Source organism: Phascolarctos cinereus, unplaced genomic scaffold (assembly GCF_003287225.1).
Source record: "Phascolarctos cinereus isolate Bilbo 61053 unplaced genomic scaffold, phaCin_HiC Scaffold_726;HRSCAF=1367, whole genome shotgun sequence".
Lineage (NCBI taxonomy): Eukaryota > Metazoa > Chordata > Mammalia > Diprotodontia > Phascolarctidae > Phascolarctos > Phascolarctos cinereus.
Window position 1 is genome coordinate 256697813 of NW_027556098.1, and position 121896 is coordinate 256819708.

At 37.4% G+C, this 121896-nt stretch overlaps 1 protein-coding gene and 2 pseudogenes across 1 annotated transcript; 2 read left to right on the plus strand and 1 right to left on the minus strand.

The window, feature by feature from the left end:
• Window positions 1–51191: 51191 nt before the first annotated feature.
• Window positions 51192–120997, minus strand: NUP58 (nucleoporin 58). Its single transcript, XM_020997162.2, has 16 exons — window positions 120659–120997; window positions 109915–110063; window positions 107222–107257; window positions 105441–105593; window positions 104632–104766; window positions 102493–102603; window positions 101622–101646; window positions 98938–99003; window positions 97917–98091; window positions 79753–79832; window positions 75990–76108; window positions 75458–75540; window positions 62533–62734; window positions 56772–56870; window positions 54865–54960; window positions 51192–53337 (listed from the first exon to the last, which is right to left on the minus strand). Exons 1-16 carry the CDS (start codon window positions 120763–120765, stop codon window positions 53168–53170), a joined length of 1806 nt encoding a protein of 601 aa, XP_020852821.1. The 5' UTR covers window positions 120766–120997; the 3' UTR covers window positions 51192–53167.
• LOC144454244 (methyltransferase-like protein 22) lies at window positions 70189–70736 on the plus strand (annotated as a pseudogene).
• On the plus strand, window positions 70763–73465 carry LOC110215583 (large ribosomal subunit protein eL6 pseudogene; annotated as a pseudogene).
• Window positions 120998–121896: the final 899 nt, after the last annotated feature.

Consider the following 121896-nt stretch of genomic DNA (forward strand, 5'->3'; position numbering starts at 1 on the left):
TAGGGGTTGGTGCTTTTAAAACTCATTGGGTTGTTTTTTTTTTTTAAGACTAGTGGAAAGGACACTAGACAGATTGTAATCACACCTTTACTGAGACCTTGGGCAAGTAGTCACTTAACCTCTCTGTCCTCAGTTTCCTCATCTGTAAAATAAGGGGGCTCTACTAAATCATCCTTAAGATAATTTTTAAATGTCCCTTTTAGCTCCCTGATTCTATATTACTTAGAAAGCAAAGCTATCTCATTTGTAGGCAAAAGGTATATTCTCTTTCATGGGACCATTCAGATACTCTTTTTATCGGAGTCTCAGTGGATAACTCAGCTATAAAAGACTCATTCTACCCTACCTAGCAAGTCTAGTCTGCTTCCTAGAATTTGAAATTGAGACTAGTCACATAAATAATAGTAGTAGGTCATACTGGTATAGTTTTTTAATATAATATTTCATCTTTCCCCCAATCACATGTTAAAACAATTTTAAAATATTTTTTAAGTTTTGGGTTCCAAATTCTATCCCTCCCTCTCTCCTTCCTGCCCACCTCCCGGAGACGATAAGCAATCCAATATAGTTTATACATGTGCAATCATGTAAAACATTTCCATATTAGTCATTTTATGCAAGAAGACTCCAATAAAAAATGAAAGTGAAAAATAGCATGCTTCAGTGTTTTCAAGTTTGCAAAACATTTATATATGTGTATATATGTATCTATATGTACATATATAATTTGATATGCAAACAATCCTGTGAGGTAGATGCTATTTATCATGCTAGTCAAATCAAGTTAAGAAACACTTAAGCGCCCACTGTGTACCAGGCTGTGTGCTAAACACTGACTAGGGGATACAAAGAAAGGCCAAAAGAGTCTCTCCTCTCAAGGAACTTGAAATCTAATGATGGAAACAACATGCAAACAACTATGTCCAAATAAGATATGGACATTTATGTAAGTATGTAAATATATAGATATAATAAAGTGGAGATAATCTCAGAGGGAAGGCACCAGAATTAAGGACAATAAGGAAAGGCTATCTCTAAAAGGTGAGGTTTTAGCTGGGACTTGAAGGAAGCCAAGAAAACCAGGAGGCAGAAATGAGAAGGGAAAGCATGGTTATCCTTCCACACTGACTTTCCCTATCACAGTTTTGATATATCCAGGGTTGGCATAAGAAATTAAATGGGAATATTTTGGGAGTTTTGTGCAAGCCACAGATGACAGTCGAAGTCCAGCAAACATGGAAACAGTTTAGAAACTCAAATGCATAAAATATTACAGTATTGTATATCAACCCACAATTTTACAATAAGGTACTTTAAGCACTTCATAAAAGAAAAAATTCAGACTTCTCTGGTATGAAGGGAGGGCCAACAATGTTTATGAGGATTTTCCAGATCAAGGGGGTGCTGCACCCCTAACCCCTGTGATATATTCCAGGCACAGGGGACAGTCAGTGAAAATGCCCAAAGAAGGGAGATTGTATGAAGAACAACAGCATGGTCCAGCATCACAGCATCACAAAGTATGAGGACATGAGTAAGGTGTAAGAAGACTAGAAATGGAGGATGGGGCTAGGTTATGATGGGTTTTAAAAACCAAACATGATTTTATATTTGATCCTGGAGATAATAAGAAGCCACTGGAGCTTATTGAATGGGAGAGAGGGGGTGACACTGTTGGGCCTTCATTTTAGGAAGTTCACTTTGATAATGGAACAGAAGATGGACTAGAGTGGGGAGAGGCTTGAGGCAAGAAGACCCACCAGGAGCCTGTTGTGATAGTCCAGGCACTAGGTGACAAGGGCCTGCACAGGGGGTTGGTGATATCAGAAGAGAAAAGGGGGTCTATAAGAGAGACTTTTTTTAAAAAAATGATAGCTAGTATTTATTTAGCATTTTACAAATATTATCTCGTTTTACTTTCACAACTCTCAGGGGTAGGTGCTATTATTCTTCCTCTTTACATATGAGGAAACTGAAGCAATTGTTCAGTCATTTTTCAGTCTTGTCTAACTCCTTGTGACCTCATTTGGGAGTGGTTTGCCATTTCCTTCTCTAGCTCGGTTTGTAGATGAGGAAACTGAGGGAAACAGGGTTAAGTGACTTGCCCAGGGTCACACAGCTAGTAAGTGTCTGAGGTTAGATTTGGACTTATGAAGGTCTGTCTTCCTGACTCCAGATGGAGCACTCTATCTACTGTACCACCTACCTGCCCTTACTAAAGCAGACGCAAGTTAATTGATTTGCCCAGGGTTGTGTACTGCTTTTTTTTAAACGAAGTTTATTTTTAGTTTTCAACATTCACAAGAGAGATGTTTTTAAGGTAGAATCCATAGGACTTGAAGACAGATTGGGTAAGAAAGGTGAGAGTCGGGGATGACCACTAGATTGCAGGCCCATCTATTGGGAGGATGAAGGTACCCTCAATAGAGATACCCTTAATAAAGAAGTTAGGAAAGCGGAAAGGTGGTTGGGGGGAGGGGAGGAAGAAGAGGAGACAATTTTTTAAAATCTCTTTCAAAAATTTATCCTTCTTTATCTTAAAAAATATCTTTCTTTATCTTTTTTTTGCAAATGAGGAAACTGGGGTTCTAGGAGGATGATTCACTTGTCCAAGGTCAAGCAGCTAGTTAAGTATTTACTTGCTATGCTCTTTAGAATTACTCCTGACTTAGTAGAAATGACAGTATTGGATACTTTGAACAATAATGAACGAAATTCACTGTTTTTAAAACAGGTGTTTAAATGTATTAAAAGGCATGTCTCCTCATTTCCTACTGAATAAAATATGAATGCCAATTTGGGGCATTCAATGCCTCATCCAGTGTTCCCAACTTACCTTTTCAGTCTTAAATAGTTTCCCTTCATGTACTCTCTGTTCTCCTCAGACTGGACTCCATTCCTTTCTTCCATCCCTCACTTCCATCTCCACAATTTGGAACCCACCATACAAGGTCCAATTTACATGGACCTTAAGCCACCTCTTCCTTGAGGCCTTCCCTGACACCCCCAGGTGAAACTGATCATAATCTCAGATTTTTTCATAAGACTTTGTCTAGAATTCCATTTGCACTTACTGCATTCAAATTTATCATACTTACTTATGTGTCTTCTTATCCCTTCCCTGAGGACAGAGACTATGTTGTATCTCTTTATATCTCCCTCAGTACCTAGCAACATTGTTTTGCACATATTAATCACTTAATAAATGCATCTTGAATTTAATACACAATATGAAAGGTTGGTTTTTTTAACTTGAACTGAATAAAAATCAATCATAACTGAATGTTATGAGGATATATTAAAGAAATTGTAAATGCAAGGGATAGAGTGCTGGGCCTGGAGTCAGGAATACTTTTCCTGAATTCAAATCCAGCTTCAGACATTTACTGTGTGACCCTGGACAAGTCACGTAACCCTGTTTGCCTCAATTTCCTCATCTGCAAAATGAGCTGGAGAAGAAAATGGCAAGCTACTGCATTATCTTTGCCAAGAAAACCCCAAATGAGATCACCAAGAATCAGACATGACTGAAAAGCAACTAAGCAACTGAGAGAAGAAATGACTGGGGAGAGGACTAAGGGGAGAGGGCAGGGAGATGATTTAAGAAGCACTTAGCATTTAGACATGATAGCTATCTTCAAGTATTTTCTGGGCCATTATGTAGACAGCAATTAGTCTCCTGGAAGGAAGAACTAGGAGGTATGGAGAGAAGTTGACAAGAGGCAGATTTAGGATTGTTGTAATTCTTTCCAACAATTGGAGCCATCCAAAGGTCAATGGAATAGCTCAGAAGGTAGTGGATTCCCCTTACTGGATGTCTTCAAGTAAGGTCAGGATGACCACTTTTCAGCTGTGGTGGAGAAGAATTCTTGTAAAAGTTTGGGTTGGACTAGATGGCACCCCAGGTCAATCAATCAATTAATAAGCATTTATTAAACCTTTACTAAGTGCTGGGTATCTTGCTAGGAGCTAGGGATGAAAAAAAACAAGGAATACAACAATCCCTGCTCTCAAGAGCTTACATTCTAATGGGAGACCCAAAAAGGAAGGAAACAAGCATTTCTTAAGCACCTACTATGTGCCAGGCAGTATGCTAAGCAGATTGCAAGTATTGTCTCATTTGATCCTCACAACAATCCTGGGAGGTAGGTGGTGGTGTTATTATTATTATTATTTTCCAGTTGAGGAAACTGAGGCAGACAGAGGTTAAGGAACTGGCCCAGGGTCACACAGCTAGCAAGTGTCTGAGGCAGAATTTGAACTCAGATTTCTCCAACTCCAGGTATAGCACTTTATTCATTCTTTCCACTACAATACTCTGTCTTTCTCTATCTATGTAGGAGATTTCTACTAAGATGTTAAGTGACTACCTAAGGTCACATAGTGTCAAAAGCAGGATCTGAACCAAGGTCTTCCTGTCTCAAATGCCTCTGGCCCTCTATCCACAGTACCAAACGGTCTCTGGTGCCTGACTATAATTTATAAAATACTACTGAAATTAAAAAAAAAAATAATGCCTAACAGATCCTCAGTAGTAGGGGTAGAGAAACACATAAATAATGAAACAATTGCTTGTGAACTTGCTAAATGGATGTTTTTACAGATCAGATGGCAGTAATTTTATTTCATCCAGTTTTCAGAAAGTTTTTGGGGACTGTGGTATGTCTGCACATTTAAGATGGTACTTGTCATCTCCAAACCAGACATTAGTGTGTTAGAGAGCAGATTTCCTCACAGTTCATTCATTTTTTTTCTCCTTTAAAAATAAGCTGGTTATTGCAAATTTACATTTTGTTTACAAGGAAGACTTCTTTTAAGTTAAAATGTTTTCAGTGCCACATGAAACTTCAAACCCAAACAAATGTGTTAATTTACATTTCTTTTGATTTTGTCTTGCGGTGCCCAAACCTCATCTGAATAAAACTGGTTATAAAAATTCAAAAAAATCTTTCTAGTTTCTTTTGAGTTTTTTCAATTTTCTCCCTCATTTCTTGTTCCTGTAATGAAGTTAATCCTCTAACTTCCAGGAAAGTAATTTACTCCTACATCCTTCATTTTCAAATTCAGCTTCTTTGATCTAACCTTAACTTTATGGAATTTGTATGTATACTTTCAAACACACACACACACACACTCCTATAGTTTTACTGAAGCTTTTTGTTCAATTGTTTGGACAGGACATTCCTCCTACTTAAGCAGAGAAGCAACAACTGTTCTACAATTTGCAGTCTTAGAGAGTTCTCTGGGGACACAGAGGTTAAGTGACTTGCTTAGGGTCACAAAGTTATGTGTCACAGGTAGAATTTGAACTCAGGTCTTCCAGACTCAAAGCGTATGCACCACTCTGCCTCTCTTGCTGAAGCTTTACTATATTGATTTTGATCTCTATTGATTATATATTTCCTTACTGGAGATATACAGTTGAAAGCTGTCACTGCCTGCCACTAGAAGGATATTAGAAAATCTCAGAGAGAGAAAGGATTTGGCCTTTTGACTGAGTCCAAGTTTTGAAGAACAAATCCTTTTATTAAGGGGATCTGTTCTGTGGAGTTTGGATTCAGTCAAAGGGCCGTACTTGAGGACCTAGAGGGCCAGATGTGGCCTGGAGGCCAAAGGTTCCCCACCCCTGGTCTAGTGCAACCCACAACCTAACAAGAATTCTCTCTGCCATAACTGCTGAGAGGCTGGGCTACATCCGCTTGAGAACATCCAGCTGAAGAGAAACCACTACTCACCTTCCAAGGAAGCACATATTGCTTCAACATAATTCTGATTTGTTGGGAGATTTTTCCTTATAACAAGACAAAACCTCTACTATTTACCCATGGCTCCTAGTTCTGCCTCTCATCTCTCCTTTCAGCTTGAACACAGTTAACTATGTTCTCCTCAGTCTTCTCTTCTCCAGGCTAAATATTCCCATTTCTTTTTGTCATGGTTTCCAATTATCTTACCAGCCTGGTTGTCCACTTCATACTCCTTCATTATCCATGTCCTTTCTAAAATGTGGCATTCCTAACATTTTCACTGCCTGTCTCCCAAGCCTGGAAAGTTCTCTCTCATCATCTCCACTTCCTGGCTTCCTTCAAATCTCTGCTAAAGTTCCGCCTTCTAGGAGAAGGCTTTGCCAATCCCCTTTCATGCTATTGCCTTCCCTCCAGTTTATCCTCTATCTTATCTGTATGCAGTTATTTGCATGCTATCAGACAGTGAGTGAGCTCTTTGAGAGCAGGGCCTGGGTTTTACTTTACTTTGACTCCCCAGAGCATAACACATTAACTGACACATAGTCCATAATTAATAAGTGTTATTTGACTCAGTCAAGTCCCAAACTGTATAACGCTCCAGATATGGTCTGACCAGCTGGGTCAGCCCAATACGATTATAAAGCCCTCAAGGGCAGGGACTATCACTTATATTTCTGTTGTTCAGTTGTGTCCAACTATTCCCGACCTCATTTAAGGTTTTCTTGGTGAAGATACTGGAGTAGCTTGCCATTTCCTTCTCCAGCTTATTTTACAGATGAGGCAACTGAGGTAAACAGGGTTAAGTGCCTTGCCCAGAGTCACACAGCTAGGAAATGTTGGAGGCTGGATTTGAACTCAGGTCTTCCTGATGCCAGGCCCAATTCTATCCACTGTGCCACTTAGCTGCCTGAGGGAATACAGGTTCCCTCAGTTTCCTCAAAGTTGAGACAAAGCAGGGCTGCAGAAATAAAGTGGACTGGATAATGTCTAAGGTCCATTCCAATTCTAAATATATGATCCCCCCAAAATCTCAGTAAATACTTGTTACTTGATTTTGTGAAGTAACTTAGATTTTGATTATAAAATTTAAGACATCTGAGCTTTTCCCTATCAATCCATTGCTTGCCCCATTACTTTTCTATTTTTATCCCTAGCACTTAGCATGGTGCTTTGCATACAGTAAGTGCTTACTAAAGGCTTTATTCTTTTATCCCTACACAATTCATGTTTTCTTTTTTTTCACCACCCACATAGTATGAAAAAATTTAAACCAACAACTTAATTTCTCTAAAGATCCATCTTCTTGAGAATTCTGAACAGCCTCAACAAGGCCTGAAGCTTGAATTGAAATTAACATTTGCCAAATGAAAGCCATATGACCATGACATTTGTATCTGCTGTTGATATCACATCCTTCTTGTGATGTACACTGAACAGTGTCAGGATATCTCCATACTTAATATCAAATGGTCTGATGTGTATTGGACTTTGGGAGGGCAAAGGACCAAAGCATATGGTCCTGGATTGCCTTCTCCTGAAGGGTGGTGATAGATATTCCCAGAAATGACCTCCCTACCGTAGGGCTATTTACCTTGTAATTCTTGGAATTGTTGCCATCACTTCCTTCCTCTTCTAAAACTGAGAATCTCCCAGGAGGCCCTTTTAGAGCAACAACTTTTAGTATGGAAAAGTCTGAACATAAACAATTTGTGATCCCTCCCCAGGCTTTTGGAATTCCCTGGGAGGTGTTTACACAGATAGGAAAAAAACCCTTCAATCAATAATGGTAGTATTGGTGGTGATTTCCCTCTACCTATGGGAGGCTTGCATCCCCATCTCTAAACACAAGGCCAGAGTACATGGTGTTGTTTGGGACCCATATGGGAAGGCCACGGGAAGAATAACACATACATGTTACTTGTACGTCAAAGTTTCAAGAATCTATGATTTAGTCCTTGTGTGCTACTACACTGAAGCACTTAATTGATCTTTATAAGCTGGTTTGGTTGAAAAATTGATCGCCATCATGTGGCCAATCTGAACTTAACAGAAATATGTGTCGGCAGAGAGAACCCATTACTATGACCATCCTCGAAGCCATTCTAGGTTGTTAGGACCCACCAGATAGTGATAGCACATATATCTATGCCTTTCAAGACTACCCTACGTGGCAGCTAGGTAGTGAAGTGGGTAGAGCACCAGCCCTGAAGTCAGGAGGACCTGAGTTCAAATCTGTCCTCAGACCAAACACTTAACACTTACTAGCTGTGTGACCCCGGGCAAGTCACTTAACCCTAATTGACAAAAAAAAAAAAGACTACCCTAGTTACTCATGAGTGTCCCTTTTTAAATCCTGTAATTATGGCATGAACCATAATTATGGTGGAATACAAAGAAGGGGTCAAACCTTGTCTCTTCTTCCATTTGTGTGACTTTCCTGTACCTCATTTTCCTCATCTGTACAGAGAATCGAGTGGGGTATGTGAACTGGAATTCTGTGACTCTGGAAACTAACAGCAACGATAATATGACCCTTATTCTCTCTGATTGAATACAACACAAAAATCACGCTCTGTTGCATATCACATATACATAAATCACTTGATGAGGTTATAAATGTTTACACTCACAATTTCCTTTTCATTACCAGATATCATTCCAGTTGGTCAAAATATGTTTCCTTCTATGACTCACGCCCCCTCCCCAGGACATTGTCCCAGCCCTTCACCTCCTCACCCAGACCCACATTCAAGCCAAGTAAATAACAATATGGGTATTATAAACCTGACACCCTGATCATCAGGAAGCCCTGAAATGTAGCCAGGCCCCGCCAGTGTCAAAGCAGTGCTAGCTAGTGTTGGATATAAGGCTGGCCAGATTTTACACTCTGTTACTCCCCTCATTTTAAAATAAAAATCATACTAATCCCACCTATAAATGTCATGGGTAAGTACCTAGTAGGGCCTTTGCTTTAAATGTTCCTGCTTTACTCAAGTAGTTATACCTATGGACTGGAGTAGGGATATTTAAAGTGGTCAGGGAGTATAAAGAGAATGTAACTTGTTTCTGAAACTCCAAATTTGAGAATGTGGATCACAGAATCTTCAAGTTGAAAGAGACCCCACAGCCATCCAGTCCATGCATAAGCAAAAATTCATAGGATCATAGGTCTGTAGATGAAAAGACCTCAGAGACCGTGTAGCCAACAATCATCCCCCATTTTACAGATGAGGAAACTGAGGCCCAGGTAGACTAAGTAACTTGCCTGAGGTTACACAGTTAGTAAGCATCTGACCCCGCCCTCTGATTCCCCTAACCAGAGGCAGCCCATGACCCCCTGAAATAACCTTTTCAATTTTAATTATCCCTTGTTAGCGGGACGTCTTTTTCCCTTTATTTCAGGCTGAAATAGGCCTCCTTACATCTTCTACCCTTTGCTCCTAGATAGGCCCTCTGAAGCCAAGTATAACAAGTATAACCCGTCTCCCACCCGATGGATCTTCGAATACTTATCCTTGCTAAGCCTTCTCTTCTCCAAGTGTACCCAGGTCCTGAAACCGGTCCTCATTTAGCACGGTGGCTATTTGGAGACGCAGAGACTCATCAGTCTAATGGCTATCTTCTGACTACTCTCCAGAATGTCAGTGTGTACTAGGAAGCTTCTGAAAATTTGATGAGCAGAATGAACACAATACTCCCAAAGTGGTCTCAACATGGCAAAGCACAGCGTGACTATCGCCCTCCCAATTTAGACAACATGCTTGTCTCAATGGGTTGCTTCTTTTGCCTGCCATTTCTTTTTTTTTTCTGCCCTTTGGAAAATGAGTCTCCCTTTCTCACCCATGCTGTAGATGTCAAGTTGGAAAGAAGAAAACAAACATTTATTAAGTTGTTCCTACTATGTACCAGGTACTGTGGTTAGCATTTTACATGTATATTCTTATTTCACCCTCACAGCTAGCGTGAGAGGTGCTATTATTGTACCCATTTTACAGTTGAGGAAAATGAGGCAGATAGAGGTTAGGTAACTTGCCATAGGTCACACAGCTAGTAAGAGACTGAGGCTAAATTTGAATTCAGGTCTTCCTAACTCCAGGCCCAGAGCTTTATCCACTGTGCCACCTAACAGAGGCCCTGACCCCACTGCTGATCAAAAGAGAAGCTTTGACCTGCTCCATTTCTGACCTGGACTTGTCTGTCCCTCCTTAGACAGACTGGTAGCCCCCTTCTCCTGGAAACCTATCATATTGATGTCAGACTTAACATGATCAGCAGATTGACTTCACTCCCCTTTAGTTCAGAAATCCTGATCTCAAGTAATCTTAACACCATTTTGGCATTGCTTTCACAATGTTGGCTTGTATCAAGTTTCCAGCCCACTAAAAACCCCAAGTCTTTTTTAGATGAACTGTGGTCAAGTAGTGACTGATTCATTGGTGCAACCTGTTGGAGATACAGTTATGGAGATATAGTCGGAAAATAGAGCACATGTTCATAATATAGGGACAGAATGATGAAGCTAGTTGACAAACATTTGCTAAGTATCTACCATGCAGTAGTCAATAAGGATTCAAAGAAAAACAAAACACAATTACTGCTTTCAAGAAGCTCATAGCATAATAGGGAGTCAACACAGAAATAACTATGTGCAAACAAAATATATACTGCCTAAATCAGAAGGTATTCACTGAGGAAAGGCGCTAGGATAAGGGGGATGGGGAAAGGCTTCCTGTAGAAGGTAGGATTTTAGCAGGAACTTGAAGGAAGTCAGGGAAGGCAGGAGGTGAAGATGAGGAGGATGAGCAACTTAGGCATGGTGGACAGCTGATGCAACTTCACAAGGAAGGAAGTGTGAGTTTATTGTGTGAAGCACAGCAAAGAGAACAGAGTTACCAGATCACAGAGCACATTGAGGGAAGGAGACAGTGAGGTGTAAGAAAATGGAAAAGGGGATGGGGGAGCGATAACAAAGGGCTTTACACCCCAGACAGAGGGGTTTATATTTGATCCTAGAGACGACAGCAAACCACTAGAGCTTATTAAGTAAAAGGTGACATGGTCAGACCTTCGCTTTAGGAAGATCACTTTGACAGCTGAGTGGAAGATAGCCTGGAGTGGAGAGAGACTGGAGGCAGGCTGACCCACCAACAGGTTACTACAATAATCCAGGCATGAGGTAATGAGGGTCTATACCAGGTTGGTGGCAGTATCAGAGGAGAGAAAGGGGTGTAAACAAGAGATGTTACAAAGGTAAAAATCGACAGATCTTAGTAACAGATTGGATATGAGGGGTCATGGGGAAAAAGTGAGGATGATACCTAGACTGCAAACCTGGGAGGATGGTGGTAAAAGGGAAGTTAGAAAGAGGGATGGATGGGGCAGGAGGAAGAGGGAAGGCGGTATAAAGATAATGAGCTTGATTTTGGACATGTTGAGTTTAATCTGTCTACAAGACTTTCCAGTTTAAGATGTAGGAAATGCAGAGGTTGGAAATCAGAAGAGAGGGTAGAGCTGGCCAAGTAGATCTGAAAGTGATCTGTATAGAGATGATAACTGAAACCACAAGAGCTGATAAGATAACTGGGTGAAATAGTATAAAGGGAAAAGAGAAGATGGCCTAGGACAAAGCCCAGGAAACCCATGGTTAGCATGGGAGGATCCAGCAAAGGAGATAGAGGAGATAGATAGAGTCAGATAGATAGAAGAAAAGCCAGGAGGGAGTAGTGTCACAAAAGCATCAGAGATGAGATTATCAAAGAGATGAGCGTGATCAACAGTGTCAAAGACTACAGAGAGGTCAAGAACAGAGAGAACTGAGAAAAGGCCATTTGATTTATCAATTAAGAGATCACTGGTAATTTGGGAGACGGTAGTTTGGTTGAATGATGAGGTCGAAAGCCAGGCTATAGACTTCAGAAGAGTGATGGGAAAAGAAGAAGGAATCTAGAAGGAATTCCTTCTCAAGAAATAAAAGGTAGGAGAGATATGGAACTAGAGCAGGATCGATGGTTCAAGTAAGGATTTTTTGAGGATAGGAGAAACATGGGTATGTTTGTAGGCAGTGGGGAAGCAACCAAATATTAAAAATAAGTGAGAGAGTGGGAATGACAGAGGAGACAAGTGAATGGAAAGTCAGCTTCAGAATCAGGAAGTCTTGAGTTCAAGTTCTGCCCATGACATAATATAGGCTGTGTGACCTTGGGCAAGTCACCTAATATCTCAGTGCCCTAGGTAACTTTCTACAAATAAAAGTTTAAGAGCAGATATGTATCTGCATTGGTAGAGGGAGTTTTCTCATCTGAGAGCTTCTAATATTGACAAAATCACCTGTCCGGTCTCATTGGAAAGCACTTTGCTAGGGCTAAAAACCTCCTTGAGGTCAGGGAGGTTACATTCTGCTTTAGGAATCCATTATCCCTAAATACCTTAAAAGGAATATTTAGAGAGAGACAGACAGACAGACAGAGATAGAGACCCAGAGAGAGAACACTAATGCCTGGGGAATAAGAGAAAACTTCTTGGAAAGCAGGTACCTGAGTTGAGTCTTGAACAAAGACAAGAATTGTAAAAGATGAGAAGAATTGCATTCAAGGTCTGTTGTTTGTTGTTTAATCATCTCTGACATCTCACAATCCCATCTGGGGTTTTCTTGGCAAAGATACTGGAGTGGTTTGCTATTCCCTTCTCCAGTTCATTTTACAGATGAAGAAAATGAAGTGATCAGGGTTAAGTGACTTGCCCATGGTCACATGCTAGTAAACATCTGAGGCTGGATTTGAACTCAGGTCATCCTGATATTGATGTTTAGGGGTTTAGGGGTGCTGGGACCTCCAAAATCACCACCCATGGGTCCTGCCTGAATAAATTCAACTCAAGCCTTCTTTCAGCCAGAGACAAGGTTTATTAGAACATCCATCACATATTGGGCAGACTCTTAAGGAATCTAAGTCAGGAAGACCTAAGTTCAAAACTGGTGTCAGATACTTTCTAGCTATGTGACTGTGGGCAAGACACTTAACCTCTCCCAGTCTCAGTTTCCTCATCTGCAAAATGGGCACCTAGTTCCCCAGGTTGTTGAGAGGATAAAACAAGATAATATTTGTAAATCATTTTGCAAATTTAAAAGTGCTACATAAGTGCTAGCTATCATTATCATTATATTTACTATTTCTCTGAGTCATCTAGAAATCTCTCCATTGAAAGAAAAAGAGGGAATTCTATGCATCATGTAGCATTTATTAAAATGAAAACATTGAACTTGAAATTAAATTATACACCAAACCATTCCTCCAGAAACCTTAGTGCCACAGTAGTACCTGAAGACTTTTTAAGTCTTTCAAATAATTATGTTGATTTACAGAAGTTAAGATATATTACAACTTTCAAATTAATTTTCACCCTTCACAACATAACTATTTGTAGTGTTTTGGTATATGTTACCTTTATTACTTGATGAGAAAAAAAAGTTTTTCTTTTAACTTCAAAGTAGGCTTGAAGGGTTATGAAATCTAAAGAAGTGTAATTTAAATCAGAGTGACAACTTGTTTCATCAATGTGCTTTTTCCCCACCCATTTCTTCATAAAGTAAGGAAAAATGTCTAGCAGTGTGTTGTCAGATCTCTCTGTTATCAAAGGAAGTCAATTAATATCATTTTCCTATTCTCTTCTTCTAGGTTAATGATTATCCTGGCTCATAATTCCAGGCAGATAACTTGGGCATCTTTCCAAAACAAATTATAGAAATAACTCATTGGCATGTTGAATGCCAGCTTCAGTCACCCAATGACTTTCATGTATGTAGGAGTTTAGTTTTGTAAGGTGGTGATATTTTTTTTTTAATTTTGATTACAAACATCTCATTTCTGTAACATGAGACTGGGGGGGGGAACAAAAACAATAACAATAATAGAGGAATAGAAAAAGATCCATTGAAGAGAAAATTAAGGTGTTAGAATACTTAGTCTGCAGAGGGAAGTATCAGATACTTTAATAATCGACTTCAACTCCTTAAAGGGTTATTTTAAGGAGGACACTAGACAGTTGCTGTCCAGCTCCATAGAGGACAGATATGGAAGAAATGGGTTTAAATTGCAGCCAAAGAGACTTATGCTCAACATGAGGAAGAATTTCTGAATGTTGTGGATGATTAAGCACTAAAACAGGTTACTGAGAGAGGTCATGAAATCCCCATCCCCAGAGTCCTTTAAAAACAGTCCAGGTAATCCCAGTCTTGGATAGTTTAAGTGTATTAATTCCTGGAGGCAGAGGTCTGGACTAGTTGACCTCTTGAGATTCCTTTCTAGTACTCTTTCAATCTTCCTACCCATAGACAAACAATATAGAACATTTTAACATTCTTGAATGGATATTGTGAATAGATTCAATTTCAGTTCTGTATATGATGACCAAACTTCCTAAATGATGTGGGTTATTTGTTTGTTTTTAAACGGACAACATTATTGCTTTTTGGGGGTCAGGATTTGTGATTTCCCAATAAGGAAACTCCCTCTACCAAAAAAGGTGAGCATCTGTTCTGCAAATTAAGAGTCTTATAGAGTTGTCTGTGACACTGAAAGGTTAAGTTACTTGCTCACACATTCAGTATGCGTGAAGGATGGAACTTAAATCCAGGTCTTATTGATTGCAAAGTAAGCTTTCTAACCCCTGTGTGACACTGCCTCTCCTATTGTTGATCATTAATGTAAGAGATACACCAATACTCTAATGGATGCATGATCTCATCAATGTGGGTATTCTCTCCAACAATGCAGATCACAACTCATCCATTCCTACCCATTCTGTACAACTCTTATTCACAGCTTCCCATAATTCACCACAGGGAATTTACCCAATGGATGAAAGGCCTTTCTCCCTGACTGCTTGAGGAGACCAGCAGAACATGTTGGCTGTCTACCAGGTCTTTGTTTCAGGGAGAAGCCTGGAATTCTTCAAATAACTTTGTAATTTCCCAAAGGTATTCCAGCCCACTCTCTTTCTCCCCCTTTTCGCCATCAAATGATTCCAAACCATTCCAGCCAATACCCCCATTTTTTAAGTGTAAGATGTATGTGTACTCATATAAGATATGTATTCCACATGGTTTGTCTAAATAAATAGATGTAGCTCTTGAGGGGCTTAGATAGATCTGACCTGAGGTATCATCTACTTCTAAGGAAAGGAAGAGAGCCTGGGAAAGAGCCTGCACCATGATAGTGGGATAGGGGTTGTGGTGGGGAGAAGGGAAGGAGCAGCCACTTCCAAGAATGCCGATAACTGAACATGCTTTTCTCCAGCCTCCAAGGGGAACACTGGACTAGAATTGTATTTATTTGCTTCCATTATAAATTGCTGGTCTTGGGGTGTAAGTCTGGTCCACAAGAGCTGCTCACCTGATCATTAGCCCTTAGTTTACATTAGCCAGATTAACTCCCTCCCACAAAATTCTAGTTATACAAGAGACCATCTCGAAATAATGAATAACTAGTAAACTTATTTATCCAAGCAAAAGAGCAAAAGAAATTGGAGTCTAAAGATCAGAATATAGCAGAAAATCCACAAGAGCGAATGATTTCCTTGCTGGGAGTAAGATGAGATCTCAACTCAAAACAAAGAAGAAGCACTGATGTCACACAAGAAAAGTCTCTAGAGAGGCAACCCAGCTTTCCCAGACATCCATCTTTCTTTCTATATGTCTGCTCTACCACTTAAAGTCTTAGAGACATGTGGGGGGTCTTTCAGTTGGACAAGAGGGAGAGATAAAGATAAATAAGATGATCCTAGATTTCTTCAGCTTGTGTCTTTCGGTCCTTCTTACACCCCAGTTCCATTGGGAGCCCAGAGAAAAGGAATCACATTTCATCCCACCTGTTCCCTCCCCTTTCTGGGAAGCACAGGTCATATATTCCACTGGAGTCCTGGGTTCAGGTAATGTGGAATGGGGTTAGCATATTCCCTGAGTATTTACACTTATAGTTTACTTGAAAATAAAGTCTTCTCTCACTCCCCACTCCACCCCCCACTCCTTCCAAAATGGGGGGCAGAGAGCAGCAACTGACCTGTGCCACCTGGGAATCCTTCTCACACACCTGGCATTTTTCATAGAGGTGTTCTGACCTTGACTCTGCATCCAAAACCCACGGGCCCCTTCAGTTTCAGATTTAGGCAATTTACATTTATGGTCTTAGTCAAGCCAAACGGATAATTTAAGCACAATCTGAATAAATGGTAACATCAATATGCTGGGGCCAATGAGTGATTATATTTATGAGGTGTAACGAAGCCAATATTTCTCACTCCACTTGGAAAGGTCTGGCCACAGAGACTGACTGCAGTGGACACACTACTGAGTGTTGAAACCACAGGAAAAAGAGAGCTGAATGTGTTTTCAAAGAACTCCTAGCCTCTGCAATACTATTTCAGATGTGCTTAAATATTCAATATTCCCTCAGTAGAGGATGGATAATAGGTGCTGAGAAACAAACTACTTCCTTTTGAACTCCTTCAGGATTTTTCCGAGATCTACACTGAGCTGCTGAACCTAGATTCGTTTCTGAGAAAATATAATCCAGATGTTGCCTAATGGGAAGAGAAGGATTAAGCCAGATTCCAGGTTATACATGATGAGCAGGCAGCTCTAACTGCTGTTTTCATCATTGTTCGAGGGACTGATCTTGGTAATCTGGGGGAATGAACTGGAGAGCAAGGCTCTGGTTTAATTTAAAGTCAACGTGTTGGAGATTTGTCTTACCAAATTCAGAAAAGGCAGTCTTCCAATTGCTTAGTACCCAGAAAAAGAGTTGTGTGCTTTGATAAGGTATAATATTCTATCCTGGCACAGGGAAGCTGGAGTGAGAAAATTCCTTCCCAAAGAGAAAGGAAGTCTAGGAAGATGTTCCCTCAAGGCCCTCTGAATTAGTGTTGTTGTTTAGTTGTTTTTCAGTCAGGAAGATTCATCTTTGCGAGTTCAAAAATGGCCTCAGACACTTACTAGTTGTGTGACCCTGTGCAAGTCACTTAACACTGTTTGCCTTGATTTCTTCATCTGTAAAATGAGATGGAAAAGGAAATGGCAAACCATTCCAGTATCTTTGCCAAGAAAACCCCAAATGGGGTCACCGAGAGTTGGACACAACTGGATTAAGTGAGAGAAAGCTATATGCCAATGGAAAGGTTTTCCTTGCAAATTCCTCTAGCAACAGCACACTTTCTAGAATCACTACCAGCTCTCCTAAGGTTTTGAAAAGTGGTTTATATTTCTACCAAACCAAAAAAAAATTAATGTTTGTTCAATTTTCTTTAACTGTGGATCTCAAAGAACTTTATAAAGTTCAATTCATTGATCTCCTAGGAAGAAAATTAAAGGGATGATATTAGTACTTCAGACAGGCAATGAGCAATTTTTTATAGGACAAAGTTATGTCTAACAGAATTAAATAGTACAGTTGATTTCCATGAAATTGATTTAAAAATTGGATTGACCTCAAATTAAAGCCCATAGGCTTTGACCCTAGTTAGGATATTATTCTAAAACTATCATGAAAATTTTAAAGGACCTGGCTCAGGAAAGATATTCATAGCTTTGTAAAAAAATATTCATAGCTCTTTTGTTTGCATTAGCAAGAAACTAGGAATGACCAATAATTAGAAAGTGGCTAACTAAATAATTGTATAAAAATGAGAAATATAAAAAGCACAAGGAAACATGAAAAGGAAGCATGTAGAAATATAACTAGGGTGGCGTGATTAGGGCTTTTTCCCAAGGCTCCAAAATTGAGAAGATGTTGGCAGCACTTTTACTCCTAAAGCAGGTAGAAGCAACTGAATTTTTCACCCAGTTGTCATGAATGAATTAATTAGAAACTATCAAACGATATTCTTCCTCCAATCTCTTCCATGGCCTGGACCCACCCTGCTCTTCTTCACAGGAGCCTGCTGAAGTCTTCATGTCCTCAACAAGACACAGTATCCTGGGATCTCTTTTTCTATAGCCTTCTATCCCAAGGTTCAAAGTGTCTTCTACCTAAAGTCTCTCCCTTCTACAATCTGAATTTTTCCTTGAAAGTTGATTTCATAGAATGGTTAAGCTTGAAGGGACCTCATGTGTGATCTAATCCAATACTCTAATTTTACAGATGAGGAAACTGAGGCTGATGGAAGTTAAGTGACTTGCTTAAGATCACACAGATAGTGAAGAGTAGCAGCCGTATTCAAACCCAGGCCCTCTGACTCCAGAACCACTGTTTTTTCCACTGATGCTACATACCTGGAGTGTGTTTTATGGTGCTCTCCCTTGGCACCAAAATTACTACTGAAGGTTCAGACAAGAAATGACATTAACCAAGGGTGGCAAATCTTTGGAACCAGAATAGTATCCACACAGATGACGACGCTATACTGCAAAGTAAAATAAAGCCAAAGTTAATTCATCCGGAGATATAGAGCAAACACATTTCTTGGTTAGGGGTAAAGAGAGTGAAAGAACATGGAACTAGAAATTAAAATTTAATTTAAATTTTTTAAAAATGTAAAAGTAGAGAAATCCAGTGTGTATATATGGGGGGGAGAGAGGAACATACTTCTTCTCAAGGCAGCTCATTCCATTTTTGGATAGTCCCAAATGGAATGAAGTTTTTCCTTCCATCAGACCTTGATTTGTAACTTCCACCCATATCTTCTAGCTCTGCCCTCATGGATCTAAGGAGAACATGTCAAATCTATCTTATACACCAGGTCTTCAAATATTCAAAAATGTTGCTCCCATGTTCCTACAACAGATCTTCATATGGAATGAACTCAAGACCCTCCACCATCTTGGTTGCCCTCTTCTGGACATTCTCTCCCTCATAGATGTCCTGCCTAAAATGGGGTGTCTAGAGCTGAACACAAATATGCCAAACATGGTCTGATCAGGGCAGAAAACAGTGAGCCTACAACATGACAAAACAGGAAAATAATAAATGTTGGAGAAGATGTGGGAAAATTGGAACACTAATGCATTGTTGGTGGAGTTGTAAAATGATTCAACCATCTTGGAGAACAATTTGGAACTATGCCCAAAGGGCTATAAAAATGTGCATATCCTTTGACCCAGCAATAGCACAAAGAGATCATACAAATGGGAAAAGGACCCACATGTACAAAAATATTCATAGCAGCCCTTTTTGTGGTGGCAAAGAATTGGAAATTCAAAGGATGGTCATCAATTGGGGAATGGCTGAGTAAGTTGTGGTATATGAATGTAGTGGAATACTATTGAGCTATAAGAAATGATGAACAGGCTGACTTCAGAAAAACCTGAAAAGACTTGTATGGTCTGATGCTGAGTGAAATGAGCAGAACCAAGAGAATGTTGTACACAAGAACAGCCACGTTGTGTGATGACTAATATTGATAAACTGAACCCTTCTCAGCAATACAGGGATCTAAGACATCTCCAGAGGCCTCATGATGGAAAATGCTATCCACATCCAAAGAAAGAACTATGAAAGTTGAATTGCTATTTTTTTCTCGTCTGTTGAGTTTTGTTTCCTCTTTCTGATGGTTCCTCCTATTGGTTTTAATTTTTACTTACAACACCACTAATGTGAAAATATGTTTAATAGGAATGTAAATGTATAACCTATATCAGATTGTGCGCCATCTTGGGAAGGGTGGTGGGGAGGAAGGGGGAGAACAATTTTAAACTCAGAAGGATATGGCAGTGATTACTGATAAATCAAAATAAATTAATAAAATGTAAAAGAAAAACAGTGAGCCTAGTCCTGTATACTGTTTCTTTTAATACAGACTAAAATTGCACTAGGGCAGCTAGGTGGCACAGTGGATAAAGTGCCAGGCCTGGAATCACAAAGACTCTTCTTTCTAAGTTCGAATCTGGCCTCAAACACTTGCTAGTTGTGTTATCCCAGGCAAGTCACTTAACCCTATTTGCCTCGGTTTCCCCATCTGTTAAATGAACTGGAGAAGGAAATGACAAACCACTCCAGCATCTTTGCTAAGAAAACCCAAAATGAGGTCATGAAGAGTCAGACATGAGTCAAGTACAACAGATTACATTAACTCTTTTGACTTCCATATCACAATGTTGATTCATATTGAGGTTGTAGTTCACTAAAAACCCCAAATCTTTTTTATATAAAATCTAGCTATACCTATGTGGTACTCGTGAAGTTGAATTTTTAAACCCAAATATAAGAGTTTATATTTATCCCTGTTGAATTTCATTTCATTTCATTCTGCCTAATTGGAAACAAAGTAGATGCCCATAAATTGAGGAATGGGTTAACAAATGATGGTACATGAATCTAATAGAATATTTCCATACTGTAAAAAAAAAACAAAGAAGATGAATGCAGAAAAGTATGCAAAGATCTAAATGAACTGATACAGAGTGAAGTGATCATTCTTACTTCACTCTGGATTACCTTGGGAGGAAGTGAGTTCCCTGGCCTTACAAGAATATAATATTATGCAATGACTACAACTATGCAAAATGGAAAGACCAACTACACATACAAATCAAAGTGAAAGTTGCAAAATTATAAAGAACAAGCATGGCTCCAAAGAAGAGATATGAGAAAACACTCCCATTCCTTTGGGAAGGGGGGAAGGCCATAAGTATTGTACATAGTACATATCTTTAGACTTTTTCAATGTATTGATAAGTTCTATTGATTTTTCTCTTTTTTCTTTATAAAAACATTGTTTGCTATATAGGATGTCTCTCTGGAAGGTGGAGGTAAAGGGATAATAAGGGAAATATGGTAATGTAAAAGAAATCAATGAAGACTTATTTTAATAAAAAACAGATTATATCTGCTTTCCACAGACCAGTCTATAGAGAGCCTAACTCATTACCAATAGGCTGACCACCTGGTGATAAATTCTTAGCTAATGCAACCCAAGAACCAAAGAAAAACATAGAATAACTAATCTTATGTGGCCTCCTTCCACTTACAATGATAGTAGCAGAATGGATAAAATGGGGGCAAAAAGTCCTAAGACTTGCCCAAGTTATAGACCATCTATGAACATTGTCGGTATTTTATATGTGAGTGCCGTGTCCAGTGGTCAACAAGTAGACATACAACTGAAGCAATCAAATCATATCAATGCTGACATGTTCACTATCAACAAAACCAGAAGCTAAAAGGAAGTTTCAAATAATAAGAAAGATGGCTGATAGGGTTCCTTTGAAGAGGAGTCGAGAGAAATTATTTTTCATCATGCGTCCAAAGGTAACAAGATATACCACCTCATGGGATGTTTGACTAAGTGGTCATGATAAATATTTGCAAAAAGACCATTATGAAAATAATTGCATCTTATGAACTAATACCTTCAATTGCTGAGGATAAGAATGAAGAAAAGTTCTATGGAGAACTCAATAATGCCTTCAACTTAAATATATATATATAAATAATTTGATATTCAATGCAAAGATGGGCATTGGAGAGCATGGTAAAAAATGCTGGAAAATATTGTTTAAAAGTAAGGAATGAAAGAGGCCAATTATTTCTAAATTACACAGAAACCTTAAGCCTATATTTTATGAATTCTTTCTTGGAAAAAAAAAAGAATTGTGAGGTGCTAGACATAGTGAGCAAGAAATAACATCACAAAAATGAAATTGACTACATTTTAAAGAACAGAAAATGACTAACCATTGCTGTGGGGAGTATTACTGTATCACCTGGATTTGTGTTTTCAGAACATCACCTTCTTTGAGCAAAAAGATTAAAATTAATATAAATCTGGAAGAAAAGATATAAATGAAGAATAGCGTGTGGTGTGTTTTAATTGCATTCTGTTTTTTCATTTGTACCTTTCCTTCTAGCTTTATATTTAATTTTGATCTTTTTGCTCAAACAAGATGACGTTCTGAACCTTCAACCTGACCTACATAAGCAAGGGACTGGTGCTAAAAAAAAGGGAAATGGATGGGGAAAGGATGTCGATACCAAATCATACCACTTTAATATAGAAGTTTAACCATTTGCCATGATAAGGAGACCAAAATAACATTAAAAAACACATTTATCAGAAAGTACTTAACCTCCTTATCAAGTAGACCTAGAGCAACATCAGTTTACAATTATACAATCTTACAGAGAAAGATTTTAAATATTATTAACAATATTAACTCATAAAAAGAGCAAAAAGCATTTGAAGGAAAGATAAAAAATTTTTAAAGCTTAGCAAGGACCATAACTAAGCAAAGTAATGCTGAAGGTAATTACAAATGAAACTGAAAGGACAACAGAGATAAAAAATGGAAAGTATCTGTAAAAATTGTTCTAATCAGCGCTTTTCGCTATTAAGGATAGTGGAACTACCACAAAACATCATAGTCCCAAATGTGCATTTTGAGGAAGTACAATGATACTGGACTAGATAGATGGAGAGAAACTTTGTTAATACATTGAAGGATCAGTTCTCAAGGTATCTGAAAGAAGGAAAGATGTCGAAGGCATGGGGGAAAAAATCTTTAACCTTATTATTACAAAAAAACCTGTTGACTAAAAGAACAACAATAACTACTTATCTATATGCCTACCTTTCCATCTATACAAAATTTTTGTGAGGATAAGCTATACATATTTTGAGAGCATCCTTGATGACCATACTGGAAGGACATGGGCAGGCTTTCACAAGAGTTATTCTATAATAAACCACCTATTTATTATTACACAAGTGATTTAAAGCAGTAAAGAATAGAAAATCCTACTGTATTTCATATTCATTGGCTATAATAAAATCGTTCGACTTGGTAAAATTGAAAGCCCAATTAGAGGAGCTCTTCAAACAAGGTATCACCCCATATACATGTCAAAATTGTACAAGATTCTTTGGTGGACATACAGCAGATATAGCTTTATTTGAAAATTCTCTGGGTAAAAAACAGGGCTATGTATGCTTGCCAAAGGTACTAAACATTGTCATGGATGCTATCCAGCACAGATCCCAAGTTGAAGAGGGATTTTTTAATAGGTTGTGAGGTCCTCCATATACTCCTATTACCAGATGATATCATGATGATTTCATCAAGCCTCTGGAACTCTGCAGAGTGTCCCAAATGAGATCTACAGTCATTCAAAAGACTGTCCTAACTTTCCACATACAAAAACTAAATGAATGAAGAATGCCTGTTAGTATTGCAAGTCAACTGTTATCTAGGCCCTGAAGTTAGTAGAAGATTGAGCAACTTTGCCTTTGAGAAATTACCAAGTTCTCTTAATGATCTCAAGATTCTACCTGAAACAAAGGCCCATTTGTTATTGGGTTTTTTTTTAAAGGCAATTGGGGTTAAGTGACTTGCCCAGAGTCACACAGCTAGTAAGTGTCCCAAGCTGGATTTGAACTTAAGTCTTCTTGACTCCAGATCTGGTATTCTATCCACTGTGCCACCTAGCTGCTCCAAGAGTTAAATAAAAGCCCATCTTTTTATTTTTTAATCATATTTTATTTTTTTCCAATTACATGTAAAAACAATTTTTAACATTCATTTTTCATAAAATTTTGAGTTCCAAATTTTCTCCCTCTCCCTTCTCCTCCTCCCTCCCTAACGTGGTAAGCAATTTGATATGGGTATATATATTTATATGTGCAATCATGTAAAACATATTTTCATATTAGTCATGTTATGAAAGAAGAAACAGCTTGCAAAAGGAAAAAAACAAAAAAAAATAAAGAAAGTGAAAATAGTACGCTTTGATCTGTATTCAAACTCCATCAGTTCTTTCTCTGGGTGTGGATGGCATTTTCTGTCATGAGTCTTTTGGAATTGTCCTGGATCATTGTATTGCTGAGAACAGCTAAGTCGGTCACAGTAGATCACTGAATGATGTTGCTGTTACTGTGTACAATGTTCTCCTGGTCCTGCTCACTTCACTTTGCATCGGTTCATGTAAGTCTTTCCAGGTTTTTCTGAAGTCTGCCTGCTTTTCATTTCTTATAGCACAATAGTATTCCATTACATTCATATACCATAACTTGTTCAGCCATTCCCCAATTGATGGGGAATTTCCAATTCTTTGTCACCACAAAAAGAGCTGCTATAAATATTTTTGTATATGTGGGTCCTTTCTCCTTTTTTTATGATTGCTTTGGGATATAGACCTAGCAGTGGTACTGCTAAATCAAAGGGTATGCACAAGATCCATCTTTTTAATGCCAATATTTTCCTAATGTTGGCTGCAAGTCATTGAAAGCTACAATATATGAAGAATTGCAGTTGAGGATTATCCAAAAGCCAATGAAAAGGATTATGGTGAGTTTCAGCAGGCTACAGCACATTACAAATGAGGAATCATAAAGGAGGCATAGTATAAAGGGGACAGCTGGGTGGCCCCACAGTGCGTGGAACACTGGGCCTGGAGTCAGGAAGACTCATCTTCAAATCCGGCCTCAGACACTTACTAGCTGTGTGACTCTGGGCTTAACTTTTTTGCCTCAGTTTCCTCATCTGTAAAATGAACTGGAGAAGGAAATGGAAAACAGCTCCAGTATCTTTGCCAAGAAAACCTTAAATGGGGTCATGAAGAGTCAGACACAACTACACAACATAGTGTAAAGAATTTCATCGAGAAAATGTATAACAAAAAAAGGGGAGGAAGGAATAGTCACCTAGTAAGAAGAAGGAATAGTAAAGGATATTATGTGCTCCTTTAAGGTCTCTGCAACATCAAGATTATTCGAGAAGAGCAGCCAGCACATTTGGACTCTCTTTAGTGAAATCATGGGAGGACATGTATAAGAGACCATCAACCTGGATCACTGAGGCAGTTAGAAGAAGCACATTGGTCTGAAGTCATAAAGACCTGATTTCAAATCTGTCTTCAGATACTTGCCAGCTGTGTGACCCTGGGCAAGTCACTTAACTGCAAAATGGGGATGATAATAATAGGGCCTGCCTCCAAGGGTCATTGTGAGGATCAAATGAGATAATATTGGTAGAGTGTTTAGCGCAGTGTCACATAGTAAGTGATATAAATGATAGTTATTATTATTGGTTATTATTATTATTGGAGAGAATTAATTACTATTAATTAATTATTCTTACTATTATTGGGTGGAATATCCACATTGTTAAGATTACAGATCCATTGCAGGGGTGGGAAACCTGTGGCCTCAAGGCCACATGTGGCCTTCTAGGTCCTAGGTCTGTAGCCCTTTGAATCCAAGCTTCACAGAACAAATAAAGGGCCACATATGGCCTGGAGGTGAAGGTTCCCCACCCCTGCTTGCTTAGAGTATTAGAACTTCTAGGTATCTTGATTGCTTTTATTCTTCCTTCCTCATAGCTACTCTCTGTGGTATCTAGTTTGGTGGCCATACACAGACAGTGTCCTCTATCCCCCTTTACTTTCCGTTTCATGTCATTTTGATTGGATTTGCAAGACTCAAGTCATATATATATTCTCAGCAAACCACATTAGATATACCCTAGCCCTGGCCAGGAGCCTAGAAGCCTTATATTTTAAGTTATGGTCCAGAAATCTAAATTCCATTCTCAGACACTATCTTCTTAACCAATCAACCTTTTCCAGCTGCCATTCTCTTTTGAAATCTTTGCCTTCAATCAGCAGTAATGAAAATACCACCTGTGGGCTCCTAAAGTCTTTAGTTTTTTGCCCTAAACCTTAAAATCTTAAGGAATCTTTTTTGTTATTCTTTTTTATTTCTTTTTTAAAAACCGGGTTTCCCTACTTTGGTCAGGCTGGAAATGCAAAGGCTACTCACAGGCTGGATCCTTCTTTGATAAACATGGAAGCTTTGACCTACTGTTTCCAGCCTGGGCCTATCCATAACTCTTTAGGCAACCTGGGGGCTCTCTGCTCCCAGAGACTCACCGTATTAATGGGAAACTTAGTTCAGACAACTGATTGACGGCCCAATGCAGCTCAGAATTCCTGAGCTCAAAGGATCAGCCAAACTCAGCCTCCTCCTCCCCGGGAGGGCAGATGTGCTCTACCATACCAAGATCCGGATTCTTTAAGGGAACGCCATTATGCCCTTTCTTCTTTTGCTGATCATCTCTCACTTGATATCTATAGCTCCACAAACATCTTTCCTTAGAAGAAAACCAGATGCCTCCTCTTCAGGACACACAGCTTTATACTCTGGGAAAAGCTCGGTATTTGTTTCTTAGCTTCAGTGTTCAGAGGTCCTTCTCCTCTTTCTTCTCTGTGAGACCTTCTCTTCAAACTTCTGTTACCTTCCATTTCTTAGAATCCTTTTTCTTATGTTTTTTCCAACTGCCTTTCAGACACCTCCAGTGGATGTTCGGTGGATATCTTAAATATGTCCAAAACTGAGCTCATTATCTTTTCCCCTGAACACTCCCCTCTCTCAAACTTCCCTATTGCTGTCGAGTCCACCACAATTCTCTCAGTCCCCCAGGCTGCCACCCCAGGTGTCTTTCTCAATGCCTCACTACATCTTGCCCCACTTAGTCAATCTGTTGCTAAGGCCTATTGATTTTACCTCTGTGACATCGCTTGTATACTCTCTCTTCACTCCTCTGACACTACCACCACTCTGGTGCAGACCCTCACACCTGGATTATTGCACTAACCCCCCGGTGGGTCTGCTGGCCACAAATTTCTTCCCACTCCATTCAACCATCAAAGTCATTTTCCTGAACCACAGGCACAACCATGTCACCTTCCTATTCAATAAACTCCAGTAGCTCCCTATCACCTCCAGGATCAAATAAAAAATTCCTTCCTAACCTAGTCCGCCCTGCACTTACCTTTCCAGTCTTCTTACACCTCACACCCCTCCCCCATGTATTCTGATCCTGGACCTGGTCTCCCCAAACAAGGCATTCTATCTCTGTGCTCCAGGAATTTTTTCTGGCTGTTCCCCATGCCTAGAGTGCTCTTCCTCCTCATTTCTACCTATTGGTTTCTTTGACTTCTTTCAAGACCCAAATAAAATCCCACCTTCTACATGAAGGCTTTCCCAAACCCTTTTAATTCTAGTTCTTTCCCTGGATTAATTATTTTATATTTATCCCATACATAGCTTGTTTAGACATATTTGTTTGCTTGTTGTCTCCACTGTCAGATTGTGAGCTCCTCAAGAGCACAGACTTGTGCCTCTGTTTAACACTTGACACAGTGCCTGACACTTAATAAATGCTTATTGAATAACTATTTTTAACATTGTGACCCTTCTTCCCACTTTCAAAGGAGCACTGGTTCCGTCTGATGTCTAGAAGCATGGAAAGGCATTCCCTTTCTTTCTAAGATGGACATCAGTCTGAATTTGAACACATATGTCAGCTGCCTGGCTGCAAAAATACCAACATTGCATGCTTAGGACAATCAGCGCAAACCCTGACCTCCATAATTACTGGAAGTAAGATTCTCAGTCCTTGACTTTCTTGGTAGAAACTCTCCCAGAAAACTACTGCACCAAAGTGTTTGTAAAGGTCTTCAATTCTGAAGTTGTTCCTCTCCTTTTCACACCCTTTTCCACCTCTTTAGTAGGCTGACAATCACACCCAACTTTTCATCTCTCATTGACTTCTTACCTTGTCTTATCAACTTGACTTATTTGGTCTCGCTACATCTTTGTTGCTGTTGAGTAGTTTCAGTTGTGTCTGATTCTTCATGACCCCATTTTGGGGTTTTCTTGGCAAAGATACTAGAGTGGTTTGCCATTTCCTTCCCCAGCTTATTTTATAGATGAGGAAACTGGGGCAAACAGGGTGACTCGCCCAGGGTCACACAGCTAGGAAGTGTCTGAGGCCAGATTTGAACTCATGAAACTGAATCTTATGCCAAGCCCAGTGCTCTATCCACTGTGCCACCTAGATGCCCTCTTGCCACATCAACCTCCTTTTTTCATTGGGTTCTTCTCCTTCTCTGATACTTTTTTCTCAGCTTGATGTCTCTTCTTTGGAAGATCAAAGAATGAGAGGTTTCCTGAGGCAGCTTCCTCCCACTATCCCAAATAATATAAATTAAAAGCCCTCAGTTAGAAAAAAAATCCATCAGTGTCAACAAAAAGAAAAGTGAAATAATTTGCTACAAGGTCATTTTTACAGGAAAATGAAATACAAGAAAACTGAACTACTTCAATTCTGGGAAACAAGATTTTAGAATTAATCCCTTTACACATGTCTTTTTAAATTTAATCTGAATTGCTAACATTTTTTCTATTATTTTCTTAAGTCTAGACAATTATTAAAACTATTTTAAGCCCTGATTTGTGGTGTTTGCTGATTTTTCAAGGTGTAAATGCTATAAATAAATGAATAAAAGGAAGAAAGAAAAAAAGGAAGAAGAAAAAGGAAAAAAAAAAGTACGGTTGGCTGTCTTAATATGAGCTGCCTCCAGGATGCCCCTGAAGGGGAATTGGGAGGAGGTCCTTTGCTCCCAGAATAGCTGGTATTATTTCCCCCCCAGGAGGCTACTTCAGACTTCTCTCCTTATGTCTAGTACATGTTGCATTGGTGGGCACTTGTCGAAATGGTAGGTATTTTAGTTTAAACCAAATCGGCGTCTTAAGAAGAAATTGAAACTCGTGAACCAGGCCATCCCTGAGGCCCAAGAAGAAGGAAAGGAGGTGGCTTGTAGATGAGAAAGTGGAAGAGACCAAAAACAAGCACTCACTAAAAACAATTAATAAAACACAGGAGGAAACTGGCAGCCTGGAAATGAAAGGAGAGAAAGGAGAAGAGGAGATCTGGCTGCCGAGCAGCACCTCTCACAGCAATTTCCTAAGAGACCCTCCCCCTACTTCACAATCAGCCCCTGGGACCATGAAAGGGACTGAACAAAGCCAGCTGCATAAAAAGAAGGGAACAGAACCCAAAAGAATGAAACTGGTTAAGGAGAAAAATAGGTCCTACTTCCCTGGGTACTTGGTATCTCCCTGCAGTAAGCAGTGGTCTCAACTGACCACCCTTACCCTCTGAGAAGAACACACCTCATCCAACTATAGGAGTCTGAAAGAACGGAAACAAACAGCAAAGAATAGAAAAGAGATGTAATAATGTTAGACATTCTGAAGGGAAAGAACAGGTGGTAAGTATATTTTCAGCAATAATAATAATGCTCAATGACTGATTAATAAAGACAAAGAATGAGTGAGAAAAAGAAATGAAAAGGCATTCAAATGTAAGATCTACCACAACAGATAAGTTGCTGTTTGTTTAACAGTTTTTAGTAATGTCTGACTCTTCAGTCACTCCATTTGGGGTTTTCTTGGCAAAGATACTGAGTGGTTTGCTATTTCCTTCTCCAGCTCATTTTACAGATGAGGAAACTGAGGCAAATAGGGTTAAGTGACTTGCCCAAGGTCACACAGCTAGTGTCAGAGGCTAAATTTGAATTCAGGTCTTCCTGACTCCAGGCACAGTGCTTATCCACTGCACCACCTAGCTGTCCCCCAGTGGATGAATAGCTCAGAACAAAGGAAATAGAATCAAAATTAACTGGGGAATATGAGAATAATGAAACAAATTCTCCAAAGCCCCTGGAAACAAAAATGGAAAATTCCAGGAACATCCAGAATGTTTAAGAACAAAGAACTAATTAAATTAATTGTTTATTAAAATTTAATTTTTAGTTAAATTTAAGTTCAAAATCAAATTTAATTAACCTAATTTTCACTTAAAACAAAAACAATAAGGACAGAAAACAGAATTCTTAAGTAACAAATCAGCAAATGAGCAATCTCTAATCAACAGCAAGAGAAAGTAAATTAAAGGCAAAATATTCTTCATATTAATAGATTTGCTGAAAAAGAAAATGACAAGTAGAATGTGAAAATGCAGAAAAAGGAGGAAAAAACAATGGAGCAAAAAGCAAGATTGGAGGAACACATTGAAAGTTCTACAAAACAAGAATGCTGAACTTGAAGATGGGCCTAGAAGGAATAATCTAAGGATTACAGACCTTACAGAAAAGAATAAGGAAAAAAGAAAACTGAGCATCAGACTCTAAGAAATCCTTCAGAAAATTTGCCCAGAATATTGGAAACAGATGATATGTTTAGATTGATAAAACCCACAGAATACCAAGAAAAAGTCACCCTAAGTTTGAATTATCAAGGAACATTGTAACCTAATTTCAGAACTACAACATCAAAGAACACACCTTTTGAGACAATGAGGGGGAAAAATACTTTAAATTCCAAGGAGAAACCATTAAAATAGTACAGCATTATTCAGTGGTTATAAGAAATCAAAGGAAAAATCAGAATATATTCTGGCAAAGGACTTCAGTTGACACCCCAAAATAATATCTCCTGCAAAGCTGAGCCAAAATGTCAAAGAAAATAAATGGACATTTAATATTCAACATGCAAGATGACCAAAGAGGCAGAAAGTTAAATACTTTCAGAAAGAAATGATGAAAGAATAAATAAATTAAATGTTTATTTTCATATGGTTGGGGCTAAAAAGGGGTTATCAGGTCCAACAAATGCATTCATCATTGTGATGGATGGATCCAGCACAGAGACCAAGTTGAAGAGGGATTTCAGATGTCCTTGTTTGTGGATGACATTACACTGTGGATGACGTCAAACTGAGACCACTGCAGAGTTTCATGGACAATATCTCTAACTTGTCAAAAGAATTTGACTTAGCCATCCACACAGGAAAGACCAAATGGATGAAGAATATTTATTGTCCAGTTTACATTACGCATTTGGAGAGCTAACTTATAGAACTTGTGTGTGTATACATGTATATGTATATACATATATATATATATATATATATATATATATATATATATAAAATGTATATGGATATACCTATGTAAATATATAGAGAAACCATCCAAAGTTTTGTATGACTACACATGTATAACCTATATTGAACTGTTTGCCTTCTCAATAAGGAGTGGTGGGGAGGGTGCAAGGGAGAGAATTTGGAACTCAAAAGTTTTATAAACAAATGTTAAAAATTGTTTTTACATGTAACTGGAATAAAATTTTTTAAAAAAGAGAGACCATCCAGATGCATATATATGTATGTAGTGTGTATGTATGTGTGTATGTATGTATGTATGTATGTATGTATGTATTTATAAAATGTGGAACAGAGTATACAAATGGACCGACAAACTGAGCCCAGAATTTAACAGGAGAAAGAAAGAAAGCTGGATTGCTTCTGAATAGTACAACGCTTCTTGAACGATTGCAAGTATACCCTTGAGTGGCTCCTCTTTTTAATGCCAACATTCCACTAGTTTTGCTGTAAGATATGGAAAACCAGTCTGTGAAGAGTTGAGGTTGAGGAATACCCAAAGAATAATGGAAAGGTGTAGGGTGGGTGGGTGGGGAGCAGCTTGCCACATAGAACCAATGAGGATCTTCATTGAAGAAGAGTAAACGATATCATCAGATTTCTGTATGAGAGGTAGAGAAGATAGCTTGACCATTTATATGGTGAGGATTTGGGATGACAGATATACAGTTAGAATGCTCCACTGGTAAATGGTATGCTGCTGATGTCAGGAGATAATGAGAAAGGCCTCCAACATGTTGAGTGAAAATCCTGCATTGAATTTACAGAGGATAGGGAAGAAAGCCATACAGGATGGGCAGCACAGATCATTTGTAATCTGCCTCATTGGGGAGAACTCCAAAATCAGTGAGATCACAGATACTCTGTAGGCCAAGAGTACTAGGCAAGGACATAAAGGTGAAGTAGTGAGGTATTCTGATTGTTTGTTTCTCTTTAAAAGGACATCTCATGGATTGCTGCCTCTTCTTTCTTCTCTCTTCCTTCAGCTCTAGATTATCTCTTTTTTCTGTTTTATCTTTTTGATTTCTTCTCCTTCAATTTCTTCTCAAGTTCTCCCAAGTTCTTCCTCCCCAAATCCAACCTCTGGCCTTCTTCCCAATTCCAAAGCCTCCCCAATCACCTCCACTTTTTTTTCCTTTCTCCTTCTTCAGCTGACAAGCTCCTCTGGCTCCTGCTTCTCCTCCCCCACAACCTCTTCCCTTAGAAGTAATAAGTGGACAGTTTTTGTTAGTGGTTATTAAGTTTATAATACAATGTAATGGATTAACCATGCTGCTGTGGCATTCATTCAATGGTCAAAATAAAACACATCTCCTTTTGCTTCAAACTTTCAGTGCAGATACAATCCAAGAAACTAACATTTGTAACTCCAGGCTCCAAATATATCAGAATAGAGCTCATGATCCATCCAGCTATCTCAGGCACTAACCCAAGCAATAAATTACTTGACCTGAGTAAATGGATTGCCATTAAAATGTAAGCACTTTGAGGGCAGGGACTGTAATTTTTGTCTTTGTGTCACCAGAGCTTAACAGTGCCTGGCACACAGTAGGCACTTAATAAATGCTTGTGGATTGATTAATTACAGTTGATATTACTGAATCAAACCACACAAATTAAGCTCAAAGTGTAACTGGATGATTTTCTTGACTCTGTTTACTTCATTCCATATTATATCACACAAATCGTTCTATGCTTCTCTGTTTTTATGATATTCATCCTTTCTTATAGCCCAGTAAATATTCCATTATATTCATGTACCACAATTTGTTTGGCCATTCCCCGATTTATGGGTATCTGCTTTGTTTCCAGTTCTTTGTTACCAAATTTCTCAGATAATGGTTCATAGCCAATATATATAATCTACTAAAAATACAAGTGTGTGTATAAACACACATACATACATACACACACACACACACACACACACACACATATATGTGTGTATGTAACACCAAAAGCCCTTCCCCAATAGATAAGTGGCCAAAAGATATGAACATATGGTTCTTTTTTAAAAAAATCACTAATTCTTAACAACCATATGAAAGAATGCCACACATCATTAATAATAAGAGAAACGCAAATCAAAACAACCCCTAGGTTTTACCTCACACCTTGGAAATTGGCAAAGATGATAAAAGATGGGAATAGTTAATGTCAGAGGAATTGTGGGAAGATAGGCATACTAGTACACTGTTGGTAGACCTGTGAATCAGTATAGCCATTTTGGAAAGCAATCTGGAATTTTGCAAATATTAAGTATCCATATACACTAAAGTAATTTGTTAAGGAACACTTTATAATTGAATCTAAGTATTTGTGTGATTTGTTAGATTGTTCCCCAAGTATTTTATGCATTTGTAGTTATTTTGAATATTTCCCTTTCTATTGTTTCCTCTTAGATTTTGTTATCGTTATACATAAATGTTGTTGATTTTGAGGGTGTATTTTGTAGCCTGCAATTTAGGTTAAAGTGATTGTCTCAATTAGTTACCTTGCTGATGCCCTAGGATTTTTTAAAGTAAACCATCATGTCATTAACAAATAGGGATAGTTTTATCCCCCCTTTACCTATAAACACCTTTAATCTCCTTTTCTTGTCTTAATGTTTTTGCTGACAATTCTAGAATCATATCAAATGATAGTGGGGAGGGTGGACATAACATGCTTTACTACTGAATTTATTGGGAAAGCTTCTAATGTATTCCCAATGAATATGATTCTTGCTTATGTTTTTAAGTAGATATGTTTATGATTTTTTTACAAAAGCTTCCCTTATTCTTATATTTTTAGAGGGTTTAGTGCAAATGAGAGGTGTACTTTTTCATAAGCTTTTATGCATTTATTGAGATGATCATGCAGTTTTGGTTGTTTTTGTTTTTAATTTAATTTTGCTAATTGCTTTCCTAATGTTGAGCCACTCCTGCATCCCTGATATAAACCCAATTTGGCCATAATGAATGATTTCTTGGATGAATTGCTATAGCTTGATAAACAGGATTTTATTTAAAAATTTTGAATCAATATTCTTTTATGATGTTGGCCTATAGTTCTTTCTAGTTTAAATATTGGGGCTATATTCATCTCATAAAAAGTCTGGTGGAGTGCTTTTTCTTAATATTGGTGAATAATTTGTGTAGTATTAATACTAATTGTTTTATAAAAGTTTGTTAGGAGAATTCTCCTGTGAACCCATCAGGACCAGGACTTATTTCCCCACTTTGGAAATTCCTTTACAGCTACATTGGGCTATTTAATCTCTATCTGGTATTCTGATAATTTGCGTATTTTCTATTTTTAAAAGGGGAAACTAGATGAGTCAGTGGAGAGAGCACTGGGCCTGGAGTCAGGAAGACCTGAGTTCAAATCTGGCCTCAGAACTTACTAGCTTTGTGACCCTGGACAAGTCACTTAACCTGGTTTGTCTCAGTTTCCTCATCTGTAAAATGAGCTGAAAAAGGAAATAGTAAACTACTCCAGTATCTTTGCCAAGAAAACCCCAAATGGAGTCACAGAGAGTCAGAAATAACTGAAACTAATCAACAACAATATTTTTGAAGGGATTCCTCTCTTTTGTGTTTTTATTTTTTCAGCATATAACTGTGCATAATAGGTTCTAATGATTTTTAAATTTTTTCTTGTTTTGTTGTGATTTCATCTTCTTTGCTATTATTGGATTTTCTTTTCTTTTTAATTTTAATCAAGTTCAGGCTGTCTAAAGGTTTATAATTCTGTTTGTCTTTTCAAAGAACCAGCTTTTAGTTTTATTTATCATTTCTATAGTCTTCATGATTTCAAAAATATCTATTTTTCCTCTAATTTTAATATCTCTTCTTTTGTGCTTTTTTTCAATTCATTGACTTTCTAATTTTAAAAATGCATATTCAATTCATTAATCCTTCCCTTTTCTATCCTGTTAATGTGTGTATTTTAGGGATATAATTTTCCCCTTAAGGACTGCTTTAATTGTATCTCAGAAAATTTGGCATGTTCTTTCATTATCATTCTCTTTCACATAATTATTTATTGCTGTATAATTTGCTCTTTGACTCACTGATGATTTAGAATTTCATTGTTATGTCTCTATTTGGGTCTGTGTCTTATTTGTGCTGCCTGAACTGTTGCATTGTGGTCTATAAAGTATGTTATTTACTATCTCTGACTTTTGAATTTATTCACAATATCCCTTTGCCCTCAAATATTTTTGTAAAATTGTGTAAAAATTTTGTCAATTTTTTGTAAAAAAAAAAATCCATGTGGTGTTGAAAAACATATTCTTCAGCAGTCTCATTTAAAAGTAGCCATAAGTCTTTTAGTACTAGTTTTTCCAGCAACTCATTCAACTCTATATTTTCCCTTTTGATTATCTTTGTATTAGATTTGTCTAAAACTGAGAGAGGGACGTCAGTTAGAGTCTTAAAGAGGAACCTGCCTACCCACGAACAATGAACATTTCTCCAACTATTTAAATCTGATTTTATTTGTATGACTTTTTTATAATTTTGTTTACATCGTTCCTGGGTTTGTTTTGGCAGGTGTATTCCTAGGTATTTTATACTGCCTGGAGTTATTCTAAATGATAATTTTGTCGTATATTTGAAAGGAGTAGTGAGTTGCGCGTTGTAGATTTGCAGTTTCATATGCAACCATCTTTTTTTTTATTGTACTATGTTATGAAAATGCTTATTTTATTCCATAAATTAAAAAGAAACATTTTTTTAAAAAGAGGAGCCTTGATCATTGAGAGGTTCAGTAATTTGCTCAAAGTCACATTGTCAGTATGTCAGAAGTATTACTTTATCCAAGGTCTTCTTGAATTAGAGGTTAGATCTCTATCCAATAATCCACACTGATCCTTTTGTCATTTCTTCTTGCATAATAATGTTCAGTTACGTTTATATGCCATAGGTTTTTCAGCTATTTTCTGTAACAAATACATGAAAATTGTACAGGACTTCGTGACAGGAACTAATGCTGAGATGATTCTGTTCAATAATGACCTGACTATTGACCTCAAGCAAGATATTCAACATGTCTGCAAAAGGTATTTTCTAGTTTGTGGAAGGTGTCTTTGCTAAGTTCCAAACAAATGAAAGATTTCCTTTGTATGGAGAAATTGTCTAAATGCCTTGGTTTCGGCAATGTCATATTAATTACATCAAGTCCTAGAACGCTAAGATGCCTTCTTATTGAAATAATTCAAGAGTCTATCTGTCAATAAACATTAATTAAGTGCCTTCTATGTACCAGACACTGTGCTAAGTTCTAGGAATACACAGAAAGGCCAAAAACAGTCCCTGTCCTCAAGATATTCACAATCTAATGGAAGCGAAAACATGCAAACAACAATGATAACTAGTAATGCTACTACTACTGTTGTTTTTACTAAGAACAAGAAGACATAGCAGAGATTTGGGTAGCTCCTCCATGGGAGATTTATGGGAAAATATGAATAAGAATCACATAGAATGAGAAGGTGTGGAAGGGTAATTCTCTGTGTTGGCTGAAACAGTACCTATACCATTGAAATTAAGGGGGAATGAAAGGTCGATTAGGAGAATGTTGGATCAATAGGACTCTCCCCACAGACACCCAGATGCACAATCCATTTGCTGAGATTACAGGTCATGTGTGGATCTTTGTCAGAAAGAGGCACGTCACATGTATCAGTTCATTCCTCATGGCTCCTTGATGTGGGGGCACGTAACATGGGAGGACACTGTGAACTCCTCCTTGGTCCCTGCTGAGTGAGATTGGATCAGAGATGACTGACTACCTTTGGAACCATGGTTCTTCTTAGCCCATGATTGAGACTGAGCATTGGCCTTTTGAAAAGTGATTTTCCTGGGCATCAACTACAAAGAGACTAGTATGACAGAAAGAATGTTGGGGTGACAGTCAGGAGACTTGGGTCTCTTGATTCTATTGCCAGCCAATAAGCTGTGGGACCTCAGATAAATCACTGAACCTCTCTGGGACTTAGTTTCCTCACCCATAAAGTGACAAAATTATACTAGGTAAAGATGAGTTTCTTAGATCGAAAAGTAGTTTATTTTACTAATAAACTATTGAGAAGCAGCATGGTATAGTAGTTTAAGAGCTGGTTTTGAAGTCAAGAATATCTGGACTCAAGCCCTACCTTGGACTGTGTCAGTGACTCAGAGAGTTACTTAACCCTTTTTTCAATGTCCCAGGCTATAAAATGCAGAGCAGTTTCTCATGGATTTTGGTAGATCCCTTTTACCAGGAGTTCCTGACACTGGTAAAATCATGGGTCTGCATAAGAATACTTTTTTAAAAAGACAAGAAAATGTTGCTAAATTATAATTGTTACCAAAGTTGCTAAATCATAAACTGTTCGCTTCTCTTGGTCAGCGACCTGCACCACAATTTTCATTGCTCAGCTCCCCTGGCTTTTGGAGGTAATACTCCTCAATGGGTCAGTTGGAAGAGACCCAGAAGACAGTGACATACATTTTGAGCAGGAAGGAAGTTTAAAGATACAGAAGCATAGGTAAGGTCAGGTGTCTGGGGTGGAGAGATTGACTCTTCTTTCTGCGTCGTCTGCCCTTACCTACATCCACAACTTCCTTAGTGATGAAGAATGAGCTGGGAGTAAAGCCATAGACCTATATATCTCAGCCACAGTAAACTAGGAAGAAGTACAGATAGTAGAGGATTGCTGCCTTGTGCAGAATGAGAGCCTCTGAAAATCTCTCTTCCCTCTCCCATAATGTGAAGGGAGACCGTGAATTTAATAACATTTGGGTCCTGTACCGTATTTCCTAGGCTAGGGGAGGGGAACCTGCAGCCTTGAGGCCACATGTGGCCCTCTAGGTCCTCAAGTGTGGCCCTTTGAGCTACTCCAACCTTCACAGAACAAATCTCCTTCATAAAAGGATTTGTTCTGTAAAACTTGGACTCAGTAAAAAGGCAATACCCAAGGACCTAGAAGTCCTCATGTTGCCTCAAGGCCACAGGCTCCCCACCCCAGTCCTAGGCTTTGCCTACTCTCAGCAACCATGGTGAGGATAAAACAATCGAACAAATTGTGTCTTTCCTCAAACCTCTGGATTTGGAGCCTGCCTGATTACTGCTCTACAAGTTGTTGTTATGCATTGCATGGCATGTGTTATGTCGTGTGTTTTTTTTTTATCCCTTTTGTTGACTGCCAGAAGAATAAAGCATTTTATACAGTAATTAAGCATGTCTGTTTGCACAGGGGAAGAGGGGACTTATGACTCCTTTATAGCAAGGTCAGTATCACTTGAGCTCTGAGAAATTGATACAGGGAAAAGGCAGTTATTTCTTATTTCCAGTATGTGGGAACAATTTCTACATTGACCATAACCCTTAGCTCTGGGGTTACTAACATGGGGTCCATGAACTTGGATTTTATTTTTTATGGTTTAATGGTTGCATTAAATATAATTGATTTCCTTTGAACTCTTGGCTTACTTTATGCATTTAAAAACTTTATTCTGAGAAGGGGTCCACAGGCTCCACCAGACTTCCAAAGAGTCCATGCCACAAAAAAGATTAAGAACTCCTGCCTTGGGCTAACAAGATGGCACAGCTACCCAGAGAGAGGCAGAACTGGGGAATAAACGGGGCCGCTGTCTCGGAGAACCACTCAGAGCTTGGCATTTCCTAAGAACTACCTCTCTAGTGGGACAAAGTACAAAACATCCAGGGAAACTAGGGACTTCCCAGGGCAGAGTTCTTTTGGTGACTACAATCAGGTTATTAACAAGCACCACCACCTAGTGATCAAATAGTGAAGTCAGTTTCCTTGCACACCCAGTGCAATTGTGAAGCATCATTTACTATGAAATAAGCTAAAAGTGAGAATGCTTTTTAATGTTTAAAGCTGTGGAAGATTATTTGCTGCCAAAGACTTGCATGTTTCTTTCTAGCTTGTTGTGGCGGGTCTCCCAATCAATTCCACAAGGGCAGTTTATGGGCCTGGTCCTACTGTGATTGGCTCAGGAGACTTAATGGGCATCATTCCAACCTGGGTTAGTTCACCTCTCTTTTGGCAAGCTGGTTTACACCCTCTCCCATCTTCCATATTAATGCTAAATTTAGTGCGCATACCAGATTGGCTTAGTCCACCATACCTCAGAACTCCTGAGCTCAAGAGATTTGGTGGGGTCACCTAGGTGGTGCAGTGAATAGAGCACCAGCCCTGGGGTCAGGAGGACCCGAGTTCATCTGGCCTCATACACTTGACACTTACTAGCTACGTGACCCTGGGCAAGTCACTTAACTCCAATTGCCTAGCACGGGGGGGGGGGGGGATCTGTCAGATTCAACCTCTCCAGTAGCTGAGGTTATAGGTGTGTGTTGTCAAGCCGCAGATGTTATTACTATTATTAAGAATATTTTTGGGCAGCTAGGTGGCACAGTGGATAGAGCACCTGCCCTGGAGTCAGGAGGACCTGAGTTCAAATCTGGCCTCAGATATAACATTCACTAGCTATGTGACTCTGGACAAGTCACTTAACCCCAATTGCCTCACAATATACATACATACATACATACATACATACATGCATATATACATATATACACATGCACATACATATATACACACATACACACATATATACATATATACATATACACACATACATACATATATACATACACACACACACACACACACACACACACATATATATATATACACACACACACACACACACACACACACACACACACACACACACACTTCCTCCTTACTCTGATGCCTCATCAGGGTTTGGTAAACTTGGTTCTTGAAATGCTATCCCAATACAACATATGCTCTGGTAGGACCCACCCAGCTGGAAAAGCTTCAAGTCTGGGTGGGTAACAACCATGCCCTCCAAGGACCAGTCAATTTAAGCACAGTGAGGCCCACTGTGGAATTGGCCCTGGGTTGATGAATATTTTGGCTACAGCCATCCTTGAAGACTGTCTTCTAAGCTGTAGAAGGCTTATACTCTGCATTGACAGAGGCAGTACCCATACTGACAACATTATTTATCTCGAGCATCGATAAAGTTATAGTAATAAGAACCAATTATTAAATTTTCAGTGTGAGCGTTTATACCTCTGAAATCAGCAAATGCTACAAATCAGTGCTTGATTTATTTTGTTGATTGTTCAGACTAAAGAAAGTGATGGAAAAATATTAACAATGCAAATTAAACTTAAAAGTATGTTGTGTATTCTAAGAGTTGGCTGCTTAACATTCACCAGCATATGTCTCTATACGTGCACAAATAACCTTTAGAAACAGGTAAGTAATCATCTATATTGGTTGAGAATTAAAGAATAGTGCTTCCATTTTAAAAGAATACATATTATGTATAATATACACATATACATATGTTTATATACACAGATATGGCCAATTTTTTATTATCTGATCATGCAGACAAAGAAAAATGTCAACAGCAGGAAGGCTATATTGAACTGATGTTTCTGTTCAATACTATCTATTGCCTCTGTTGAAAGATAGGTTCTGTAGTTCCCTCATCTCAAAATGTTCACCTAAATAATTCCTCCTCTATTTTCACCTTAATATTTTCACTCTAAAACAAATTCATTAAAATTATTTGAATATTCAGGTTTCAGTCCCAATATCTTTAATTATACACATATGTATAATTATACTTGTTTATTAAAGTATATATACTATAGTATATATTATACATATATGTATATGATTTTGTACATATAATTAATATGTATAATTACACACACAGTACATACATAAACACGTGATTTAATATGTAGATGTATATACATAAATAACTACCTGTGAAAATGTTAATGTATGTATACTAGTATGTCCATAAGAGCACACAAAAGAAGGGAAGGAGAAATTATTTGTTTGAATACAATGTTGATTTTTAAAATAATGGAATATGTCATTTCTATCTAAGATTTCTGTTCCTTTTTTTCTCCCCATTTCAGGTATAGATATACTTTCTTCAAGGGAAGAAGGACCAGCATCCCCAACTCACAGCTCCCGTGTCTTCTGATGGGTTGGAAGTAGCGAGAATCACGTGGTCCTGGTAGGGAAACAGAAGAGGGGAAAGGAGGCAGCTATCCTGAGGTAGAAGCTGGTGGTTTACTTTCTCTCCTTCCACCCCAGTCATTATCAAATAGCCAAGTAGTGTATACTGCTCCTTTAATTTAACCCTCTGTCCACCTGGAAAGGTAAAGCCAGCTAATGCTTCATGTAAAAAGTGTTCCCTAAGGAAAATGCTTTGCCTCCAGCTGTGAAATTGATTAATGGTCTTAAAACCCCCAGGAGCCTCAGCAGGCAGCTGTAATTGCTATTTCAGGATAGGAAAGGGGGGGGGGGAGGTGTGTGTTGTGTTGAAGAGGAGTGGGGAGTGGTTGTTATTAAGAGAACATTTTTCTTCATATTCTCAAAACAGGTGGAAAGGATAGATCCTGGGGGAATATGTACATGAGTAAACATGGCATTATTTTATTTCATAATTTAGAGCAATTTTTTTTCCTAAAGCCTGTAGAAAGCTACCAAATTTATCAAAAAAGTTTGCCTTTTATTTACTCAAGTTATCATGAAACCAACAAAAAGACCATTAAATCAGTCAGCCTATTTTCCAGTGCAATTGTTTTCGTGATAAGATGAAAAGTCTCTAGAGAACATAGTAATCACATCTAGACATTTTGCTTGGAATACATTGACTCAGAACTTCTTTGCAAAGTAGACCTGGGTGCAAGTGACTGTTCAGAACTGAATTTTTCTTCCAACTTCATTACTTTCTATGACACTGGGCTGACGTATTTCAACTGATATTGGTGGGACATCTAAGAGAAAAAGGAAAAACATCAGTTTAAACAATATTCAATTCGACGCGCAGTAAAAATTAAGTAGTTCTTCAGGATATTAGTCTCTCCACAACTCCCAGGAAGCAAGTTGGAGACTGGCTGACTATTTAGACACTTGAGAAGCCACATATGAAACTTGATCTGAGATTGGAATCATAAGTTACATCTATGTGTATATTCGTACATATACACATGTGTGTGCATATCTTTGTCTGTCTGATTGTCTATCTCCAAGATCATATAGCTTAGGGCTGGTACAGAGCCTGACAGAGAAAGGAATGCCTCTTTACCAGTTAAACCATGTCTACTCTTTGTTCTTTGACAAATCATTTGAAAATCCTCAGAGTCCAGGGGGAGGGAAATCTGCGGCCTTGAAGCCACAAGTGGCCTTTCTAGGTCCTTGGGTGTGTCCAAGTTTTGTAGAACAAATTTTTTTATGAAGGGGATTTGTTCTGTGAAGTTTGGATTCAATCCACTTGAGGACCTAGAGGGCCACATGTGGCCTTGAGGCCAAAGGTTCCCCATCCTTGCCTCAGACATTCCTTTCCTATAGTATTGCTCTTAAAATTCAATTCCCTTTTTTCAGCTTCTGCAGAAGATGCAAACACACACTTGAGAGAAGACTCCTCTCAAACTTACCTTACTGTAAATTGATGATGGTAGTGATAGCTCATGCCAATAGAGATTTTAAGGTTTATAAAGTGCTTTCCCCACTATTTTTGCGACTATTTACATGTCTACAGGAGGGGAAGACCAATAGTATTTACAACTGAAAAAAAAAACCAATTTAAATGCAAAGAAAAAACCATCATTCTGAGAAGTTCACACACAACACTGGAAATTAAATGTTCCCTCATGACTTCCAGGGAGGAAGCCTTTAACCACCTCTACAGAATGAAGAATGGTTTCTCTTGCCATCTGCTGACAACCGAGGAGAATTGCAGGGTATTAGAATAAAATAATTTTGATTCATTAAAGGAGAGATGGTCCTTAGCTCTCCTTTAACGTATTCTAATTTGCATGTTTATGAATTAGTTCTCATATCTGAATTTTTTTTTATCTTTTCCAATTAAGTTTTCAATAACTCAAATGTCTATCTAAATATGAGAAAGCAGGCAATGACCATTCCTGGTCCCAGGGAATAGATGCTGAAATACCTTCCCCTAACTTCAGTCGAGAGGTGGGGGATCACAAGAATGAAGTGTTGTATACACCGTCAAATGAATTTATTTTGTTGGTTTTGGCTTAACTGTTTTTCTTTATGACAAGGGAAGGTTTCAAGGGAAGAGAGGAAGATACTGGCAAGGTCTGTGATACGAAAAGACAAAAGACAGCAATAAATCTCTAAAAACAGATAAATGAGGAGGCATGGTAGCCTGGGAGTCAAGAAACTTCAGTATAGCACCTAATAATCTTGAATAAATCACTAAGTCTCCCTGCATCTCTTTCTCCATCTGTTAATTGGGAATAGCATCTCCCTCTCCCTTTTATACAAAGATATTAGGAGATCAAGGGGATAGCAAGAACTCCTGTAGTAATTAGAGAAAGTGATTGGGAAGCAGAAAAATCTGAAGTTATAAAGACCATAATTGTAGATTCTTGCTCAGAGGAATCATAGAAAAAGAGCTAGAACAGAAAAGAGAGAGTAAAGTAAAAGGGTAGAATAAAATGGAAATAAGGGAAGGCTAACCCAGCTGAGCAAGACTTCAAGTATTATGGTGGTAGTGACAGGGACTGGACACTGAACCTGTCATTTGTATAAGGGACTCCTGGGTTGGAAGTTCCCTCAGCCACAGTGACAGCTCCCTCTGTCACTCAGAACACTGAGATGTGAACGCCAGGGTCACCCAGCCAATGTGTGTCTGAGGAGACAAGGATGGCTCTCTTTTCACTACATGCAGGCAGCCCCACATTACATTTTATTTTATTTTTTGGTCTCTTTTTTTTTTTTTGGTGAGGCAATTGGGGTTAGGTGACTTGCCCAGGGTCACACGGCTAGTGAGAATCATGCATCTGAGGCTGCATTTGAACTCAGGTCCTCCTGACTCCAAGGCTGGAGTTCTATCCAACCACCTAGCTGGCTACCGCTCCCCCCCCTTACATTTTAGAAATGACACTCAAGAAGAAAGGTATCTCTCTGAAATAATGAAATAACTGAAGAAATTAAGGAAAGGCAGGAAATCTTGGAAATTTACAGAGAAATAAGAAATAAATGGAGCCAGGTGAAGGAAGGAATAAAAGCAATACTTATGCTCACTTATCTTTAATGTTAGCAGTTCTAAAATTGGATATTTCTAAATGAATGGAATTCAGTTCTTTAACAGTCCATCAGTAACAGATATTTTAAAAAATAGATTTTTTAAAATAGTGTACGTAATTTCTACATAACACTCAAAAATCATTTTAATAAAACCTTTTTAGTATAATTGAGATAATAAATCCAAATCTATTTGAATTAAGATACTTTATACCATACATATAAGGTCATCTTTTAACCACTGTTATCTACTTAACACAGTTCCCAGTCAAATATTTCCCTGTCAAAATGCTTTTTTGTAAAAACCAACAGGTATCTCTATACAGTTTTGCATAATTTCCAAAGTGACTTACAATTACAAGCTACTTGTGATGGTACATCTACATAAGCATTTTAAGGACATGTTTATAATTAGGTCAGCTAGGCAACAAATTAGATTACATATCAATAATATTACAGTAGATGAATATTGATTTTCTGTGCAGACCTATGATTTCATCAGTGCAAGGAACATTTAGTGCAGAAATTCTCAATGCACATGGCTATACCAAGGCAACTCAGGGATAACTTACAATCTTTGAGAGTTACCTGGGGTGCTGAGAGGTTATGATTTGCCCAAGGTCACACAGTAAAGGTAGACAAGACTTACCCTTAAGTATCCCTGAATCCAAGGGTAGCCACTATAGTATGCTACCTCTATTATGCTGTACCCAGTAGCACCTCTATAGATTTAGAGAGGTGAAAGAAAATCACTGTACCTACTGGGAATCAATGCTTAATCAGCCTAGAACAGTGATGTCAAACTCAAATAGAAACACAGCCACTATTGACTTAATAAACCACAAATTGACATTATCTATGTTTTATTGGATTTTAAATTATTTTTGTTAAACATTTCCCAATTTATTTTAATTCACGAGTTTTGTAGGCAGCATTTAGTCCTTGGACCTTGAGTTTGAAACCTCTGGGAAGAGTTCATTCCACATGAAAAAGGTGACTAGCTTTAATTCTCCAGATGTGAATTTATGTCTCCAGAAAGGCAATCTCTACATGGAGACATTGGGTTCAACTGAATCCAAGTACACAGTCCTTATCTCTTTATACAAAGTTTCAAGAAGGCTAAGGTTAGTAAAATGGAATACGTCTCTAACCTTAAATTTGTCCCATTCAGCATTTTCTTTTGTCTATGACTTGGATAAAAACATGGAAACCTTTACTTATGGTATTTGCAAATGGTACAATATGGGTGCGGTGAGAGGTGGGGAGGACAAGTGAGATGTATCATTAATATGTTATGTAACAAAAATCAAGCACCAGGCTAGACCCTATACAAATTAAAAAACTAAAGTATCTGCACCTAAAGAGCTTACATTCTACTGGGAGGAAATAACATGTACATAGGTAAGTATTAAAATAAATACAATGCAATTGGGGGAGGGGGTCAGGGAGGTGAGGAGCACTGATAACTGGGGGAATCAGAAATGACCTCATAGGAGGTGGCCCTTGAGACAAGTCTTGTAGGACATCAGAGGGTCCAAGAGTCAAAAGTTATGGAGGGAGAACATTTTAGTCATAAAGGACAGGCATCTTCTACAAAAACATACATGACAAGTGGAATGGCATATCTGGGAACAAGTAGGTGGCTGGAATTTGGAGGGCATAAGAATTATTCGTAATCAGCCTGGGTTCAAAGATAGGTTGGAACCATATTTTGAAAGATTATAAATGACAGAGGAGTTTGTATTTTGTTAGGTGGGTAGTGAGACACTGACCTGCTTCTTGAACAGGAACATAACACAATCACAACTGAGTTCTAAGAGTTTCAATATGGAAGCTACGTGAAGGATGGAGAGACGCAAGGCCAGGAGCAGGGAGTCTAATTAGGAGGCTACCACAATAAGGAGTTGGAGGAGCAGCTGTGTGAGAGGAGAGGAGAGGAGAGTACAGAGACAAGCTGTGGAGGTTAAATCTATAAGATGGGGAAGGTAGTCAGTAACCATTTATTGAACACTTATTATGTGCCAGGCACTGTGCTAAGCACTGACTCAAAAAGAGGCAAAAAACAGCGCCTGCCCTCAAGGAGCTCACAATCAAATGGGGGAAACAAATATATACAAACTATATATAAGATAAAATAAGAAATAATTTATAGAGGGAAGGCATTAGAATTAAGAAAGGTTGGGAAAAGCTTTCTGTAGAAGATGGGATTTTAGTTGGGACTTAAAAGCCAGGAGGCAGAGATGATAAAGAATGTTCCAGGCATGGCAGACAGCCAGAGGAAATGCCTGAGCCAAGGGATAGAGTATCTTGTTCATTGAACAGACAGGAGGCCAGTGTCACTGGATTGACGAGTACAGGAGGAAAATAAGGTGTAAGACTGATTGGAAAACAAAAAAAGCAGACCCTTTGTAATGGGTCAGCTAGGTGGCACAGTGGATAGAGCTCCAGCCTTGGAGTCAGGAAGACCTGGGTTCAAATTTGGCCTCAGACACCTGACACTAGCCCTGTGACTCTGAGCTAGTCACTTAACTCTGATTGCCTTACCAAAAAACAAAAAGGCTGAACAGAAGTGGGTGGAGGCACAGTTTGTGAAGGACTCTAAACACCATATTGATTGGATGAGAGGAAAGAGGTCTTTTTGGAGTAAAGAGTTGAAGATGACTCCTAGATTTCAAACCTGGGTGACTGGAAAAATAGTTGACACCCTTAACAAATAATTAAAGAGGGAGGGAGGGCTTGTGAGGAAAGATGGGGAGTTCTGTTCCAGACATAATGAATCTGAGATGCCTACTGGACATCCAAGTGCTAGCAGTCAGTCAGACTTAGGGAACTGGCATTCGGGAGAGAGATTAGGATTTGGTAGATTTGAGAGTCATCTGCATAAAGATGAAAGATGATGAGTTGAACCAATAAAAACCAAGAGAGGTTATAGAGGTAGAATCGGCAAAACAAGACAACTGATGAGCTAAATTTGATTAGTAAAAAATGATTAGTAAAGGAATGGAAGATCCAGAAGGGTCCACAGGCAAAATTAATCTGAAGAAAAAAATAGCACCAATTCAGAAATATTCATGACCTGATTCAAAGTGAAGTAAACACAACCAGAAAAAAAATATACAAAATAACAATGTAAATAGTACAAATCAATAGTAAGAATGCAATGAAAACATAATAATGAATAAGCTTGACCCCAAAGAAAAGATACAAGACAGCATCTCCCCTCTCCTTTTTTTGCAAGGGTGGGGAACTACAGGTGCGGAATACTGCAGAATGTCGAGCTTTATTTGAGGCAGCCTGTGTAGCAGACAGAGCAAGCCTTGGAGCCTGAATACCTGGGCTCAAGTATTACCTCTGAGGCACTTTGGCAAATCAGCTATAACTTCTCAGTGCTCTAGGCAGCGCTCTAAGACTAGTAATTGCCAAGTGCCAACTCATTTTCAATATATTGGTTCCTTATGCTGAACTGTTTTCCCCTTTTTTATTCACTTTTGTAACGGCTTGCTTACTAGGATGAGGAGGAAATATTTGGAAATATTTGATATAAAAACAAAATATATCAAAATTTATTTTTTAAAAGTAGTGTGCTGTTCAGTCTATTTTTCCCCCAGTTGTGCCCAACTCTTCATGACTCCATTTGGGGTTTTCTTGGCAAAGATACTGGAGTGGCTTGCCATTTCCTTCTCCAGCTCATTTTACAGATGAGGAAACTGAGACAAACAGAATTAAGTGACTTGCCCAGTCACATAACAAGTATCTGAGGCCACATTTGAACCCAGAAAGATGAGTCTTCCTCACTCCAGGCCTGGCACTCTCCCTACTGTGCCACCTAACTGCTCCTAAAAGCAGTGTATGATTCTATAATTCTTGTTTATAATTCTAATAATTTCTAAAAATGAAATCTCAGAGATGGAGCATAATGCACTTTTGGTTTGCAAGCATAAGAAGTTTTTTACTTAGAGTATAAAGTTACTCAGGAAAAGAAATTAATTAGCCTATAGAAAAAAACTTAGGAAGGACATGATAACTGTCTCCAAAGCACTTGAAAAATCTATCACATAAAAGGATTAGACTTGTTCTGCTTGGCCCCATAGGACAGAACTACGAATAATAAATGAAAGGTACAATTTATGAAAAAAAAATTCTAACAATTAGTGCTGCCCATTTTAATGAAAGTGAATTGGTGCTGAGGTGGAATGGTAGGTAGAGGATGTCTTTCTCCTCACTAGAAATCTTCAGGCAAAGGCTGGATGACAAAGGCATTGTTGTAATGGAAATTCTTCTTAGGCACGAGTTAGACTACATAGTCTTCGAGCAACTCCCCAAGCTCTGAGACTGTGTATTTTTTTCTATCTTAGATATTCTATCTTTGTGTACAAGAAACATAAATTTCTGGTGCCATTTGCCATCTCAACTCCTAGTGTTGCCTCCATCTCTGTTATAAAATTCTGATTCTGGGGGTCTGGGTCAATAGTATAAATGAATGAGAACATAAAAACAGATCAAGAAATGATTATGGAAAAAATTACCTTGAAAATTGTCTGATACCCAGTCTAAGTAAAAACATATACATTACATGTAAGTAAAGGTGTTTAAACAAACTACTTATGAGAACTTGCAGAAGTTATCAGATTCTTCTACTATAATTCTAATACCATATCCAAATGAATAAATCCACTCTAAAAATGCTTAACTTTTGTTAAGTATCTGTAGATACTAACAAATACTAAATAACTTGTAAGTTATTTTTATCTGGATACATTTTCCACATTGGCAGCATTCAATGTAAAAGGCCAAAGAGGTCACTAGGGTAAAAAAGCTTGTACTGATTAAAAATATTGGACTATTCATTTTTAAAAAGTGGTTATGATACTTTAAGCTGTTAAAACCACAAATGCAACTTCCTTTACTGTCATCAGAAATCATTCAGGCTTATATAATGAAATATTCTAGTACTCAAAATGGAAGCAATACAGATTGGAGTCAGAGGAACCGCGCACAAATTCCAGTTTTACTACTGTGAGTGCCCGCCTGAGTGATAGCCTTGGATTCCTCATCTAAAACAAAGGGGTCATAAAAGATCATAGGGTCAGATGAAGAACCTTACACAGAAGTCAAGTCCAATCTCCCCTTTGTTTTATGGGTGAGGAAATTGATGTCCAGAAATGCTAAATTACTTACCCAAAGTCACAGTTAAGTGGGAGAGTAGGAATCTGAACCATTACCATTTTCTCTCTAAATTCAATACATGGACTGTAAGTCCCTGCAAATTTAAGATTTATAATTCTTAGAACTTCAAAAAATTTGATACAATAAATATTTATTAAATACTATGGTCATTGTGAATACATAGATATGCTACCACAGAAAAACAAGATAATTTTCAGATAATTCCTGTACATTTGAAATAGGGTTAGGGCAGTAGGTAAAATTCTTCAAAATCCTATGAACCTTTGGGTTCACTCTATCACATCTGATAATGGCTTATTTTCTCCCAATGTTCAGAAACAAAATCATCTTAGCATGTATGCTTGAATATGCACACAAACTGGACTATCTGCTTCTTCCATTCTCATCTTGTCTCCTATTTCCCAATTCTTTCATCTTACAGAAAGGGAACCTGATGCCCAATGACCTGACCAACATCACACTGGTATCCTCAGAGTCAGCACCACTACTTGACTTTGATACTAACAACACTCAAATGCATGATACTCCCTCGTGCTTGAAATATACTACTCTCAACGTCTGCTGAAATCTTTCAAGCCTCCACTCAGGTGCTACTGATTCCAGTATGTCCCGATCCCCCTAGCTGATAAAAGTGTAAATATCTTATTTTTTTATTTTTTAGGCAATTGGGGTTAAGTGACTTGCCCAGGGTCACACAGCTAGTAAGTGTCATGTGTTTGGTCTGAGGCTGGATTTGAACTCAGGTCCTCCTGACTTCAGCCGGTGCTCTATCCACTGTGCCACCTAGCTGCCCCGTAAATAGTCCCAGCTCTTCCATTTACTACCTATGTGACCTTGGCACAATCACTTAACTTGCAATCTGGTTTGTTCATCTGTAAAATGAGGAAGTTAGTAAAATAGATAATTTCTAAAGCCCCTTTGGGCCCTAAAGTACAGGGTGTATCATACTCCTTTGCACTAATCTGCACACATCTATCTGCCTTGGGGAGGCTAGACAGTCATTTTTCACGATGTGTCCCTGCACCTCAGTGCCCTGCACATAGCGCTTATGTTTCTGCTGAATTCAATATCAATTTTCTTGGCTAGTGGCTGATTGTACTCCCTTTCCCACTAGTCCTCTTACGTCTGGATTCCAGCTAACACGTAACAAGGTAACCAGGTATTTCTATGACAGATGCTACGTACCTTCCACACATGGTTGTTCAAGAGTCTGGTACCATCCCTGAATCTACATATTCTACATCCTTAACCACAGCACCCTCAAAGTCAAATGTTTTAAAATTCCCTGCAAAATTAATATATTACTGGCCTTTAGGTAAAGGATAATCTACAAGGCAAAAAGGAAAAATGTTTAATTTAAGCAAAATTGGAACCACAAATTAGAGTGTACATATAGTTCATGACAAAATACTTGTCACACAATTGGTCTAAGTAGGTTTTTTTTGGGGGGGTATCTTGTTAAGAAAAAAAAAGAACTGCTGGTGGGCCAATCTATCCATTCCCCCCTCCCCCTCAATGTCGTCTTAATTCCACTGGGGAATGGTCACATTTGGAACCAAAACACTTCTGTTGATACGATTAGAATATGTAAAATATTTGTTATTTAGTATAGCAGGGAAATCTAGCAGCCTATGGTGGTATTACACGTTCTGTCTATTCACCACGCCAAAGGGGCCCCAATTGGTCAAGCACGTAAGCCAGAAACACAACCTGTTACCCTCCTTGATCCAGACTTCACCAATATAGCATGTAATAGAAGATGAGGGCTGGGTACTAAATTCCTTGCTTTAGAGCAACAATAGAAAGTGAATCAATTACCAGTCACACATCTCAAAACAAGAAATATCAAAATCAATATGGTGGCAGGTTTATCTGAACCTTGCCTTGAACCAAGAAAAGCTACATATATGCCACCAAAGAAGGAAGTTTTGGAGCCTCTGACCAAGGTATACTTGAGATTCTCAACCCTCAGGGGCATTTTTGTTCAAGTAATTCTGCATTTGGGTGATTTGGAGAATGCCATTCTTAGATGTGCATACTAAAAAATACAAATGAACAAATCTATCTTGATCTAAAAATGAATATCCACAGAGCAAAATGTGGCCCACTAGGGTAGTAATTACTGCAATGGGACTTGTCTTGTCCCAACAAAAGGGCAACACTTATGTTCAGAAAAAAAAAAAAGACATGGTGCTCATTTTAGTATGAGGATGGATGTGGAGGATACCAAAAAGAAGCCCACCTAGATGTGGCTAGGGGATTCAAAACAATACAAACCAATTAATAAAACACATCAAGACAACTCATCCAACTAAGTGGCTAAAATTCTAAGAACCACCAGCAAATTTTCATATTAATGAGGAAGTGATAGCTATAAGAGTTTGAAGCAGTGATGCAATTAATTTTATTGTTTACACAATAGTAGGTTGCAGACAAAGTGCAGACAATGTGGACAATGGCAGAACATTTAATATTTTCACAAATGGTACAAGAATTCCAGTGGTTCAACATTTTAAAATTTAACATTTTTAAAAAAGAAATGAAGCAGTAACAAAGAAATGCAAATACCCAGATTGGGTTTTTCTTTCTTTGCAGCCCAATGCAATACACCTTTTAAAGAAAAGTTTGGTTTGAATGCAATGTTATGACCAATGTTCAAAAAACAAATCACACGCTTTTTCTCTTTCCCCCTTAATCTCAGATTCAGTAACAAAAGTGAAAGCCATTTTAGTACTAAAAAACAAATATATCCCTTTTTCAATGTATCAAGGAACAGATATCCCAATTCAATGAAGACCAATCATTGAATGTAGAACCATTCCAAACATACAAAATGGTACTTGACAACACTATTACAATCAAAAGCAACTGACATCATACTAGAAAAAATATAGATATGCAACACTTGTTTTAGAAAAAAAGTTGCCTTGGTGAAAATGATTCTGTAAATATTTGATGCACATTATATACAAAACCCTTCTATATAAAAAAGTACATTACTGTCAGTGAAGTTCCATGCTCACCCTCCATCTGATGCCTGTACTTGCAAGATAAATAACTCAATGTCTGGTGGTGGAAGCTATTATTTTTGTAATAAATCTCAGATAAGGCAGCTCACTCCTTAAAAGGCTTTCCCCTCCAACTTCCACCATTTTACTTTAGAAACACTAACTACAGAGATGCAATTTGACATTATTAGCATGTTATAACATGGAGTTCCCTATGTTAGAAAGACTAGGGGTAGTTTAGAGATAGATGCTGGAAAGAATGAATATTTTACTCTCAAAATATACTATTCCTCTATTCCATATTAAGCAGTTACTTAAGACACTGAGGGCTGATAGAAAGCTATTTCTTTTGGTACCGATGTCAGTAGCCCTACGTGAAAAAACTCCATCTTGGAATGGTATTAGAGTAATAGTCAGTGCATCCATCACCTGCATAGAATTGGGAACTTTGGCTTCACAGTTCTTTGCCCCTAAACCAATGGTCTAGAATTTTAAATATTTCCTGAAGGTCAGTCTTAGAAAAAAAAGAAAAAGAAAACTTTTAAAACCTCATTAAAACTCAGGATGCTGATCAAAATAGGAACAGATAAGGCTTTAAAAGCCATTTGCATATGCCACAGGATCAGATGCTGTGAGTCCTCTCTTTGGAGTGGCTATGGAAGGTGAAGGCTGAAACGGAGAGGGAAGAGACAACTCGGCAATGAAGCAGACTGGCAAAGATTTGTAAGCAATGGACTGCAACATAACATCCTAACAAGCAGGGAGGTTCTGAAGACAAAAACATGGAAAAGGAAATACTCAAAAGGGGATAGAGATAACATTGAGGCAAGGTTTGTACGTGTGTAAATATATGTTTTAATATGTACACACATGTGTGCATTATGCTGTATATATTTACATACATATTCACAGAAATGCCCTGCAGTAGATTCCAAAAGGCCTTTACAAAGAACAGAAATTATGAACTTTTTCATATCTATACTAGAATATACTTTATATATGTACAAGGAACAAATATGCATCAATTTCTATGAATAGGTCTTATTAACAAAAACACTGCTAACAGGCTAAATAAATGGTTTTACAAGTTTTCTCAGTGATATCATCAAAACATTTCTAAAGCTAAGAACTAAAATAATAAAAATACACAAGTGGGTTAATATTAACAAGAAAATAGCTGTTCATCATGACTGGTGTGGATACAGTTTAAATTTCAGAGTAGGGAAAAATATCAAAATCTTATAAATCTCTTGGGATGCAATTTAATTGCTGCATCAGTTTCTAGAAAAATAGATTTATAGAATGAACAGAGCGGCTGCAGCTTTTACTGCCCCACCCACCCAATTGTTTATCTTTTTCCTCTTTTGTTTCCAGCTGGCGGTTTCTTCAGCTGAAGGAGTTGTCCTCCTGTTCCAAATCCTGCAGAGGCAGGATTGGACACCCCGAATGTCAGGCCAGCTGATGCTGTGATGCCAGGATTGCTGAAGTTAAACCCAGTTGTACTTGAGCTGCCAAAGCCTTGTGTGTAGGGGAGAAAATATTTATATCAGAAATTAAATCACAACAACAACTTCATATATTTCTTGGAAAAAAGCAATTGGTATCTGAAAAAACTGACAGAAATTTAAATAGCTCAGTAATCCCAGGCTACCAAATTTCTAACACATGGCATTAGGCAAGAAAAATCTTTCTAGTACCAGAGATTAAGCATGCAGACTAGGCCAAGGGCCTTGCTTCATAGGGCCTACCACAACCGTTTCGACTCTGTGTGAAAGAAGTGAGACTTATCTTAACCCTTCAATCCTCATACACCTCCCCTTCTACAACCAAGCAGCCCACCACCACACACAATGTCTAGTTTTAAGGGGCAAACTGAAAAGATGAATAATTTTGCAAGCCTGGTTTGATATAATTACCTTTGGGTAATTAAGATGACATGACATTCTAGATGAGTTAATCATACCACCACTATCATCTTCAGAACAGCAATCCTCACAGCCCTCAAAAGGGAAAAGCATTACGACTAGCTTAGTAGGCTAGCTGGACATGTACATTTGAGACATTACCCAATCACACACTAAACTTCTTTAAAGTAAACATGTTATCAGTACAAGTTATTTTAGGGGCATGCTATTTCTTATCAAACATTGAACATTTAAGGATCACATAACATCAATTATTCGTTACAAATCAAATTGTTTCAAAGTTACATGTAACTTGAGGCCTTGTATTAATGGCTGTCAAAATTTATATTCCAAAAGTAAATAACTAAATGTTAATAGAGAGAAATACTGTTCTTTCAGGCAGAGATTTATGGACTTCTTATGGTTTTATGTGAAATAAAGCCAAATGGAACATTTAGCTGCCAAATGTCTTATCTTTGGAATAGAAATCTTTCCCCACAATGTTCCATGGATGAATATTACTAAATATTTGGCTGCAATTTCATGATGAATTTGTTAAGCTGAGCTAAACTGTTTCAAATGAAATAGGTCACTAGTGTCCAAAAGAACTGCTGTTTAGATAAGGAGGCCAGTAGGTGGTACAGTGGATGAAGGACCAGACCTAATGTCAGGCAGATTGGAGTTACAATTCCTAATCTTTTGACCCTGGACAAATCACTAAACCTCTTTTAGCTTCAGTTTCCTCATCCATAAAATGCGAATAATAACAGGATCTATATCCCAACATTGTTATGGGGATAAAAGGAGATATTATGTGTAAAATGCTTTGCAAACCATAAAGATCTAGATACATAAATTCTAGCTATTATTATTACAACTACTATTATTAAGGATGAGCATAATTAGGGAATTAAATTAAGAAGTCTGAAAAATCTGACATATTTAGAAGAGGCAGGACAAAGATTAAGATCTATATAGATATATTTTTGTATACCATAATACAGGGTGAAACTGAAAGAGCGATCTTTTTTGGATGTGTGGAATAAAAGCAATATTTTAATCTTTAAATAAAATTCTTTACATCTTTAAATAAAATATTTTTACACTTTTACATTTTTCTAAAATTCAGACACAAACAAACCTGCACTAAGACTTCCTGAGGGTTTATTTGTGGTTCCAAATCCAAATGTGGAGGCCCCTGTGGTGCTGCTTCCAAAACCAGAGCTAGTTCCAAATCCTAGTGGAAGGGTGGTAGAGAAACATACAATGGCACATAAAAGATAGGTCAAAAGCTACTAACAAATAAAACCTAAAATTGTCAGAAGTTTTACAAATATGATCTTGTACAAGTATGTAAATAGAAATTAAATAAACATAGGCTTATTTCAAAACTCATTTGGCAATTTGTATTTGTGGAATTGTTGAAATGAGTACAAATGAAATGCTAATCTAGTAGTCATTTGCTCAAATCAGTGCTGCACAGACACATAAACTTTAATTAGAGGATATCATAAGGAAACAATCAAGTTAATTCTAAATTAAACAAATTTGCACCTGTTTAGAATCTAGATTAATAATCCATTCACATTTTAGATAAGAGAACAGGTAACTGATCAAGAACAGGAACAAGAACACATTATTCATTAGCTTCTCTATCAAATGGGCTAGAGATTTTTAATGAACCCCATGGGTTAACTCCAGATTATTAGGCACAAAAGTATCTCCTTTTAAATGATTTCATTTAATGGAAGAAGATTCTTTACATCATAAGCATGGCACATATCATTATTAGAGAATTCAGTATTTACAGATATTTTTATATATTAAAAGCCCATTTTATTTTGCTTTCAATATGCAAAAATTTCAATAGGAAGTCTGTACTATAATTCCCATTTCTTCATGAAATCCAATTACTTTCATTTGTTCTGTTTAAATAGACCTAATGCAAAATAGAAAAGGGGTGTTTCTATGTATACAAACTATTTTCACAAATGAAAAAACAAATTTTACTTTTTTCCAACCATACAAATTGCAAAAGGAAATTATAGATGATTCCTTTAAGACCACATATAAGAAAACCAGCTGTTCAACAAACCTAACCAGTTATTTAACAAATAATTTGAAATTTTTACAGTATTTAAAAAACTTTTATTGGTTCACAAAACTTTCTGAAGGAGAGAAGTTTATCCAAATACTGACTCTGACTCTCAGTGTTAAACATTAAAGTTATTTGTACAACTAAAGGCCATGATACAAAATTAGAATAATTCTGTATTTTCATTAGTTACAACTTAGAATATCATTCCCTGAGTAAAAACTGTTTTTTGAACCATAACATGAGGGAACTATGCTATACAAAAACATAGTTTATTCACAGCATGATCAACTCTCAACTCACCATGCCAAAGGCATTGAAATACATTATGGTTGGTTTTTTTTTTGTTTTTACACTGGATTTTCTTACAGCAACATTAAAATTATATTGCAATATTTAAGCATGCAGGTACACAACCAGGCATACAACAAAGAACTGTGCTTCATGGGCAGAAGTCAAGTTACAATGCAAAAATGGCCAAAGATAATCTGCAATGCTGGTAACCAAGAATTATTCTATGTGTAGTATAAATAAGTTAATACTTAATTTATACAAGCTGTTCAATTTTTATTTCCTGTACTAAAATGTGTTTCATTGCTTAAAGTGTTCCCTTTTCTACAAATGAGAATTTTTATTGAGCTTAATACTAAGAGAAATTAGCTAGGCTCCAAAGCGTAAGTATTAACACTATAAGACTAATTAAACTAATGTAATTTTAAGTGTTACTTTATATTGACCTTCCTCACCTTTCTGTATTAAATTTTCATAGCCTCAATAATCATCTATTTGCTCTCTATGAAGCTGTCACTATAAGGCATTAATAAGTTTGAAGAATCTTTCTTGCCAGAGCTAAATAACTTCTGAAACATCAGAAGATCCTCTTATAAAATTTTTGCTATTACCAGTTCAGATATATAAAGGTTAAAGGAAATATTAGAAAAGTTAAAGTGTACCTCCAAGATTTGAAGAACCTAAGCCACTTGATTGCAAGCCAGTGCCAATACCTGAGCCGAATGGTGTTCCAAAACTAACTCCCAGAGATGGCTGTGGCCCTGGTATAAAAAAAAAAAAGAAAATGGGGAAAAAAAAGCTTGCCTTACTCTTTCAAGATTTAAGTTTCTAAGAGTGAACATTAATTGCTTTTAGACAGATTTCATCAAAAATTTAAAAACCTGAGTCTCATATCTAAACTTGTTTTCCACCTGATAAACCTAAGATGAAAATTTTAAAATCAAAACTAGAAAATTAAGACAATATTACCACATGGAAAGGAATCTAACAAGTTATACACCAAAATAACAAAAATATTTAATGTATTATCAACTCAAATCTTATTGGTTTAGTTCTTAAATTATCTTAACCTTCTTACTCACCTTTTGGCAAAACTAGAGAGTGAATCAAGTGTAGGATTTCATGGTTTTTACTCTCTACTTAAACTTTCATTCCTATTAGTGTCAGGTCTTACTTTAGCAAAAAGACTGATGCTAACACTATAAAACCATCATGTTACTTACTAAGAATGAAAACTTGGTATGGTTTTGCATTTGAAAGATCAAATTTTATATGCACAATAAATGGATAAAAAACAAGACAATGTTTTATTTTATTAAATTTATTGTTCATTTTAAAGCAAATCAATTACACAGTAACATGACAATTCAAATTTTTTCACAGAAAGTGATAACCGAGTTCTGTTGTTAAGTTCTGCTACATTACACCATTCCATAAAGTTAAATTATTCAAATCACCTGATTAATAAATACGATAGATTAATAAACATTTACAAAGGCACAGCTGTGTACCTTGACCAATTCAATAAATACATTCAAGATTTCAATTCAAAAACTTTCCCCCATAATTTTGGAAATATCTTAGATCAAAATTCATTAGAAACTCCTTTCCCATCTGTTAGGTTATAGTTTTAGGCTGAGTGTGGTGAGGACAGAAACAAACTAGCCGCCTCTCCTTTAAACAGTGTTAGTGACCCAGAATACAAAAGTCTAAAAATCTCTCATTTTGATAAATGATTTATGAAAATGATGTGACAGGTTTTCTGCACAGTACAATCTTCATTGTCTTGTCATTTTCAAACACAGTGATCAGTGCATCTGAAAGTGTGGGGGTAGGGAGGGGGTCATCAAAGCAAAACACACATTAAAAAATTTAAATTTTAAAAGAAACCAAAGTCTTCAAGTTGTCCAATGCAGAATAAGGTCTGTGTATTCAAAGAGTAGTGTAAAATTATAAAGTACTTATGGGTAACCATAGCTGAGAAACTTTGTTCTGTCTAAATAATGAGATAAACTGGATTTTCCAAATAGATTGTAAACACAAAACAAAAAGTAACACAACTGATAGCAGCCAGGGCCCTTACACTATTACTTTTTTTAAAAATAAGTTAAAAAATTAATTTTTACATCATTTTTGAGATTCAAATATCTGCTTAGTAGCTCTTTAAAAAACTGTTATCACAGTACAAATAAACTAAAGACAATTTCATAATTTGAACAAAATATGCAGAAAACATATGTCCAGTTTCTTCAAGTTTAAGGGAAGGCCTCAATTTATACATTAATAGGAGGCACTGCTGGTGGAAGACCAAGAAGAATAATAAAAACACCACATCCCTCAGCCCTCCAAATCAAGATATTTATCAAATGTAACATGCTGTTTTTGTTGTTTTGTGTGTATATCTTAAGACCAACAGAACACTGTTATTCTAAATACCAACAGTCAAGCTATAGGAAAGAAAAAAATCAGAATCCATCCCTAAAGCTGACAAGATTTTCCACTGTACAACAGATATGATACTTCAGTTCATTTTGTACCTCAACATAAAATTCTGAAGGCAACATCATTTATAATCTAGTAGGCAAATGTACATCATTTTCAAATAGTGAAAACTTTGTCCTGTGCCAAAGTACTAGCAAATAATGCATTCTTTGGCTACTATCATAAATTGGTTTCATTTTCAGAATGTGAGAGAACTCCTTCAGACAAGAGTTATTCTAACAAGTCTAAAAGTATACTTCAAAATCTTAATAGTTACGCCCTGAAGGACTGTTTAATAAATAAACTCTCCACTAAGAAACCATTAAGGAGTAGGAACTCATCATGATTGCCCAAAGTGAACCTTTACTTACAGTAACATTTTATCAAAGTTACCACGTAACATTCACACACAATACAATCAAGCTTAGCATTATAATTCCTATTTTCTATCAATAAAGTCTACCTTCTACAGCTGGTTTACAGGAAAAGGCAAGTGCTTAAAACCTCTTTAAGATGTTCAAGGATCAGTTAAAACACCTAAAGATGCTATTTTACCAAATGCTATTTGAAAAAAAGATCAAATACAACACCCCCCCCCAGTTGTAAATTTTCATACTTACTGATTTAATGGGGAATGTTCCTTTGGTTAATAAATAATAATAAAATCACAAACCCCTAAAATTTTGGATTGGAAGACTTAGGATTTCCTGGTTAACACTAAACCTAAGATTTCCAAGTCTACATCCAAAACTAGAAAAGATGAATCCCTAACAAAATGGTCTCAGCTCTCCTCAAGAACAGCAGCCAAGTATGAGAAAAAGTCTCATATTATGTAAACATCAAATATTTTAAAAATAAGCAAATGATAACAACACAACACTCAATAAGTTAGAGTTTTCTTCATTTCTATTCAGTTAACAACAATTATAATGCAAACATTACATTTAAATCACTATACATCAATTTATGAAAAGGCTAAAGGAACTCTTGTGGAGCAAACAGAGTCCTTTCCCATTGTCCTTTAACTTATCCAAGAACTCTTCATGTTCCTCTCTTATGTATATGCTAACTTACAAGCAGCTCTCGGGCATCTCCAGTACTCCTCAACCTCCAGAAAAACAGCAGCCACAGAATACACTTGCCTAAAAACTACAAATATATCTACGCAAAGAAAATCAAAACCAAGACTAAGAAAGGACCTCAATAAATCTTTATTTGATTCCTCCATCTCTGCAAAAGACATACGGACCACCTGCAAGAGACAGTTGTCTAAAAAGTCAGCTGTGCCCATATATTTACATTATCAATGGGCAAGAAGTGGGTCTATTCTTAAAAACAAAAAAAGCACCCGACAACTTAGAAACTGGCTCAAATCTTGCACAGGTCAGTAGTGGCATCTGAAAATAGTAAAAAATACCCTAGCTGCTCATAGATGATTTTTAAAACTTTTCACTGGCATGTATTAGGGAAAAAATTTCCCCTTTATTTAAAATACTTTAAAACAGATCCACAGAGTCACGGACAAAAGAGTAAGTTACCTGTGTAGTTAGTATGTACAACAAATCAATAATGAACTCAATTTCCAGCTGAGCAGTCAAGGCTCATCAGAATACTGCTTTGTACATGCACTCTGAAGGATGAGTAAACCTCATTCCTTTAAATGTTAATACTGACGATTACTATACCAATATCACTCAAGCTTCAACTGGGCACAGCCCCAACAGAATGGCTGTGTCATGGGAACAGAGTACCTCTACAGGAGGGAAAGAATAAAGGGGACACAGCAAGGTTCTAACACAATCAAAACTGCTCAGCTGCTCAGGTCTGACATCCATACAACTCTAAGTTAAAACTCAATTCAATAAAAGAGAGTCCTATTACCATCTCTCTTTAATACTGACAAAGCTGGGGGTATGCCTGTCTCAAATTGGAAAGCCACAGACTTCATAAAAGTCCTTCATAAAGAAAACTTATAGGATGAGAGCTTCTGCAGTGATGAAAAGAAGGTACAGTTGATTTCCCTCAAAACCTAAGAAAAGCATCTTAAAATTAAAGCATATGGGCAAACAGGAAAACTGTTTCTCAAGGTAATTAATAGGCACTCTAATTTAAGCCTCTAATATATATATATATATATTATATATATATATATATATATATATATATATATATATATATATATATATGAAAGGTATCAAAACTCTAGAGGAAAACCCCAAGAACTTTCAAGGTGAGATTATGTCTCATTAGGAAGTTTTAACTCTCCCTCTGACAGAGCAGCTTATTGCAATTTATCTTGTTTGTCTACACCACAGTAATTAATTTTTGGCATGACACTTTAATAATTCAGACTTTCCCCAAGTTTTTCTACCTGGGATGGAAATTGACAAAAACTTCTATAAGTAGGAGAGAAATTAGTACTATTCTAATTCTGCAATTTAGTTAATTTGGTGCTCAGAGCTAATGATTCCCTAGTTATGAGTTTACCTTCTGTAGGGACCAATTAGCATTCTTCTGTTTCATGACCAGAGATCACACATCAATAACAGTCATCTATTGTGTATATGTACATATATCACTGGTCACAAAAGGACCAGGAATTAGAAAGCGTCTATGGGTCAGTGCAAATCCATCATCACTGATGGAAAAAATTCAAGGTGCTCTAATGATGGTGGGTCAGCAGTATCATTTTCATTTATGAAGTTAAGTGAGAATAATAATTCTACCAAGCAGCAAACACCAAAGAACATACAAGATTGCAAGCTCATTGAAGGCAGGGATCACATTATTCATCTTTATACCCCTCACAGTGCCTTACACAGGGCAGGTGTTAAATATTTAATCCATGTTATACTTAGCATGGAGGCTAAATACAAATTGAAAGGCCACAGAACAGCCAAGATTTTATTTAAATTTTTTTTAACTTACTGTTAGACTTAGCCTCTTGGTATATATGCCAGAACAAACTAAGGTGCTGTGGAATAACTCAGTTTTTTACATTTTGTAAAAATCTATTTTTATGAAAAAGGAGAAATACCATCTTCAACTAAATAAAGTACACGTCTTCTGTATACCAAAATCTAACGCAGCCAATCACAGATAAAATAGGTCTGTGAAAGTGGGCAAGTAAGACTAGAAATAAAGGTTGGAGTAAAGGTATCTTGACCCTAAAATGCAGATCTGCCTAGAAATAGGTTTTAAAATAATCTGATTATATTCTTCTCAACCACTATTTTATAATCAGCTTAATTTTCCTCTATTCAAAGTATCTCTTTATGTTCAACCTAACCTAAGCAATTTCAAGACACACGCATCTTTCCTTTCTCTCATTATCGTTTCTGTTCATTTTCAAGGCACTAGACCAAAAGCTGGTCTAACATATTTCTTCTTCAGAAATTGGTTTGGTGAGTCAGTACATATGCCTTCCAGTCAACACAAACACACACACAATACCCGCATGACCTTTAACATACCTTCAGTAAAAGCAAACTTCATTTGGATGTACATGAGGGTTGCCAAATACAATATTGTATGATGAAAATGAATCAACTGCTTTACATAAGAAAATGTAATGTGTAGCTGGACTGCTTATTTCTGACTTTGAAGTTATGTACTACATAATTACAATTTTAGAATTTAATAGTATATTCTTTAGGGATATTTAATAGCAAAAGATTAAGTCCCATAAGGTACTGAGTGATTCAGCAAATACCATTAAGAATACTGACAACATTAAATACCTAACTGATTTATTATTATTGCTAAGTCTACCCTGCATTTTCTAACATATATATTTTTATAATTTTGTCACAATGATCAGATTTCTCTAGATAACAGCTATTCATAAGAAACTAAGTACTAACACAAAGACCTTATATAAAAATGTACACAAACTGACTGTAGTTGCAACACTAATAAGCTATAACTTGAATGCATTCAGACCTGTAGCAGGCTGTTGCTGCTGTGTGAGTGTTGCAGCCATCGCAACGGCTGCTGCATTTGGTATGTTGCTGAAAGGGGTGGGGCCAGTGGTAACTCTTGGAGCACTCTGCCACTTCTTGGCTTCTGCTCGTCTTGCCTCAAAAACATCCATGGCATCTCCCAGGAACATTTTTCTATAGCCAAGATACTGTTCTTTGAGCATCTAAAAGGATAAATAACAAGAAAAATTTTCCCCAAAAGCTCCATATGGTATGATAGTAATATAAATTGTGAAACACATTACCAACAAAGTATTCTAAAGTTCATAGCCACTACCCACTAACCATTTTCCTTCTAAACTGATGGTAATGTCAGTACAGAAGCCAAATTTTTGCAAAGGAAAGTAGCATTTAAGGGTGTGCTCTCTCCTGAATTTCTTTTTAAAAAATTCTCTTTATTCATTTTATACATTATCTATGTTTGCCACAGTGAGAGTGGGCACAGTACAGTCCACATTTATATAAAAAAAATCTAAGAGAACTTAGCTAAGCTTAGGATAAGTAGATCATAACTTTAAATCCTACTTCACACATTCTTCTCTTCCTGGCAACTTCCCAACCAACTGGCCAACTTTTCTGGTACAGAATGGGCAAACCCTGATTTCCTGCTTGGAGCAGAATGAAAAGTTTTCATCAAAAAGATGAAAAATAATTGTGAATATACGCCTACAGAACAGAAGTACTTAGAAGCAAAATGTTGAATTCCCATCAAATTATGCTTGTATCTGCCCATCTACTGCAAGAAATAATTGTGTAAATGATGACTTCTGCTTTAAGGACTTCAACAAATAAAATGTATCATCAAGTAGAATTTTATCACCTTTAAAAAAACAGAAGTAAAAATGTGAGAATAATTCATGTATTTTCTACACAATCTTTCTTACTGAAAGAATAAAAGAGCATTAGGTTTTTACTAGTTTCAGCTTTCTGCTGCCTCTGAAACTAGCTGAAGTGAAACCTTTCTAAGGTGGCAATGGAAGGAGTGCAGGGGCCCAGAAGTAAGGCATGGAATGATCTAGACACTGACCTAATGCATAAAGTCTGATATTCACAACTTTTATAAACTTCCATTTTTGGTGCATTAGAAATCACTATAAAGTAATCCACTCTGGAACTTCATTTTTTATGTAAAGGAGTCAATAAAACTGGAAACGTCTCTGATTAACAGAATTTACTACTAAGTGCTTCAAGCCTTTATAAATTAAAGGATATGGGGACCACTGTGAGAGATGATCTACACTCATGGAAAGTATACACACTGGTGCAATCATTAGCCCTCTGAAAATTGCTTAAAAGTGCTAACTTTGTTACTATCACTGGGTCCTAAGTGGATATGGTAACTTAGCTTGTTTCAATAAATTAGATACCCTGTGTACAACATTAAACAAGGAACAATGAGAAAAGGGTGCCTGACATGCAGTAAGAGCTTAATAAATGTTGACTGAAAGTCAAATCTTGTTCCAAATATTATAAATTATCTATTCAAATTAGGTCTTTTGAAATGCAGATGTTCTGTATGATACTCATAGGGGAATTAAGGTAATAAAACTCAAGGATACTAAATTTCTGTTTGAACTAATTATCAAACATCATAACAGAATCTCCCTCTGCCATATTCTTAAAAATCTAAAGAACTTTCACATGAAAATTTCAGTTGACTGTCATTTTACGGTAACTTCTGAAAAACCGTCAAATTTTCTCGTGTAATTTTTCCCACTACAAATATTTACACAGATAACAAATCAACCAAAAGCACCAGGCCAAAATCCCATTTCTCTCTCTATTTCTATGCTAAGAGAGGCCTTTTATCTTCCAATTCGCTGTGAAACCTCAGAGAGGAACATGAAATAGTGTTCTTGTACTATTCAGACTTTTGGTTCCACCCCAAACAGTAAGTGGAAAAGCATCAGTGAGCGGCCAACTGATATGTTGATGTTTGCTCCAAATCATTGGTGCTGACATCTCTTATGAAACACAGCATGATGCAATGTGAAAAATGCTAGAGTCAGGAGTCCTGGGTTCAAATACTAGCTCCTACTAACTCTGTGTGACCACAGGCAAGTTAAATAGGAGTAGTATTACATTTAATCCTAGAGAAAATAAGGGAACCACTGAAGGTAAAGTGATATGGACAGGGCAAAATGTTTGGTGTAGTAACAAAACGATCACTAGATTTGGATTCAGACCTGAGTTCAAACCATAGTCTGTAACTTGCTACCTGTATGGCTTTAAACAAGTCACAGAATCTCAGTTGGAAGGGCCTCAGAGAATCCTCTCTACAACAGACAGCAAGCAGCCATCAGCTTTCATTTGATGTTTTTTCATCTACTTGAAGAGGTAAGGTGTAACCTTACCTCTCAAAGCAGCCCATCACATTTTAAGATAACTCTAACAGTGTTTAAGTTTTTCCTAATATTAAGCCTAGATTTGAATTGGCATACTCTACTCATTGCTCCTACTTGTTACTATGGCAAAATATAAGTCTAATACTTCAACCACATGATAGCCCTCAAAATAACTCAAGATCCAGCTATTACTAGCCTATTTGCAGGACTTCAACCATGACACTTCTCTTGGTTTCATAGCTTTGCTCTGGTTGACCCCATGCCTGAATTCTCTGCCTTCTCACCTCTTCTTCTTACCTATCTCTAGTTTCTTCCATGACTCAGGCCAAATCCATTCTCTGCAGGCCTTTCCTGATCTATACGCTACTAATGCTTTTCAGATCACCTCATCTACTGTGTATAATTTTGTATGTACCTTGTTGTTTACAGGTTGTCTACCCAATTAGAATGTAAGCTCCTTGAAAGAGGAATGGGTCTTTGTCCTTTTTATCCCTGGCACTCAGCACATAGCAATGTCTAATAAATGCCTGATGACTGATTGAAGACAGTTATCATGGCCCCCTAAGTATTCTTTTTTTCCATGTTGTACATCCTCAATTCCTCCCACTAATCCTGATTGAGGCCCCTGGCTTTCCCCCATCCCTGGAATGTTCTCCCTCTTCCACCCCAACTACCAACCCCTCTGGCTTCTTTATAAAGTTCCAACTAAAATCCTATCTTTTACAGAAAGCCTTTCCTAATCCCTCTTAATTCTAGTGCCTTTCTTTGATTAATTACTTCTATTTATCCTGTACATAACTTATTTTGTTTGCGTGTTTTCTCCCTCATTGGATTATAAGCTCCTTGAGCTCAGGGACTGTCTTTTGCCTCTTTTTGTATTTCCAGCACTTAGCACAGTGCCTGGCACACAGCAGGTAGTTAATAAATGTTGACTGAATGTTAGAAAGGTTGAAATTCAGAATAATAACTCATATTTAAGTAGTACTTTAAGGTTTACAAAACACTTTTCTCACTACAAAATTGTGAATTGTGTAGTCTCAGAGATGTCAAATTACTCGTCCAGGATCATACAGATAATGTCTGAGATGAAATATGAATCCAGGTCTTCTGGATTTAAGTCCAACACTCTTTTGCTACCCTGCTGAGGCTTTAAGATAAATGCTGAAGACAATGAAAGAGGGTTTTAAAAAAAATGAATGCTAAAGACAAGAGAAAGCTCAGAAAGGAAGAGGGATTCAACCCCCATTTTGCTTCTGTTTTCTCTACCAAGGGGAATGATCTGCAGATTAGGAAAAACAAAACAAAAAATAGGAAACAAAACCCAAGAGAAGTAAGACGATGACACCTAGTTTTCCACAATAAATTCAAGTTGACTTTCTCTTTTAATTATGTATTAACATAAGTTTGCTGGGTCACATGAGCAACAAGATGGCAAACTAGACATTTTCTCTGATCCACATGACTTCTCAGACTTCTATGAAACAGAAATTATGCAATATGGTCAAGAGTCCCAGAATGAAAAAGGTTAAAGAAAAAAACAAAAACAAAACCCAAAACCAAGGAATTGATTCTCACTGACCTGAGCTTACTCAGCATTCCTCCTCCCCTACCTACATCTCACATGACTGGCAGAGAGGCTACACTAGTAGACCCAACGACACCACAAAGGCTTTCATCAAAACCTACTCCTACACCCTGGCCCTTCCTCCTCCTTTCCAGTGCTATAGAGAGCCTAGCTCCAGACAGCAGAAGTTTCTTCAGGTCTCAACAGCCAGCTTGGCCATAGCCCCTCAGGAGCAAAAGCCAGCCAGAGGCTGCAACCCAGAGGCACCAGTGCTGAAAAGTTCTGAATCGCTGGTATGGAAATAGGAGGTAAAGAGTGTGTGCGTGCGCGTGTATCCATGTGTGCAGCATTTCAGCAAGCCTTAGGGAAGAGCCCAGAATTCAGATGGGGCCATTTCTGACTACTCAAAAGTCAACTGGGGCCAAGACCTACACTGGTGAACCATGAATTGCCCAGAGGGTATGTCTAAAGTATCAAAGATTTCAGGAAGAAGATATCTCAAAAATCTTGAACATAAATAGATAAATCAACAGGAAAAACTGGTAACAACAGAAGGAAATATAACCTCCAGATATAGTAAACAAGTTCAGGCATCTATAAGAAATAAAGGAAGATGATATAACACTTGATGAGACAGAAGACTCTGCGGAATCTGAGGAGAACATGGAAGTACAATATACTGTTCCTGAGTTGTTTAAGAGAGAAATAAGAATTATGAAAGCAGAATTTGTAACCTACACAGTAAAACTGAGAATAGAAAAACCTGAATCTGCAACGGCAAGCCTCACTAAAGAAAACAACAGATCAGGAGTGCAAATACACAGAGTGAAGAATAACCTAGGATAGAAGCAAAAGTCAATGACATTAGAAGAAAATATGCTCACTATACAAGCAAAACATACAGATCTCAAAGGCAGGATTTGTAGAGACAACCTAAGGATCATAGGTCTCCCAGAAGAACAAAAAACTGTAACACCATAGTAAAAGAAATAATAGGGAACAGTCAACTTCTGAACATAGAAAATGAAATTCCAATTGAAAGAATTCACAGATCACTTGCACTATAAATTCAAGTCATCTTGCCCAAATGAAGTATAATCTAGGGTACTGAAAGAACTTCCTAGTGTGATTACTGAGCTACTAGGACTGGCTGTTGAAAATCTTAGTGAACAGAAGTCCAGGAGATAGAAATTGACAAATTAAAAAAAGGTAGCAAGTGGTCCATCTGTAGTCCAAGGAGCCTGATGTCTGTTACTAGGAAAATGTTAGAACAGATTCTTAAAGGGCCAGTTTGTGAACACTTGGAAAAGGGGGAGGCAATTACAGAGACATCATGAGTTCATTAAGAATAAACTACATTGGGGCAGCTAGATGACACAGTGTCTCAGAGAGCTCATGCCTTGGAGTCAAGGAGATCTGAGTTCAAATCCGGCCTCAGACATTTGACACTTACTAGCTATGTGACCCTAGGCAAGTCACTTAACCCTGATTGCTTCACCAAAAAACAAACAAACAAACAGAATAAACTACATGAATTTTACTCTCTTTTTAGAGTGAGATTACTAAATTAACTGACTAGGGAAATGCCCTAGACATAGTACATCTGAATTTAAACAAGAAATCTAATCAATTCTCTCAAGGTGGAGATGGCAGTCAAGCAACAAGCATTCATTTATTAACCATCCTCTACTTGTATCAAGCTTGACAAAGCAGGAGTGTAATGACATAGCAATTATCCTGAGGGAGGTGATCCTCATTATACTATACACTGTCCTTAATAAGATGATTTTTGGACTATTCTGTCAAATTCATGGTACCACATTTTTTAAAAGCCCTAGCTTTTTAAAGATGAGGAAACAAAGGCAAATGGACTTTAAGAAACCTGCCCAAGGTTGCAGACAGATCTGAGGCCAGATTTTAACATTTTAACTCAGGTCTTCCTAACTTCAGGTCCAGTATTCTATCCACTATGTATTAAAATATTTATCCTTGTATAAGTTGTTTACCCAGCACAACATAAATTCCTTGAGGACAGACACTCTCATTTCTGGCTTTATCTCTTCAACACATAACAGTGATAGACATTTACTAAATACTTGTTCAATTGAACTGAAAAGGACAGTGACAAGCCAGAGTATCTGCTTAGTCCCCCCAAAGTCAAGACTACGTCCACTAGATGAAGGTTAACTCTTTTAGCTTGATATAATAAAGAAACTTACTAATAAAACTTTCTTCTTCTTTATTTTTATTTTTAGGCAATTGGGGTTAAGTGACTTGCCCAGGGTCACACAGCTAGGAAGTATCAAGTGTTTGGTCTGAGACTGAAGTCAGGTCCTCCTGACTTCAGGGCCGATGCTCTATCCACTGCGCTACCTAGCTGCCCCCACTAATAAAACTTTCTAAAAAGGAATTAAGGGAAATGAACTCCCAATGACCAAGTATTTAACCAGAGACTGCTGATCTACAGGATGACTTATCACTGACATTGTAGAGGGGATTCCTGCTTTGGTTAAGGGCTGGCCTAGAAGGTTTCTAATTTTATACTGTTAAAAGCCCATCTACTTAGAAGTACTTGGGAGACTTCTACTTAGTTGATGCATCTACAACACCATTTTGTCTTTGCCTCCAAACATCTTCCTCCAAAAAACTTTAAAATAACACCTCAAATTAAATTCTGTAGTTCCAAAGCCAATAAAGGGTCAGAGTGAGACATTTTTCCAGCCTAAGACAAGGTAGAGGTCAGCAGGAGAGAAATGTGACACCAAGATTAGGGCTAGCTCAGATTGCAAGTGCTGCCCATGAAGCACCAATGATAGGCCTTGTAGGCAGCCACAACAGTGGCAGCAGCAGCAGCTTTGGGAGCTCTCAGCCCAGAAATGTTATGAGGATGTCAAGATGGAAAAATGAGTCAAATAACAACACACACACACACACACACACACACACACACCCATAAAAGGCTACTACAGTGGAAGGTAAAATCAAAATAAACTCAGAAGACAACAACATGAAAACAGCTAAGAGCAAAGCCTCCAAGAAAAAGGCTAATTGGGCACAAGCCCAACAAGAATTCCTAGAAGTGTTAAAGAGATAACAGAGGTAGAGGAAAAGTTGTGAAAAGAAATGAGTAATGCAAGAAAATTACTAAAACAGAATTAACAGCTCAGTAAAAAAGGCACAAAAATTCACTGAAGAAAAGAACTCCTTAAAAAGCAGACTAGATGGGCAGCTAGGTGGTGCAGTGGATAGAGCTCCAGCCTTGGAGTGAGGAGGACCTGGGTTCAAATCCACCTTCAGACACTTGACTTGATAATTGACACTAGCTGCGTGACCCTGAGCAAGTCACTTAACCCCAACTGCCTCAATCCCCACCCCCCAAAAAAAAGCAGACTAGAAAGGGGGAATGCAAGATTGGAATAGGGCAAAAACCATGGGTGGGCTGGTGAATGACTGGATTTAGGGAATAGTCTGAATGTTTGTTTACCCATGTGTCCACAATCCTGCTTTTGACCCCCATGCCCTGCCCCTCCCTCATACTCTTCAGCCCACCTCTCTTCACCACAATACCTAGCGTCCTCATTCATTCACTCATTTAACAAATGCCTGCTGAGGCCTGTTTTATGCCACATTCTAGCGCTAGTACTGAAGGCTGTTACAAAGATGCTCTAGCAACAGTGAACAACGGTGGGCCCAGAAGAGGGGGGAAGATATGGATAAAAGTACTTTTAAAAGTGACAATATACTATCTGATCTACATCTAAACACCACCCAAAAAAAGATACTTCATAGTGTCTTTGAATGCTATTGGCCAACCTGTTTTCGTCACAATTCAATTTTCTTTTGAATAAAGATTCTTGGAAAGATATTCAAGTTACAGGCAAAAAAACCAAAAAGACATGCAAATAGAAAATACTGTACATAATGACAGAAGTATTCAGGAATCCTGTGGCAAGAACAGCAATGGTATAGATTTTCTTAACAAGAATGAAACTCAAACTCGCCCCTTGTATGAGAATAGAAGCTCTATTGGATAATTATGGTGACTTGGAAGTGGTAAGAAGACCACAGGTTTTCTCTTAGACAAAATAAGAAAAACCATCAAGAAAAGATACATCCTAAAACTCGAACCCAGGGACCAGAAAATTTCACTGAAGACAATAAGCAAGAAACCACCACAATAAGGTTAAAATAGAGCACGATATGGCACCCCTCAAGAAGATGTTGGCACATGACTGCAACATGAAGTGGTACAGTTAAAGTTAAAGAACTGTATTGGCTGAAAGATGACTTGGGTACTGATCCTCAAGTTTCTTTCAGCTGGTCTAAAGAAGAAATTCTGATATACCTGCTCAGACTACTATCCTAATGGCAGCTGATGTTTTTTATGATGACCTCAGGTGCTTCATTTAAAACACTACAGAATTACTCAATTTCAAAAATGCTTATATGATCTACTTATCAATAGAGAAAAGATTAAGCTTCACACTTCAACATTTGGACATTACACATGAAGCTTACAATAATTTTCGATTTTCCCTAAATATCTAGAGCAGGGGTGGGGAAGCTGCAGCCTCAAGGCCACATGTGGTCCTCTAGGTCCTCATGTGAGGCCCTTTGACTGAATCCAAATTTCACAGAAGAAATCCCTTTAATAAATGGAATTGTTCTTTTAGGGTTTTTTTAAAGGTTCTTTTAGATTTGTTTTTTTAAGTTCCCAAAATGGGAGATACTGCCCTCTGTGGGGCACTGGAATGATCTAGGGAGCCAGAATAGCCTTGGGTACAATTGGGGGGTGTTAAATAAAAATAAGGATTACCCTCACAACCCCAGGGGGCGCACTGAGTAATTTTTTTTTAAAGGGAGTAGTAGGCCATATAAGTTTAAGAACCTCTGAATTCTAGAGAAATTCAGAAGATGGCAAAGTGAAGTTTATTATAGAGCTGACTAAAGCCACTTTTCCTCCAGTTTCTTGTTTATGAATGTATAGAGCAGTTAAAACTCTGGAAGACTATTGCTGTACCAATAAATTAGTGTCTCATGTGAACAAGGCAGAAAATATTCTCCTAAGTTGGTTTACCACAGTTCTTTCTAAATTATTTTCAATAAAATCAAACCTACCAAAACATTTTGCTTTCATTTTCATAATTAAAAATGGTTAATGTACCTGAATTAAAAAAAAAAAAGAGGCAGAACAGGCCAAAGCAAAAGGAGGTACAAAAGCTCACTGAAGAAAATAATTCCTTAAAAATTAGAATTGGGCAAGTGGAAGCCAGACATCAAGAAACAATAAAACAAAGTTCAAAAGAATGAAAATACAGAAGAAAATGTGAATTATCTCATCAGAAAAACAACCGACTTCAAAAACAAAGACATTGTAAGAATTATCGGACTACCTAAAAGCCATGAGCAAAAATATTTCAAGATATTATAAAGGAAAATTGCCTTGATATCTCAGATCCAGAGGATAAAACAGAATTGGAAAGAATCCACTGATCACCTCCTAAAAGAGATCCCAAAACAAAAAATTCCCATAAATATTACAGCCAAATTTGAGAGCTCCGAGGTCAAGAGGAAAATACTGCAAACTGCCAGAAAGAAAAAAAGTCAATTATTGTGGAACCGTAATCAGAATCATCCAAGATTAGCAGCTGCCACATTAAAACAGTGGAAAGGCTTGTAACATAATATTTCAGAAGGCAAAGAGCTAGGAGCTTTCCAATCAAGAATAACCTATCCAGTAAAACTGAATATAATCCTTCAGGAGAAAAAAATGGAAGTTTAATGACATAGATAACTTTCAAGTATTTCTGATGAGAATACCAGCGCTAAATAGAAAATCTAATACTTCAAATACAAGGACTCAAGAGAAGCATAAAAAGGTACATATGAGAGGGCAGCTAGGTGGCACAGTGGATAGAGTGCCAGCCCTGGATTCAGGAGGACCTGAGTTCAAATCCGGCCTCAGACATATAACATTAGCTGTGTGACCCTGGGCAAGTCACTTAATGCCCACTGCCCAACCAAAAAAAAAAAAAAGGTAAACATGAAAGAGAAATCAATAAGGTTAAACTGTTTAGATTCCTATATGGGAGGATAATATAGAACTTTTATCATTAAATTAAGAGTATATGGTCTCTTTCCCTTCTCTCAAGATGGCAGACAAAAAACCCCAAAGGAACCAAAGGAAAAGAAGGTCTGAAAGCAAAAGGAGAAAAACAAGAAGGAAGATGTGGCTGAAAAGGTGGTGAAAAAGCTCTGAAAGCACTACAATCGGAACCCAGTCCTGGCCCGAGGGATCGGACGATACTGTAGGTCTGCAATGTATTCCAGGAGAGCCATGTATAAGTGGAAATACACTGCACCAAAAACCCGGATTGAAAGGAAAAGGAAAGAGAAGGTGCCTACTACTATTCAAAGCCAGATGGTGGTGATAACAATGGAAGAACTCGTGCAGTAAAGATTCACAAGATGCTGAGGTATGACCCTACTGAGGATGTGCCCTGAAAGCTGCTAAGTCATGGCAAAAAGCCCTTTGGCCAGCATGTGAGGAGACTTCAATCTAGCATCACCCTGGGCACAGTTCTGATCGTGCTCACTGGCCGCCAAAGGAGCAAGCGAGTGTTTTCCTGAAGCAACTGGCTAGTGGCTTGCTACTGGTGACTGGACCTCTGATCATCAACTGTGTTCCTCTGAGAAGGACCTAACAGAAATTTGTCATTGCCACTTCTACCAGGGTTAAACTTTCTGGTGTAAAAATTCCAAACCATCTTACTGATGCTTACTTCAAGAAGAAGAGGCTCTGTAAACCTAGACACCAAGAAGGAGAGATTTTTGACACAGAAAAAGAGAAATGCAAGGTTATGTCACAGTGCAAGGCTGATCAGAAAACAGTGGACTCTCAGATCTGCCCCAAATCAGGAAAATTCCTCAGCTCCGTGGCAACCTGTGCTCTGTATTCTCTCTCAAACAGAGTTTATCCTCACTAACTGGTGTTTTAAATGCCTTGCAGAACTCTGATTAAAATATTTGGAATTAACTTTAAAAAAAAAGAGTATACCTAAGAGGATACAGGTGTGAGTTGATTTTGTTAGGATGATCTAAAAAAAGAAGTGAGAAAGAGGAATGTTCTGGGAGAAGGAGGAAGAGAGAGGAAGAAAGGGAATAATTTTCTCACATAAAAGAGGCATTTAAGGAATTTTTACAGTGGAGGGGAAAATGGGACGAGTATAGTGGTAGACAATGCTTGAACCTCACTTTCATCAGAACTGGATTGAAGAAGATATACACATACTCATTTGAATACAGAAATCTGTTTTACCCAGAAGGAAAATAAGAGGGGAAAGGGATAAGAGAAATAGCATTGGGGTAGGGGGGATGATAAAAGGGAGGGCAGATTAAAGGAAGCAGTGGTCAGAAGCAAAACTGACTTCTGAAGAGCAACAGGATAAAAAGAGAGAGAGAGAGAGAGAGAGAGAGAGAGAGAGAAAATACATAGTAATCAGAACTGTGAATAGGATGAGCTCACCACCCATAAAATGCAAGCAGATAGCAAAATGAATTAGAAGCTAGAATTCAATAATATATTGTTTACAGGAGACACACTTGAACCCCAAATACACAGAATTAAAAATAAGAGGCTGGAACAAAAACTCTTATGCTTCAGCTGAAGTAAAAAAGGAATGGGTAGCAATCTTGATCTCAGACAAACAAAAGCAAAAACAGACCCAATTAAGATAAGGGAAATTATATTTTGCTAAATGGTACTACAGACAATGAAGTAACATCAAAAATTTTTACAGCAAGTTTCTCTGAAAATTGCCTTATTCCTCAAATACACAGGGAACTGAGTCAAATTTATAAAAATAAGCCATTCCCTAACTGAAAAATGATCAAGGGATAAACAAGCAGTTTTCAGAAGAATAAATCAAAGCTATCTATAGTCACATGAAAAAATGCTCTAAATCACTACTGACAGAGAAATGCAAATGAAAACAACTGTGAGATACCACCTCACACCTAATGACAAACGTTGGTGGGGAGGAGGGAAGACAGGCACACCAACTACTCAGGAGAACAATTTGGAACTATGCCCAAAGGGCTACAAAACTGTGCATACCCTTTGATCCAGTAATATCACTACTAGGTCTACACCGCAAAGAGATCAAAGAAAAATGAAAAGGACTTATACATACAAAAATATTTATAGCAGCTTTTTTTGTGTTGGCAAAGAATTAGAAATTGAGGGGATGCTCATCAATTGGAGAATTGCATATGACTGTGATGGGAGTAATATTATGCTATAAGAAAAACCTAGGAAGATCTATAAGAGCTGATGTAAAGTGAAGTGAGCAGAACCAGATCATTGAGCACAGTAACAGCAATATTTTAAAGACAATCAACTGTGAAAGACTTAACTGTTCTGATCAATACAAAAATTCAAGACAATTCCAGAGGATTCATGATGAAAAAATGCTACCCACCTCCAGAGAGACAACTGATAAACTCTGAGTGCAAAGTAAAGTATAATTTTCTCACTTTATTTTTATTTTTTTCTTGTGATATGGATAATATGTAAATATATTTGGCATGATTTCACATGTATAACTGATATACTGCTTGCCTTCTTGTGGCCAGAGTGAGGAGCAGGATGGAGAAAAAGAACTTGGAACTCAAAAAAATTTTTTTAAAAGAATGTCAAAAATAATTAAAAATTCAGAACATTTTAATAAAGTACTTGATTACTTTTCTTCATTCAATGAAGTTTATCTTTCTTAAACTTAACTGTTTCACTTGAAAATTGGTCATCAAAATAAATTCTTTTTAATTAAACAAAAATGAGAAAGTACTTTGTGATTTAAACTAGTCTGACAAAGTCAAACAGTTCTCAATATCACAAGTATGGATGTTAAAACTAAGGTTTATGTATGGGGTCCCACATTTATTATATATATACTTATATAATGTAGATTAAAACATACCTTCACATTTTCATGGATAGACTGAAGCTGTGCAGCTAAAGCTACAAATGTTTGATAAATTTTCTGCATAGCCATTGACAAATCTATAAGACAAAATTTACATTAGCAAAAAATTTACTAATTGTAAAAACATGAGAGGAAATAAGATCAATTTATCTTTGCTGTTCAAAATAGAATTCTAGTACTATGTGGCAAGGAGAAAACCACATTAACATTTCCATAAACCAAAAATAGAGAGGATGCCATACAGACATATGTACAAAGAAGTGCCTGAACAGGCTAATTTGTAAAACTAGTAGAATAACACATTTATTACTGAGCTTCATTTTATTTCCACCAAATTCTCCCATCCATTGTACTTAACAAAGTAGAGAAATTACATCAAATCCAAACAAAAACTTTGAAAGCAAAATTCCAATTAGCGTTTCCAAAATAGTTACTTTGGTATTTAGTGTTTTATTTACAGAGTATAGTTCCACTTCCAATTTCAAAAAAAATACCATACTGAAAAATTATTATAGGAGTATGTTACCTTGTGGAGTGATATGTGAATTGTTTGCTTGAGTGGCAAGGTGATTTTCCAGTTCTTCAATCTGCTGTCTGTACTGTTGTAGCTGTACCTCAAATTGTCCAACCAAGATTCTGAAGTAGCTATATGAATGCATTTAAATATTATCAGATCACTGATATTACCTTGGGGGGGGGCAAGGGCATGGGAGACATTTATTTTCCTATATGTTAACAGAAAACATAATGCTATGGCATCATAGGGTAATGGAAAAAGAACCAGCCATAGAAAGCTGTGAACTCAAGTCCCACCTCTGATGTTCAGTAACCCAACCTAAAAGTTGCCAAAAGTTGCCAATCTGTATTAGCGGAGAGAGTTTGCTTTATCAATGAAGGTTCACACAAAAAAATGCTACCTTAAGTAGTGCTACGGAATGAGGATGATTCTATATGATAACCCTTAAAGCATAATAACGAAAAGTAAACGAGAAGCTTTAAGGTAACAGGGAAGAACACACTAAACTGACAGTTAAATGTGGGTTATGTGGGTTTAAGTCCTAGCTCTGCCTCTACATATCTGTGTGACTCAAGCCAGTCACTAAACTCTCTGACCTTCAATTTTCTCATCTGTAAAAGGAAGAGACTGCACTAGATGATTTCTAAGAAGTCTATCTCAATAACAAATGCAGTAGCATCAAATATGAGTAATCATACCATTATCCAAGAACTGGTTTATTTTTAAAACAATAATCCAACACACTAAACATCAAACACTAAGAAAGGAAAGATGGCCCTATATTCTTATATTCAGAAGGCAATCAGTGGATAGTCAACTAGCCTTGGAGTCAAAAAGACTTGTCCTACCTCATACACATACTATTTGTGTGACTGATAATAACAGTAATAATTATGATAGCTACCATTTATACAGTTAAAAAAACTCAGTTGATCTTCAACAACTCTGGAAAATAGGTGTTATTATTATCTACATTTTCCATGAGAAAACAGGCTGAGAGGTTAAATAACTTGTTCAGGGTCACAGCTAGTATCTAAGGCACAATTTGAACTCAGACCTTTTGGTCTTCAAGTCTTGAACCCTCATCTTCTATGCCACCTCACTGTCACATCACTTACCCTCTCAGTCAGTGCCTCACACAACTCTGTAAAAGTTTAAGTTACAGATCTGTTGATTTACATTAGTGGAGAGAATTGTCATATCAGTAGCACTCCACTCATCTGTTTCCCTCCCCCCCCAATTCTTATAGTTATAAACAAAGCTTAATTTTTGTCACGTTCTAAGAATTGGAAATTCAAACATTTAAGGAATCCACTGTACTTTAGATAGAGGTCTTTGCCCCTATCATTCTCTTTAGTCTTGAAACCTTCCTATTCCTCCAGACTATAAGCTCACATCTATTTCATTCTTTCCCTATCCAGCCTATATCCCATGACTAGCTATACATTTCAATGACTGTCTCAAAAAATCTTTCTAACCAGTTTTGTTACTCCTGTTTCTAGTGTGCCACATATCACTAGAAAAAAATCACGAAGCCTGGCCAATTGATTCCACTATCAATTCTAATTATCTAGCCTAAATCTTTACTCACTTTTAATAGATACCCCTTTCCTTGCTTAGGTGACTATTTAAAATTTTTGTGTTCAAGTTTCAAACTGCATGTCCACCCTTTTCATTCTCTCAGATATTTGTTTCAACTTTCCTGATAGACTGAGGTCATCTGACATGAGCTCCATTATCTTGGCTCCTCTCTCCCTCAACATTTCCTCTGTATCTTTGCCTATCTAACCCTCTTCCTCACTCTTACAATGGAAGAGGTTCGCCTTGTTATTTCCAAGGCTAACTGCTCCATTTACGCCCTTCGTGGTACCCTGTGACGACCAGGACAAAATAAAAACTTTCTGACACTAAGTCTGACACTTCAAGTCCTTCATAAACTGGTTGCAGCCCACCTTTCCAGGATCATTGCACAGGATTTACACACACTACACTCCAACACAATTAGTCTTCTTGCTGTTCCTCACATTGCCTACAATGTTTCATCTTTGTTTCTGTGTTTGCACAAGCTGCCTCTCCTAACTATGAAGGGCTCTTAAGCCTCTTCACAGAATTTCCAGGTTTCTTCGAAGCTGAACTCTTGCCACCTTCTACAAAGAGCTCATAGAGCTGTTAGAGCTTTGGCCCAAGACACATTTTATACTTGATTTTATATACACATGTTGTTTCTCTCCCATCCTCCTTGAGCTTAGTCTCATTTTTATCTTTATTTCCCCAGTGCCTTGCATAGTACCTGGCAAGTATTAGATGTTTAATAAATATTTGTTATAGTATGAACTTTATCAGTAGGAAACTACTGAAGGATTCTGTGTAAAAAAATGACACTTTACAAAAATTTTAGCATTGGAAGAGACCTAAGAGGTCATTTAGTTAAATGTCTCCATATGGAAAAATGTGAGAGAAATATGACAGATGAGTTGGAGGGGTTAAAAAGCAGAAAGAGCATTTAGGCTGCTACAAATCTAAGATGGTAGTCAGGATGGCCTATATTATTAATTCATTCATATACTCAAGAAATATCATCAAATGCCTACCATATGTGGAGCACTACATTAAGAATTAGGAGAGAGTTCCTGGCCTCATGGGAAAGGAAAACAACAAGCATTTATTAAGCACCTACTATGTGCCAGGTATAAAGTATACTAAGTGCTTTCAAATATTTCACAAACATAAATATCTAATTTGATCCTCAATATAACCCTGGGAGGTAGGTGCTATTATTATCCCCATTTTCCAGTTAAGGAAACCAAGGCAGACATAGGTTAAGTGAACTTGCAAGAGTCACACAGCTGCTAAGTATCTAAGGACACATTTGAACTTGGGTCTTTCTGACTCCAGGCCTAGCACTCAATCCACTGAACTACCTCACTGTTTTAGGGCCTAGGTCTGAGGTGGTAGAATAGACAGAGGCTCAGAGTACTAAGTTGAGAGTAGGAATAGAAGAACAAAAGATGTGAGATGCTGCTGAAGGAGAACGAAAAGAATTTGGCACCTGAATCATATTTTAAATGCATTAGGACAACTGGCACTAAAAGGGCTATTCAACAAAACAAACTCTAAGTATCTCAATCTCTACACAAAGAGAAGCAGGCACAACAATTTTCTGAGTGTCTCAAACAAGAGTGACAACGATCTGGTGCCAGTTACTGAACACAAAGTTCCCCACAAGCCTTGGTCATATGACTTCTGCAAATGAGAGATGACAAACTTTGCAGGGTGAAGGTGAGCAGCTGCTAAAAGAGAAAGCATACCACAGGGCTCTTGAAGTGTCATGTGAATAGTGAAAGGAACATCAAAACCACCAAGAGCAGGCATAACCTCTATCCACTCTACACATGAGAAATCTCATCAAGGAAATATAGCACAATATGACTGACATTCATGATTATGATCCTCAGTCATCAAGAAAAAGGGGGAAATTATGTTTCCTGTTCTGTTTAATGAGTATATTAAGTATAATAACATATTAGACAAAGATTTTTAATGAACATGTTACAAATAAGTAATACTGAAAAATTTGCAATGATTTTTATAGTGCTGCCACCTACAGGAAGAGGCTTCAATTATCTGGAAAATACATTCAGGTGAAAAGAATTATCTTACATTAAAAGGCAAATGAATGTAACATATAGTAGGTACCCAAAAATGTCTCTCAAATTAAGCAAATAACACTGGCTCAGAGTGAGATGCGTTAGTATTAAACTCATTCACTTACTCTGCAGGAGCCGTATTTTCATGCTGAAGTCCAGGTGGGGTTTTCTGTGTTCTTAGGGCAATTTCTGCATTCTTTAACTCCTAAAGATGCAGGGAAATAGGGGAAAATAAGTTAGAGTTATATATACTTGTAGAAAACACAGACTATCTTCAATTATTCCATAGAATCTCTGACTGGAAGGAACCGCAAATAACCCAAGCAATCCGAACAAGAAACCTCTCTAAATTATACCATAAAAGTGGTCATTTAGTGTTTGCTTGAAGGTGTCCCAAAGTGTCCCACAATTTTGGATAGTTGCAAATCTTAGAAAATATTTTATGTCAAACCTACATTGCCGTTTTTTGCAGTTCCCACGCACTATTTCTAGTTACCGTCCTCTTTGCAGCTCCCAAATATTATTTCTAGTTCTGTCCTTCGTTGTTTAAAAAAAAAAAGTCTGAACTTTCTTCAATGTGACATTCCTTCAAATACTCAAAAAGAACTATCAAGTTTTTTCTTCCCTAAGGCAATCCCCAGTTCCACCAACCAATCCTCCTCATGTGGTTTGAAACTGAGGCCTTTAGGCATCCTGGTCATCCTATCCTGAGCAATCTCCAGCTTATTAACATTCTTCCTGTACTTCCAGGAGCCAAGATGTGACAGTAAGCAGTAAGTCACTCTCACTCTCCCTTACCAACCTCTTAGAAATCCAGAAAATATCACACTAGTAATCAATCCTGGAACAGAAGAGTTAGTAGAAAAACAGACTGGAGTATTCTATTAGCCCAGCAGTCTTGGGGGATCAGTGGAAAAGGTCCCTCTCACTCTGGCAGAAGGGGAGTACAGTTCAGGACTGGAGGTATTCCAGCAAGGCAGTGGCAAGCCCCACATCAGCAAGTCAGTGGGAAATCCTGAGCCCCAGTGTGTTGGAGCAGGCAAGCTCAAACAGGAACCTCAAATAGATCAATCTATCTGAACAAGAATCTTCTTTAAATTATACCATTAAAGTGGTCATCTAGTGTTTGCTTGAAGGCCTCCCAAAGTGTGCTTTGGCACAACCAGGGGAACCAGCAGACTCCAGATCAGAGAACCACCATGTGCACTGGCAGACACGTAACCTCCAGCAGCTGAACCTCCCCATGCTTCAATATAACCTGAGTGGGCAGGCACCCCCCAACAGCCATATTCTGTGTGCTTCACCACAGGTCTGGGTACACAGGCATCCTTCAGCAACTAAATCTGTCTGTAATTCAGCGCAGCTCTGGGGGGGATAGGCATCCTCCAGCAGCCAGACCTCCACGTGCTTCAGCATAGCCCCAGATGAGCAGGTGTCCTCTAACGGCCAGAGCTCCCTACCCCCATCCCATGAGTTTCAGTGTAGCCCTGGGGAAACACAGAAAAACCTCACGTGGCCTCAGCACAGACCAAACACCACCACTAGGACCCTAGCTCAGCACCAGGTAAGCTGCCAGACCCCTACAGCCTCCAGCTGCCAGCAACAGAGGGCCCCAGCACACAAAACTAGTGAACAGCGGCCTTCTGCTTCCAGGAGCCAAGATGGTGGAGTAAAAAGGTAGTTGCTCTCACCCTCCCCTATCAACCTCTGAAAACCCAGAAAATTTCACCCCAGAAAAAAAAACAAACCCATAACAGCTGAACTACAAGAAAGACAGGGAACAGCAGTACAGCAACCCAGCAAATGGGTCTCCCATTGCCTCAGCAAAAGTAAGGGAAGCAGCACTACAAAGGACCCCAGGCAGATAAGCACCCTGCAGCATTCATCTGAAAGGAGCTGAAGAAAGCAACCTAAAGTCTTCCAGCCTTCCTGATTCCAACCCAACACTAGGTAAGGTGTCAGAAGACTACAGCCTCCAACTGTCAACCAGGAGAAGATCCTGAAGCCCAGGTGGTAGAGCAGGCAAACACCAACACCTTGACCTCCCAGTGACTCAGTGAGGGCAGGGGGGAACCAGTGGAAACCAGCTCAGAAAACCACCAGGTGCCTCAGCACTCTACCTCAAAGGAATCTCCCAGTGCATTAGCAGAAACAAGGGAGGCAGCATTGCAAGGGGCCCCAGGCAGATAAACACCCTGCAGCACCCATCTAAAAGGAGCTGAAGAAAGCTAAAGGAAAGGAAAAGCAGGCAACCTAGAATTGCCTGAAAGTTCCAGCCTTGCTGATTCCAGCCCAACACCAGGTAAGCTGCCAAAACCCTATAGCCTCCAATTGCCAACATAAGAGGCCCCAGCACACAAAGCCAGTGACTAAGACCTAGGCTCCCAACACAAGAAGCTTGGGTCAGTGCCCTCTGTTCCCAGCAGGAGAGCTCAATCTCTTTAAAGGCCAGGGAATAAAGAAACCATGAGTAAAAAGAAACGTACCATAGATTCATATTATGAGAAGAGTGAAGATCAAGACAGAAATTCTGAAGAGGACAACATTGTCAACAAACCCACATCTGCAACATCAAAAGGGAATATGAACTGGTCTGAAGCCCAAAAAGCCTTCTTAGAAGAGCTCAAGAAGGATTTTAAAAGTCAAATGAGAGAGGTAGAAGAGTCCTTAAAAAATACAATTGGCCAATTGGAAAAAAAGTACACTGAAGAAAACAAATCCCTTAAAAATACAATTGGCCAATTGAAGAAGGAAGTACAAAAACTAACAGAAGAAAACAATCTGTTAAAAACCAGAATTGGACAAATGGAAACTAATGACTCTATGAGAGAGCAAGAATCAGTCAAACAGAAACAAAAAAATGTAAAAATAGATAAAACATAAAACACCTCATCGGTAAAACAACCGACCTGGAAAATCGATCCAGGAGAGACAGCTTAAAAATCATTGGACTACCTGAAAATCATGATGAAAAAAAGAGCCTGGACAGTATCTTTCAGGAAATCATAAAGGAAAACTGCCCTGAAGTCCTAGAACCAGAAGGTAAAATAACCATAGAAAGAATACACCACTCACCACCTGAAAGAGATCCCAAAGTGACACCGCCAAGGAATATAATAGCAAAATTCCAAAATTACCAGATGAAAGAGAAGGTGCTGCAAGCAGCCAGAAAGAAACAATTTAAATACCATGGAACCACAGTCAGGATTACACAGGACCTTGCAGCTTCTACATTAAAAGACCGCAGGGCGTGGAACATGACATTCCGTAAAGCAAAGGAGCTTGGATTGCAGCCAAGGATCAACTACTCTGCAAAAATGAGCATGACTGGATATTCAACAAAATAGGGGACTTCCAAACCTTCCTGATAAAAAGACCAGAGCTGAACAAAAAATTTGATTTTCAAATACAAGATTCAAGAAAGACATAAAAAGGTAAATGGTACAGAAAGATACAAAATGTTGTTAATAAGGGCAAACTGTTTACATCCCTACAAGGGAAGATGACACTTGCAATTATTGAGAACTGTATTGTTATTACACCATGTTAAAGGAGTATACATAAAGGTGGAGGATATTAATTGACTTTGATGTAATGATAAAAAAAAATCTAATCAAGTGGGTTAAATGGATCCAAGTAAGTGGATTAGTCTGATCTTAGAAAATGTACTGAGAAAGGAGGAGGCAGACAAGGGTACAAAAACATCCTATCACAGCAGAGGGAGGGGGGGGCCGGGTGAGCACTGTTTGAACCTTACTCTCATCAGATTTGGCTCAAGAAGGGAACAGCATAATCAGTTAAGTATAGAAATCTACCTTACCCTCTAGGCAGTAGGAGGGAAAAGGGGAAAGAAAAGGGAGGGGAGATGGAAGGGAGGGAAGAAGCAGTAAGGGCAAAGGGGAAGAAAAGTGAAAGGGATAATAGAAGAGAGGAGAGATTGAAGGAGGTGGTGGTCAAAAGCAACTAGTGAAGGGGGAAAAGGAGAAAAGAGAAAGAAAAGCATAAACAGGAGGAAAAAAGGATGGAGAAAAAGACAGACAGTAATCATAACTGTGAAAGCTGAATCCCTATCTTTTTTTTTCTCTTCTGTTGAGTTTTGTTTCCTCCTATTGGTTTTAATTTTTACTTACAACTTCACTAATGTGAAAATATGTTTAATAGGAATGTAAATGTACAGCCTATATCAGATTGTGGCTGTCTTGGGCAGGGTGATGGGAAGGAGGGGGGAGAAAAATTTTAAACTCAAAAGCATATGGAAGTGACTGTTGATAAATCAAAATAAATTGATAAAATAAATTAAAAAAAAAAACAAGCCAGTGAACAGGCCCCTGTGCTCCAGCAGGAGAGCTCAACTTTAAAAGCCAGGAATTAGGCAAACACCATGAGCAGAAAGCAGAAACAGACACTGACCACAGATTCTTTCCATGGAGATAGGAAAGATCAAAACACAAATTCAGAAGAGGACAACATTGTCAATATACCTACATTCAAAACCTCAAAGGGCAATATGAACTGGTCTCAAACCCAAAGAGCCTTCTTGAAAGAGCTCAAGAAGGATTTTAAAAGTCAAATAAGAGAGGTAAAAGAAAAACTGGGAAAAGAAATGAGACGTATACAAGAGAGAGTCAATAGCTTGGAAAAGGAAGGACAAAAATTGACTGTGGAAAACAACTCCTTAAAAAGTAGAATTGGCCAAATGGAAAAGGAGGTGCAAAAGGTAATTATAAAAAACAATTCATTAAAAATTAGAATTGGGTGAGTAGAAGCTAATCACTATAAGACATCACAAATCAGTCAAACAAAATCAAAAGAATGAAAAAATAAAAGAGAATGTAAAATACCATATTGGAAAAAAAAACTGATCTGGAAAATAGGTAATTTAAGAATTATTTGTCTACCTGAAAGTCATAATCAAAAACAGTCTGGATAGCATCTTTCAAGAAATTATCATGGACAATGGCCAACCAGATGGTAAAATAGTCATTGAAAGAATCCACTAATCTCTTCCTGAAAGAGATGCCAAAATGAAAACTCCCAGGAACACTACAGCCAAATTCCAGAATCATCAGGTCAAGGAGAAAATACTACAATCAGCCAGAAAGAAACAATATAATACGGTGGAACCACAGTCCGGATTATGTAGGACCTCACAGCTTCTACATTAAAAGATCAGAGGGCTTGGAATATGATATTTCATGAGGCAAAGGAGCTGGGATCACAACCAAGGATCAACTACCCAGGAAAATTGAGCATAATCTTTCATGAGTAGAGAAAGACATTCAATGAAATAGGGGACTTCCAAATTTTCCTGATGAAAAATCCAGAGCTGAACAAAAAATTTAATCTTCAAATACAAGACTCAAGAGAAGCATAAAAAGGTAAACAAGAAAAGAAAAAAAATATTATTCAATAAAGTTAAACTGTTTACATCCTTACATGGGAAGATGATACTTGTAACTCTTGAGAACCGTATCTTTATTATGACATTTAGAAAGGGTGTATACATAGACAGAGGGTGTGGATATAAGTTGACTTTGATGTAATGATAAAAAAAAAATTAAGAGATTTATTATACTAGAAGAGGAAAGGAAGAGGCAGAAAAGGGTAAATTACATCATATAAAATGGTGCAAAGACCTACTGCAGTAGAGGGAAAGAAGGGAGGGAGGACCTATTTGAATCTTATCATACACACTCAATTGAGTATAGAAATCGATCTTACCTTATAAGCAAGCAGGAGGGGAAAGCGGAAAAAAAGGGGAAAAAGGCTGATAGAAGGGAAGGCAGATTGAGGCAGGTGGTAGTCAGAAGCAAAACACAGGTGAGGAGGAAAAGGGAGAAAGGAGAGAGAAAAAGATAAAAAGGGAGAAAAATAAGATGGAAAGAATGACACAGTTGGTAATCATAACCCTGAACGTGAAAGGGATGAACTCTCCCATAAAACGGAAGCAGACAGCAGTGGATTAAAAACCATAATCCTACAATATGTAGTTCACAAGAAACACGTTTGAAGCAGAGAGATACACAGTAAAGGTAAAAGGCTGGAGCAGAACATGCTTCAGCAGAAGTAAAAAAAGCAGGGGTAGCAATTCTGATCTCAGATAAAGCAAAAGCAAAAATAGATCTGACTAAAAGGGATAAGGAAGGAAAACTAAATTGTGCTAAAAGGTATCATAGACAATGAAGTAATATTAATACTAAACATATATGCACCAAGTGGTACAGAATCCAAATTCTTAGAGAAGTTAAGTGAGTTACAGGAAGAAAGAGACAGCAAAACTATACTAGTGGGAGACCTCAACCTCCCCCTCTCTGAACCAGATAAATCTAACCACAAAATAAACAAGAACTTAAAGAGATGAATGAAATCTTAGAAAAGTTAGACATGGGAGACCTCTAGAGAAAACCAAATGGGATAGAAAGGAATATATTTTTTTCTCAGAGGTACATGGCACCTACACAAAAAATGACCATCTACTAAGGGCACAGAAACCTTACAATACAATGCAGAAAGGCAGAAATATTAAACGCATCCTTTTCAGACCATGATGCAATAAAAATTACATGTACTAAAAGACCATGAAAAGACAGACTAAAAATTAACTGGAAACTAAATAATCCTAATCCTAAAAAATGAGTAGGGCAAACATCAAATCATAGAAAGAAATCAATAACTTCATCCAAGAGAAGACAATGAGACAATATACCAAAACGTATGGGATGCAGCCAAAGCAGTTTTTATAGGAAATTTTGTATCTCTCAATGTTTACATGAATAAAACAGAGAAAGAGGAGATCAGTGAATTGGGCATGCAACTAAAAAAGTTAGAAAAAGAACAAATTAAAAATCCTCAATTAAATACCAAATTAGAAATTCTGAAAACTTAAGAAAGATTAATAAAACTGAAATTAAGAAAACTACTGAACAAATGAATAAAACTAAGAGCTGGCTTTATGAAACAATAAAATAATAAAATGATAAAATAAAACAGATAAACCTTTGGTTAATTTGATTAAAAAAAAAAAGAAGAAAATTCAAATTACCAGTATCAAAAATGAAATCACCAAAAATGAATTCATCACCAATGAAGAGGAAATCAAAACAATAATTAGGAACTATTTTGCCCAACTGTATGTCAATAAATTTGACAGTCTTAGTGAAATGGATGAATATTTACAAAAATATAAATTGCCTAGATTAACAGAAGAGGAAATAACATTCTTAAATAACTCCATTTCAGGAAAAAAAATTGAACAAGCCATCATTGAATTCCCTAAGAAAAAATCTCCAGGGCCAGATGGATTTACAAACGAATTATATCAACCATCTAAAGAACAACTAATTCCAATACTATATGAGCTATTTGGGAAAATAGAGTCCTACCAAATTCTTTTTGCGATACAAATGTAGTGTTGATACCTAAACTGGGAAGAGCCAAAACAGAGTAAGACAATTGTAGACCTATTTCCCTAATGAATATAAATGCAAAAATTTTAAATCCAATATTAGCAAATAGATTACAGAAACTTGTCATGAGAATAATACACTATGACCAGGCAGGATTTATACCAGGAATGCAGGGCTGGTTCAACATTAGGAAAACTATCAGCATAACTGACTGTAACAGTAACAAAACTAACCAAAATCATATGATTATCTCAATAGTTGCAGAAAAAGCTTTTAATAAAATACAATACCCGTTCCTATTAAAAACAGTAGAGAGCATAGGAATAAATGGAGTCTTCCTTAAAATGATAAGCAGCACCGATCTAAACCCATCAGTAAGCATTATGTGTAATGGGGATAAGCTAGAAGCATTTCCAATAAGATCAGGGGTGAAACAAGGATGGATGGCCATTATCACCATTGTTATTCAATACTGTATTAGAAACCTTAGCTTTAGCAGTAAGAAAAAGCAATTGAAAGAATTAGAATAAGCAAGGAAGAAACAAAACTATCACTCTCTGTAGATGATATGATGGAATACTTAGAGAATCCATGAGAATCAACAAAGAAACTACTTGAAATAATAAACAACTTAAGCAAAGTTGCCAGATATAAAATAAACCCACATAAATCATTGGCATTTCTACATATTACTAACAAAGCCCAACAACAAGAGACAGAGAAATTCCATTTAAAGTCAATGTAGACAATATAAAATATTTTGGGAGTCTACCTGCCAAGAGAAACCCAGGAACTTTATGAACACAATTACAAAACACTTTTCACACAAATAAAGTCAGATCTAAATAACTAGAAAAATATCAATTGCTCATGGGTAGGCTGAGTTAATACAATAAAAATGACAATTCCACCTAAGTTAATTTAACTTACTCAGTGCCATACCGATCAAACTACCAAAAAATTACTTTATAGAGCTAGAAGAAAAAAAAAATTCATCTAGAAGAACAAAAGGTCCAGAATATCAAGGGAATTAATAAAAAGAAATGCAAGGGAAGGTGGCCTAGCAGTACCAGATCTCAAATTGTATTATAAAGCAGCAACCATCAAAACTACTTGGTACTGGCTAAGAAACAGTGGATCAGCCAAATACATTAGATACACAAAACACAGTAGTCAACAATATAGTAATCTACTGTTAGATAAACCCAAAGACTCTAGTTTCTGGGATAAGAACTCAATATTTAAGAAAAACTGCTGGACTTCAGAAAAACTTGGAAAGACTTGTATGGTCTGATGCCGAGTGAAGTGAGCAGAACCAGGAGAACACTGTACACAATAACGGCCACGTTCTGCAATGACTAATATTGATAAACTTAACCCTTTTCAGCAACACAAGGATCTAAGACATCTCCAAAGGCCTCGTGATGGAAAATGAAGACAGAAAAAGAATATGGATTTTGAATGCAGATCGAAGCATATTACTTGCTATATTTTTCCTTCTGTCGTTGTTTTGTTTCCTCTTTCTGGTGGTTCCTCCTATCGGTTCTAATTCTTACAACATCACTAATGTGAAAATATGTTTAATAAGAATGTACACATATAGCCTATATCAGATTGCACACCATCTAGGGGACGGAGGAGTGGAAGGAGGGGGAGAAAAATTTAAAACTCAAAAGCTTATGGAAGTGATTGTTGATAATTCAAAATAAATTAATTTAAAAAAAAAGAAAAGAAACTGCTGGGAAAACTGGAAAACAGCATGGCAGAAACTAGGCATAGACCAACATCTTGCACCGTATGCCAAGATAAAGTCAAAATAGGTACATGCTTTAGATATGAAGGCTGATACTATAAGCAAATTAGAAGAGCAAGGAATATTTACCTTTCAGATTTACAGAAAACAGAAGGATTTATGATCAAACAAGAGATAGAGAACATTATGAAATGTGAAACAGATAATTTTGATTACCTTAAACTGAAAAATTTTTGCATGAACAAAGCCAATGCAACCAAGATTAGAAGGGAAGCAGAAAGCTGGGAAACTATTTTTACAACCAGTGTCTCTGATAAAGGCCTCATTTCTAAAATATACAGAGAACTGAGTCAAATTACAAGCCAACTGATAAATGGTCAAAGGACACAAACAGGCAGTCTTCAGATGAAGAAATTAAAGCTCAGTCATATAAAAATGCTCTAAATTACTATTCATATTAAAAAATGCTGGGGCGGCCAGGTGGTGCAGTGGATAGAGCTCCAGCCTTGGAGTCAGGCGGACTTGAGTTCAAATCCAGCCTCAGACACTTGACACTTACTAGCTGTGTGACCCCCAGGGAATTCACTTAACCCTGATTGCCTAATCAAAAAACACAAAACAAAATCAACAAAACCAACCAAAAAAATGCTCTAAATCACTATTGATTAGAAAAATGCAAACCAAAATGACTCTGAGGTACCACATCACACCTATCAGATTGGCTAACATTACAAAACGGGAAAATGATAAATGTTGGAGAAGATGTAGGAAAATTGGACACTAATGCATTCTTGGTGGAGTTGTGAACTGATCCAACCATTCTTGGAGAGCAATTTGGAACTATGCCCAAAGGGATATAAAAATGTGCATACCCTTTGACCCAGCAATAGCACCTCCGGGGCTGTATCTCAAAGAGATCAAACAAATGGGAAAAGGACCCACATGTATAAAAATATTTATAACAGCTCTTTCTGTGGTGGCCAAGAATTGGAAATTGAGAGGATGTCCATAAACTGGGGAATGACAAGGTGTGGTATATGAATGTAATGGAATACTATTGTGCTATAAGAAATGATGAGCAGACAGACTTCAGAAAAACCTGGAAAAACTTATATATGATGGTGAACCAGTAAGTTGTACACAGTAACAACCACAATGTGCGATAACTAACTTTGATAGACTTAACCCTTCTCAGCAAAGCAAGGATCTAAGACAATTCCAAAAGACCCTATTGGAAAATGCTATCCACATCCCCCCCCCAAAGGACTATGGAGTCTGAATGCAGATTGAAATATAACATTTGCTCTTTTTTTGTTTTTTGTTTCTTTTTTCTCATAGTTTCTCCTATTAGTTCTATTTCATCTTCACAACACAACTAACGCGAAAATATGTTTAATAGGAAAGTGTATGTATAGCCTGTATTAGACTGCATGCTGTCTTGGAGGGGGGGAGGCAGAGAGGGAGGTGAAGAAAATTTAGAACCCAAAATCTTACAGAAGTGAATGTTGGAAACTAAAAATAAATAAATGATTTAAAAAACAGAACAAAACAAAACATTCCTCCTAAGATGTGGAGCTAGAACTGAACACAATATGGAAGATACAGTATGACCATGGCAAAGTTCACAAAATTTGTCATTTCCCCAGTCCTGAACGCTAGTTTCTTTATGCTTCCTAAAATATTAGCTATCTTCACATGGTGTCTAATATAAAGTGAAGTAAGCAGAGCCAAGAAAACAAGACTTATAAGGACTACCCACAATGTAATTGGAAAGAACCACCACAAAACAACTGAAAATGAATGCTGCAAAATCATAAGCATGGTCCCAGACAAGGGAAATGAGAAGACACCTCCTATTCCTTTGCAGAGGTAGAAGGTCCAAAGGTGTGAAACTCTGAACATATTTTCAACTTTTTTTCTATGTATTAGTTTTATTCATTTTCCCCCCTTCTTTTTCTTTTTTTATGTGACATAGCTCTTTGGTAAGAAGCAAGCAGAAGGATACAAGAAGAAATTTACGCAATGTGAAAACAAAATTTATCAATAATAATTTATCTTTATTTTAGAAAACCCTAGGTCTTTTTCATATAGACTGCTACCTACCTAAGCCTTCCCCATATTTTACTTGTAAAGTCTGAACCCATATGTAAGACTATATGTATCCCTAATTCAACTTCATCTTACTCAACTGAACCCAAGCTTCTATCAGTCAATAAACAAGCATTTATTAAGCTCCTGCTATACTGCAGTTAATATTTGCCCTCAAAAGCTTACATTCTCCAAGGGGAATCAAATACATATATTGTAGGTACTTACAAAACAGATACATAGCTGTTTGGATGGAGAAGGCAGTTCTAGGAACAGGGATGATCAGGAAAACCTTCATGTAAAAGGCAGCATTGGCCTGCGTCTTTAAAAACTTTTTTTATTGTGAACTTAAACAGACATCAACAAACTGTTTCCACATGCAAAGAACCAAAAGAGAATTGTATATTAAACTATGAATCATTATGAGTATAAAATAAATTTAATGTGGTAATTCTAGTAAGTTCTGGTTCTTTTGTTTTCTAAACTTACTTCTGTTGAGATGAATCTTAAAGGAAAGTAGGGAGGGGGAGATGAGGAGAATGAGCACTCCAGATATGAGAGAGAGCCATGCAAAGACACAGAGAGAGGAGATGGAATGTCATTTATGAGGAATGTTAAGAAGGCCAGTTTAACTAGACTGTGAAACATGTGAAGGGGAGTAATGTGTAATAAAGCTAGAAAAGTTAAGTTAGAGTCATGGTTTGTTTAAATAGCTTTCAATGTCAATCAGAGGAGTACATATTTTATCTTAGAGGTGATAGGTAAGCCACTAGAATTTACTAAATAAAAGAGTAACATATTCAGACCTGCACTTCAGTAAAGTCACTTTGTCAGCTGTGAAGACAATAAAAGGGAATGGGGCAAGACTTAGCATTTATATAGTAAAGTTTGCAAAAGCACTTTCTTTACATGCTATCTTTTTTGATCTTCTCAACAGTCCTATGAGGCAGATGCTATTATCATCCTCATTTTACGGAGGAGAAACTCAGGCCCAGGGTGACAGACCTAATAAGTGTCCCAAGGCAGAATTCAAACAGATTTTCCTGACGCCAAGGCCAAGACTCTCTCCATTGAGTCAGCAAGTTGCAATTAGGATAGACCTGGTGAGAAGTGATGAGATATTGAACTGGGAGAGTGGTCACAAGAATAGAGAGAAGGAGATGGATGAAAGATTGTGGAGAAAAAACAAGATTAGCAAGTGCCTGAATATGAGGGACAGTGAAGAGTCAGGGAAAACAACACAATTGCAAAAATGAAGCATAATAGTACTACTCTTAATAGAAATAAGTTCAGAAGAGAAGTGGGTTCGTTGGGAAAGATTCTGTTTTGGACATTTTGAGTTTTAGATGTCTCTGGGACACAGAATTTGAAATGTCTAATAATTAGTTGGTAATACAGTACTGAAGCTGTGGAGAGAGACTAGCTTGTCAAGATCTTTTTGAATTTTGTCATACAGTGTGACAGCTATTGTGTCAGCATTAACAAAAATTTTAAACATAAGACCAAGCACAAATCCTGGTACAATCCACCAAAGACAAATGACAAGAAATAATTTATAATTACTTTTTGAATCTGGCTATTCAATGAATTCTGAATTTATCTAATTAAACTACTGTTTAGCCCCCATTTATCCATCTTTCCCATCAGACTAGCATGAAGTGATTTTTTGTCAAAGGCTTTACTAATAACTAAGTAAACTATATCTAAAGCATTCCCCTGGTTTACCATTCTAGTAGTCAAATTCATGTCACAAATTTGGATACTCCTTCCAACGCTGCAAATCGTAACCTATTTACATTTACCCATCCAGGGCATACCTTTCTCCATATCCTTCATTAAGTTTAGCCTGGGGAGTTCACCCAACTTAGTGGAGGCCTTCTTTACTTCCTCCTGACATCTTGTGTGTAACAGGACTATCTACCTGTCATTCCTCTCTGTCACACATGACAGGGCACTTTTTCCCATCATACATTTATCTGATAACATTGTTTTTACTCCTGTTCTTCAAAGTTCCCCACTGATTATATTATCACACACCTTTCCAATGTCCTCTATATAATATTTACCATTAATTTTTTTCAGAAACTGTTGTGTTGCATGCCTCAGTGCCATACACAGCACTGATGTTAAAAAGCACCTCTGTTTCTAGGAGAAGTTTGGGATCATTAAAGTTCCTTGCAACTCCTTCAAGACAATGCAAACTTTTCTTCTCTTCTTTGGACCCAACTTGATGTCCATTTGTACTGTGCCCCAGATACACAAAATGATGGACAACCTTTATGGGCTGTCTATCCAACAGTATGTCATAATCGAGGAAGGACATTCTTCATGTACTTGGTTTTCCTATGTGGCTGAGCAGGCCTTTTGAATTATTAAGGATCTCATCCAGGAGGCTCTACAATGCTCTGAGGCTTAACGCAACCACCAGTCATCCACAAATTGGAGCATGTAGGGGACAAAAACCATCCACAGAAAATCCCTCTTCTAGTTAAGCTCTGTGAAGGATTTCTCTTTTACAGTGGAGAATATATCTCCCTATTTTATACCTCATCACATTTATGATCAGGAGAGGAGATCACTGTACAAGGCTGTACAATCTCTGATTGACATCTTTCAAGAAATACTGAATGACTGTGATGTACAAATGAATCCTAAAAAGGTTAAGGGACCTGCCTAGGGTTAATAATATACAATTAAGTGTCCAAGGCAGGTTCTAAACTTGGGTCTTAATGACTCCCAAGTCCAGCACTCTATTCACTATGCCACATTGATTACTCATGAAATTACACGAGTTTCTTAAGCAAAAGAACCTATTTAAATTTGGGGAAAGATTTACAGATTGTTACAAATATATTACAGCATAAAACTTTCAATCCTTTATCAGAAGTGAGCCGTGAAGGTGACATCTTGCTCTACTAAATCAAATATGCAGAAGATTCTCCCAAGAATCTTTATCTAGCTAGAAAAGAAGATATACAGGCAAGTGGTTTTCAATGTTATCTCAGTTGCCTTATTTCAGTATTAATAGAAGTTGAGATTCTTTGTCAAACCTTTGGTATCTTCCCCTCTCTCCACTATCCCTCAATACTCTCACAACTATTAAACTTGCAGCAGGGAAATCCTCTAGGTATATCTAGTCTCCCATCTCTGTTCTGTCTACTGGCATTTTTACCTCCTCTATAACAAGCATGGATGGGAATGAGATGTAAGATGCCAAGTGCAGCTGATCTGCTGTCCTTAAAACTGGAAAGAGTTTATTATTAAAATATTTACAGATCTTTTCCACTTTTCTATTTTTTCTTTTGTTTGCTACTGTCCTTGCTTATCTGTATATCTCATCAAGCTTTTTTCCAAAGTGTTTTACCTTCCATTGCTTCTCTCTGTTTTATGACATGATGCTGCTCATAGGTTTCTTTCATCCTTTTTTATAAGATTTCACAAAATAATTTATATTCTAAACTGACTTTTTACTTTGGCTAGCTGTCCCAATGACTACCTGGTGTAATAACCCTATCAAAAAAGTAAATTAGGTTAGTCAACCAAGACCTGCTCTTAATGAAGCTCTTCTAACTCTTTTTAACTATCCATTGCAACTAATGTAAGCACCTTGAGAGAAGATACTATTTGCTTTTGTATTAGTAAACTAAGCTCTTGATACAGAGCAGGAACTTTATAAATGCTTACTGATTAATCATTTCCTTATCTAAATGTTCATTAGTCTTATCTTTAATAAAATATTCTGGAACTTGGCCAGGAGTTCAAGTCATGTTCATTTTCCTATAATTTGCAGATTCTAGTCTCCTTCCTATTTTTAAGACCAGGAAAATACATTCCATTCTCCAATTCCCTCTCAGTGATCAGTGAACAAGAGCTCAGTCAAAACTTCTGCCAGTTCTTTAGATAAGCTAGGAGGTGCTTAATCTGCTCCAAGCTACAAACTTATAAAAGGCAAATCCTTTCTTACTCTCTATTTATTTTAAGTATCAACTCCCTATTAGCCATTTTTATTATGTCCTTTCTAGCAAAAATATCATTCTACATGTCAGGAAAACGATAGGAATATGATTTCACTGACACAGAAAATTCCTAGATGAGTAAACTCTCTCCATAATGTAGAGTCAGCAACTTCTCTGCAACTTCTAGTCTTAAAAGAGTTGCCTAAAGCACTAAGAGATGAAACAACTTGTCTGGTCCAGCAGAGCCGATATGCGTCAGAAGTAGGACTTGAACCCAGGTCTTCCTGGCTTCACCCACCACTACACCACACTCCCTCTAGCAGGGAAAACAGAAGCAAAATAGTATCTGACCAGTTCTACATCACTTTATTATCATTTACCCTATTACTGAGGCTGCTATATCACCAGGCCTTATTATCTGCCCCAAAAGTACACCTTCCCACATTTGGTAACTCTCCTTATCAGAATATAAGCTCCTTGAAGGCAGGGTGTATAGATCAGCAATTCTCCTTGCATGTATATCAATGTCTTTAGAAAATTTATCTTTTTGTTCTTTATCAGAATTGTTTCTTTGTATCTAAATAATTTAATTCTTGAGAAATTCTCATTTTTCTTAGGGTGACTTTCCTCAGAAATTAAATTCTGAAATACATTCTCCTCGAATCTACAAAGTATGTAAGACTATTATCAGCTTTTCTCTCCTCTAAAAATTCTAAGATGATGTGGTTATTTCCTCCAAAACTTCCTAACATTTCCACTCCAGCTGCCAGCTCTTCCTTGGAAAGAATGAATCCAGAATGAAATTTCCCTTTCTTAGCTCTATCTTTTGAAGGATGAAGTTATCATTAATTCAAGTCAAGAAATAATTAGTTCCACTGCTTTTGGCACAGAAAGCAAGCTATGGATGTTCAGATAACTGAAGTCTTCCACCACTTCAATATTATGACTCTGTGCTAAGCCTTGATTGTTTTCCCAAATTCCTCATTTACTTTCTCTGCCCAGGTGATCTAATTACTCCAATGACAACCACCCATGTCTTTGGCTTCACCAATCTTCACTCAAATGCTTGCTGCCACTATGCTTTCCCATCTATAGCTTCTAGATTTCTGCATAATATACAATTCTATTTACATTACTTCTTTCCCCCACACACATTTTTACTATATTGTTTTATAATACAATGCTATCCTCAGAAGTTCATATTATATGAATGCCTTATCAGAAAAAAACAAAACAAAACCCCACTATTTAGTAAGGCCTTTTCAGTACCCCAGAATTCCTTACAATGGGTCCAATATGAGCCAGTCTTATAATAAATTCTACCCTCCCTATGTCACTTGAAGTGAAGGGTTAGAAAATTTTGCTGAAATTATTTTAGACTGCCACCATAATTCTAACAATGTCCTCATTTTTCTCAGATCCCATTCCAAAAAACCAGGGCTATCCCATGGACTTGCAGAATTATAAGAGGATTTAAATTGTATTAGAAGCCTGATTCTACTACTGATAAATTACTTATCTCTAACTCTTTCCAATTTGCCTCTTAAGATATCTCTTCCTTATGACTATTCCTCCATAAAGTCCTTTTCCTAGTGACTTCAGATAACTTTTCTCAAATATATAGGCTTCTCTGCTTCAGCATAAGTAGCATTTCTTGTAAATTAAGGTAGTCAATATCTAGTGGCAAACATAGAAAGTATGGCTGGGAGAAGAATAACAGGAGGGCAAGTGCTGATGCTTTTGTGGTACTAAGTGGCTTACTAGCAGCTGTCATAGAAGCTGAAGTGGGCATTATAGAACCTAGTAGTGGACATCATATTCTATAATTCCCCCTGAAAGCACATTAAGACTTCAGAAGTCAAATGTTATGTTCCTAATATAGGATTTTAATTTTAATAAGTTTACCACAAATACTGCTTGATAATTATCTGATTAAAGACATATGAACATTTAAAGGGGCAGATCAAATATGAACAGTATCATATTTATATGAGCTAATTTTATAGGATTTTATAGGATAACAGATTTAGAGCTGGGAGGACTGTAGTAGTCATCAAGTCCAGCTCCCTCATTCATTAGAAGAGGAAATAGGCCCAGAGAGATTAAGTGATTTGTCTAGGGTCCGAGGTAAGATTTGAACCCATGTCTTAATGACTCCAAATCCAGCACTCTATCCACTAAATCATATAGCTTCCTTATAAGATTACATGAGTTTCTTAAGCAAAAGAACCACTTAAAACTTTGGGTAGAATTTATAGATTGCCATGAATAGATAACATTCTACAAATATACCTTGTAATATCATGATGTAATAGCTCAAACTAATTACCTATCATAGGAGGCAGCCAGATGGCAATTCATAGAGCACTGGGCCTGGAATCAGGAAGATCTGAGTTCAAAACCAGCTTCAGACACTTACTAGCTGTGTGACCCTGGGCAAGTCCCTTAACCCTGTTTGCTTTAGTTATCCACTGGAGAAAGAAACAGCAAACCACTCCAGAATCTATGCCAAGAAAACCCCATGGACAAAATGGTCCATGGTGTCATGAAGAGTCAGACACTACTGAACAACAACAATCAACTATCGCTTTCTCTCCCACTCACGTGGGATCTGCAAACATCAGGAATAAATCCTATCTCTATTTCATAAATGTAAACTGAGGAAACATGGTATAGTTTTTTTTAAAAAAGCCAACATTGGTTTTGGAGCAGACAACTTGGTTTCAAGTGCCAAGTATGTCTCCTTTTGCTGATGGGATCTTAAATAAATTATATCACCTCTTTGGGCCTCAGTTTCCTCATCTGTAAAATGAAGGTGTTGGATAAGATGACCTCTAGGGTCTTACCCAATCCTAAGAACAGAAAATACATCAGTTAAAATATATCTCCTGTCAGCTGTGAATTAAATGATTCCAGAACACCTGAGCTACTAAGAGAATACAGCTACGGCTACTTATTTTTCCCCCATGCATCATTATTATGATTCAACATTTTATGTAGTTCTTATTCTGACCAATGAAGACAGATTGCATTCTAGTTCACAATGTTTCAATTAAGCAGCATTTTTTTAAACAACTACACAATACCTGAGCAGTTTCTATTTTCAACTTGTCAATATTGAGAGTATTTCTCTGTAATCCACTGGCAGCCAACGAGAGAAGCTGTTTCAGGGCTTTAATATCCTCTTGGACTTTAAGCATTGCTTTAGAAGACATTCGACTAATTTCTTCTTGAACTTGTTTTTGTTCCTTCACAAATTTCCTGCAAAAATTTCAAGAAAATGCAATTTAAAAAACCACTTTCTAAACCAACTACAAGTAAAAATAAGAGGCTGACCAATATGTCAAAATCCGAGTACCAGAAATATACTAAAAAGGCCCACCTAAAGTGTGTATGTTCTATTGTAGAAATACACTCAATGCAGTCTACCCACCTGGGCCCCTTTCCCCAGGAGGTAGAGGGGAAAGACAGAGACAGATAGATAGGATGACTAGTTAAATACAGCCTCTGGCACCAGGGGGGAAAAAAAAGCCAAAAACTTACCAACTTCTACGTCTAACCTACTCTGACTTACCCATTACTAGAGTATTCCAAGGCTGCTAGAGTCTACTTACTCAAAATTGGAGCATTTGTGAAAATCTGACACTTCCCATTTTGTGCTCCAGAGTACAAAATACCTACTCTCACCAACCTAGCCACTAGGCAAAGGTAGTGGCTTAGGATCAACGTTAATGCTATTTCATTTCTTAGATCAGGAACCAAAATGGAGTTGATATGGAGTTATTTGATAATAAGTGAGGCAGTCAGTGAGCTTGAATTCTCAATACCCTTCATCTATGAGGCTGGTCTTCACATTATCGATAAACCCTATGTTTAGAGCAATCGGGTATAAAGCTCTCTGTGCTACAAAATCCCAGGCAGAACAGGCATATTTTGCTTCCTATTTTTCATTGCTTAAAATTCTTTTAAGTACTTTTAAGTACTTAAGAACATTTTGTTCAACTGAAAATTTTCAGAAAAAAGATATTCAACTTATAATAATATTCTAAATTGAGATGTGAATGCTTATCTTTGAAGTCCAACATTTAAATTTTACTAGATACTTACTGGAGATTTTCAACATCTTGGCAAATTACAGGAGGTAGATTTTCATCCTTTAGTGCTTTACTATCCCTAAGAAAAACGCCATACATTTATTTTAACCAAACAGATACAGGAAACTTAAAATTTCTTCAAAGACAGGCAAAACAATGGCAAGTATTATGCAAGAGAACAGTTTATACACTGACATGATCACAGTACTTTCCATTTATACAGTACCTTTCCTAGAACAATTTTTTTTCAAAAGTATGGGAAGTTTTTAATCTGCACAAGTACTTTAGGAACTGGTAGTATAAATGCCATCCCTTTATATTTCTAGTTAAAAAGTTTTAATATGGTTTTAAGTTGACAACATTTGAATGACATGGACCCTAACAAAAGTATGACAGTTAGCCAGTTCCCAGCAAGTAGTGTAACGTGGGAAAAGGGAGTCCGTGGCTAATTCCCCACTTAAACCATTCCACCAGCCATAAAATTAGCACAAACCTACTCAATTTTCCTGGAAGAATTTTAAATAACTTTACAATTACTAAGTCCTAAGATATTTGTAAAATCAGCACTTCATCAATAAGTTTTGGTATATAGCTCTTTCAACTCCACTTAGCAAAAAACAAAAAACAAACCAACCACAGAAACGGTTATAGGAGAAAATACTTTTTTAAAGCTTCAAAATAAAACCATGAGCTCTTTTTATATGAATCAGATAAGCAGAGGCATACTCAAAGTTTATGAGTAAAAACACAAAGCGGACATAAACATTAGAGGTTGGGGGTTTAGGGGAGGAAGAGAAGAGGTGAGCTACTAAAAATGCTAGCAAGGCTTGAATGAGGCAGAGCCAGGCTAAGGAGAACTATTTGAATGCCAGGATGAAGTGTTTGATTTAACCCAATAGGCCAATTTCTCAAACTAATTTTGGCAAGAAACACATAATAATAATTTTAATATTTATTTCAATGGTCAAATTTGACCTTATTGTAATACATGGTATGAAGCAAGGTGTGAATCCAAACCTATTTTACAACACCCTATCCAATTTTTCCAACATTTTATTCTTCTCCCCAGAGTTTTGTTACCCGAGTTCTGAGATTATCAAATACCAAACATAGTACAATGGTTCTATGTCTGGATTCTCTATACTACTGTAGACATCTATTTTCCTGTCTTTGTCTAGTACCACATATTTGTTATTACCATTCTAAAGACTATTTCGAAATTTAGCAAGGTAACCATTGATTTTTTTCCCCTTCATAATTCCTCTGGATACACCTACCCATTTATGCTTCTATATGAATTTTGTTTTCTTTCTCTAATTCTGTAAAGTAGTTAAAGCAAAATTTAATTTGAAAAGAACTGACACTGATATTATATTCACTTGATATAACCATTGCAGGGAAAAAATTTCTCCATTTGTTCAGTTTTCCTAACGTGTCAAAATTATTTTAAAGTTTTCACTGTGTAAGCCACAGGATTGTACATTTATAGTTAAAAGCGACTTAGAGGCCATTTGGTCTGTCTCATTTTTCACGTGCTATTAAGTGACAGAGTCAGATTTTGAACGCAGGTCCTCGCCTCAGCCACTGTAATATGTAGGCTTCATGCAGTCTTATAAATTAGAGCCCAAATATTTAATATGCTGTGCAGCTACTGTAAATGCTCTTATTCTATCCAGCTTTTATTGTTTTATTTGTGATAATACTGAAATGTAGATGATTTTTGTCAATTTATCTTACATCCTGCTATATTACAAACACAATGTATTCTTTAAATTCTTAAAATATATGTGTTTTGGGGCAAAAGCAGAGAAGTGGAACACGAGACGTTCATGAAAGCCAACAAAAAAATAGGACAATTCCCTAAGAAAGGAGATAAATACTTCTCAAAAGAATTGAAAAAAATTGCAAACTATTAACAATCACAAGAAAGAATGCTCCCAATTACTAAAATGAAAAATGAAAATAAAAACAATTCTGAGGTCTCAATTCATATCAAAAAATTGGCAAAAAGAAAAAACATGAGAATAGTCAATGTCGGAAGGTTTGTGAAAACCCAGGCACATTAATGCATTGATAGCAGAGCTTTGAATTAGTACAATTGTTCTAGAAAGCAATTTGCAATTATGTTGCAAAAAAAAAAAAGGTGATTCAAGCGTCCACACCCCTTGACCCAGAGATTCCACTGTTAGCATATGCCCCAAGGATGTCAATAACCAAAAGAAGGGATCCCCAGTTCACCAAAACATAGATAACAATACTTTTTGTGGTAGCAAAGGACCGGAAACAAAGCAGAAACAAGGAAATCTGGGTGATGTAAAAACAAAAGATAGCAAAAAGATAGTCAACAAAAGGAAAAAGACAGAGTGATAAGGCTAGAAAGACAGTTTGGACACAGAGTATGAAGGACCTTGAATGAAAGACTAAGTTTGGAGTTTATTCATTAGGCAATGAAGAACAAATGAAAATTCTTGAAGAGAGCAATAACAGATAATTATAGGATTTATTATAGCATTAGGCTTGTTTGTGGCACTGATTATTATTCAGTTTTAGAAAGAAGAAAACGAACAAGAAAGTGAAATAACTTTTCAATGCGAACAGAATACATTCATCTTATTCTAAACCTTATGATCTAAGTGCTAAACTGTTATTAAGAAACAAAATTTTAGTTTTTCTTTCTGAAAAATAGAAACTACTTACTCTGGTCTTGTTCCTGTTTTATCACCTAAAAAATTAAAGAAGTATTACGTAAGAATAGGAAAAGTATTAGAACTTTCTAAAAATGCTAGTGATCTGAATATATATATACACACATATATGTGTGTGTGTGTATACATAGGTATGTGTAAATATATGTATGTGTGTGTGTGTATACACACACACACACAATTTAAGGTGGAGAAACTAAAGTCTTGACCCCATTTGAAATTTGCAAATGTCCAATATTATTAGATTTTATGAATTTTAATTATTTGGTTAGAATATATATCTGAAATAAGGCATTTATTGTCCAAAGCAAGGTCTGAAAATCTACTTCCATCCTTGTTCTGGTCCCACACTCCAACATAATATTATAGTGAAGACTCAATGTCTATAGCAGACATGTGACTTGACTCATCACAAAATTAAAATCTGTACACCACAGAAAGTAAAATTTTCTAAGTTTATTCACTTTTAAAAGTACCACTAAAAAACATCCCACACTACAACCCCCTACATGATACACTCTAGCCAGATATTGACTTTTATCTACACCTAAGTCCCAGGCTCCGAGTTTGGTCATTCATTAGTAAACTTATAATGCATAATAAAGTATTTTCCTAATATCTGAGATCAGATTTTTTTCACCGACTGTACATTCAAACCCAAAATTGTGATACTACTGCAATGATAATGAAATCGCGGAAAATTTTAAATAAAAATAGCATAACTGAGCCTAAAACTGTAACTCATAGTCTACTTTATACCTACAGAGTATTTTCACTGATTGGTTTGGAGGTTTAGGTTCCAAATTTACTATCCTACTTTCCTCTAAATATGAACCCAAATGACATAAAAAGACAAAACTTACTCTTTTTATCTGAAGAGCTGCTAAAATCTATACCACCAAGACCTTCACTGCCACTAGTTGAAGGAGCTGCAGTAGTTCCCAATGTTAAACCCAGGGCATTCTGTCCAAGTCCTACAAAATGACACGTAAAGGAAAAGACATCCTAAAAATACCATGTGAATATTGCAGAGTAAAACGCTTATTAACTTAAACAAAGAATTACTTTTCTGCACTTGACTTTTAGGAGAAACAAACAAAAGACAAAGAAATTAGCTAAAATCAGAGCTACAATAAACACTTCAGAGAATATGTTCAGGAAAAATGAAATTTCAATAAAATGGGTTTAAATTATCCAGCAATTTTGCTATAAAGGAATGAAGTAACTTCTTGTGGAACTGAAGTTACTTTGAATTTTTTTTGGGGTGGGGTGGAGTGGGTTGTTTGTTTCAGACTGTTGATTTCTTCAAAGTGTTGTTTAGACTGTATGGAAAAACTCCCTCCATGTATGCAGAATAGCTACTGTCTATGACTTCGTCAGAATTTTTCCTGGGGCAATGAGAATAAACAACTTGCCCATGGTAACACAAATATTTGTCAGAAGCAAAACGAACACAGGTCTTCCCAACTTCAAGGCTGGTCACCTCTATTTACTAATAGACAGTGCTGAATGTAGAAGGCAAAATCCATATCAATAAGATCATAAATCCATGAGTATAAAACTATTTCACTTGCTTACTGACAAAAAAATTTATTTAACTTTCTAATGATGGGTAATTCAGCAATCTCACATTTCAATGTTATACATAGCATTTTGGACCTTCTAAAGTAAGTTTCTGAAAATTTAATTCACTTTATCATAAAATTACAGCTTCAGAGCCTGAAGAAATATTAAAGGTCACCTAGTCCAACCCAATCAACTTACAGATAAGGAAACTGAGGCCCAGCAAGGTTAAGTGACAAAACCTGTATGCAAACCCAAGTCCTCCGAGTCCAAATTCTTAGCATTGGTACTTTTTATTTTTAATACTGAGATCAGTGAATATTAGCCACCAAAACAGAAAAAAATTTTAGGCATTATGCCGACTTTTACCTTTCTCTACTTAAACCTAAGCTGTATGTATACATCAGGATGTATCACTAAGGTACACGGCTATTCCCCCTTTCTGACCAAATGCCATCAAGATTTTTCAAGCCTTCTATTGGAAAAATTAAGTGGGACCTCTAGATTAGCACAATCATAACTACAAACTCAAGAATCAAAGAAAAATTAGTAAAAAAAAAAAATTAGCAAACAGACCTGAAATGAATGAAGCATAATTTTATCTATCCTTTCTATTCCTGCTTTATCTGTATTTTTTTCAAATCCATCCAAGATAACTTCAGAATGAACAGAAGATAACTTTAGAATGAATATCTACCAAACAGATTTGCGTGCCTAAATAATGCAGAGTAGAGGTTATTAAGAATAGGCAGGAAAGTTTGGTGAGGATAATGGTGTTGTTGCAAGATCAAAATGAACGTGGCAAAAATGATTTGGTCAACATCACCACCATTTCAAGGCTTTATTCTACAAAATGTACTAACCAAAGCCTACAGTTATTGGTTTATAATCAACCTACAAAAGGATACTATTTAAAATAATAGTCAGATATTAATACTTAGTGTAGACATGTAGAACATTCAAAAAAAATACACAAATGCCCAGTGAACTCAGCTCTCCAGCACTAGAGTGATTTTAAGAATAACATGGAATGATATAACAAAAACCATAAAGCATTAAAATTCAATGTCCCAATTTAAAGTGAAACTAGAGATTAGTCACTTGAGATAAACACCACTTTTCTCTGGTGTTGGGATTTTCTCAAACATTGTAATAGATTTATATTCTATTTAATGTATGGCATACCACTAGCTGTTCAACAAATGCTCAGAAACAGAAAACAATGCATTTAAAAAATAAGGCCAATTTGCTCAATAATAAAAAATGCTACAGACAAGTTACAAATAAAATTATTTTCAAGGTTTTTGCTAAAAAGTAAATAGACTTTAAATGCTCTCTCAAAACAGCAATTTGAGGATAAGAGAAAAATAAATTATTTCAATACTAAATCTTTAACATTTGAAAAGGAAATAAATTTTGAAACAAAAGTAACTAATCACCTGATGTTGCTGTGTTTGTATTCTGGAAAAGAGAGGTTCCCAAACCAGGTAAGGATCCTCCCAGAGAAAGTCCCGTTGATGAAGTTGTAGTTGTAGCAGGTGTTGCACCCAAATTTAAAGAAAAGCCTGTGGAAGCTGCCGAAAAAGACAGACTAAGCATCAAGAAGAAACCCTACTTCATAAACTATAGATTTTTCTTGAATACAAATGTAACTTTACCCCTAAATGAATAAAATCACATTAAAATGGGCATAGATTCCTCTCCGGTAAAGAGTTTTCAAGTTAAGCTAAACAAAGTTTTTATTCCTTGGTAGATAACATTCAGAATATCAGCATTTATGTATTTATACTACAATGTTTCGAATAACAAATTACCCTTATAATCCAAACTACAGAAAACAGTTATCCAGTGCTGCTGTATAACAGAACGACGAAATATACATTTTTGTTATTAGTTAATTTACATGCCATATATACACAGTAATTACTATCCTTGTCCCTGGGAATAAAAGACAAACTTTCAAGTCTGCTATTGCCACTTAAAATTAAATAATGTTGCTTTTCCCTCTCCCAAAAAGGTGAGAGTTGCAAAATTTTACATATACATGTGTGCATTTATACATATATAAACACACACACACACCCACCCCTATATTAAGAAGGGCCAAATTTGCCTCCCACTTCACATATTTCATAAAATCTAGTTTTCACATAATTTTCTTAAAATGAGGAGTATTTATAGTCCTCAACCAAATAAAAACAAAATTTATTCCAATTTAATGCAACTTATGTTCCTGCCATGAGTTTACCTGCTGCTGGAGTTGATGTAAGGGCAGATGAAAGAGAGAGAGGACCACTTGAGGTAGAAGTAATAGGTAAAGCAAATGGTGTAGCAGATGCTGCAGGTTTACTGAATCCTAAACTGAAACCTGTTGTCGTCGCAGATGTAGTGGCAGGTGTTCCTGTAATAAAAATATTTCATGATGTTACATAAATATTTTACATCTGTAATTGTTGATTTTCTTATCTGTAAAATGGGTATAATAATATCACCTGTAGTCCTTCATAGACTGATATGACCAACAGCATATCAAGTGCCAATCACAGACCAGGCTTTGTAAGCTTTAAAGCAGAACAGAAATCTCAATTACTGCAGTCACTGCCTCTGCAAGGTAGTCAAAAGAACTCGGATCTTGAAGTCAGAAGATCTGAATTTCCATCCTGGCTTTAACATTCATTAGCTAAGTGACCGAGAAGAAAGTCATTTTATCTCTATGAACCTGTTTCCTCATCTGCCAAATGGGAGAAATTACACCTGTTCTATCTATCCAGACAAAACACTCTGTAAACCGTTAAGTCCTATATAAACAATTATTATTGAAAGATCAAAGGCCTATGTATGCACAAGAAGCAGTATACTTGTGTATAAGATCAAACTCCCTCAACAATAGTTACCTAGTAATTTCAACTAAGAAGACTAGTGAAAACCAGCAAGGAAAACAGTAGGCAGGAAGAAAAGGTCCAAGGTATTTTGTCATGAGAAGTTGGAGAAATATGTCAATACGGACTGAGATAGAAAGATAGGAAAGCCATGGACTTGCTATTTAAAAGTATCTTTGTGAATGCTTCTCTTGATCAAAATAGTTATGACCATAACCTTTTCAGCCCTGGGAGCTACAGTAAGAAAAGGTAAAATGAAGGGGCTAATAAATGGGTGTGAGAGGAGGAAAAGGTCTATTTTTATGGGAGAATAACAGAATGCCACTAAAAGTCCACTTGAATTATCATGCAAAACAATAACTGTGCTATGCTGCTCATGTCCACACCTAAAAACTGGACTGCAACATGGGGAAAATAATAATGATAACTCTTATGCAGTATTGTAAATTTTGCAAAACACTTTACATACTTGATCTCATTTGAGTCTCTTAAACCTGTAAGGTAGTACTACAGGTATTATGATTCCATTTCACAGATAGAGAAACTAAGGCCAAGAGAGAGTAACACAAGTTTGAACTCAGGTTATCAGCATCCAACCCAGAAGTATATCTACTACATTACTTCCTAAAGTATATCTGCTGCTGATACTAACTTAAAAAGTGACCACACCTAAGAACTCACAGATTCCTCAAGAAAACCTAGAAATAATCTAGTTGAATCCCCTAATAGAAAGAAGGTGGGTTGTGAGCCAGAAATCAGGCACACTTATTTTACAAATGAGAAAACAAACTTCAAATGACCATCCCTAACTAGATGCCAATGCCAAGTTTTGTGATTTTTAGGCGTGAAGCTTTTCACATTAAAGTTGTATCTCTGAAGTAACTCATGAAAAGTAATAGCATATTAAAAAGTTTCACTTTAAAAACTATGAAAGGCAATTAAAACAGGGAAAAACAATCCCTACATTCTCAGAACACTGAAAAGACGTAATGATTATGTCCAGTTATTTCTGTATTTTCTTCATTCCACATATCCCCACCTCTGAGAATGGCAGAGTTAGGAGGTTTGCAGGAAAGTCATGCCAATCATACCCTAGGAGCTAAACTCAACAAAATCAGTCGTTTCAGATCTATTGCCAAAATGCTCTTACCCAGGGTTAATCCTGTACCTAGAGTCGTTGCTGTTCCTAGAGATAAAAAAAAAGAATTTAACAATTATTAATTATGATTATTAGTGATACTTTTACACTGCTTTAAAATTTGCAAAACATTTTTTTATTTGAGCTTCATGGCAACCTTTGATATTAGTGCAACAAATATTATCCCCATTTTAGTGATAGGAAACTGAGACTGAGTGATGAGTTGCCTAGAGTCACACAATGCTGAGTGTCTGAGAAGGATTGGAATCCAGGAATTCTAGACTGTGAAGTCTCACACTCTATTCACAATGCTCCAATAAAATCTTTGGAATGATCTACAAGAAAAATAGTATCTTAATAGTATCATCTCACTGGAACGTAAATAAGCTCCTTAAGAGTTCGGACTGTTCATTTTCTAAAATTTGTATTCCAGTACCTAGCAAAGTCCTTGGTTTGAATATATACTGACTGAATATTATACAAAACCCTTCTTTACTTCAACCATTAAGCAGAGCTCAAAATCAACATGAATCAACAAGCACTTCTTAAGTATCCACTGTGCTAAGCACTAGGGATACAAAGAAGTAAAACAGTTCCCCTCCAGGGGTTTACATTCAATTGGAGACAACATACACACATCTAAGCATTTATAAAACATACAAGGTAATTTATATACTATGTAATTTTGGAGTGAAGACCCCTAGAGGCTGAGGCTGCATGTAAAGGCAGTCCTTGAGCTGAGCTCTGAAGAAGTTACAAAGTCTATGAGGCAGAACTCCAGGAATGGATACAGGAAATGTAATGCTGTGCATATTTAAGCAACTGCAAGAAGGCCAATTTGGCATAAACACAAAGTGAATGAAGGGGAATAATGTCTAATAAGCCTGGAAAATTAAGAAAGGCTCATGGTTTATAAAAGAATTTAGACAACAAATGGAGGAGCTGTAGTTTATCCTAAAGATAAAAGCCCCTAGAGCATACAGTTAGGAGAATAATGTCATCAAATCATGTTTTAACACCATTTTGGTGGTTGTGCGGGGATGATGGAGATGACAGACTTGGGGAAAGAGACTAATTAGGAATTTATTGTAATAATCCAGGCAATGGGGCTGAGGGCCCAAACTAAGTATGGCATGTGAAGTAAAAGGAAGGGGAAAGACGTGGGAGACACTGTGGTGTCAAAATTTGCCAACTTAGTGAATGTAGAGGGTAAGAGAGAGACATCAATAACTATATGGTTTCAAACTGCAAGGATAGTTAACAAAAATAGGGAAGTTTAGAAGAGGGGAAGAGAAAGTTTTAGACATGTTGAGTTTGAGATGCTAATAAGAACATTCAATTTAAAATGTCCAATAAGTCATTGGTGATATAGGCCTAGAATTCAGGAGAGAGATTAGGGCTGGATTTACGAATCTGGCAGTCATCTCCATAAAGATGATAATTAAATTCACAGGACTAATAAGTTTCTCCAGGAAGAAAGTACAGCAAGAGAAGTAAAGAGGGCCTAGGGCAGTGCCGTGGTGTATATCCACAGCTGGGAACTAGTTACAAATTTCTGAACATTCCAAATATGCAGCATTAAATGTTGTTCCAGATAAACAATCAGGAGCAGTTAGGTAGTGCAGTGGACAGAGCACCTGCCCTGGATTCAGGAGGACCTAAGTTCAAATTTGGCCTCAAGACACATTAACACTTACTAGCTGTGTGACCCTGGGCAAGTCACGTAACCAAAAAACAAACAAACAAATTAACAATCAAAAGCATAAAGGGTAAAATAAATATTCTCATTTGTTCTAGTAGAGTAGGGAAGCTTTAAGTTGGAAAAAGTTGGGATTGGAGAACTTTGGTTCCAATCCTGGCTCTGCCATTTTATTGTCATGACCTTGGATAAATCGCTTCTCACTCTGGGGTTCATATCTTCATTTGTCTTCACTGTCATGAGCTAAGAGCCCCAGGGCAGCTAGCTGATGCAGTAGATAAAGCACTGGCCCTGGAGTCAGGAGGATCCAAGTTCAAATCCAGCCTCAGATACATACTACTCACTAGCTGTGTGACTTTAGGCAACTCACTTAAGCCCCAAATGCCTCACAAAGAGAGAGAGAGAGAGAGAGAGAGAGAGAGAGAGAGAGAGAGAGAGAGAGAGAGAGAGAGAGAGAGAGAGAGAGAGAGAGAGAGAGAGAGAGAGAGAGAGAGAGAGAGAGAGAGAGAAAGCCAATACAGCAAAATCCGAAGGTGAACTAAAGTCCCCTTTCACTACAGTCTTGAATTCTGTACCTATTTCCTGAGACTCTAATTGTTTAGAAATTATGATATGAAATTAAACCTAGATAAGTAAAAAAAAAAAACCTCCCCAAACTTTAAATTAGAGCTAAACTGTCCAATCTTGGGCTCTAACTCCAACAACCTACTAACTGTTATGACAGCATTCATGTACATCTGGGTCTTTTCAGCAGGTCTAGGCTGACTGGATTCTTTTCCCCTTCCCTTTTCTTACTTCAACCCCTCCCAAACTCTAGAGCCTATCAATACCACGCCCCCAATATACCTCTTGTTGGCTGGCGCAATCATTAAACAACCACAAAACCTGTAAACAGAAACACATACTACAGAGCTGAGAAAGGGGCTAGAACTGACATGCATAAAGGCAGGAAATTTAATTTCTAAATTTGCATCAAATACATAATTAAAAATTAATTATTCCCTACCTGTATTAGTGCCTCCTAAAGTGAACCCTGGGGTAGATTTTGAACCAAAAGGTCCCGTTCCAAAACCCACAGAAGCAGCAGTTGTAGTTGTTGGATTTGTTGTGCTTCCAAGAGGTCCAAAATTGAGTCCTACTGATGAGGTGCTACTACTGAATAAAAAAAATAGAACAAAAACCAAAGGTGATTCATCAATACAACAGAACAGAAAAACAGACTATCACAAATGAAAGGGAAAGTGAGCTTTATAACTTCCAATGTGTTCTTTCATTGTGGCATATCATATACAACTTTTAACCTTAAATACAAATTCCTGAAGAACTACCAGTGAATTCAGTTTTAATGAAGTAGTTTAAAAATATATCTTTCCTGTCTTTTACAATATACACAGAGAAGGATACTCATGTATGTACATCTCCATGATGCAGATTTGCTCTCAGGATTTTGTAACAAACAATTCAATCTGACAAATATATATCCAGTACCTATCATATCCATAGCACTCTTAAATGGTAGAAGACACAAAGACGAATTACAACATGGTCTAGTCCTTCAAGAACTAATCTAATTTTCTTCCCACAATCTAGCTGGGACCCTCAGACAATAATAAAAATAAAATAAGACTATGATAAACGTATAGGAGCATAGTAGCAAAGGCGTAGTGCAGTGGTGTCAAATTCAAATAAAAACCTATCCTTACAGGAAGCATACTGACATAGAAAACTACAAATTCACAATGTCTATGTTCTACTGTATTTTTAGTTTGTTAAACATTTTTCAATTATATTTTAATCTTATTCACATGTACCTGCAAGTTTTGCAGGCCACATCCACCTAGTGTATAGAGGGCTGGCCTCAGAGCCTGAAAGCTGAGTTCAAAGTCCAGTTCCTGCTACATATTAGTTGGGTAACCATGGACAAGTCACTTAACCTTTAAGGACCCTAAGTAACTCTCTAAGATTATAAATTAAACAACATTTGCCAAGTTGCAAAAGTAAAGGGAGTTTCCTCACCAGAAAGTCTCTGCACTGATCAAGATGAGATGACAGGCAGTGCAGGGGCAAGCTAACTTCTCATAAATGATCCAAAAAGGAGATTATCTCAGGTCAGGAAAACAACAAGGGAGACTGCATTAAGTTTTAAGGATAGGGACTGGGATTGGGCAGAACAGTATAATACAGCCACAGCTGATATGAGCAAAAGGCACAGAGCTTGGCACAGGGGGTAATCTAGTTTGATTGAAATGTGTGCATATGTGAAAAGAAACAGCATAAGACAAGACTGGAACAGACTTTTGGATACAAGGGCAATCACATTTTCCCATGAAACATCCTTTGCTACTCATTGTCACCAAATAATAAATGCCAGGCTAGGTGGATGTAGACTGATTTAATCCAATTGGTAATGGGGCAGTCATCAAAGGTTTTAAAGCAGAGTACTGATGTGGTCAATGCTATGCATTTGTAAAATTATTTTGGCAGATGTGTGAAGAACAGGTTGAAGAAAGATTACACTGACAGCTATAATATCATCAAGAACAGGGTAAGAAGGGAAGCAGGGAAACCACTTATTAGAATACTGAAGTGGTCCAAATGAAAGGGCTGAAAATAGCCTGATCTATGTTACTAACAGTGGTAATGGAAAAGAAGGAATGAATCTGAGATATAATCAATGAAGGGAAGGGTAGTAAGAACATAATGTTATACCCAATAAAAGAAAATGTCTCCAACAATTAATAATTCAGATTTCAAAGGACATTATCACAAAAGTGCCCATCACATGATACTCTTCTTGTATCTATTTTTGAAAAATCATTTTTAACAGCCCACATGGTAATTTTGTGAATTAATTTCTTTCTGAAGATGTGTGAACTGCTTATATATATATATTTATCATCCTATTTTCTTAGTTCTTCCATCCAATTTGTCAACTTTCATTATATTAAAAACAAAGAAAATGCATGTAAGGCTAGGCCAGTAACAAATTTCTACACTGTCTTCTCTGTCTATGGCTACATAATCATACTCATTCCTATAATCTACAAACACATATGCTTTTTTTTTGGGGGGAGATTTTTCACTAAAAAGTATAGAGGGAAAATTTATGCAGCCATATTGTTGATCAGGGTCCTTACATAGTTATTAAAAAAAATTAGTATGTATGTAATACTTTACATATACCATCTTATTTGAAACTCACAATAACCCTATAAAATAGGTGCTATTAATTATTTCTCATTTTACAGATAAGAAAACTGAGGCCACACTGAGTTTGGAAAAGGTTAAGTGATTTGCCCAGAATTACTGTTTTGTCCTTCCTTCTTGAAAAGGACCATGACATCAGGAAGGTGATGCCATGACTTACAAGTGAATTGGATTTAAGCAAGGCAGGGCTGTGCAAAGTCATCAACCTCGCTCTCTCCTCTAGAGTCATCTGGGTCCAGTGGCAAGACATAGGTCAGAACAGGCCATGCAGTGGGGGACCTTGGCCTTTTTAAGCTAAGGTCTTTCCTCAGGTCTCAGTTTGCCTGAGGCAACACCCATTCAGTGATTAAGGCTAGGTAAGAAATAAGGCTAGATAAGAAATGAGGCAAACAAAGAATGGCCTCTTTTACTTAGCTAAAAAAAAAATCAATCTGGAAGGGGAAGACTCTCAGGGTTTCTGGCCAAAACAGAAACAACAGAGATTTACCATCACTCTGAGCCATCAGAACCAATGACCAAGTGAGGCTTAGTCTGGGACCTATTGTTGGCCCAGGGTCACACACCTAATAGATATCTTCAGCAAGATTTGAATTCGGGTCTTCTTGATTTCAAATCTAGCATTTTACCCAAGGTACCACCTAGCTACTTCTATCCTTGTTTTATGCTTTCTTGATCCGTGCTAGGGACTATCATGTGAAAAATTATACTTCCCAGTTATGAAAAAAGCTTGTTCCCACATGTCTCAACAGAAATTATTTTATGAGAACCAGTGACAAAGGCAAATATGCTGATCAGGAAACTGATAAATAAGGTCTCATTGTTCAAGAGGCCACTGTACTAAAAATCTTACTTCAACAGCCTACAGCTGCCTTCTCATGTTTGTCTATACACAGATGTACACACATATACACCACTTCCTACATGCAAATAATGCAAATGAGCACTCTTCCTATAAATCTCTAGTCAGATAGCTACCCTTTCCATTATAAAAAATAAGTATAGCAATAATTACATATAAATCTTACTGTTCGCTAAATTTCCAGTGCCTGTTCTACTATAATGAAGTCTTTGTTTCTACGGCTGTGACCTTGTATATAGGATTAAGTTCTCTGATCTTGCATACAAAGGGAATAAATTCTCCTCAAAATATTATTTGTGTTACTACTAAATGTTAAGTTAATATACAGCAACACATTCTGCCTTCTCAAGTAGTCTCCCAAGTTTATTAAAAATTCAAGAACCTTCTTTCTTTATTAAAACTACTCTCTATTAACACTCTCCCCCTTCCTTTCAAGAAAGGGATTTGAATATATCTGCTAGGGAGTGGGGTGGAGGGTGGGAAAGATAATTTCTTACAAGAAAGAACAAAGATTTACAAGTCTACTTCTCGACATGCTTTGAAAAGATGAAATGGGGGCATCACAACTTGACATCTATGTTAGGCTGAAATTATGTTGATTTACATGTATGGATTTATACATACATAAATACATTCTTTTAACTTTCTGGAAATTAACAGTGCTTTTATTTATTCCTGCTGAAATATTTTTTAAATATGAGGGACAAGGAAAGGACCTGTTTTCTGTCCATAATCTACTCAGTATGGAAATGTGAAAACAGACAGAGAAACTTAGTAAAGATCTTGAATGAACAAACTTCTGTATTTCTTTTACATGTTATTTTAAACATAATAAATTACTTGTATTGATGATTTTAATATCTTTTCCTGTAAATGTCCAAATAAAACATTTTCTCAATGCCCCTGGATTCATAAGCCAAAATCTGACCTCTGACCCCTGTATAAGGCATAGATTTTGAGAACTGGAGAAAAAAAATCAATAACCATCTGAGTCACGGAGGAAATTTTTTTCTGTATATGAGGAGAAAGATGAAAAGCCATTTTGCTGCTTTCATCCTATGAGCTAGGATGTGCTTGCAGGGAACTGGGTCAGCAGTTATCCTAAAACCTGGGAACATCAAAGAAGAAAAGAATGAGGAAACCCTAAATATCCTTCAATAAACCTGGCTCCAGATGTCTATTTTTTGTGAATAGCTGGTCTTTCATTTCTCTGGTATGGCAGGTGGCTTACCACAAAAGTATCTATTTAGAAAAGATTTGCTACTAAATGACAAGGAAAGTGGACAGGAGAGCCTTATCACCTCCGCACCCCTTTTGCAAATCCCTATGAACCACTAATTTACATTAAGCGGCCTTAACAAGACTGAAACTCATTGATAATTATTTCTTCTATCCTAAGAATGAAGATCCAAGTGTAATTCTATCAGGATGATTACGAATAGCAGTCCTCTTCTTTGCAAGCTTATTAAATGCAAAGAGCTAAATAGGTAAACTTTGCCATTTGTTTAGACATACAAGGTACAGGTAAACACTATTCACAGCTATTAATATACTCTTAACAAGATTTCAAAGCCTCAGAGCTTTATAGGTGGAGAGGGCAATCCAACTGAAGGACTGGAAAGAAGGGCTTGCAGCAGCAGCAGGGAAAAAAATGGAGCATATAGGACAGAAACATTAAATGCAACTTCATTTAATCCAATCAGTCCTGCTCATCTCTTTCCATTTTCTCAGCAGCATGTGTAACTAAATATGTAAAGTGATTTGCAAACTTTAAAGCACTATGAAAAAATGAACTATTATAATAATGGAGCAATCCTAGAATCAGTTTTCCTAGTATGTCTTCAGCTTAGATTTAAGGACCCAAAAAACCTCCTTTATTCTACAGATGGGAAAACAAACTCAGAGGCATTAAATTGTAAGCTCCTTGAGGGCTAGGACTTTCTTTGTATCCCTAGGCTAGCACTTAGCACAGTCCCTGGAGGTAGCAGTTGTTTGTTAGATGTTACTGACTGACAGGTCCTAGACCAGGTAAATAGAGATGGAATTAGAATCAGGGTCAAACTTCCAAACTCAGCTATCTTTCCAATCACTTATGTGCTTCTCTATGTTTACCTTTTCAGAGAAAAGATTCTGAGGTGCATTGTTTAGGGTATTTGATATTAGGCACAACTGATCCTTTATTAAGGATGTACCACAAACATGGCACAGTGGAAAGCCTTGGGAGAAAGCAAGTATAATTCCAGCTGTTAAGGAATTTACAACCTAGTTGGGAGATTTAAATATAAAACAGTTTACTGACAGAATGGCACTGGTTATAGTACTGCCATTCTCTACTCTAGTCAGATCACATCTGGAATATGATGCCTAGCTCTGAGCACATCATATAAAGTACATTATGCTAGAGTGAGCAGAGTTAGAAGAAAAAGTGGGTAAAAGTATTTGAAATCATATCATTTGTTGAGATATTCAGTCCGAAAAAATGATTCAAAGGGAACATGATTGATGTCTTCAAATATCTAAAGGATTCTTCAGAGGAAGAGGGGATTATATGGCTTGGCCTCAGGAGCAGAACTAGCATCAGTACCTGTAAGTTAAAGGATGGAAGATTTTGGCTCAATATAAGGAAGAACTTCCTAAGATTAGAGCAGTTGAAAAAAATGGAATGGGCTGCCTTTATAGGAAACCATTCTTCCCTTTTGTTAATAACTTTCAAGGCTCGATAATGTGGCAAAAAAAGGATTTATATTTCTGGTTAGTGATAACCTCTGAGGTCTGTCAATTTCACTGATTAAGAGCTAAGTCTGCAGTAAATAGACATTTAAGAAGACAGTTTAACATGATTAGTAAAATTTCAAGAAATTAGGGAAATGATTTTTCCTTCATCTGAAAATATAATTTCCAAATTTTTGGAATGGCATCATATTGTCTAACTGCCCACAGATAAATTCTCTACAGCATATTTATTTTTTAAACTAAAGTAAATTCAAGGTGATTCTGTGGTGAGAATTTCTCAACACCCCTTAAAACAGAGATGTGTGTGTGTGTGTGTGTGTGCGTGTGTGCGTGTGTGTGTGTGTGTGTGTGTGTGTGTGTGTGTGTGTGTGAGAGAGAGAGAGAGAAAGAGAGAGAGAGAGAGAGATGAACTATTTTGGCAACTGTATGAAGATTATGAACAGAAAACTGAATGTTTTTAAATGCACAAAATAAAACACATAGAATTATAAAGGAAATCAACTATACTGAAACACAATTATTAAGATATCTTTAAAAACAAGTTCATGGACATCAGGTTACGAACATCTGCCACAAGATAATTTAAGACTCAAGGACAACACCTTGAGCATTAGTGCTCTATTGGGTTTGTGAATATGGCCAATTTACAATCTTTGAGTCACTTTTCTTGCCAGATTGTAAACTGGGAGAGAACTTGCCTCATTCATCTCCTTACCCCCCAAGTTCCTAGAATTCTTCTAGACTTGGGAGGTTCTTAATAATATGTACTTGCTCAATTGAGGTATGCAAGGCTGTGCCTAGCCAGAGTTTAAAACATCATCAAAGAAATGAATCAACATCAAGAAGAAAATATTTCTTACTAATTTCCCAGAGGTGCTATAGGGATGACATTTACTTTCGGTGTCAAGAAGAGGTAAGGATCTAAGAATGACAAAGGATCATAGATTTAGGGTTGGAAGGAAACTTAGAGGTTATCTAGTCCAATGGCATCATTTTAGAGATGAGGAAACTGAGGGCCTGAGAGGTTAAGTGACTTGCACAAGGTTACAAATGGAGGTAGAAAGTAAATGAGGTAAGATATGAACTGAGGCCCTGTCTCCAAATCTAATCTTCTTTCCACTGTATCACATCATTACCAACAATAAAAATGCTATGCTGGATTCTACTAAATTAGACTACATCCATCTAGCGCAATGGTTACAACAGCATGTTTTGTGGGAAAGCATGATTGCCCTTGCTGTTGATATCCAAAATCTTCTACATCCCCAATTTTCTTTAATAATATACAAGGTACCTATTGTCCATCTGTCCCTTCCTGCTACACTTGCAGCCACATAATGTCAAGAGCCCGAAAGTCAAGAAAGCCCCAAACTGGGTAGGTTATGAAGAATTTATGGGAGGATGTGAACAAGAATCACACAGGATAAGGCTTGGATAAGTTATGATTCCCACTACTGGAGGATTCACATTGATGCCAACACATATTCATTGACATATATTATGTATACACTATCTCTTCAGTTGCATAAATTCATTACTTACTAAAATAATATAGCACTAAATCAGTTTCCTTCAAATATGGCTCTAATATTCCTCTATTTATGTATTATATACCAAGGGATGGGGTGGTAAGAAAAGCTACAATTAAGGGCAAGTTGGTCCCCCATCAAAGTCAGCCACATACAAACACAACATCTCTTTCTTCTCACCTTCCCAAGCTCTCCAAAATACTTAATATCAGTGTTCATCCAATCTATATATTCTTTTTTATTTTATGTACTTTAACAATAGCCCTCTCTATCAACACCTTATTAGGTTTCAGAATTCTAACTTTACGTCCCATCATCTTGATTTTAGTTGACTATGGACCTTTTCTGGCTCTCTATCTGTAGCAACCATTGAACAAAAATATTAAATATATGTCATCATAGCTATAATTGGAAAGGCAGTGAAAGAGAGTTAGTCTAGGAGTCATGAAGACCTGAGTTCATATGCTGCCTCCGACATAACTGGCTGGGTGACCTCTGACAAATCATTTGGCCCCTCAGTGCTCCTGGCCAGAGTTTCTTAACCCCGGGCAAGTTACCTAACCTTACTGGCCTCAGTTTCCTCAACTGCAAAATAAGCTGGAGAAAGAAATGGCAAACCACTCCAGTGTCTTTGCCAAGAAAAACCCAAAGAGTCAGACACGACTAAAAACTACTGAACAACAAAGTGCAGAACACTAATGGTAGTAGATGTTAGCTATACAAGGAAGAAAAAAATTAGTCTATGCCCTCTTAAGATTTTGATGTTGGAGGATAATTCTAATGTAATAAAGACACCAAATGGATACAGCACTAGTGTATGGGTACCTGTTTTGTACTTGCTGGCCATGTGACTTCTTTGGGAAAGTCACAACCTCAAATAAGCCTATTTTCTTACAGAGAGGGGTGGGAATAGACTAGATCACTAAGCTCCTTTCCTACTCTAATATTCTATGAAATCTCCATACATAGTAAAGATCTGTGAGAAAGGAAGCTGGGAATGAAGGAGTTATTTCTAGCTGGTAGATCAGGTAAGACTTCATGGAAGAAATGGTATTAAGTCTCTGGCCCCAAGGAGCTAACTACAATCTAACAGGGCATGTAAGACACCTAAACAAATAAATGTAATATAAAGGAGAATATAAGTGACATACAAGAAGCATATATAAGATATGGCATGGGATGCGGGGGGGAGCAGGAAATCATGGATAGGATGTGAAAGACTAGGGAGTGAAAGATTACTTCAAGGTCAAGATTTGAGCTGGAGTGGAAGAATGGTGGTGACATATCATAAGCAACAACATCAAAAAACACAAAGAAGGATCACAAATACCAAATGCTGCAGAATTTACTAATATTGCTCTACCCATGCAAAACATTAATGATAAATACTGAACAATTTATCCATCTGCTTGGCTAGAGTGGAGCCGCAAATAGAGCATTGCGCCTAGAGTCAGAACGCCAGAGTTCAAATCTGGCCTCAGACACATCAGCTGTGAGGTCCTGGGCAAGTCACTTAGCCTCTATTTGCTTCAGTTTCCTGATCTGAAAATAGAGATAATAATAATAGCACCTACTTCCCAAGGTTGTTGTGGGGATCAAATGAGGTAATAATTGTAAAGTGCTTAGCACAGTGCATGGCCCAAAGTAGACGATATACAAACGACAGGTATTATTATTATTATCATAATACCTTTGTACTTTCTGTCTTATACCTAACACAGGGGCAGGGACTGAAACTATGATTTCCTTGCCATAGGAAACTCAGCCCCTTCCCTTAAATTTATACTCCTGGAGAGCTGCCTAGGACCCTGAGATATTAAGTGACTTGTCTAGAGTCATACAGCCAGTTTGTGTCAGCAGTAGGTCTTGCACTCAGATAGTCAAGGTACCAAAGCTTGAAGTACTCTACGCATATCACTGCCTTCTCTACACCTATGCAATTAGAAAGGAATTTATACATTGTTGAGGGCCAGAGCTGGAGAGTCTAATGTGGGATAAGGAATTTAGGTCAGAACTTGACTCTCTGGCCCTTAGACCTTGATAGCAAGCAGGTGTGAACCACTAACGATGCCTTAAGGGCTGGGATTAGTCACATAAGAATCTTGGGAACTCCGGAGGTGATTGTTAGCAGTTCACTACATATAAGGGGACCCTCAGAATAATAAACAGCTCAGTCTTTCACTGACCAGCTTGGCCCAGTTTCTTCATTTCTCACTCCTCTGTTTGTTGCAACACTTAGTCAGTCGCCGGTGACAATACATTACTGTACAAATAAAAAATCCAAGCTCCCACATCCTATAAGTCATCAATGAAGCCCACTAAAAGGATGGCTTCATTAATATTAAGAATTTTAGGGGCAGCCAGGTGGCAAAGTGGATAGAGCAACAGACCCTGAAGTCAGGAGGACCTGAGTAAAAATCCAGTCTCAGACCAAACACTTTGACACTTACTAGCTGTGTGATCCTGAGCAAGTCACTTAACCCCAACTGCCTAGACCCCCCCAAAAAAAATTAAGAATTTTAGAATCTGATAACGAACCAAAGAGTTTGGATTCAAATCCCTGTTACTCCTTATCAAATCTGCCAGTGAAGGGGTTCTTTTATCTGGGATCTGGGGATAGATTTCAGAGTGTAAGTGAACTCGCATAGTGGAAAAAATTTACTCTTGTGTATTTTACTTCATACACCTAAAATCATTCTGAGACGAAATCCATAGGTTTCACCAGATTGTCAAACTGCACAAAAAAGGCTGAGAATCCTTGCCCTAACCCCTATGAAGAAAGCACCAGTAGATCCTACTCCTACCATCATAATGTGTCTTTTGGGACCATTTCCCCTCCTTTCTTTGTATCCTCTGCGAGGAATACAGTGCCTGTCACACAGTGGGTGCTCAATAAGCGTTTACTTTGTGCCAGACACTGCGCTAAGTATTATACAAACTCTGGGATTACAAAGAAGGCAAATACAAAGAGCTGCCATTCGAATCAGGTACTCCTTCCCAGTCCCTACTATCACCAGGCACTCTTCTCTTCATTGTCCTCTAGTCTCCATCACTAGGCTTCGTTCCTTCTCCTCCACGCCCTCCAAGACCATAAAAGCAACGCTTGCAATCCTACGGTAGTCCCCAAATGTCTCACACAGAAGCCCCCCCCCACCCGCCAGAGACCAAGATGAAGAAGAAGGGCGAGTCAAAGGGCGAAGCTCCCCCAGGCAAATCAGGGCCGTGCGGGAGGAGAGAGACGCGGGCCTCCGAGAGTGGGATGGGGGAGGGGCGCAGCTCCGCCCAAGGAGGAGGGACGAGGAGAGTCGGACGTCAGGCCGGAGGGCTGAGCATGTGGCGAGGCCGCGGGGAGCCTCCCGCGTCAGGCCGAAGGCCAGGCGAGCCCCGGGGCGCGCGGCTGCAGGGGGGAGGGGACGGCTTACCTGGAGGTGCCCGTCCCGAAGGAGAACCCTCCTGTGGTCCCAGTGCCCGCCGTGGCGGTAGCCATGGAGCCCAGCGTCCCCGTCCCGAAGGAGAAGCCCGTGGACATAGCTGAAGCCGGCCAGCCGCGGCCTTGGCCTCTTTCCTTGTCTCAGCGCTGCCGGGCAACCCGCAGCATCCCCCTCAGTGGCCGGCCGGGCTGGCGGGCGGACGGGAACTTCGAAGAGCGCCGGCGGCCACTTCGGTGTCTACAAGGGGGCGAGAAAAAAGAGCCAGCGAGCAGCCGCAACCCCGGGGCCCGCACGCCGCCGCGCGGGAGCCGGCCTAGCCGCCGCGGTGCACCACGGGATAGAAGCCAGAACGTCAGCAGCGCGCATCTTAAAGAGACAGGCGCCCTTTCCGATGAGGAGCCTGGCCCCGTCTTGATCTAATTTATTCGTATTTAGAGATTAGAAGGAACTTTAGATGTTACTGACGCCAACCTCATTTTACTAAAGAGATGGTTGTGGCCCAGAGCGGTTTGGTCTATCCACCATTAATCCACGTTTGTTAAGTGCCTACTGTGTGCCAGACTTTATGCTAAACGCTAGGGATACATAAAGAGGCCAGAGACAGTCCCAGAGACTCATAGTCTAACGGAGGAGACAAGCAAGCAAACATATAAAACAAGCTATGTACAGCTAAGCATAGTGACAAATTGGTGGGCGTTTTGCCACATTAGTCCCTATTAAAACAAAACCAAAAAAGGGGGGGGCAAAGTAAGTCAAAATTGCTATAAATGAACCTTTGCCACAATTGTCAAGATTTTAAGGAGCAAAGCAATTGTAACTCTAAGTTACTACAATATACATGTGGCCTCCATTATTGATCTGATCCTCTTCAATCCTTTTGACAATGCTAAAATGATTGAAATGTGCTCTATAATCCTTAATCCAAAGTACAGGAATAGGAAACAAAAGAAGGGAGGTGCTACAATTAAGAAGAGTTAGGGAAGACTTTCAGCAAAAGATGAGGAGAGTTCCACGCCTGGGGGGACAGCCAGAAAAAAAATAACTCTCAGTCAAAAATATTTATTAAGCACTTATTATATGCCAGGCACTTGCCAAGTGCTGGAGATACAAAGAAAGGCAAAAACAAAGTCAAATTCTCTGCTTTATTAGTGCTCACAGTCTAATGGAGAAGACAATGTACAAACAACTATATATACCAAAGATACATACAAGATAAATTGGAGATAATC

What these genes read in the sequence shown, in the direction of transcription:
- NUP58 (XM_020997162.2), bottom strand. Translation starts at nt 120,765, where the DNA reads ATGTCCACGGGCTTCTCCTTCGGGACGGGGACGCTGGGCTCCATGGCT. An exon ending in CAGCTCTTCAGATAAAAAGA is followed by an intron (nt 101,647 to 102,492) that starts GTAAGTTTTGTC and finishes TTAATTTTTTAG; the next exon opens with GTGATAAAACAGGAACAAGA. An exon ending in CTCAGGAAGTCTTAGTGCAG is followed by an intron (nt 53,338 to 54,864) that starts GTTTGTTTGTGT and finishes CCTACACACAAG; the next exon opens with GCTTTGGCAGCTCAAGTACA.